Source organism: Dendrobates tinctorius, unplaced genomic scaffold, assembly GCF_039654945.1.
Source record: "Dendrobates tinctorius isolate UK_male_01 unplaced genomic scaffold, ASM3965494v1 ptg000155l, whole genome shotgun sequence".
Lineage (NCBI taxonomy): Eukaryota > Metazoa > Chordata > Amphibia > Anura > Dendrobatidae > Dendrobates > Dendrobates tinctorius.
Window position 1 is genome coordinate 17617337 of NW_027361822.1, and position 134306 is coordinate 17751642.

At 45.7% G+C, this 134306-nt stretch overlaps 1 protein-coding gene and 1 pseudogene across 1 annotated transcript; both read right to left on the bottom strand.

Moving 5' to 3' along the window:
* Positions 1-60512: 60512 nt before the first annotated feature.
* Positions 60513-104865, bottom strand: LOC141051037 (uncharacterized). The gene is made up of 7 exons (XM_073547840.1): positions 104740-104865; positions 100767-100919; positions 100458-100637; positions 100251-100374; positions 100070-100167; positions 99785-99875; positions 60513-63803 (listed from the first exon to the last, which is right to left on the bottom strand). The coding sequence occupies exons 1-7, from the start codon at positions 104764-104766 to the stop codon at positions 62188-62190; spliced, it is 2289 nt and encodes a 762-aa protein (XP_073403941.1). The 5' UTR covers positions 104767-104865; the 3' UTR covers positions 60513-62187.
* Positions 75593-76749, bottom strand: LOC141051158 (Na(+)/H(+) exchange regulatory cofactor NHE-RF2 pseudogene; annotated as a pseudogene).
* Positions 104866-134306: the final 29441 nt, after the last annotated feature.

Sequence of the window (134306 nt, forward strand, 5' to 3'; positions counted from 1 at the left end):
AAGAATTTAGACATTTACAGACATGCGCAGTACAAATGATTTTACAACTTGTTTTCTACAAAGAAAGTCACTTAGGCGAAAAAGCAGAGGTATTTGACCTTGGTTCACAAGGGAGATGTCTGAGACATCTCCTCGAAGAACAGATAAGGTTTTAAACAAGAGAATGCAACATAGACAGAACTCAATTCAACTCCTTCAGTTCCTATCACCATAATATTATCACATACCATGTTCACATATAATATTTACTCACACAAAACAAATATAAGTGAACTAGCTGTTTCCAGCCAGCTAACGCTCGGCACGCTCATTGCTATCTAATTAACGCTGCTGGTGATTAAACTAAAGTAAATAATGACAACATTCAATAGCGCTTACGCAGGTGGTAAATTAAATTAAAATGAAGTTAATAACAATAATAATCATTAAAAATCTGAATAATACTAATGATACATTTTATTCACAGTGTAAAATCAAAAACAAACTGGATTCAGTAAGATGTGCGTTTTTTATTCGTTCCAGCATCTAAACAAATTTCATAACGAAACATAAATTAAGTTAAAATTTCTCTGTAAACACAAATGTACGTTTACCTTGGCTGAAGTGGTTGAATTACATAGAAAGGAAGTGCTGCGTGTGGTAATGTGTGGGGACAGAGCCTCGTGTTGTAATGTGGGGGGACGGAGCCTCGTGTGGTAATGTGGGGGGACGGAGCCTCGTGTGGTAATGTGGGGGGACGGAGCCTCGTGTGGTAATGTGGGGGGACGGAGCCTCGTGTTGTAATGTGGGGGGACGGAGCCTCGTGTGGTAATGTGGGGGGACGGAGCCTCGTGTGGTAATGTGGTAATGTGTGGGGACGGAGCCTCGTGTGGTAATGTGGGGGGACGGAGCCTCGTGTGGTAATGTGTGGGGACGCAGCCTCGTGTGGTAATGTGTGGGGACGCAGCCTCGTGTGGTAATGTGTGGGAACGGAGCCTCGTGTGGTAATGTGTGAGGACGGAGCCTCGTGTGGTAATGTGTGAGGACGGAGCCTCGTGTGGTAATGTGTGGGGACAGAGCCTCGTGTGGTAATGTGGGGGAACGGAGCCTCGTGTGGTAATGTGGGGGGACGGAGCCTCGTGTGGTAATGTGTGGGGACGGAGCCTCGTGTTGTAATGTGGGGGGACGGAGCCTCGTGTGGTAATGTGGGGGAACGGAGCCTCGTGTTGTAATGTGGGGGGACGGAGCCTCGTGTGGTAATGTGGGGGGACGGAGCCTCGTGTGGTAATGTGGGGGGACGGAGCCTCGTGTGGTAATGTGGGGGATCGGAGCCTCGTGTGGTAATGTGGGGGGACGGAGCCTCGTGTGGTAATGTGTGGGGACAGAGCCTCGTGTGGTAATGTGTGAGAACGGAGCCTCGTGTGGTAATGTGGGGGGACGGAGCCTCGTGTGGTAATGTGGGGGGACGGAGCCTCGTGTGGTAATGTGGGGGGACGGAGCCTCGTGTGGTAATGTGGTAATGTGTGGGGACGGAGCCTCGTGTGGTAATGTGTGGGGACGGAGCCTCGTGTGGTAATGTGTGGGGACGCAGCCTCGTATGGTAATGTGTGGGGACGGAGCCTCGTGTGGTAATGTGTGGGGACGGAGCCTCGTGTGGTAATGTGTGAGGACGGAGCCTCGTGTGGTAATGTGTGGGGACGGAGCCTCGTGTGGTAATGTGTGGGGACAGAGCCTCGTGTGGTAATGTGGGGGAACGGAGCCTCGTGTGGTAATGTGGGGGGACGGAGCCTCGTGTGGTAATGTGTGGGGACGGAGCCTCGTGTTGTAATGTGGGGGGACGGAGCCTCGTGTGGTAATGTGGGGGAACGGAGCCTCGTGTTGTAATGTGGGGGGACAGAGCCTCGTGTGGTAATGTGTATAGACGGAGCCTCGTGTGGTAATGTGGGGGGACGGAGCCTCGTGTGGTAATGTGGGGGGACGGAGCCTCGTGTGGTAATGTGGGGGGAGGGAGCCTCGTGTGGTAATGTGTGGGGACGGAGCCTCATGTGGTAATGTGTGGGGACGGAGCCTCGTGTGGTAATGTGTGGGGACGGAGCCTCGTGTGGTAATGTGTGGGGACGGAGCCTCGTGTGGTAATGTGTGGGGACGCAGCCTCGTGTGGTAATGTGTGGGGACGGAGCCTCGTGTGGTAATGTGTGGGGACGCAGCCTCGTGTGGTAATGTGTGGGGACGCAGCCTCGTGTGGTAATGTGGGGGGACGGAGCCTCGTGTGGTAATGTGGGGGAACGGAGCCTCGTGTGGTAATGTGGGGGAACGGAGCCTCGTGTGGTAATGTGGGGGAACGGAGCCTCGTGTGGTAATGTGGGGGGACGGAGCCTCGTGTGGTAATGTGGGGGGACGGAGCCTCGTGTGGTAATGTGGTGGAACGGAGCCTCGTGTGGTAATGTGTGGGGACAGAGCCTCGTGTGGTAATGTGTGAGAACGGAGCCTCGTGTGGTAATGTGGGAGGACGGAGCCTCGTGTGGTAATGTGGGGGAACGGAGCCTCGTGTGGTAATGTGGGGGAACGGAGCCTCGTGTGGTAATGTGGGGGAACGGAGCCTCGTGTGGTAATGTGGGGGGACGGAGCCTCGTGTGGTAATGTGGGGGGACGGAGCCTCGTGTGGTAATGTGGGGGGACGGAGCCTCGTGTGGTAATGTGGGGGAACGGAGCCTCGTGTGGTAATGTGTGGGGACAGAGCCTCGTGTTGTAATGTGGGGGGACGGAGCCTCGTGTTGTAATGTGGGGGGACGGAGCCTCGTGTGGTAATGTGGGGGGACGGAGCCTCGTGTGGTAATGTGGGGGGACGGAGCCTCGTGTGGTAATGTGGGTGGACGGAGCCTCGTGTGGTAATGTGGGGGGACGGAGCCTCGTGTGGTAATGTGGGGGGACGGAGCCTCGTGTGGTAATGTGGGGGGACGGAGCCTCGTGTGGTAATGTGGGGGGACGGAGCCTCGTGTGGTAATGTGGGGGGACGGAGCCTCGTGTGGTAATGTGGGGGAACGGAGCCTCGTGTGGTAATGTGGGGGGACGGAGCCTCGTGTGGTAATGTGGGGGGACGGAGCCTCGTGTGGTAATGTGGGGGGACGGAGCCTCGTGTGGTAATGTGGGGGGACGGAGCCTCGTGTGGTAATGTGGGGGGACAGAGCCTCGTGTGGTAATGTGGGGGGACGGAGCCTCGTGTGGTAATGTGGGGGGACGGAGCCTCGTGTGGTAATGTGGGGGGACGGAGCCTCGTGTGGTAATGTGTGGGGACGGAGCCTCGTGTGGTAATGTGGGGGGACGGAGCCTCGTGTGGTAATGTGGGGGGACGGAGCCTCGTGTGGTAATGTGGGGGAACGGAGCCTCGTGTTGTAATGTGGGGGGACGGAGCCTCGTGTGGTAATGTGGGGGGACGGAGCCTCGTGTGGTAATGTGGGGGGACGGAGCCTCGTGTGGTAATGTGGGGGAACGGAGCCTCGTGTGGTAATGTGGGGGAACGGAGCCTCGTGTGGTAATGTGTGAGAACGGAGCCTCGTGTGGTAATGTGGGGGGACGGAGCCTCGTGTGGTAATGTGGGGGAACGGAGCCTCGTGTGGTAATGTGGGGGAACGGAGCCTCGTGTGGTAATGTGGGGGAACGGAGCCTCGTGTTGTAATGTGGGGGGACGGAGCCTCGTGTGGTAATGTGGGGGGACGGAGCCTCGTGTGGTAATGTGGGGGGACGGAGCCTCGTGTGGTAATGTGGGGGAACGGAGCCTCGTGTGGTAATGTGGGGGAACGGAGCCTCGTGTGGTAATGTGGGGGAACGGAGGCTCGTGTGGTAATGTGTGGGGACGGAGCCTCGTGTGGTAATGTGTGGGGACGCAGCCTCGTGTGGTAATGTGTGGGGACAGAGCCTCGTGTGGTAATGTGTATAGACGGAGCCTCGTGTTGTAATGTGGGGGGACGGAGCCTCGTGTGGTAATGTGGGGGGACGGAGCCTCGTGTGGTAATGTGGGGGGAGGGAGCCTCGTGTGGTAATGTGGTAATGTGTGGGGACGGAGCCTCGTGTGGTAATGTGTGGGGACGGGGCCTCGTGTGGTAATGTGTGGGGACGCAGCCTCGTGTGGTAATGTGTGGGGACGGAGCCTCGTGTGGTAATGTGTGGGGACGGAGCCTCGTGTGGTAATGTGTGAGGACGGAGCCTCGTGTGGTAATGTGTGAGGACGGAGCCTCGTGTGGTAATGTGTGGGGACGGAGCCTCGTGTGGTAATGTGTGGGGACAGAGCCTCGTGTGGTAATGTGTGGGGACAGAGCCTCGTGTGGTAATGTGTATAGACGGAGCCTCGTGTGGTAATGTGGGGGGACGGAGCCTCGTGTGGTAATGTGGGGGGACGGAGCCTCGTGTGGTAATGTGGGGGGAGGGAGCCTCGTGTGGTAATGTGGTAATGTGTGGGGACGGAGCCTCATGTGGTAATGTGTGGGGACGGAGCCTCGTGTGGTAATGTGTGGGGACGGAGCCTCGTGTTGTAATGTGTGGGGACGGAGCCTCGTGTGGTAATGTGTGGGGACGGAGCCTCGTGTGGTAATGTGTGGGGACGGAGCCTCGTGTGGTAATGTGTGGGGACGGAGCCTCGTGTGGTAATGTGTGGGGACGCAGCCTCGTGTGGTAATGTGTGGGGACGCAGCCTCGTGTGGTAATGTGTGGGAACGGAGCCTCGTGTGGTAATGTGTGAGGACGGAGCCTCGTGTGGTAATGTGTGAGGACGGAGCCTCGTGTGGTAATGTGTGGGGACGGAGCCTCGTGTGGTAATGTGGGGGAACGGAGCCTCGTGTGGTAATGTGGGGGAACGGAGCCTCGTGTGGTAATGTGGGGGGACGGAGCCTCGTGTGGTAATGTGGTAATGTGTGGGGACGGAGCCTCGTGTGGTAATGTGTGGGGACGGAGCCTCATGTGGTAATGTGTGGGGACGGAGCCTCGTGTGGTAATGTGTGGGGACGCAGCCTCATGTGGTAATGTGTGGGGACGGAGCCTCGTGTGGTAATGTGTGGGGACGCAGCCTCGTGTGGTAATGTGTGGGGACAGAGCCTCGTGTGGTAATGTGTATAGACGGAGCCTCGTGTTGTAATGTGGGGGGACGGAGCCTCGTGTGGTAATGTGGGGGGACGGAGCCTCGTGTGGTAATGTGGGGGGAGGGAGCCTCGTGTGGTAATGTGGTAATGTGTGGGGACGGAGCCTCGTGTGGTAATGTGTGGGGACGGAGCCTCGTGTGGTAATGTGTGGGGACGCAGCCTCGTGTGGTAATGTGTGGGGACGCAGCCTCGTGTGGTAATGTGTGGGGACGGAGCCTCGTGTGGTAATGTGTGAGGACGGAGCCTCGTGTGGTAATGTGTGAGGACGGAGCCTCGTGTGGTAATGTGTGGGGACAGAGCCTCGTGTGGTAATGTGGGGGAACGGAGCCTCGTGTGGTAATGTGGGGGGACGGAGCCTCGTGTGGTAATGTGTGGGGACAGAGCCTCGTGTTGTAATGTGGGGGGACGGAGCCTCGTGTGGTCATGTGGGGGAACGGAGCCTCGTGTGGTAATGTGGGGGGACGGAGCCTCGTGTGGTAATGTGGGGGAACGGAGCCTCGTGTGGTAATGTGGGGGGACGGAGCCTCGTGTGGTAATGTGGGGGGACAGAGCCTCGTGTGGTAATGTGGGGGGACAGAGCCTCGTGTGGTAATGTGGGGGGACGGAGCCTCGTGTGGTAATGTGGGGGGACGGAGCCTCGTGTGGTAATGTGGTAATGTGTGGGGACGGAGCCTCGTGTGGTAATGTGGGGGGACGGAGCCTCGTGTGGTAATGTGTGGGGACGCAGCCTCGTGTGGTAATGTGTGGGGACGCAGCCTCGTGTGGTAATGTGTGGGAACGGAGCCTCGTGTGGTAATGTGTGAGGACGGAGCCTCGTGTGGTAATGTGTGAGGACGGAGCCTCGTGTGGTAATGTGTGGGGACGGAGCCTCGTGTGGTAATGTGGGGGAACGGAGCCTCGTGTGGTAATGTGGGGGGACGGAGCCTCGTGTGGTAATGTGTGGGGACGGAGCCTCGTGTTGTAATGTGGGGGGACGGAGCCTCGTGTGGTAATGTGGGGGAACGGAGCCTCGTGTGGTAATGTGGGGGAACGGAGCCTCGTGTGGTAATGTGGGGGGACGGAGCCTCGTGTGGTAATGTGGGGGGACGGAGCCTCGTGTGGTAATGTGGGGGATCGGAGCCTCGTGTGGTAATGTGGGGGGACGGAGCCTCGTGTGGTAATGTGTGGAGACAGAGCCTCGTGTGGTAATGTGTGAGAACGGAGCCTCGTGTGGTAATGTGGGGGGACGGAGCCTCGTGTGGTAATGTGGGGGGACGGAGCCTCGTGTGGTAATGTGGGGGGACGGAGCCTCGTGTGGTAATGTGGGGGGGACGGAGCCTCGTGTGGTAATGTGTGGGGACAGAGCCTCGTGTGGTAATGTGTATAGACGGAGCCTCGTGTGGTAATGTGGGGGGACGGAGCCTCGTGTGGTAATGTGTGGGGACAGAGCCTCGTGTGGTAATGTGTATAGACGGAGCCTCGAGTGGTAATGTGTGGGGATGGAGCCTCGTGTGGTAATGTGTGGGGACGGAGCCTCGTGTGGTAATATGTGGGGACGCAGTCTCGTGTGGTAATGTGTGGGGACAGAGCCTCGTGTGGTAATGTGTATAGACGGAGCCTCGTGTTGTAATGTGGGGGGACGGAGCCTCGTGTGGTAATGTGGGGGGACGGAGCCTCGTGTGGTAATGTGGGGGGAGGGAGCCTCGTGTGGTAATGTGGTAATGTGTGGGGACGGAGCCTCGTGTGGTAATGTGTGGGGACGGAGCCTCATGTGGTAATGTGTGGGGACGCAGCCTCGTGTGGTAATGTGTGGGGACGGAGCCTCGTGTGGTAATGTGTGGGGACGGAGCCTCGTGTGGTAATGTGTGGGGACGGAGCCTCGTGTGGTAATGTGTGAGGACGGAGCCTCGTGTGGTAATGTGTGGGGACGGAGCCTCGTGTGGTAATGTGTGGGGACGCAGCCTCGTGTGGTAATGTGTGGGGACGCAGCCTCGTGTGGTAATGTGTATAGACGGAGCCTCGTGTTGTAATGTGGGGGGACGGAGCCTTGTGTGGTAATGTGGGGGGACGGAGCCTCATGTGGTAATGTGGGGGGAGGGAGCCTCGTGTGGTAATGTGGTAATGTGTGGGGACGGAGCCTCATGTGGTAATGTGTGGGGACGGAGCCTCGTGTGGTAATGTGTGGGGACGGAGCCTCGTGTGGTAATGTGTGGGGACGGAGCCTCGTGTGGTAATGTGTGGGGACGCAGCCTCATGTGGTAATGTGTGGGGACGGAGCCTCGTGTGGTAATGTGTGGGGACGCAGCCTCGTGTGGTAATGTGTGGGGACGCAGCCTCGTGTGGTAATGTGGGGGGACGGAGCCTCGTGTGGTAATGTGGGGGAACGGAGCCTCGTGTGGTAATGTGGGGGAACGGAGCCTCGTGTGGTAATGTGGGGGAACGGAGCCTCGTGTGGTAATGTGGGGGGACGGAGCCTCGTGTGGTAATGTGGGGGGACGGAGCCTCGTGTGGTAATGTGGGGGAACGGAGCCTCGTGTGGTAATGTGTGGGGACAGAGCCTCGTGTGGTAATGTGTGAGAACGGAGCCTCGTGTGGTAATGTGGGGGGACGGAGCCTCGTGTGGTAATGTGGGGGAACGGAGCCTCGTGTGGTAATGTGGGGGAACGGAGCCTCGTGTGGTAATGTGGGGGAACGGAGCCTCGTGTGGTAATGTGGGGGAACGGAGCCTCGTGTTGTAATGTGGGGGGACGGAGCCTCGTGTTGTAATGTGGGGGGACGGAGCCTCGTGTGGTAATGTGGGGGGACGGAGCCTCGTGTGGTAATGTGGGGGGACGGAGCCTCGTGTGGTAATGTGGGGGAACGGAGCCTCGTGTGGTAATGTGTGGGGACGGAGCCTCGTGTGGTAATGTGGGGGAACGGAGCCTCGTGTGGTAATGTGGGGGGACGGAGCCTCGTGTGGTAATGTGGTAATGTGTGGGGACGGAGCCTCGTGTGGTAATGTGTGGGGACGGAGCCTCATGTGGTAATGTGTGGGGACGGAGCCTCGTGTGGTAATGTGTGGGGACGCAGCCTCATGTGGTAATGTGTGGGGACGGAGCCTCGTGTGGTAATGTGTGGGGACGCAGCCTCGTGTGGTAATGTGTGGGGACAGAGCCTCGTGTGGTAATGTGTATAGACGGAGCCTCGTGTTGTAATGTGGGGGGACGGAGCCTCGTGTGGTAATGTGGGGGGACGGAGCCTCGTGTGGTAATGTGGGGGGAGGGAGCCTCGTGTGGTAATGTGGTAATGTGTGGGGACGGAGCCTCGTGTGGTAATGTGTGGGGACGCAGCCTCGTGTGGTAATGTGTGGGGACGCAGCCTCGTGTGGTAATGTGTGGGGACGCAGCCTCGTGTGGTAATGTGTGGGGATGGAGCCTCGTGTGGTAATGTGTGGGGACGGAGCCTCGTGTGGTAATGTGTGAGGACGGAGCCTCGTGTGGTAATGTGTGAGGACGGAGCCTCGTGTGGTAATGTGTGGGGACAGAGCCTCGTGTGGTAATGTGGGGGAAGGGAGCCTCGTGTGGTAATGTGGGGGGACGGAGCCTCGTGTGGTAATGTGTGGGGACAGAGCCTCGTGTTGTAATGTGGGGGGACGGAGCCTCGTGTGGTAATGTGGGGGAACGGAGCCTCGTGTGGTAATGTGGGGGGACGGAGCCTCGTGTGGTAATGTGGGGGAACGGAGCCTCGTGTGGTAATGTGGGGGGACGGAGCCTCGTGTGGTAATGTGTGGGAACGGAGCCTCGTGTGGTAATGTGTGAGAACGGAGCCTCGTGTGGTAATGTGGGGGGACGGAGCCTCGTGTGGTAATGTGGGGGGACGGAGCCTCGTGTGGTAATGTGGGGGGACGGAGCCTCGTGTAGTAATGTGTGGGGACAGAGCCTCGTGTGGTAATGTGTATAGACGGAGCCTCGTGTGGTAATGTGGGGGGACGGAGCCTCGTGTGGTAATGTGTGGGGACAGAGCCTCATGTGGTAATGTGTATGGACGGAGCCTCGTGTGGTAATGTGTGGGGACGGAGCCTCGTGTGGTAATGTGTGGGGACGGAGCCTCGTGTGGTAATGTGTGGGGACGCAGCCTCGTGTGGTAATGTGTGGGGACGGAGCCTCGTGTGGTAATGTGTGGGGACGGAGCCTCGTGTGGTAATGTGGGGGAACGGAGCCTCGTGTGGTAATGTGGGGGGACGGAGCCTCGTGTGGTAATGTGTGGGAACGGAGCCTCGTGTGGTAATGTGTGAGAACGGAGCCTCGTGTGGTAATGTGGGGGGACGGAGCCTCGTGTGGTAATGTGGGGGGACGGAGCCTCGTGTGGTAATGTGGGGGGACGGAGCCTCGTGTGGTAATGTGTGGGGACAGAGCCTCGTGTGGTAATGTGTATAGACGGAGCCTCGTGTGGTAATGTGGGGGGACGGAGCCTCGTGTGTTAATGTGTGGGGACAGAGCCTCATGTGGTAATGTGTATAGACGGAGCTTCGTGTGGTAATGTGTGGGGACGGAGCCTCGTGTGGTAATGTGTGGGGACGGAGCCTCGTGTGGTAATGTGTGGGGACGCAGCCTCGTGTGGTAATGTGTGGGGACAGAGCCTCGTGTGGTAATGTGGGGGGACGGAGCCTCGTGTGGTAATGTGGGGGGACGGAGCCTCGTGTGGTAATGTGGGGGGACGGAGCCTCGTGTGGTAATGTGGGGGGAGGGAGCCTCGTGTGGTAATGTGTGGGGACGGAGCCTCGTGTGGTAATGTGTGGGGACGGAGCCTCGTGTGGTAATGTGTGGGGACGCAGCCTCGTGTGGTAATGTGTGGGGACGGAGCCTCGTGTGGTAATGTGTGGGGACGGAGCCTCGTGTGGTAATGTGTGAGGACGGAGCCTCGTGTGGTAATGTGTGGGGACGGAGCCTCGTGTGGTAATGTGTGGGGACGCAGCCTCGTGTGGTAATGTGTGGGGACAGAGCCTCGTGTGGTAATGTGTATAGACGGAGCCTCGTGTTGTAATGTGGGGGGACGGAGCCTCGTGTGGTAATGTGGGGGGACGGAGCCTCGTGTGGTAATGTGGGGGGAGGGAGCCTCGTGTGGTAATGTGGTAATGTGTGGGGACGGAGCCTCATGTGGTAATGTGTGGGGACGGAGCCTCGTGTGGTAATGTGTGGGGTCGCAGCCTCATGTGGTAATGTGTGGGGACGGAGCCTCGTGTGGTAATGTGTGGGGACGGAGCCTCGTGTGGTAATGTGTGAGGACGGAGCCTCGTGTGGTAATGTGTGGGGACAGAGCCTCATGTGGTAATGTGGGGGAACGGAGCCTTGTGTGGTAATGTGTGGGGACAGAGCCTCGTGTGGTAATGTGGGGGAACGGAGCCTCGTGTGGTAATGTGGGGGGAGGGAGCCTCGTGTGGTAATGTGGTAATGTGTGGGGACGGAGCCTCGTGTGGTAATGTGTGGGGACGCAGCCTCATGTGGTAATGTGTGGGGACGGAGCCTCGTGTGGTAATGTGTGGGGACGGAGCCTCTTGTGGTAATGTGTGAGGACAGAGCCTCGTGTGGTAATGTGTGGGGACAGAGCCTCGTGTGGTAATGTGTGGCTTGATATAGACGGGCCCATTTTACACCAAGAAACAAATTATTGATACAAAAACAAAAAGTAACGGTAAAACAACCAGTGCGCCTTATCATGACCTTTAACTCTAGACGGACTGACGTTATGGACATATTAAGGAAACATTGGTCGATCCTTAGGGCTGATGATGATCTTTGTAAAGTTTTGCCAATTAATTCTAGTGTCACTTGGAGACGATCAAAAAATTTAAAAGACCTTCTGACACGGAGTCATTATGTGGCCCCACAGAAGTCATTTTTTTCGTAGAGAACAGGCCCCAAGTGGGGATGTTTCCAATGTGGAAACTGTTCAGCATGTAGTTATGCAGAGAGAACATTCACATTTGACAACCGTGAGGCTACAAGAACATATACAATTACGCACCATGTTACGTGCGCTACAGACATGGTAGTGTATTATGCCTATTGTCCTTGTAAATTTAATTACATCGGAATGACAACTAGACAGTGAAAAACTAGGATTTTAGAACATGTGAGGGATATCAAAAACGCGGCAACGTTGGAGGATCTGTCTATCCTTAAAACGATACTGAGACATTTTCGGATGTGCCATAACAGCAATCCTACATGCCTCAAAGTTAAAGGTATAGATAGGGTTCAATTAGGCATTCGGGGAGGTGACTATAAGAAAGAGTTACTAAAAAGAGAAACCAAATGGATGGTCGTTCTAGACACATGTGCCCCAAAGGGCCTTAACCCCTTCACCCCCAAGGGTGGTTTGCACGTTCATGGCCGGGCCAATTTTTACAATTCTGACCACTGTCCCTTTATGAGGTCATAACTCTGGAACGCTTCCATGGATTCCGGTGATTCTGACATTGTTTTCTCGTGACATATTGTACTTCATGTTAGTGGTAAAATTTAATTCAAATAACTTGCGTTTATTTGTGAGAAAAATGGAAATTTGGCGAAAATTTTGAAAATTTCGCAATTTTCCAACTTTGAATTTTTATGCCCTTAAATCACAGCGATACGGCACACAAGAAACTTAATAAATAACATTTCCCACATGTTTACTTTACATCAGCACAATTTTGGAACCAAAATTTTTTTTTGTTAGGAAGTTATAAGGGTTAAAAGTTGACCAGCAATTTCTCATTTTTACAACACCATTTTATTTTTAGGACCACATCACATTTGAAGCCACTTTGAGGGGTCTATATGATAGAAAATACCCAAAAGTGACACCATTCTAAAAACAGCACCCCTTAAGGTGCTCAAAACCACATTCAAGAAGTTTATTAACCCTTTAGGTGCGTCACAGGAATTTTTTTGAATATTTAAAAAAAAATGAACATCTAACTTTTTTTCACAAAAAAAATACTTCAGGTTCAATTTTTTTTATTTTACCAAGGGTAACAGGAGAAATTGGACTGCAAAAGTTATTGTGCAATTTGTCCTGTGTATGCTGATACCTGATATGTGGGGGGGAACGACTGTTTCGGCGCATGGCAGAGCTCAGAATGGAAGGAGCGCCGTTTGACTTTTTCAATGCAAAATTGGCTTGAATTCAGATCGGACGCCATGTCACGTTTGGAGAGTCCCTGATGTACCTAAACAGTGGAAACCCCCTACAAGTGACCCCATTTTGGAAACTAGACCCCCCAAGGAACTTATCTAGATATGTGGTGAGAACTTTGAACCCACAAGGGCTTTACAGAAGTTTATAACGTACAGCGGTACAATTAAAAAATCATATTTTTTCCACAAAAATGATCTTTTCACCCCAATTTTTATTTTCCCAAGGGTAACAGGACCCTAAATGTTATTGTGCAATTTGTCCTGAGTATGCTGATACCCCACATGTGGGGGTAAACCACTATTTGGGTGCATGGCAGAGCTCAGAAGGGAAGCAGCGCCATTTGACGTTTTTGGCTGGAATTGAGATCGGACATCATGTCGCGATTGGAAAACCCCTGATGTACCAAAACAGTGGAAACCCCCCACAAATGACACCATTTTGGAAACTAGACCCCCTAAGGAACTTATCTAGATGTGTGGTGAGAACTTTGAACCCCCAAGGGCTTCACAGAAGTTTATAACATAAAGCCGTACAATTAAAAAATCATATTTTTTCCACAAAAATGATCTTTTCACCTTCAATTCTTATTTTTCCAAGCGTAACAGGACCCTAAAAGTTATTGTGCAATTTGTCCTGAGTACGCTGATACCCCACATGTGGGGGTAAACCACTATTTGGGCACATGGCAGAGCTCGGAAGGGAAGCAGTGCCATTTGACGTTTTTGGCTGGAATTGAGATCGGACACCATGTCGCGATTGGAAAACCCCTGATGTACCTAAACAGTGGAAACCCCCCACAAATGACACCATTTTGGAAACTAGACCCCCCAAGGAACTTATCTAGATGTGTGGTGAGCACTTTGAACCCCCCAGTGCTTCACAGAAGTTTATAACGCCCGGGCGTGAAAATAAAAAATTCGTATTTTTTCCACAAACATAATCTTTTAGTCACCATTTTTTTATTTTCCCAAGGGTATCAGGAGAAATTGGACCCCAAAAGTTGTTGTCCAATTTGTCCTGAGTATGCTGATACCCCATATGTGGGAGAAAACTACTGTATGGACACACGTCAGGGCTCGAAAGGGAAGTAGTGACGTTTTGGAATGCAGACTTTGATGGAATGGTCTGCGGGTGTCATGTTGCCTTTGGAGAACCCCTAATGTACCTAAACAGTGGAAACCCCCCACAAATGACCCCATTTTGAAAACTAGACCTCCTAAGGAACTTATCTAGATGTGAGGTGAGCACTTTGAACCCCCCAGTGCTTCACAGAAGTTTATAATGCCAGGGCATGAAAATAAAAAAATCGTATTTTTTCCACAAACATGATCAATTAGTCCCCAATTTTTTCATTTTCCCAAGGGTAACAGGAGAAATTGGACCCCAAAAGTTGTTGTCCAATTTGTCATGAGTACGCTGACACCCCATATGTGGGAGAAAACTACTGTATGGACACACGTCGGGGCTCGGAAGGGAAGCAGTGACGTTTTGGAATGCAGACTTTGATGGAATGGTCTGCGGGTGTCATGTGCGTTTGGAGAGCCCCTAATGTACCTAAACTATTGAAACTCCCCACAAGTGACCCCATTTTGGACACTAGACCCCCCACAGAACTTATCTAGATGTGTGGTGAGCACTTTGAACCCCCAAGTGCTTCACAGAAGTTTATAACGCTCGGACGTGAAAATAAAAAAATCATTTTTTTCCACAAAAATGATATTTTTGCCCCAAATTTTTTATTTTCCTAAGGGTAACAGGAGAAATTGGACCCCAAAAATTGTTTTGCAATTTGACCTGAGTAGGCTGATACCCTACATATGGGGGTAAAACACTGTTTGGGCGCATGGCAGAGCTTGGAAGGGAAGGAGCACCATTTGACTTTTTCAACTCAGAATTGGCTGGAATTGAGATCAGACGCCATGTTGCATTTGGAGAGCCCCTGATGTGCCCAAACAGTGGAAACCCCCAATTCTAACTCCAACCCGAACCCCAACACACCCCTAACCCTAATCTCAGCCCTAACCCTAGCCCTAACCCTAATGGAAAAATGGAAATAAATACTTTTTTTTATTTTATTATTTTTCTCTAACTAAGGGGGTGATAACGGGGGGTTTGATTTACTATTTATGGCGGTTTTTATATTTGGCAGCTGTCGCACGCTAAAAGACGCTTTTTATTGTAAAAATAGTTTTTGCGTCACCACATATTGAGAGCTATAATTTTTTCGTATTTTGACCCACCGATTCATGTAAGGTCTTATTTTTTGCGGGACGAGTTGACGTTTTTATTGGTACCATTTTCGGGCACGTGACATTTTTTGATCGCTTTTTATTCCGATTTTTGGGACGCAGAATGAACAAAAACCAGCGTTTCATGAATTTCTTTTGGGGCGGTGAGTTTACACCGTTCCGCGTGCTATAAAATTGATAAAGCGGTTTTATTCTTCGGGTCAGTACGGTTACAGCGATACCTCATTTATGTCGTTTTTTTATGTTTTGTCGGTTTTATGCAATGAAAACTATTTTACATAAAAAATAATTATTTTTGCATCGCTTTATTCGGCGAGCTATAACTTTTTTATTTTTTCGCTGATGATGCTGTGTGGCAGCTCGTTTTTTGTGGGACAAGATGACGTTTTCAGCGGTACCATGGATATTTATATGCGTCTTTTTGATCGCGCGTTATTACACTTTTTGTTTGGCGGTATGATAATAAATCATTATTTTTTGCTTTGTTTTTTATTTTTATTTTTTAAGGGGTTCGCTAAAGGGGTTAACTAATGGGACAGTTTTATAGGGCGGGTTGTTATGGACGCGGCGATACCTAATATGTGTACTTTTATTGTTTTTTGTTTTTTTTTCAATTTTCAAAAAATGGATTTATTTGGGGGAATATTTTTTTTTTTTTTCTAATTTATTTGGCGATTTTTTTAAATTTATTTTAACACTTTTTTTTATTTTTTTTTTTACTTTATTAAATAGTCCCAGGTGGGACATCACTGTCCTGTGACAGATCGCTGATCTGTCACATCACAGATCACTGTGACAGATCAGCGATCTGTCACAGGCAGTGGAGAAGGCTTCCTCATGCCTGCGCTTTGCAGGCACTGAGGAAGCCAGCTTCCTGCAGGTCCCCGAAAGCCCCCGTCGCCATCTTGGATCCAGGGACCTGCAGGGAAAGAGCCCCCCGCAGCAGCGCTGCACATTGCGCTGCCGTGGGGGGCTCAGGGAAGCACGGAGGGAGCCCCCTCCCTGCCGATGCTTCCCTTTAACCCCCGGTACACCGCGATCATGTTTGATCGCGGTGTGCAAGGGGTTAACTTTTCGGGGGCGGTCCGTGACCGCCCCTGACACATTGTGCCGGGTGTCAGCTGTGATAATCAGCTGACACCCGGCCGCGATCAGTGGCGCTCACCACGTGGGCGCTGCTGATCACGGTAGACGTACTATCCCGTCCATGGGCATAGGGGCCCGGGTCCCATGGACGGGATAGTACGTCTGATGTCAGGAAGGGGTTAATGAAACATTGAGCTTCAAGTAACATTGAGCTTCAAGTCCTTTCTTTAAGTAAGCGCAAATTTTATTGTATATAGTTAGTGTTTTATTCACTTTTTATGTTGAATGTATTTGGCACATTTGGGTTCTGACCCCTATACCTTTGCCTGTATACTCATTTACATTTACCTGTCCATCTAGTGATCGATATATGGATCTAACTGATGCGGGATGGTTCCTGATGGGAAGACTGGATGAATGAATATGTTGGTTATCCTGGAAGAATTTTTCTACAGACTATCAGTGCAATATATGTGATGACTTGTGGTTCTTGATAATGGTGGTACCACATGCATCTAGATATTAATGTTAATTATGACCCTTTATGGCAATTTTAGTGGATGTCTATCTATTTATGTCATATATTCCTAAATTATGGAGATTTGGCATATGATGTATGTGATGCATATTTGAATACTAATGCTAATTATGATCTTTTATGGCAATATTAGTAGATATCTACATATGTCATGTACTCCTAATATATGGAGATTTGATATGTGATGGATGTTATATTTGATGCACATTATGTAGTACCATGGTATATTTATATTTATGTAATATCATGATTTTCATTGATGTGTCTGTTAAATATTGATTTATCTATATGTATTCCGGATATATTTTGCCTGTACATGCATTCATGTCTTTCCTCCTTAGAGCCAAATCTCCCATTTATTCACTTGGATAGTTGATCTTTATGGTCGTTCGTACTAATGTGATGGATATATAATCATCTGAGCTGAACCGTTAATTTCTATTAACCTACACAATAGATATCTAGCTTCATTTGATAGCGATACTTATGTGTGATATCTAGCCTTGGTACTTAGTCTTGGTTGAGGCCATATTATGGGTCTCTCTAGGATCGCAGACTTGAGCGCACACTGCGCATGCTCTGTGCTGTGGTGAGGCGGACGGCGTTCTCGTGGGTGGCGCGTTGCCTGGTTACATGCCCGGTCATGTGACCGGATCATGTGATTTGATGACGCGCACCTTGAGCGCCGCCCTCCTCGCCGTGTCACAACATGGCGGTGATGCGCCGCACACAGCTGTGGATGCTCAGAGACACATGCAGGGGCTATTTAAAGGGGTCAGATACAACGCTTACATACCTCCTGATAAAACTGCAGAGGCGGTGAAAGGCACGTCAGGGTGCGTTACAGGTCCACAACCTAGGCGGCAACATGACTACAGGTATATTGATAATTTATGTATGGTGAATTTTGCGATATTTATACCTGACAATTTATCTATTTATGCCATATGAGATTTTTTATCCTTCCTTATGGTGCACTATGAGGACTTGTATCATACAAGTTCATGCTGCTTCTGACCTATATGTTGTGACCCCACACAATTCATCTGATTCACAACTAAGCTTTTTTATGTATCCAGGTGAGGTATTTTCCTCTTTATATGTGCTCTGTATCTATTAGATGTACTTTATAGTGTTCATGATATATTTTTGTATTTATTGAAATAACATTTTGCATTTTTGGATCTTTTGTTCCTTTTTGTTTTCTCTGTTGGTGTCTTATATTGATTTTGAAGGGATCATTGCTATACCTCTTTATTATATGAGGTTAGAAGTGTTTTGGATTGCCTCGTGTGGTAATGTGTGGGGACGCAGCCTCGTGTGGTAATGTGTGAGAACGGAGCCTCGTGTGGTAATGTGTGGGGACGGAGCCTCGTGTGGTAATGTGGGGGGGACGGAGCCTCGTGTGGTAATGTGGGGGGGACGGAGCCTCGTGTGGTAATGTGGGGGGACGCAGCCTCGTGTGGTAATGTGTGAGAACGGAGCCTCGTGTGGTAATGTGTGGGGACGGAGCCTCGTGTGGTAATGTGTGGGGACAGAGCCTCGTGTGGTAATGTGTGGGGACAGAGCCTCGTGTGGTAATGTGGGGGGACGGAGCCTCGTGTGGTAATGTGGGGGGACGGAGCCTCGTGTGGTAATGTGGGGGGACGGAGCCTCGTGTGGTAATGTGGGGGGACGGAGCCTCGTGTGGTAATGTGGGGGGACGGAGCCTCGTGTGGTAATGTGGGGGGACGGAGCCTCGTGTGGTAATGTGGGGGGACGGAGCCTCGTGTGGTAATGTGGGGGGACGGAGCCTCATGTGGTAATGTGTGAGAACGGAGCCTCGTGTGGTAATGTGGGGGGACGGAGCCTCGTGTGGTATTGTGGGGGACGGAGCCTCGTGTGGTAATGTGAGGGGACGGAGCCTCGTGTGGTAATGTGAGGGGACGGAGCCTCGTGTGGTAATGTGTGGTAATGTGTGGGGACGCAGCCTCATGTGGTAATGTGTGGGGACGCAGCCTTGTGTGGTAATGTGTGGGGACAGAGCCTTGTGTGGTAATGTGGGGGGGCGGGATTATGTGTGGTAATGTGTTGGGGGGTCGGGATTATGTGTGGTGATGTGGTGGGGGGTCGGGATTATGTGTGGTGATGGGTCGGGATTATGTGTGGTGATGTGGTGGGGGGTCGGGATTATGTGTGGTGATGTGGTGGGGGGGTCGGGATTATGTGTGGTGATGTGGTGGGGGGTCGGGATTATGTGTGGTGATGTGGTGGGGGGTCGGGATTATGTGTGGTGATGTGGTGGGGGGTCGGGATTATGTGTGGTGATGTGGTGGGGGGCAGGAATATTTGTGTTGATGTGGTGAAGGGGCAGGATTATGTGTGGTAATGTGGTGGGGGGGCAGGATTGTGTGTGGTGATGTGGTGGGGGGCGGGATTATGTGTGGTGATGTGGTGGGGGGCGGGATTATGTGTGGTGATGTGGTGTGGGGGCGGGATTATGTGTGGTAATGTGGTGGGGGGGCAGGATTGTGTGTGGTAATGGGGTGTGGGGGCGGGATTGTGTGTGGTAATGGAGTGGGGGGCGGGATTGTCTGTGGTAATGTGGTGGGGGGCGGGATTATGTGTGGTAATTTAGTGGGGGTGGGATTATGTGTGGTAATGTTGGTGGGGGCGGGATTGTGTGTGGTAATGGGGTAGGGGGCGGGATTGTGTGTGGTAATGGGGTGGGGGGCGGGATTATGTGTGGTGATGTGGTGTGGGGGGCGGGATTGTTGTGGTAATGTGGTGGGGGGCGGGATTGTGTGTGGTAATGGGGTGGGGGCGGGATTGTGTGTTGTGATGTGGTGTGGGGGCAGGATTGTGTGTGGTAATGTGGTGGGGGGCGGGATTGTCTGTGGTAATGTGGTGGGGGGGTGGGATTATGTGTGGTAATGTGGTGGGGGCGGGATTGTGTGTGGTAATGGGGTGGGGGCGGGATTATGTGTGGTGATGTGGTGGGGGTGGGATTATGTGTGGTGATGTGGTGGGGGCGGAGCTACTGTGCAGGGGGCGGGATTAGCGAGTAATCACGTCACGATGCCTCTTATACATATAGATATAGATAGATCTATAGATAGATAAATCTATAATACCAAGGCCGATGTTTAGTAATGAACATAATAAAATGGTACATAAAGAGTTGAATAAATACACAGACAAAATCTACATTAAAAGCAATATGTTTAATTTAAAAAAAGGGGAAAAAAATGGTGAGGGCTGCCGCACAATTTTCAAAACCAGGACAGGGAAAGCCAGCGACTGGGGGCTGATGTTTATAGCCTCTGACAGGGGTGATACCCATGGAGCTTCCCAGACTATTAATATCAGCTCAAAGTTGTATAATTAGCCTTTACTGGCTATAAAAATAGGGGAGCCCCCCAAAAATGACGTGGGGTCCCCCTATAATTAATAACCAGAAAAGACTAGTCAGGTGCTTTGCTGCCATGTGTCTGATCATGTTGGTGGTGGTGAGGCTGGTAGTTTTGCTACCCCTGCTGATGCTATCATGGCAAGTGGTGCAAATGGCCTTTTTGGGGTTATCAGCACAGTATTTAAAAAACAACCGGACTCGGGAAGACCTAACAATTGGACTGGCAACTTCCGTCGTGTTGGTGTTACGGGGAACAGATGCACGCCTTCTGTCTGCGGCCACCACACTGCTTCTTCCTGCCTGTTGGGGTGCTACGCCTACCTCCCCAGTGTGCTGCTGTGATCCCCTAGTAATTGGGACAGGAAGGTCAGGTGAGAAGATGTGGGTGTTTGTTGTGGCACAATTTCAGCTTGCCCACGGCCTCTGGCTCGGCATGCACCATCACCATCACGTCCACTTCCCGAACCCTTGCCACTCGCCTTTCTCATTTTTCCCTATTCAGGACAAATGGCTGAATTTGGAACGAACTTATATGTGATCCGTGTGTGGGAAAACCAGTTTAAAATATCTGGCCTGTAAACAACAATTTTTTTTGTAGCAAATGGGTGTCAATAACTAGGCTAAGACACAGCAAAAAAGTGCAATGAAGGACTGAAATGGCACAATTTTGTGCATGCTGAAATGTGATGCCTGTGACAGAGATACCCACTTTCAAATATCTGGCCTGTATGTTTTTTGCAGCAAACGGGTATCAATAACTAGGCTAAGACACAGCAAAAAAAAAAAAAAAATGCAATGGAGGACTGAAATTATACAATTTTGAGCGCACTGATATGTGGATGCCAGTGACCAAGATACAGGCCAGATATTTAAAAGTTGGGTATTTTTTGTTTGCAGCAAACTGGTGTCATTAACTAGGCGAATACACAGCAAAAAAAATACAATGGAGGCCTGAAATGGCACAATTTTTATCGCACTGATATGTGAGGCCTGTGACAGAGATACCCCACTTTCAAATATCTGGCCTGTATTTTTTTTTTTTTTTACATCAAGTGGGTATCAATAACTATTCTAAGACACAGGAAAAACATGCAATGGTGAACTGAAATGGCACCTTTTTGAGCACATTGATATGTGAGGCATGTGACGGAGAAACCACGCTTTCAAATATCTGGCCTGTAGATTTTTTTTTTTTATACAACAAACTGGTGTCAATAACTAGGCTAAAACACAGCAAAAAAAAGGCAATGGTGGCCTGAAATGGCACAATTTTGAGCGCACCGATATGTGAGGCCTGTGACGGAGATACCCCACTTTTAAATATCTGGCCTGTATTTTTTTTTTTTTTTACATCAAGTGGGTATCAATAACTATTCTAAGACACAGGAAAAACATGCAATGGTGAACTGAAATGGCACCTTTTTGAGCACATTGATATGTGAGGCATGTGACGGAGAAACCACGCTTTCAAATATCTGGCCTGTAGATTTTTTTTTTTTTATACAACAAACTGGTGTCAATAACTAGGCTAAAACACAGCAAAAAAAAGGCAATGGAGGCCTGAAATGGCACAATTTTGAGCGCACCGATATGTGAGGCCTGTGACGGAGATACCCCACTTTCAAATATCTGGCCTGTATTTTTTTTTTATACAACAAACTGGTGTCAATAACTAGGCTAAGACATGGCAAAAAAAAGGCAATGGTGGCCTGAAATGGCACAATTTTGAGCGCACCGATATGTGAGGCCTGTGACGGAGATACCCCACTTTTAAATATCTGGCCTGTAATTTTTTTGATACAACAAACTGGTGTCAATAACTAGGCTAAGACATGGCAAAAAAAGGCAATGCTGGACTGAAATGGCACAATTTTGAGTGCACTGATATGCGAGGGGTGTGACAGAGATACTGTACCTGTCTTCAAATATCTGGTCTGTAGTTTTTTTTTTGTTTTTCTTTTCTTTTCCACCAAACTGGTGTCAATTACTAGGCTAAGACTAGTGATGAGTGAGCACTAAAATGCTCGGGTGCTCGACCCAAGCAACGAGCCCAATGTAAGCCTATGGGAAAACCGAACATTTTTGCCGGAAAGCATTGAATGTGGAAAGCCTATAATGGAATAGGTATATCCAAAATTATAATGCATGTATTGGGAAGGCAAAGGACACTGGCTGCTATTTAACCCAGTGTTCACAGGAAGTGAGGAGGAAGGAGGTGGCATCTGCACAGTAAGCAGAGCTTGTGAGGTGTTTCTATGGTGATGGTGTCTCATATGAATGATAGTGGGCGGGGACCGGACTGGCTTACAGTCATGAAGTGAGGGAGGAGCTATTAAGATGAGGAAAGTGTTAATCCTCCATGGTCCAGTACAAAAAAAGGGAAGCAAATGCTGAGCAGAACAAGGGGTGTAGAGAAAAAAAGGCAGGAAAGGCATACATGTATCCACTGAACATGACTTATGGTTAGATATCTATACAAGAGGAATGTAGTAAATCCTTTAGGAGTCTGCATGCATACATTTCATCTTTACAACCACTATTTAAATATTAAAGGTCATGGGTGTAAATTACAGCCCATGATCATATGTTTTAGGCATAAATAGTAAAAAGTCAGGAGATAGTATAAACAAACATATATACACATATTCATTTTGTCTTCATGGCAAACCCTGTGGAAAAAAGGGGGGCAGTTATGGACACAGAGGGTCCCAACCAGGGGCGGACCTACTGCCTGTGCAGCCCGTGCATTAAACGGGGGCCCCGGAGGAGAGGGGGCCCCTCCAGCACCGCATGCAGGGGCGCAGCTATAATGATGTGAGTAGAGCTGGCAGGCAGCAGGGGGCCACGGCATTATGCGCTCCTCTACCCAAGCATCTTGCAGGACCGCAGCACCAGTGTGCAGAAGAGGCTAAATTGTAAGTGCTGCGGTCCTGCAAGATGCTTGTTGTAACTGAAGTAGTCACAGGAGGGAAGGAGTCAGGGCCCCCTGATCATGTGACCCCTGACTCCTCCCCTCCTGTGACCTCATCACAGGTCCTGTGCACAGCCCTAGCCCTTGTTTTATGCAGGACTCTGCTGTGCTGGTTGTCATTGTGCTGGATGAGGGTGTAATAATTATAGGGGATAACTCAGGAGACTCTGTGCATGGAACAAGATGACTACAGGACACAGCTTTATAAGTGGTAAAGTCTATATTAACACACGGTGATACAACAGATGCAGAAAGAAACTCAAGTCCACAACACTTGGTGTAAATATAAGAAGCAGCTTAGCAGTCTATAGGGACTTCAGAGGAAGATGCAATCAAGCAAAAAGTCTGAGACGCACAGTTATTTATTGAGGATACTTGGCATGAATAAATCCTTGTCTCAGTCCAGACACAGATAGGTAAGCTTAAAAGGCAGTTCAAATCTTATCTTAGCTTGACCAGGAAAATAGTCTCAGGCTCTTGCAGAGCAGGAACAGCTTACATGTCCAGAAAATGCAGATGGAAGTGAAACACGAGCAGCAGAGGAAGAAGAGTTCTGGAAACTGGAGTATGCAGCAGGAACTCAGAGCAGAGCAGCAGGATCACCACACAGGTTCACAGGAGATGGTATATGGCCAGGGAGCAATCAGAGGTCAGGAGCTGGATGCAAGGCAGAATACTCAAGCACAGACTGAAGGCTGGGGTGGAGTTTTATAGCAGGAGGACACAATGCACATGAGACCAAGGACACCATCTTGGAAAAGGGCAGTAATGCAAAAAGGTAAAAATGTTCAGAGTCCTGACAGAGGGGAAGTAAGTTTGTGTGTGGGGTCATGGGAGTTTACAGGGTGGATGTAGCAGAGCTGTGTGTGTGTGCGAGGTGTAAGGAGCGGAGCTGTGTGTGTACGAGGTGTACGGAGCGGAGCCGTGTGTGTACGAGGTGTACGGAGCAGAGCTGTATGTGTACAAGGTGTACGGAGTGGAGCTGTGTGTGTACAAGGTGTACGGAGCGGAGCCGTGTGTGAGGTGTACGGAGCGGAGACGCGTGCGTGTGTGAGGTGTACGGAGCGGAGACGCGTGTGTGTGAGGTGTACGGAGCGGAGACGCGTGTGTGTGAGGTGTGGGGAGCGGAGCCGCGTGTTTGAGGTGTATGGAGCGGAGCCGTGTATGTGTGAGGTGTATGGAGCTGAGCCATGTGTGTACGGAGCAGAGCCACGCGTGTGTACGAGGTGTACGGAGCGGAGCTGCGCGTGTGTACAAGGTGTACGGAGCAGAGCTGCGCGTGTATGAGGTGTACGGAGCAGAGCCGCGTGTGTGTACGAGGTGTACGGAGCGGAGCCGTGTGTGTGTACGAGGTGTACGGAGCGGAACCGCGTGTGTGTACGAGGTGTACGGAGCAGAGCCGCGTGTGTGTACGAGTTTTACGGAGTGGAGCCATGTGTGTACTGAGTGGAGCCGTGTGTGCGAGGTGTACAGAGCAGAGCCGTGTGTGTACGAGGCATAAAAAGCGGAACCATGTGTGTATGTGGTGTGTGGAGCCATACGTGTACAAGGTGTATCGTGGGGAGCATTCATACCTCCCAGCGGGACAGTCCCGATTTCAAGAGAGAGTCTGCCTCACTGCCCCGGCTGGGAGCTTACTTTTCCCGCGGACACAGGAGTACATGGCGGAGCCCCGAGGAGCACTTTAAAATTCGCACATGACGTTCTACCGGAAGTGACGTGCTGGAAGCTGACCGGAAATGAGGTAATTTCGGGAGGAGATTGTGACGGAACCATGGAGGCACTTCAGGGAATGCTTCAGATCCATCATCGTGTCCTCCTCCAACACAGCGGACAGTGTCCTTTGACAGATTGTGTTCTTGATGCTGTACGCTATGGTGAAGACTCTTACTTACTATATATATATATATATATATATATATATATATATATACATACACACACACACACACACACACACACACACACTCGATATAGCTGATAAGTTAAAGCCAGGGATCATTATACTACAGGCCTAAAACCCCATTCTGCCTCCATACTGCAGGATTACAGTCAACAATTGCAGACTGGTGAGTGAAAACACTGCTTCTTTGCATTGTAATTCAATTCATTCTATGCTGTTTATAAATATACTATCTGAAGAGCCCGGCGCTGCCCGGGCATAGTAACTAACTGTGGATAGTTATAGCAAATTATAATTATCCTCAATCCCATAGTCCCGTGCCCATATACCCATCATACATATCCACCATCCTATAGGCCCGTGCCCATATACCCATCATACATATCCTCCATCCCATAGTCGAGTGCCCATATACCCATCACACATTCTCCATCCCATAGTCCCATGTGTTATGAATGGGTCACCGAGGAGGAAAAAATAAACAACAAGCTAAGTCTAAGAAAACCAGAGTAGTTGGTAATTATGCAGATTGCAGATCCCTGAATTTAACCGCACAACTAGCAGTAGTCGTGGAGCGTTCCTACGTTGGTCCTAGATACCTCGTCACAACCGAAGAGCTACATAAGCCTAAAGCAGGAAAAGAGGAAAACTAACTGCCCCAGAGCAGACCCCAAAGGAAAGACAGCCCCCCACATGTATTGACGGTGAAATAAGATGAAATTACAAACAAAGGCAGGAAAATAGGCTGAGCAAACGATGGGCCCCAGCTAACTAAAAAGGACAGAAAAGGAAAGACACTGTCTGCAATCTGCCAAAAAAATCTAGAAAAATTTTGTCCAACACTTCTGATAACAAAATTAACCCTGAAGTCACTAGACTTCTACACCTATATCAGCACTCTGAAATATTCTGAGACAGAGCAAAAAGAGGCCAATCCAATAAGGGACAAAAAGCAGCTTGGCAAATACTGATACATAGGAGTGGAAATTCAGCATAGCCCCAGCAGGGGCAGGCTGACCACACAAGAAACTGAATAGCCCAACAAGCGCAAGTGTGAACATTAGCAAAAAACAAACTTAACTTGAGAAGACTGGAAGATAGCTGAAGTCCAGGACCTGAGAAGCAGACTGAATCACCAGCACTAGGATAGGGCGTCGGCTGTCTTATATCCAGTCTGATACTCCAGAGATCCAATCGTTATCTTCCTCATCAGGTGGCAGATAACTACCACTTAAACCAACCTCACTACCTCCTGTCACCACCAGAGGGAGAACGGGAGGGGAACTCTCAGCTGGTGGAGCCGAAAATGAGTTCATAACACCCATGCCCATATACCGATCATACATCCTCCATCCCATAGTCCCATGCCCATATACCCATCATACATATTCGCCATCCCATAGTCAAGTGCCCATATATCCATCACACATCCTTCATCTCATAGTCCCATGCCCATATACCCATCATACATATCCTCCATCCCATAGTCCCATGCCCATATACCCATCATACACATCCTCCATCCCATAGTCCCGTGCCCATATACCCATCATACATATCCACCATGCCATAGGCCCGTGCCCATATACCTGTCTTACATATCCTCCATCCCATAGTCCAGTGCCCATATACCCATCACACATCCTCCATCCCATAGTCATCCATTATGACATCATAGTGAGCGGCGGGGCTTGCAACCTATGATGACATCAGTGTCGCCATGGCAACCATTATGACATCATAATGAGGGGCGGGGCTTGATACACACACTTTTTCCCCATTATGTAGATAGGGGCAAAATTGTTTGGTGAATTGGAACGCGCGGGGTTAAAATTTCGCCTCACAACATAGCCTAGGACGCTCTCGGGGTCCAGACGTGTGACTGTGCTAAATTTTGTGGCTGTAGCTGCGACGGTGCGGATGGTGGTTAGTTATAACAAATTATAATGATTATCCTCCATCCCATAGTCCCGTGCTCATAAAACCTGTATGTTTACTTAAAGGGAACCTGTCACCCCCCGCAGGCGTTTTTAAGTAAAAGAGCCATCTTCAGCAGCACTAATGCTGCATTCTGTCAAGGTGGCTCTTTTATTTAGGGTACCTTGGCCCGCAGAAATAATCGTTTTTAAAATTGGTCAGACATACCTGATATTTGCCAAGTGGGCAAGTGTTTCCCCATCTGACAGAGGTGCCTCACATCCATAACTCATGTATTACTGCATTGTGTCTCCGCCTCCAAATCTTTATTTTCAAATCATGGCGCATGCGCTGTACTATGTCTTCTTGGTTACCGTCACCCGTCCTCTGTCTGTCATGATCACGTGTGTCAGGACGCAGATGATGTCGCAAGGCGAACCCATAACACACGTGACCCTGGATACACCGCCTCCAGTGGGGCGAATTTAAATAATAAAGCGTGCAGGTGGATACGTCGCCTCCACCTGGCGGATTTAGGTATTACACGCCATGCATACATATATCTGGAAACACCGCCTCCAGTAAGGTGCTTTTAAATAATAAGGGGGGAACCTGGGTAACTTTAACAATGGTGGGCCCTGCGATAGGGAATGGGGAAATGGAGACCTCCTGCACTCCCCTGAGCCAGTGTCCCTACACTCCTCACATTCCCTAAACAGGCTCCGCACCTGTCGCCGCACGCGTACCTTAATGCCCTTGCTCGCCCTGAGCCTAAACCCTCACTAGGGAATAGGTCGGTGCGGAGACTAATCCCACCACTGCACTAACAACACACATGAGGAAAGAGACAATACAGGGGAAACACCACTTATCTTTGCTCTGTTGCGTGCGCTCCTAGCAACAGAGCCCACCACCTGCGTGCATCTTCCCCTCCACCTGGATCCATCACCATAACTGGATCCGTCACCATCGTGCAGCCTGGGAGCAGAGTCCATCACCACTTGCAGCAGTCCAGAACACAGAGTCCCAAGATGAGTCCAGCCTCTGCCAAGAATCCAAGCATGCTCGAGTCCAGTTCTCAGCAACCAAGTCGAACATGCTGAGTGCAACTCTCTTCCAAGTCGCCACTCCAAGCCATGCCCGCACCTGCCGCCGACACCATAAACTGCGACTCCACCAAGCCATGCCAGTCCTTCCTGCAGACACCATTAGCTGGCACTCATTTTCTCTGGCTGACTGCGCAGGACTCCTATCCCGCTCCATCCTTCCACCAGGCTCTCCAACAACTCAGCAAGAAATATCACCAGCAGTGAGTGAACACCCTGAGACCCATTTATAGAGTGTCACACCTGCACCATAATTAAGTGCAACCTAACCTAAGGTGCAATACCACAACCACCACCGGGGACAGTCAAAACACCTTTGAACTTAACCAAAGTAAAAAAAGTTCACTTTGTGCTTTTAATACCGCCAGATCCAACACTGGATCATGACACTGTCATGACGTCGGCGGCCAGAGATTCTTGGGCATGTGCAGTAGTTTTCTACGCCCGAGATTCCCAGCCCGGCAGTGTGAATAAACCATAAGCGACTGCGGGGCCGGATCTCTGGCCGCCGACGTCATGACAGAGGACGGGCGACGGTAACCAAGAAGACATAGTACAGTGCATGCGCCATGATTTGAAAATAAAGATTTGGAGGCGGAGACACAATGCAGGAATACATGAGTGATGGATGTGAGGCGCCTCTGTCAGATGGGGAAACACCTGCCCCCCTGACAAATATCAGGTATGTCTGACCAGTTTAAAAACGATTATTTCTGCGGTGCAAGGTACCCTAAATAAAAGAGCCACCTTGACAGAATGCAGCATTAGTGCTGCACAAGGTGCTCTTTTACTTAAAAACGCCTGGGGGGGTGACAGGTTCCCTTTAAATTTGTTGCAGTATTGGGGGGGAGGGTCCCGGGAAGATTTCTTGCACAGGGGCCCTCTGCAGTCTGTGTCCACTCCTGGTCCCAACCATAGCAAGTATTGTGCATACATGGTAATAAAAGACAGGAAACACTCTCGCTATAGTCTCTAAATATTCTTACCATTCCAAGGTGCATGGCTGTAGAAATTGGTGAGAGATAGTGTAGATTCGTGCTTCTTTAATACATCTAAAACGAAGAATGTGGAAAGAGAGAGTTAATAGGATCGATTTAGTTGGACCACTCAATCTCCCTGTTAAGGCCCTTTGGGTTTAGTGTTTGTAAGGTGTAAATCCAAAAACTTTCTCTGCACCTGTTCGATAATCTGGTATCGTAATTGTGAGATGGAATGTCTTGCCTTATTGGAGTGATGCGGTGTTGGGTGCCAGTTCTTCTCACAGCGTATGGTCAATTTATGACTGGCTATGGGGGTCCTTAATGTTTAGAGTGGTTTTTCCCACGTATAGGAGACCACAAGGACATATACGACAAAATTTGTGTTGCAGGTATAGAAGCCTTTAACCCCTTCAGGACCAAACCTATTTTGACCTTAATGACCAGGCCATTTTTTGCTATTCTGGACCAGTGTCCCTTTATGAGTTAATAACTCAGGAATGCTTAAACGGATCCTAGCGATTCTGAGAAAGTTTTTTCGTGACATATTGGGCTTCATGCTACTGGTAAATTTAGGTCGATAATTTTTGCGTTTATTTGTGAAAAAATCAGAAATTTGGCAAAAATTTAGAAAAATTCGCAATTTTCAAATTTTGAATTTTTATTCTGTTAAACCAGAGAGTTATGTGACACAAAGTGGTTACTAAATAACATTTCCCACATGTCTACTTTACATCAGCACAATTTTGGAAACAAAATATTTTTGTTAGGAAGTTATAAGGGTTAAAAGTTGACCAGCGATTTCTCATTTTTACAACAAAATTTACAAAACCTTTTTTTTAGTGACCACCTCACATTTGAAGTCACTTTGAGGGGTTTATATGGCAGAAAATACCCAAAAGTGACACCATTCTAAAAACTGCACCCCTCAAGCTACTCAAAACTACATTCAAGAAGATTATTAACCCTTCAGGTGTTTCACACGAACTAAAGCAACGTGGAAAGAAAAAATGGACATTTTAATTTTTCCAACAAAATTTTTCTTTTAGCATCAATTTTTTCATTTTCACATGGGCAACAGGATAAAATGGATCCTAAAATTTGTTGGGCAATTTCTCCTGAGTACACCGATACCTCATATGTGGTCATAAACCACTGTTTGGGTGCATGGCAGGGCTCAGAAGGGAAGGAGCGCCATTTCACTTTTTGAATGGAAAACATGCTGGAATATTTAGCGGTTGCCATGTCGCGTTTGGAGAGCCCCTGTGTGCCTAAATATTGGAGCTCCCCCACAAGTGACAGCATTTTGGAAACTAGACCCCCCAAGGAACTTATCTACATCCAAAGTAATCACTTTGAACCCCCAGGTGCTTCACAAATTGATCCGTAAAAAAAAGTACTTTTTTTTCACAAAAATTTTCTTTTAGACTCAGTTTTTTCATTTTCACATGGGCAACAGGATAAAATGGATACTAAAATTTGTTGGGCAATTTCTCCTTTGTGCACAGATACCTCATATGTGGTCATAAACCACTGTTTGGGCGCACGCCAGGGTCCGGAAGGGAAGGAGCGCTATTTGACTTTTTGAATGGAAAATTAGCTCCAATCGTTATTGGACATCATGTCGCGTTTGGAGAGCCCCTGTGTGCCTAAACAGTGAAAATCCCCCACAAGTGACACCATTTTGGAAACTAGACCCCTTATGGAACTTATCTAGATGTGTAGTAAGCACTTTGAACCCCAAGTGTTTCACAAAAGTTTATAAAGTAGAGCAGTGAAACTAAAAAATCATTTTTTTCCTCAAAAATTATTTTTTAGCACGCTATTTTTTATTTTCACATGGCTAGCAGGAGAAATTGGACCACAAAAGTTGTTGTCTAGTTTGACCTGAGTACAACAATACCCCACATGTGGGAGGGAACCACTGTTTGGGCGCACGGCAGGGCTCAGAAGGGAAGGAGAACCATTTGATTTTTTGAAATGAAAATTACCTCTAATCGTTAGCGGACACCATGTCGTGTTTGGAGAGCCCCTGTGTGCCTAAACATTAAAGCACCCCACAAATGACCCCATTTTGGAAACTAGACCCCCTAAGGAACTTATCTAGATGCATAGTGAGCACTTTGAACCCCCAAGTGCTTCACAAAAGTTTATAACGCAGTTCCGTGAAAATAAAAAATATTTTTTTCCTCAAAAAATTATTTTTTAGTGCGCAATTTTTTATTTTCACAAAGGTACCAGGAAAAACTGGACCCCAAAAGTTGTTGTCCATTTTGTCCTGAGTACGCTGGTACCCCATATGTGGGGAGTGGACCACTGTTTGGGCACATGTCGGGGCTCGGAAGGGAAGTAGTGACATTTTGAAATGCTGACTTTGATGGAATGGTCTGTGGGCATCATGCTACATTTGCAGAGCCCCTGATGTACATAAACTGTGGAAACCCCTCACAAATGACCCCATTTTGGAAACTAGACCCCCCAAGGAACTTATCTAGATGTGTGGCGAGCACCTTGAACCCCCAAGTGCTTCACAGAAGTTTATAACGCACAGCTGTGAAAATAAAAAATCATTTTTTTCCTAAAAAAAATGATTTTTAGCCCACAATTTTTTTTTCACAAGGGAAACAGGATAAATTGGACCCCAAAAGTTGTTGTCCAGTTTGTCCTGAGTACGCTGGTACCCCATATGTGGGGGGACCACTGTTTGGGCACACGTAAGGGCTCAGAATGGAAGTAGTGACATTTTGAAATGCTGACTTTGATGGAATGGTCTGTGGGCATCATGCTACATTTGCAGAGCCCCTGATGTACCTAAACTGTGGAAACCCCCCACAAATGACCCCATTTTGGAAACTAGACCCCCCAAGGAACTTATCTAGATGTGTGGCGAGCACCTTGAACCCCCAAGTGCTTCACAGAAGTTTATAACGCACAGCTGTGAAAATAAAAAATCATTTTTTTCCTAAAAAAAATGATTTTTAGCCCACAATTTTTTTTTCACAAGGGAAACAGGATAAATTGGACCCCAAAAGTTGTTGTCCAGTTTGTCCTGAGTACGCTGGTACCCCATATGTGGGGGGACCACTGTTTGGGCACACGTAAGGGCTCAGAATGGAAGTAGTGACATTTTGAAATGCTGACTTTGATGGAATGGTCTGTGGGCATCATGCTACATTTGCAGAGCCCCTGATGTACCTAAACTGTGGAAACCCCCCACAAATGACCCCATTTTGGAAACTAGACCCCCCAAGGAACTTATCTAGATGTGTGGCGAGCACCTTGAACCCCCAAGTGCTTCACAGAAGTTTATAACGCACAGCTGTGAAAATAAAAAATCATTTTTTTCCTAAAAAAAAATGATTTTTAGCCCACAATTTTTTTTTCACAAGGGAAACAGGATAAATTGGACCCCAAAAGTTGTTGTCCAGTTTGTCCTGAGTACGCTGGTACCCCATATGTGGGGGGACCACTGTTTGGGCACACGTAAGGGCTCAGAATGGAAGTAGTGACATTATGAAATGCTGACTTTGATGGAAAGGTCTCCGGTTGTTGTTATGTTTGCAGAGTCCCTGATGTGCCTAAACAGTAGAAACCCCCCACAAGTGACCCCATTTTGGAAACTAGACCTTCCAAGGAACTTATCTAGATGTCTGGTGAGCACTTTGAACCCCCAAGTGCTTCACAGAAGTTTATAACGCACAGACGTGAAAATAAAAAAATCATTTTTTTTCCACAAAAATAATTTTTTAGCCCCCAATTTTTTATTTTCCCAAGGGTAACAGGAGAAATTAGACCACCAAAGTTGTTGTGCAATTTTTCCTGAGTACGCTGATACCCCATATGTTGGGGTAAACCACTGTGTCGGGGCTTGGAAGGGAGGGAGCACCGTTTGACTTTTTGAACTCAAAATTGGCTGGAATCAATGGTTGCACCATGTCACGTTTGGAGACCTCCTGATGTGCCTAAACAGTGGAAACCCCTCAATTCTAACTCCAACCCTAATCCCAACACACTCCTAACCACAGCCCTAACCCCAACACATCCCTAACCCTAATCCCAACCCTAACCATAACCCTAACCCCAACACACACGTACCCTATCCCTAACCCTAACTCCAACCCTAACCCTAATTCCACTCTAACCCTAATTCCACCCTAAGCCTAATTCCAACCCTAACCCTATTTCCAACCCTAACCCTAACTCTATTTCCAACCCTTACCCTAGCCCTAACCCTATTTCCAACCCTAACCCTAATGGAAAAATAAAAATAATTTCTTTATTTTATTATTTGATCCTGCCTATGGGGGTGATAAAGGGAGGTTTATTTACTTTTCATTCTATTTTGATCACTGTGAGAGTTTATCACAGTGATCAAAATTAATGAATGAATCTGCAGCCGGCGGGCGCACTGCGCATGCGCCCGCCATTTTCCAAGATGGCGGTGCCCATGGTCCAGGACTGCGGGACACCGGGAGCCACAGTGGCACTCGGTAAGTACCGGGGGTGGGAAGGGGTAATCGGAGGCGGGGGAGGCGGAGGGATGGCGGGGGGAGCAGAAGCCGTGCCCCCTGTGGTGAAGAACAAAGCCCCCTGTATCTGCTGGTCGGGTGACCTTTCAGTGACCCTGGTCACCCGACCCGCAGAGGGGCTTTAAAGTCATGACACCACATAGGCGTCACTGGTCGGATTGGCACCGACTTTCATGACGCCTAGGTGGCGTCATTGGTCGTGAAGGAGTTAATAAGGTATGATTTGCCAGTTCGTGGGTGGGCAAAATGGTCACCCTTTATTATGTTTCAGCAAAAGGGGAAATTTAGACAGGGGAAGGTTCCCTTTCTTTGTATGTCAAGAAATGTCTGTCTAGGTTGTCTGCTAAAGCTGCCTATATCTGCTCTGACCACTGCATCTTTTTATGTTGCGGGGGTCATGGAGCTTCCAGCTACTCAGTAATATTGACCCTTGGCACCTATTACCCATACAGAGGTCCAATATATACTATATTTATTGTGCATGGACCTATAGCTGATGTGACGTGGGGCCTATCTCTTACCATTATTAACCCCTTCACCCCCAAGGATGGTTTGCACGTTCATGACCGGGCCAATTTTTACAATTCTGACCACTGTACCTTTATGAGGTCATAACTCTGGAACGCTTCCATGGATCCCGGTGATTCTGACATTGTTTTCTCGTGACATATTGTACTTCATGTTAGTGGTAAAATTTCATTCAAATAACTTGCGTTTATTTGTGAAAAAAATGGAAATTTGGCAAAAATTTTGAAAATTTCGCAATTTTCCAACTTTGAATTTTTATGCCCTTAAATCACAGAGATACGGCACACAAAAAACTTGATAAGTAACATTTCCCACATGTTTACTTTACATCAGCACAATTTTGGAACCAAAATTTTCTTTTGTTAGGAAGTTATAAGGGTTAAAAGTTGACCAGCGATTTCTCATTTTTACAACACCATTTTATTTTTAGGACCACATCACATTTGAAGCCACTTTGAGGGGTCTATATGATAGAAAATACCCAAAAGTGACACCATTCTAAAAACTGAACCCCTTAAGGTGCTCAAAACCACATTCAAGAAGTTTATTAACCCATTAGGTGCGTCACAGGAATTTTTTTGAATATTTAAAAAGAAATGAACATCTAACTTTTTTTCACAAAAAAAATACTTCAGGTTCAATTTTTTTTATTTTACCAAGGGTAACAGGAGAAATTGGACTGCAAAAGTTATTGTGCAATTTGTCCTGAGTACGCTGATACCTGATTTGTGGGGGGAACGACTGTTTCGGCGCATGGCAGAGCTCAGAATGGAAGGAGCGCCGTTTGACTTTTTCAATGCAAAATTGGCTGGAATTCAGATTGGACGCCATGTCACGTTTGGAGAGTCCCTGATGTACCTAAACAGTGGAAACCCCCTACAAGTGACCCCATTTTGGAAACTAGACCCCCCAAGGAACTTATCTAGATATGTGGTGAGAACTTTGAACCCACAAGGGCTTTACAGAAGTTTATAACGTACAGCGGTACAATTAAAAAATCATATTTTTTCCACAAAAATGATCTTTTCACCCCAATTTTTATTTTCCCAAGGGTAACAGGACCCTAAAAGTTATTGTTCAATTTGTCCTGAGTACGCTGATACCCCACATGTGGGGGTAAACCACTATTTGGGCGCATGGCAGAGCTCGGAAGGGAAGCAATGCCATTTGACGTTTTTGGCTGGAATTGAGATCGGACACCATGTCGCGTTTGGAAAACCCCTGATGTACCAAAACAGTGGAAACCCCCCACAAATGACACCATTTTGGAAACTAGACCCCCTAAGGAACTTATCTAGATGTGTGGTGAGAACTTTGAACCCCCATGGGCTTCACAGAAGTTTATAACATACAGCCATACAATTAAAAAATCATATTTTTTCCACAAAAATGATCTTTTCACCCTCAATTCTTATTTTTCCAAGGGTAACAGGACCCTAAAAGTTATTGTGCAATTTGTCCTGAGTACGCTGATACCCCACATGTGGGGGTAAACTACTATTTGGGCGCATGGCAGAGCTCGGAAGGGAAGCAGCGCCATTTGACGTTTTTGGCTGGAATTGAGATCGGACACCATGTCGCGTTTGGAAAACCCCTGATGTACCAAAACAGTGGAAATCCCCCACAAATGACACCATTTTGGAAACTAGACCCCCTAAGGAACTTATCTAGATGTGTGGTGAGAACTTTGAACCCCCATGGGCTTCACAGAAGTTTATAACATAAAGCCATACAATTAAAAAATCATATTTTTTCCACAAAAATGATCTTTTCACCCTCAATTCTTATTTTTCCAAGGGTAACAGGACCGTAAAAGTTATTGTGCAATTTGTTCTGAGTACGCCGATACCCCACATGTGGGGGTAAACCACTATTTGGGCGCATGGCAGAGCTAGGAAGGGAAGCAGCGCCATTTGATGTTTTTGGCTGGAATTGAGATCGGACACCATGTCGCGTTTGGAAAACTCCTGATGTACCAAAACAGTGGAAACCCCCCACAAATGACACCATTTTGGAAACTAGACCCCCTAAGGAACTTATCTAGATGTGTGGTGAGCACTTTGACCCCCCCAGTGCTTCACAGAAGTTTATAATGCCTGGGCGTGAAAATAAATAATTCGTATTTTTTCCACAAACATGATCTTTTAGTCACCATTTTTTTATTTTCCCAAGGGTACCAGGAGAAATTGGACCCCAAAAGTTGTTGTCCAATTTGTCCTGAGTATGCTGATACCCCATATGTGGGTGAAAACTACTGTATGGGCACACGTCGGGGCTCGGAAGGGAAGTAGTGACGTTTTGGTATGCAGACTTTGATGGAATGGTCTGTGAGTGTCATGTTGCCTTTGGAGAGCCCCTAATGTACCTAAACAGTGGAAACCCCCCACAAATGACCCCATTTTGAAAACTAGACCCACTAAGGAACTTATCTAGATGCGAGGTGAGCACTTTGAACCCCCAAGGGCTTCACAGAAGTTTATAATGCCAGGGCATGAAAATAAAAAAATCGTATTTTTTCCAGAAACATGATCAATTAGTCCCCAATTTTTTCATTTTCCCAAGGGTAACAGGAGAAATTGGACCCCAAAAGTTGTTGTCCAATTTGGCCTGAGTACGCTGACACCCCATATGTGGGAGAAAACTACTGTATGGACACACGTCGGGGCTCGGAAGGGAAGCAGTGACGTTTTGGAATGCAGACTTTGATGGAATGGTCTGCGGGTGTCATGTGCGTTTGGAGAGCCCCTGATGTACCTAAACTATTGAAACTCCCCACAAGTGACCCTATTTTGGACGCTAGACCCCCCACGGAACTTATCTAGATGTGTGGTGAGCACTTTGAACCCCCAAGTGCTTCACAGAAGTTTATAACACTCGGACGTGAAAATAAAAAAATCATTTTTTTCCACAAAAATGATATTTTTGCCCCCAATTTTTTATTTTCCTAAGGGTAACAGGAGAAATTGGACCCCAAAAATTGTTTTGCAATTTGTCCTGAGTAGGCTGATACCCTACATGTGGGGGTAAAACACTGTTTGGGCGCATGGCAGAGCTTGGAAGGGAAGGAGCACCATTTGACTTTTTCAACTCAGAATTGGCTGGAATTGAGATCAGACGCCATGTTGCATTTGGAGAGCCCCTGATGTGCCCAAACAGTGGAAACCCCCAATTATAACTCAAACCCTAACCCCAACACACCCCTAACCCTAATCTGAGCCCTAACCCTAGCCCTAACCCTAAGGCTGTGTGCACACGCTGCGGATTTTGCTGCGGTTCCGCAGCGGTTTTGGCTGCTGCGGACCCCAGTACCATGATTCCCTATGGGAATCAAAAACCGCAGTGCAGACGGTGCGGAATTTTCCGCGCGGATTATTTGCGGTTTTCAATCCGCAGAAAGAATTGACATGTCAATTCTTTCTGCGGATTCTCCTGCGGTTTGCCATCTCCTCTAATGAGGAGATGAAAAACCGCAGGACAAAACCGCAGAGCAATCTGCAGGTAAAACCGCAGGTCTTTTGACCTGCGGTTTCACCTGCGGATTTTACAAAATCCGCGCGGATGAATCCGCACCTAATCCGCAGCGTGTGCACACAGCCTTACCCTAACGGGAAAATGGAGATAAATACTTTTTTTTTAGTTTTATTATTTTTCCCTAACTAAGGGGTGATAACGGGGGGTTTGATTTACTATCTATGGCGGTTTTTATGTTTGGCAGCTGTCACACGCTAAAAGACGCTTTTTATTGTAAAATAGTTTTTGTATCACCACATTTTGAGAGCTATAATTTTTCCGTATTTTGACCCACTGAGTCATGTGAGGTCTTATTTTTTGCGGGACGAGTTGACGTTTTTATTGGTACCATTTTCGGCACGTGACATTTTTTGATCGCTTTTTATTCCTATTTTTGGGACGCAGAATGAACAAAAACCAGCATTTCATGAATTTCTTTTGGTGGGGTGCGTTTACACCGTTCCGCGTGCGGTAAAATCGATAAAGCGGTTTTATTCTTCGGGTCAGTACGGTTACAGCGATACCTCACTTAGGTCGTTTTTTTATGTTTTTGTCGGTTTTATGCAATGAAAACTATTTTAGATAAAAAATAATTATTTTTGCATCGCTTTATTCTGCGAGCTATAACTTTTTTATTTTTTTGCTGATGATGCTGTGTGGTGGCTCGTTTTTTGCGGGACAAGACGACGTTTTCAGCGGTACCATGGATATTTATATGCGTCTTTTTGATCGCGCGTTATTACACTTTTTGTTTGGTGGTATGATAATAAATCATTATTTTTTGCTTCGTTTTTTATTATTTTTTAAGGGGTTCGCTAAAAGGGTTAACTAATGGGACAGTTTTATAGGGCGGGTCATTACGGACGCGGCGATACCTAATATGTGTACTTTTATTGTTTTGTTTTTTTTATTATTTTCAAAAAATGAATTTATTGGGGAATATTTTTTTTTTTTTTTACTAATTTATTTGGCGATTTTTTTAAATTTATTTTTACATTTTTTTTTTATTTTTTTTTTACTTTATTACATAGTCCCAGGTGGGACATCACTGTCCTGTGACAGATCGCTGATCTGTCACATCACAGATCACTGTGACAGATCAGCAATCTGTCACAGGCATTGAAGCAGACTTCCTCTTGCCTGCGCTTTGCAGGCACTGAGGAAGCCAGCTTCCTCAGGTCCCCGAAGGCCCCCGTCGCCATCTTGGATTCGGGGGCCTGGAGGATAGGAGCCCCCCCGCAGCAGTGCTGCACATTGCGCTGCCGTGGGGGGCTCAGGGAAGCACGGAGGGAGCCCCCTCCCTGCCGATGCTTCCCTTTAACTCCCGGTACACCGCGATCATGTTTGATCGCGGTGTGCAAGGGGTTAACGTGTCGGGGGCGGTCCGTGACCGCCCCTGACACATAGTGCCGGGTGTCAGCTGTGATAATCAGCTGACACCCGGCCGCGATCAGCGGCGCTCACCACGTGGGCGCCGCTGATCGCGGTAGACGTACTATCCCGTCCATGGACATAGGGGCCCGGGCCCCATGGACGGGATAGTACGTCTGATGTCAGGAAGGGGTTAAAGGGACAGTTACATGATTTCTAAATGCTGTAGCTATACTTATTCCTTTGCCTTCCCTATGAAGGCACTATAATTTAGGATATACCTATTCCATTATAGGCTTTTCACATTCATCTACCTACTCAAAGATATCTCTTGAACAATACCCCCCAGGTAATTAACTGGGACTTATTTGCCATCTAATGCTTTAGAGAAACTATTATTCACATATGATACGTTCATTTCCCCAGACTTCTTAACAAATCGCACCTCCAGGGAAGAGAAATCGTTTTCTAGAAAGAATACCTACTGGCATGACATACCTATTTTTATGACTCTGTATGACTCTATGCTTATTCTATGTTTCTTATATGATTTTGTGCTTCTTCTATGCTTCTTTTACAATGTCTCAGATACTCTATGCTAAAACAATTACTCTTCTCAGCTACAAATCTCTCTTGCTCTCAAGCTTTTGACAGTACATTTTGATCGCTGATTTGATACTTTGATGATATATGTATATAATCAAGCAAGTGACATGACACTTGCCTTGGTATTATCTTTTTGCATTGTATATATGTATATAAATCACCCACATGTATGTGAACAACATAAACATGTTGCACTACTGTAAATGTGGTGCCCTGTGATTTTGCGGCCACAAAATTGTTAAATATGTACTGTTTTGTATGTGTTTTGTAAGTAATTGGAGTTATGCTTTCTCTGCTAGTGACCACTGCACACACAATTTTACCTCATTCCCTTACTTCCCTGAAGCTTAGAGCTTTGGAGACTTACCTTAACTGGGAGGGGGAGGAGTCGAGTTGTTGTTCTGTGAGGAAGACGGTGGAGAGAAAATGGAGAACGTTCCTGGAGCAATAACATGTGCACCCTCCAGGAGCAATGCTAAAAAGAATCAGGGAATCAGCCCCTAGGCCATCTATGCTTTTAGAGCCGGGTGGTAAGCTGAGAGACTGTGTGGGTTTATACAACCAACAGCAGAGTGTCTTCTCCCAGGAAGACTACAGCAACCGAGGATCAGTGAAGGATTGTGCAAGAAGAAACTTGTGCTTCACACAGGATCCAAGCTGCAAGTTGCCGGGGGGGGAAACACAGTGAGTAAGTGGCTGTTCTGGCAGTTTCAAACTCCAGGAAGCCTTGGTCCCTGAAGGGATTAGAACAGCGGGAAGATTACACCGAGTCTCAGCAGAGAGAAGGATAATTCCCAACATGCAGAGCAGACTGTAAACCTGGTGAGAGTTCTAATTTCTCCTCTGAACTGCATCTGAACTACAGTAAATGATAAAGTGACTTTCCTTGTCTCCTGCCTTATTACTCCGTGCCATCTACTTCCATCACAATTTCTGGGGGTCAGCCCTTGTTGGAGGGGGTTAAACATCTGCACTGCCATCACCAACTACCCCCCCAGGGATCATCTGCAGTGCCGGCTATCCTACACTCGAACACTCCAACTGGCATCACACACTCTTTTCCAAATTTCTTTTATTTTTACTTTATTTTTCAAACCCCATTTCACTGTCCCTGGAGCACAGGCACCGGGCACGACTGCCACCACCATGACCTTCTGAATCTAATGCTGCCCGGCGACCTGAGTACCCCACTCTGGGCGAGACATATATACTTATGTTATGTTTTATCTTTGTTTCATTTTTAGCAACTGTCGTGAAAAAGGCCTATTTGGCCGAAACGCATTGACTTTCAAAGGTTGCTCTTATATATTGAACTTTAATAAAAGTAATCTTGTTTGCATTCAAAAGGAGTATGCAATTGATATTTTCCCAGCCTGTGCCCTGACTGCGCTATGTACTGCCGGTGACCTGCCTAGGATCAAAGCTGTAAGAGCACCGATCCTAGGCCGGTGTCTAGCAACGCCAGGCATGGTCTGGAGCTGCTGATTGGCGTGATCGATTATATCGTTCGTGCCAATCACAGGGCACAGACGTGGTTTGACCGCACTGTGCCCTGTTGGTGACCTGCCTGGGATCGGAGCTGTGAGCTTCGATCCTAGGCTGTTGTCAGGGTCACCAGGGCCGGCTCTGATTGGTGTGATCTATGTCATCATCGATCACACCAATGACAGGGCAGAGCAGCGGTATGACTGCTCTGTGACCTGTCTGTGACCATGCAGCAGGTCCTCACACTAGCTGAGGATTCCTGCAGAGCAGTCACGCTACAAAATTTCCTGCTGTGCTGGGCCTTGTGGTACCACAGAAGCCTGTGACACCACAATCCCTGCTGAAGAACAAATAACAGAGAAAGAAGACAAGACAGAAGAGAGACAAGTGTAAGTGTTTTGATCCCTGCTAGATCCCTCTTCATCCACCCAACACCCCTCTCTTCTCCCCTTCCCCCTCTTTTTACCACCTCCACCCCTTCCTCCTCTTTTTACCCCCTCCTTCCTCCTTTGCACCACCTTTGTGCACACATTCAGCAGCCGCTGAGTAATGATTGGTGATGCAGTTCACTCATCAGAACTGGTGCCTGCTGTTTTCCATTTTTCTTTCTCACCCCACTTTGCGCCACCCTCGGGTACACATCCAGCAGCCACCGAGCTCTGATCAGTGACGCAGTTGACTCAGCAGAGCTTGTGTCTGCTGTTTTCCATTATTCTTTCTCACCCCCCTTGCGCCACCCCTGTTTGCTCATCCAGCAGCCGCCGTATTTTGATAAGTGATGCAGTTCACTCATAACAGCTCGTGCCTGCTGTTTTAGACACATTTCTTCTTCGACACCTCCTTGCGCACATCCAGCAGCCGCTGAACTTTGATAAGTGACGCAGTTCACTCATCAGAGCTCGCACCTGCTGTTTTACACTTTTCTTTTCACAGACTTCTTTTTCTAGCTGGTTGTGCTTTTTTTTTCTTTTAACTTTTTCTTTTCAGACAAAAGTTTACACCAAGCACTATCCCCCCACACACAAACAGTTAAAAATAAAGTACTGACACAATCACCATATTCATGAAAAAAAATGTCCCGCCAACCCAACATTCCTATTCAGTGAACGAGGCATATGAGGATCCCACATTTCTTTATTTTTCAGATTCGTCATCCTCTTCCTCCTCCGGTCATGCTGAACCGCCACGCAGACATCCCAGGACAGAAGATTAGGCAGCGCCCATCATTCTAGAAGATGAACCAGCGCACCTCATTATGGACCCCGTATGGACCTCGCCCCCCGAAAATGACGGGCCACTGATTCCTGATTTTGTGGCAGAATCAGGAATCAAGTTTGGCACCACTGGCCTCACAGACCTAGACTTTTTCAAAGACTTTTTCTCTGAGGATTTTGTTAACCTCATGGTTGCCCAAACTAATTTATATGCTCGTCAATTTTTGGCACAAAACTCCAGTTCATCATTTTCTGACTGGTCTCCTGTAGACACAATTGAAATGATGCAGTTTTGAAGCCTGGTCCTTCACATGGGGATCCTGAAGAAGCCAGAACTTCGGCAATATTGGAGTGTTGATGTATACAACACTACAGTGTTCCGAATGGTCATGGCCCAGAGAAGTTTTGAGACCATCCACAAATTCCTGCATTATACCGATAATGCACAGTGTCCCCCCATGAGATGACCCCAACTTTGACCATCTGTTCAAAGTTCGGCCGGTAATTGAACACTTCAACAAAAAGTTTGCTGAAGTGTACGTGCCAAAAAGGGACATCTGCGAGGATGAGTTCTTAATTCATTTTAAGAGGAGGCTCAAATTCCATCAGTACCTTCCCAGAAATAGGGCCAGGTACAGAACTAAACTCAATAAGCTGTGTGAGAGTACCTCAGGGTACACCCACATGTTTAGAGTTTATGAAGGGAAGGACACCAGGATTGAACCCCCTGAATGCCCCCTGACCTGGGAGTGGGAAAATTGTGTGGGATTTGGTGCACCCGCTGCTGGATAAAGATTATCACTTCTATACAGATAACTTTTATAACAGCATCCCACTCTTCAAATCCCTTTCTGCATGAGGTACCGCAGCCTGCGGAACTGTGCGCAAAAATCAGAGAGGCCTCCCGAAAACGCTACTTGGGCAGTGGCTCAGAAGGGGTGACAGCAGAGCCCAATGTAGTGACCACCTGCTGGTGGTCAAGTACAAGGACAAGAGGGATGTTGTTTTCTTGACCACCATACACGGTGATGGCAGCACCCTCAGCACTGTACGAGGTACCTCTGCACAGGTCAGCAAACCAACCTGTGTACTGGGGTACAACAAAAACATGGGCGGCTTTGCTCTCTCTGATCAACTCCTCCAACCATACAGTGCTTTGTGCTGGCCGTGCACATCGTAGAAATGGCAATGCTCAATGCTTTCCTGCTGTCACTATGTGCAGGCCACACCGATGCATTGTACCTTTAGTTCCAGGAAGTAGTGGTTAAGGCCCTAAAATTTGGCACTCAGGAAGCAGCGGGCCCCAGTACTTCCTGAACTGAAGATGCTCGTATCGTACCAGGTCAGCATTTCCCGGGGAAGGTCCCGCAAACTGGAAAAATAGGTAAGTCGCAAAAAAGGTGCCGAGTGTGTTACAAAAGGGGAATACGCAAGGACACCATTTATCAATGCAACACCTGCCCCGAAAAACCTGACCTGTGTATGAAAGAATGTTTAAAACTGTACCTCACCTCCAAGAACTATTAATTTCCTTAAATTTACATAACAGGAAACAGTAGATTAGTTCCAAAAAGGGGGCACATCTAAATAAGTTCCTTGGGGGACTAGTTTCCAAAAAGGGGGCATTTGTTGGGCACTGCCACTATTTAGGCCCATCTAGATAAGTTCCTTGGGGGTCTAGTTTCCAAATGGGGTCACTTGTGGGGGGTTTCTTCTATTTAGGCACATCAGGGGTTCTGCAAATGGAACATGATGCCCGCACACCATTCCATCAAATTCTACAAATAGGACAATAACTTTTGGGGTCCAATTTCTCCCGCTCTGCCGTGTGCCCAAACAGTGGTTCCCCTCACATATGGGGTATCAGCGTACTCATGACGAATTGGTAAAGAGCTTTTGGGGTCCAATTTCTCATTACCTTTGGGAAAATAAAAAATTGGGGACTAAAAGATCATGTTTTTTGAAAAAATATGATTTTTTATTTTCATGCCCGGGCGTTATAAACTTTAGTGAAATGAAACACTTGGGAGTTCAGAGTGCTCACCACACATCTAGATAAGTTCCTTGGGGGGTCTACTTTCCAAAATGGGGTCACTTGTGGGGGGTTTCCATTGTCTGGGCACATCAGGGGCTCTCCAAACACGACATGGAGTCCGATCTCAATTCCAGCCAAACAGCAGTCCCCCCCACATATGGGGTATTAGTGTACTCAGGACAAATTGGACAACAACTTTTGGGGTCAAATTTCTCCTGTTACCCTTGGGAACTAAAGATCATTTTTGTGACTAAAAAGTTAAATGTTCATTTTTTTTTCTTCCACATTGCTTCTGCTCCTGTGAAACACCTGAAGGGTTAATAAACTGCTTGAATGTGGTTTTGATCAGCTTGAGGGGTGTCAGCTTTTAGAATGGTGTCACTTTTGTTATTTTCTGCCATATAGACTCCTCAAAGTGAGTTCAAATGTGAGGTGGTCCATAAAAAAATGGTTTTGTAAACTTTGTTGTAAAAATGAGAAATCGCTGGTCAACTTTTAACCCTTCTAACTTCCTAACGAAAAAACTTGTTTCCAAAATTGTTCTTATGTAAAATAGATATGTGAGAAATGTTATTTATTAATTATCTTGTGTGACATATTTCTCTGTTTTAAGGGCATAAAAATTCAAAGTTAGAAAATTGCAAAATTTTCCAAGTTTTCACCAAATTTCCGTTTTTTTACACAAATGAATGCAAGTTATATCGAAGAAATTTTACAACTAACGTGAAGTACAATGTCATGAAAAAACTATCTCAGAATTGCTAAGATCCATTGAAGCGTTCCAGAGTTATTAACTCATAAAGGGACAATTGTCAGAATTGTAAAAATTGGCCTTGTCATTAACGTGCAAACCACCCTTGGGGGTTAAGGGGTTAAAGAAGATTATTTTTCTGAGAAAAAATGTTGTGGGCTCCCACGTAATTTTCTTAACCAGCAGAGGGCAAGCCAACAGTTGGGGGCAGATGTTTATAGCCCAAGAAGGGGATAATACCCATGGAGCTTCCCAGACAATTAATATCAGCACACAACTGTATACTTAGCCTTCACTGGCTATTAAAATGGAGGACCTAAAAAAATTATGCAGGGTCCCCCTATAATTAACAACCAGCAAAGGCTATGCAGACAGCTGCGGGCTGATATTAATAGCCTAGAAAGGGGCCATGGATACTGCCCCCCCTCCCGGCTAAAAAGATCAGCTCTCAGCCGCCCCAGAAAAGGCTCATCTATAAGATGCACCAATTCTGGCACTTAGCCTCCCTCTTCTCACTTGCCCTATAGCGGTTGCAAGTGGGGTTCATATGTATAAGGTTGATGTCAACTTTGTATTGCCAGGTGACATCAAGTCCTGATGTTAGTAACGGAGAGGCGTCTAAAGTATAAGACACATATCCAATACTTATCCTATATTTACATGGTAAATAAAGACACAGCAAGAATAAAGTCCTTCAATTGAAAAAAATGACACAGGCACCTTTAATAATCTTAATTAAGCCATACTTACAATCTCGCCTAATTCCACTGAAGCCATCGTTCTCCTGTAATAAACCAAAAATAATAAAACAGGGGGCGTGGCTATGCCGTGACCGGGAGAAGACGCTGGTGCAGAGAGCTCCTCATAATCCTGTCGGATCCTGATCGTGCACCCCTTCCTGACAGCATACCTGCGGCTGGCTGGACTCCATTTGGATGCTGGGACCCCTGGGCACTCTGTGGCAAGTCGGGAGAGAGGGCTTCTGAGTGGGCGGCAGAGGAGATAGAAGCGGGCGGCTGGCTCCCCATGAGGCGGCGGCCATCTTGAGGTGCAGCCCCGACTCCCATGGCTGCACCGCCGCCGGGCAGTGAAGACATCTGGCTGGCAATCTGAGGGGACACGCGGTGAGTGCCCTGGCTCACTGTGCTGATCGGCGCCATTATTAGGGGAGGCTCTGTGTGCCCTCCCACTGCAGCTGCCTCTGCGGTGGTTCCTCCTCCCTCCCCGGGTGATTAAAATCTGGACAGTGCCTGGCTATCGTCCTTGTGGTCCCTCGGGCGTCCCTCGGTGCCTAATTCATAATTAACTGTTGGTAGCCCTGCTACAATTCCCATCTGTAGAGGGCAATACCCGGATTACAAGTTTTATTTGTCCTGTTAAACCTCACTGCAGACAATCATAAACCGACTTAAAGGGGCGGGAGCGGCGGAAAAGCTGAGGGAATTTGCTAGAGTTGACCCCTCTGAAAGTGCGCAACATAATAGGAGCACATCCTCTCAAGCTTAGCGCAAAAATTGCCATTCTGGGGGTGAGGAGGAGGCGGAACAGGGGGAATTGACCCTTAAGCAAGTATCGGAGCAGTTGATGCAGGCTCTCTCGTTAACCAGGACATCCCTGACAGAGAGAATTGAAGATGTCTATACGGAGGTAGGGAGACTCCGTCTGGATATGCAGGCTATGAGGGGACGCATTACGGAGGTGGAGACAAGGGTGTCCAAGGTGGAAGATACCATTAAACCCATGGAGGCTAAATTAGCGAAGGTGGCGGGCTCCATGAATGCTTGGAAGCAGAAGGCGGATGATTTGGAAAATAGAATGCACCGGAATAATATCCGTATTGTTGGACTGTCTGAGCGCTTGGAAGGTCAGCATCCTGAGCAGTTTCTTGAGGATTGGCTTAAGACCTCCTTGGGGGACGAATTATCCTCAATGTTCGCTGTTGAAAGAGCTCACAGGGTCCCCACAAGACCCCTGCCTCCGGGGGCCCAACCTCGGCCGTTCCTGGCACGCCTGCTCAATTGCAAGGACAGAGATACCATTCTACGTCTCACATGCTTGAAAAGTCTTATCATGTTCAACAATGCCGTCGTTTCCATCTTTCCAGATTTCTCCATGGAACTGCAGAAGCAACGGGCACAATTCTTCGAGGTCAAGAAGCGACTTAGAGATAGGAACATTGTTTATTCGATGATATATCCTGCCTGGCTCCGGATTGTCCATGAAGGTTCCTCCGTATTTTTTACAGATCTGGCGGAGGCGACTGAGTGGCTATGGTCCCATAAGGGATCCCCTGCGAAAGATTCCTAATGTGGCGGCTGTTACCTTGAGTCCTCTCAGTCAACGGTCTAATTGAAGCTCTCTCGGCGAGTTCCCAGATGCCAGCTATAGCGGACGCTGTATACAGTGATGTTATCCCCTTGTTTATCTTTTGATGAGGGCGTAAGACTGTATGCCTATGTTATTAGGTTCCTGTTTTGCTTTTTCTTTCTTAAAAGTTTTACTTTTTATAATTGTTTAGATGTAGGCCGCAGCCGACGCCAAATTCTGCTATCTGTGTGGGTTCTCCGCATCTGGTTCAGGCATCATCATGCATTATATCCAGATAGACGGGAATGGGTTCTGAGCCGATTTGTATGACCTGGAATATAAGAGGCATAAAAACCCCTCGGAAAAAAATTAAAGTGTTCTCACAAATTAGACATTACCGTCCTCACGTTGTGGCTCTGGTGGAGACAGATTTGACCAGAGATACGGTTCGATGGGTACAGAAACCGTGGGTGCAATGGTTTATGCATGCTTTTCATACTCGCTACTCAAGGGGAGTTTCACTGTTAATTCATAAGGATGTTCGGTGGGAGGTTAGGGAGGCCCGGAAAGACCCCGAGGGACGATTTGTGTTTGTGCACGCACTGATTCTCAGAAATATGTCATCCTTTGTATTTATAATCCCCCTCCAGCCAATATATCAATTATTCGGAAGGCATTGAGATTTGCTTTGAATTACCCAGACGCACATGTCATCTGTATGGGAGATATCAATTTAGTCATGAACAGCCATTTGGATAAATTGAGACTGGGTGATGGAATACAGGGTGGGGTTTCCCCTCCGGGTACATCCCAACTGTCACAATTCAGCGGGTGGATCTATGGAGGGTCCGCCATCCAGAGACAAGGGAGTATACTTGTCATTCCTCCACTAAGCGCTCTCTGTCTCGTATAGACTACATTTTTGGGTCTAGCGGTCTGGCGGCATGGGTGGATGATATCAAACATGGAAGTAGGGGGATTTCGGATCATAGCCCAGTTATTCTCAAGCTTAAATTTGGGCCCTTGACTAATAGGATAACATGGAGGTTGAACCCCTTTTGTCTGATGTTGATAACATCCCCTGATAAAACGATAGATCATTTACATTGCTTAGTCTCATCCCATCCCGAACCCCGAAATATGAATGTATTTTGGGATGCTCTCAAAGCTAATTTACGGGGTTGTTTATCCTCTACAATTTCTCATATTAAGCGGGTGACATCGAAAGAGGATGGTGAGATGGAGCGACGTCTGAAAGACTCAGAGGCAGCCTATATATTGGATCAAACTAACAGTAACAGGGTAGAATGGCTGACCGCTCAAAGGCTATATGCTCAATACACTAAAACGAAACGTAAATTATTCTTTGCCCGGCAATCTTATTTTGAAATGGGGAATCAGGCGAGTAAATTTCTGGCATATTTAGTACGACAGCACAATGCTACTAACACAATTCTACAGATTCGAGACTCAGATGGTACTCTGGTTTCCTCAACTGAAGAGATACTAAAATGCTTTTCTGACTATTATGGTTTATTGTACAATTCTAAGACTGATGGGGATGGCCTGGTGTGTTTAAATTATTTGTTAGATATAGAATTTCCTAAGCTAAGTCCTTCCCAACGGGCCTTTATGGATGCAGAGTTTACTCTGGAGGAGGTAGAGGATGCCATAAAAGACATGGCCTCGGGAAGGCCCCTGGGCCAGATGGATTTCCTGTGGAGCTATATAGGAAATATCAGGATATAGTGGCACCCCTTTTGTTGACAGTGTTTCGTGGGATTTGGGAGGGGGGATGCATGCCGGAGTCCTTTTATGAGGCCAATATAATAGTTCTTAAAAAGGAGGGGAAAGACCCTTTAGACTGTGGATCTTATAGGCCTTTATCACTAGTAAATGTGGATTATAAAATTTTTACAAAAATTTTAGCCAAAAGAGTAAATTCAGTCATTAGATCTTGTACACCCTGATAAGACGGGTTTTATGCCGGGTAAGAGTACTTCCATAAATATCAGACGAGTCCAGTCAGTGTTCCAATATAGCTCTTTGGTACGAGATAATGAATGGGCATTGGCATCGCTGGATGCGGCCAAAGCCTTTGACTCGCTTGAATGGCCTTTTCTCCGTGCATGCTTACAGAGGTATGGAATTGGTGAAAGATTCCAAAAATGGGTTAATGTTATATACATGAAGCCCAAGGCCCGGGTTATTGTAAATAACTCCATATCTGAATCATTTTCACTGCATAGAGGAACTCGTCAGGGGTGTCCCCTTTCCCCGGCCCTTTTTGCTCTTGCTATTGAGGCGCTGGCAATACGTATAAGATCCTCCCCTAACATTGCTGGTATAGAAATAGCGGATCGATAGATACCATAGGCCTATATGCTGATGATATGGTGATATTTATGGACAAAACTGAGGAGACCCTGGCAAGAGTGATCACTACCATAAATCAATTCAGTAAATATTCTGGCTTATACATAAATTGGAAGAAATCTGCTTTGATGCCTCTTTCCCACACTCCAATGCCACGACTTGAGACTCTCTCCTTACTCCCCATTGTAACCAGTTTTAAATATTTGGGTGTTCATATCTCTCAAGGTAGTAAATTTGATCTGCAACTCAATATACAACCATTGCTGGAGATGGTCAGGGGTAAATTCGCGATCTGGGGTAAACTTCCACTGTCTGTAGCCGGACGTATTAATTTAAATTAAAATGATATTCCTCCCTAAGCTTAGCTACTTTCTTCAACATAGTGCGGTGGTGGCACCCAAATCCTTTTTTGCTAATTTAAATTCTCAAACCACTTCCTTTATTTGGGGGAAAGCTAGGCCCAAACTTAAACTAACCACTCTGCAGAGGCCCAAGAAGGGAGGAGGGGCAGCATTACCCGATTTCTTTTTATATTATCTAGCTGGACAGGCCAGGGCCATAAATACATGGATGCCTGGAGCTCATCTCCCGAATTCTGAGAGTCATCTACTTCATGCTGCAGGGACTGGTTGCCCACTGGGTTTTTTGGAAATGAGAAAAATAAATGTCTCGAGACTGTTACCTCTGCTTCGTCTGGCACAATCGATATGGAGACAGATTAAGGGGGTGGTTAGATTTGGGGATATTATACCTGAAATGCCCCTATGGAATAATGACTACCTCCCGATGCTACTTAAACATCCATCTGCTGAATTTTGGGCTCAATATAGTGTCTCTACGATAGGTGATCTATATGACCATAGAACATTGGTATCCTTTGAGCAATTACAAGTTAATTGTGGAGTCCCGAGATCCCAGTTTTATCGTTATCTACAGCTAAGATCAGCCTTTCAATAGCACATGAGATGTATGGGTATAGATAATGCCATTTCGTCTCTACCTCTGATAGGGATTCTCAAATCACAGGGCCCTCAAGGTCTCATCTCCTCTCTATATACGTATATGCTGTCAGTGGGGACAGAAAATGCTTTAGATTCCGTTAAGAAGAAATGGGAGAGGCTCATCCCGGATACACAGGGTGAGGAATGGGAAGAAATCCTGGAGTCACCAATCTGGGTGTCTCCGTCTGCCAGCAACAGGATGATACAACTGTATATTATTAATCAATCATATTTGACTCCAATTCGACTCTTTAGGATGGGCCGATACCCGTCATCTGAATGTTTAAGATGTCATTCAATAGATGAAGACTTTATTTATATGGTCTGGTGCTGTCCTGTTGTTGTGCAATACTGCAGGGGGGTGACGTCTTTATTAACATCCTTAGTACAAGCCCCTGTTCCCCTTGAACCACTGATTTATCTGTTTGGAGTGTGGGATGAGAAGGCCTGGGGTCATTATGTGGGGATTTTTCTACGGAAGACACTGTTCATGGCACGGAAGATACTTGCATTACGGTGGATTGGGAGTTCACCCCCTTCTCTTGGGTCCTGGATCACTCTTGTAAACTTGATTATCCCATATGAACGTGCACTGTATCAAAATAGAGGGTGTCCGGATAGATTCAAAAAGATTTGGGAGTGGTGGAACTCCTCTCACCTCACTTTGCAGGGCGGGGATGTCGCACAGTAAATCGTTTATTACATAGAAGTCGGCTGCGGAACTGTTTACGTTTTGGTAGATGTAGGTAGGTTTAGAAGCTAGGCAGGTTTTATTACTGGTACAATAACACAAAACTACTGTGATTCAATTGATATTATATCTGCTTTATTTACACACAATTGATGCACACATTATGTCTCACGTTTTCATGTTACCTGAGCATATATATACTATGTATCACGTTTAACATTTTGTACTGAATGTGTGTATTATATAACTGCTAATGGTTTAATAAACGAATTAAAAAAAAAAATAATAAAACAACAATATACCATACCTGTCCATCATTCTGTCCCATGCCATAATCCATGTCTGGGGGAGAATTAGCTTTCAACCTGGACGGTACCAAGATGCGACCGTCCAGGCTGAAAACCACTGGTGAATGAGCTTTTGCTAACACAGCCCCAGTGACTACCTGTGACGTAGTCAAATTTTGAATTTTTATTCTGTTAAACCAGAGAGTTATCTGACACAAAATAGTTAATAAATAACATTTCCCACATGTCTACTTTACATCAGCACAATTTTGGAAACAACATTTTTTTTTGTTAGGAAGTTGTAAGGGTTAAAAGTTGACCAGCGATTTCTCATTTTTACAACAAAATTTACAAAACCATTTTTTTTTAGGGACCACCTCACATTTGAAGTCACTTTGAGGGGTCTATATGGCAGAAAATACCCAAAAGAGACACCATTCTAAAAACTGCACCCCTCAAGCTACTCAAAACTACATTCAAGAAGATTATTAACCCTTCAGGTACTTCACAGGAACTAAAGCAACGTGGAGGGAAAAAATGGACATTTTAATTTTTCCAACATAAATTTTCTTTTAGCATTATTTCATTTTCACATGAGTAATAGGATAAAATGGATCGTAAATTTTGTTGGGCAATTTCTTCTGAGTACACCGATACCTCATATGTGGTCATAAACCACTGTTTGGGCGCACGGCAGGGCTCAGAAGGGAAGGAGCGCCACTTGACTTTTTGAATGGAAAATATGCTTGAATATTTAGCAGTTGCCATGTCGCGTTTGGAGAGCCACTGTCTGCCTAAACATTGGAGCTCCCCCACAAGTGACCCCATTTTGGAAACTAGACCCTCCAAGGAACTTATCTAGATGCATAGTGAGCACTTTGAACCCCCAGGTGCTTCACAAATTGATCCGTAAAAAAAAAAAGTACTTTTTTTCACATAAATTTTATTTAGCCTGTTTTTTTCATTTTCACATGGGCAACAGGATAAAATGGATCCTAAAATTTGTTGGACAATTTCTCCTGAGCACACCAATACCTCATATGTGGTCATAAACCACTGTTTGGGCGCACAGCAGGACCTGGAAGGGAAGGAGCGCCATTTGACTTTTTGATTGGAAAATTAGCTCCAATCGTTAGCGGACACCATGTCGTGTTTGGAGAGCCCCTGTGTGCCTAAACTTTGGAGCTCCCCCACAAATGACCCCATTTTGGAAACTAGACCCCCTAAGGAACTGATCTAGATGCATAGTGAGCACTTTTAACCCCCAGGTGCTTCACAGAAGTTTATAATGCAGAGCCATGAAAATAAAAATATTTTTTTTCCTCAAAAAATGATTTTTAGCCCACTATTTTTTATTTTTGCTCAGAAATGATTTTTTAGCCCCCTATTTTTTATTTTCACAATGGTAACAGGATAAATTGGACCCCAAAAGTTGTTGTCCAGTTTGTCCTGAGTATGCTGGTACCCCATATGTGGGGGGAACCACTGTTTGGGCGCACAGCAGGGCTCAAAAGGGAAGGAGCGTCATTTGACTTTTTGAATGGAAGATTAGCTCCAATCGTTAGCGGACACCATGTCGTGTTTGGAGAGCCCCTGTGTGCCTAAACTTTGGAGCTCCCCCACAAATGACCCCATTTTGTAAACTAGACCCCCTAAGGAACTTATCTAGATGCATAGTGAGCTCTTTGAACCCCCAGGTGCTTCACAGAAGTTTATAACGCAGAGCCGTGAAAATAAAAATATTTTTTTTCCTCAAAAAATGATTTTTAGCCCACTATTTTTTATTTTCACAAGGGTAACAGGATAAATTTGGACCCCAAAAGTTGTTGTCCAGTTTGTCTTGAGTACGCTGGTACCCCATTTGTGCGGGGGGGGGGACCACTGTTGGGCACACGTTGGGGCTCGGAAGGGAAGTAGTGACGTTTTGAAATGCCGACTTGATGGAATGGTCTGCGGGTGTCATGCTACGTTTGCAGAGCCCCTGATGTACCTAACCAGTGGAAACCCCCTACAAGTGACCCCATTTTGGAAACTAGACCACCCAAGGAACTAATCTAGATGTGTGGTGAGCACTTTGAACCCCCAAGTGCTTCACAGAAGTTTATAAAGCAGAGTCGTGAAAATAAAAAAAAATTTCCTCAAAAAATGATTTTTAGCACCCAATTTTTTATTTTCCCAGCAGGATAAATTTGGACCCCAAATTTGTTGTGGAATTGTTCCTGAGTGAGCTGATACCCCATATGTGGGGGTAAACCACTGTTTGGGCGCACATCGGGGCTTGAATTGGAGGGAGCACTGCTTAAATTTTTGAATGCAAAACTGGCTGGAATAAATGGTTGCACCATGTCGTGTTTGGAGACCCCGTGATGTGCCTAAACAGTGGAAACCCCTCAATTCTATCTCCAACCCTAACCCCAACACACCCCTAACCCTAATCCCAACCCTAATCATAACCCCAACACAACCCTAACCCTAATCCCAACTCTAACCCTAACCGTAATCCCAACCCACCCCTAACTCCAACCCACCCCTAACCCCAACCGTAATTCTAAGCCTAACCCTAATTCAAAGCCTAACCCTAATTTCAACCCTAACCCTAATGGAAAAATAAAAATATTTTCTTTATTTAATTATCCCTACCTATGGGGGTGATATGGGGTGATATTTACTTTTTTTTATTTTGATCACTGCGAAAGTGATCAAAATAAATGAATGAATCTGCAGGTCGCAGATTCCCAGCGGGCGCACTGCGCATGCGCCCGCCGTTTTCCAAGATGGCGGCGCCCATCATCCGGGATGGCGGCAAACCGGGACGGCCAGAAGGACTTTGGAGCCACCGTGCAGGGTGAGAGGGGGTGATCGGAGGGCGGGGGGACCGGAGGGAAGGCGGGGGGAAGCAGATTTTGACAGCGGCTGCCCATCAGTTGCGGGGGGGGGGTCGGTTCAGTGTCTCCAGCCATGGCCGATGCTATTTCAGCATCGGCCATGGCTGGATTTGTAATATTTCATCAAATTTCATTGATGAAATATTACAATCGCTCTGATTGGCAGTTTCACTTTTAACAGCCAATCAGAGCTATCGTAGGCACGTGGGGGCTAAGCCACGCCCCCTGTGGTTAACTATAAGGTGTCCTCTGTGTGCGGGTCGGGTGACCTTTCAGTGACCCCGGTCACCCGACCCGCAGGGGGGCAATCTATTCATGACGCCACATAGGCGTCATGGGTCGTTTTGGCACGACTTTTCATGACACCTACGTGGCGTCAAAGGTCGTGAAGGAGTTAATAGCGGCAGCTGGATAACCCATATGGAGACATACAACATTGCAAAAGTCAAATCTCAAGAGGAGAAAGCCGACCTACCTAGGACAAATGTAAGCGTTCATGTGAAAATGTCACATATATTGTGGCAATAGAGGGGTAATCTGTGGTGGTAGAAAGAGAGCATGAAAAACAAGACCTCAGTGAGATGGCATGTGAGGTAAGTGTATACACGGTGGTACAGACCTTAATATGCAGGTTTGTTAGAGCTGATTACAGTCAATGGCTGCTATTGAGGCCTTACTGTGGATGAGAATATGAGAGTGGCATTCAGTAATGGCTTGCACTGTAGAGGAGAGCTCTGATGGTGTGCCCTGTGACGCGTTTCTGCCGCCTGTCAGTGAGGTGGAGGGCATATTGTGTCTATGTATAGGAGCAGAGTGAGCGTGCAGCGTGCGGTGTCCAGGTACCGGAAATGGACGGCTGTGAATGACTCATACACTGAATAGCTTGTGCTCCAAGGCCATGAAGTAGGCTGGCGTGCATTCCACAGTGGCTAGAAATTAATAGTAGAGCGGAGCCTGTGATTCCAAGTCTGGTCAGGGGTGAGCAATAGAGTGCAGAGTCATGATTCATAATATTCAATACTGACGGTTCTGAATAAAGGGTTATGCGGTGTCAGAGCAGAATATAATCAGCAGTCCAAAATGAGGGCAAACTTCAGAGACACAATATATATACAAAAAGCGGACAAAAAAGGAGACAAATGTCAGGACAATGCCTAAATGAATGATAGCAAATCATAGTCTCTATTCAGACCACTAGGGGTGATGGTCCTGAGTTCATGAATCCAGAATGCCTCCCTGCGTTTGAGTAAACCTATTCGATTGCCTCCTCTGCGTGGTTGGGGGACATGTTCAATTATTTGGAAACGTAATTGTGATACGCTGTGGCCGTTAGAAATGAAGTGATGTGGAATGGGTAGAAGCTGATTTTTACACCTAATGGTGGATTTATGCTTCGAGATTCTGTCTTTGATGCACTGCGTGGTTTCGCCCATGTACATCAGACCACAAGGCCATTTAATCAGATACACCACAAAATTTGAGTCGCAAGTAAAGTAATGGTTGATGGTATACCTCTTGCCAGTTTGAGGGTGGTGTATAATGTTGCCCCTAATGACGTTGTTGCACTGATTGCAACTAAGACATGGAAAAGTCCCCATTTTGGGGGTGCTCAAAAACCGTTGTATAGCCGTTGGTTTGATGGTGCCTCTGTCTGCTCTAACCAGTGTGTCCTGTATATTCCATGGTCTCCTAAAGCAGGGTAAGAAAGGTTGTTTGAACTCATTGATTGTAGGATGAGCAGTTTGTAAGATATGCCAGTTCTTCCGTATCGCCTTGTGGATAAGATATGCCGATGGGTGGTAGTAGTGGACAAACGGTATGCGATTTCTGGCATTGTCATTTTGAGACTCATTGGTGATAGCCGGTGGGGCCAGAGTGTGTGGAGGGTAGCCCCTTTGTAAGAATTTTGATCTCATGTCCCCAAGACGGGTTTGCTGTAACAGAGGATCAGTGACAATTCTGGTAACCCTTTTCATCTGGGAATTAGGAATGGAATTCTTCATATTGGTGGGGTGAAAGCTGTCATAATGTAATAGACTGTTTCTATCAGTAGGTTTAGAATAAATGTCAGTTGTAAGGTTACCCCTGTTATCTTTGATATCAATGTGTCCAGGAAACTTATTTGATCTTGATGCTGTGTCATGGTGAAATTGAGGCCAGGCCAAGACGTTTTCAGAAATGAGAAGAATTGTTCAAGTGTTGTAAGATCCCCCTCCCAGATACAGAAAATGTCATCTATATATCTCTTCCATACCCTGGCATGGGTATGGAAGAGGGTATTTTTGTAGAAGCAGGACTCTTCATAGTGTGCCACTTACGCATTGGCGTACGGAGGCGCGACATTCGAGCCCATTGCGGTGCCTTTCAACTGTAGATAGAATGAATCTTCAAATAGGAAGAAGTTATTGGTGAGGACAATGGTAAGAAGGTAACATAACAAATCAATTTGATCTAGATCCATGTCTGAGCTTGACAGAAGTTGGCGTGTGGAGGCTATACCATTTGTGTGGGGTATCGAGGTGTATAGATCCTTATCGTCAAAGGAAACAAGAAAGGCGTCTGTAATCGGGTTAATGTCGCGTACGGTTTTGAGAAATGCCCCCGTGTCTAAAAGGAATGATGTTGTTTTTTTAATCAACGGAGTAATGATCTTCTCAAGGTAGATAGAGATAGGGGACAGGAGTGAGTCTGTCGAAGCAACTATGGGTCTGCCTGGGGGGTTTCGTAGGTCTTTGTGGATCTTGGGCAGAACATAAAAAAAAGGTGTGATGGGATGTTTTTTTGTCAGGTACTCGCATGTCTTTGTGTCAAGAGTGCCCTTGGTGAAATACCTCTGCAGGGTATTATGTATCTGTGCCTCGATTTGATTGCAAGGATTGTATGGTAATTTATTGTATGTACGTTAGTCATTCAATTGGCGGTGGACCTCTGTAATGTAAAGAGTTCTATCCATCACCACAATCGCCCCACCCTTGTCCGCTGGTTTGGTAATCAATTCTTTGTGTTTCTGTAGAGAATGAAGTGCCTGTCGGTCTAGGGAGGAGAGATTAGAAGGATAATGTATGAGGCCTCTATCCGTATTGTTTCATAGTTGTTGGAATGCTATATCTACAAAATGGATGAATGTTTCTACCACATTGGAGCCCTGTGGTGGCCTATAGGTACTTTTGTTGCATAGGCCAAGGTTACCAGCGGACAAACATCCATCTAGAGGGGGGTGCAGACCCTGGTGTACCCTCCGTGTTGTTTGCAAGGTGTACTTTGAGGAGTAGTGACCTATAGAATCTTTGGAGATCCATATCAAGGTCAAAAGTGTTTTTATAACTAGGACAGAATGACAAGTCCTTCTGAAGGACTTGATGTTCTGCCACACTCAGAGACTTAGATGAAATATTAACTATGAGCGAGTTCGTACCTGTGAACATGTCACTCGTTGAGAGTCCTGGATTCTTTTTCCGCCGGATCCCCGCCTGGGCCTCCTCTTCTTTGTTGTCATTGTCGGCCTAAAAAACGACCTGGGTTGGGGACTCTTTCTTGCCTCTCCATGTCCGATCCAGAGGTAGAACAATCTACTGATGACCGATGGCTTTGTCTTGTTGAAGATTGTCTGAATGAAGGCTTGTCCCGCCATCTGTAAACCCTGTCAAGTTGGACCTCTGTAATGTAAAGAGTTCTATCCATCACCACAATCGCCCCACCCTTGTCCGCTGGTTTGGTAATCAATTCTTTGTGTTCCTGTAGAGAATGAAGTGCCTGTCGGTCTAGGGAGGAGAGATTAGAAGGTCGCACTGAAATTTAGCTCTCTTGTGTTGTTCAATGTCCCGGCGACGTTGAGTAATGTTGTTTTCAATCTTTCATTCACAGCTGTCCATTTCCGCCACCTGGACACAGCACGCTGCATGCTCATTCTGCTCCTATAAATAGACACAATGTGCCCTCCACCCCACCTCACTGACAGGCGGCAGAAACCACGTCATAGGACACACAGCAGCGCAGCTGCGCTTGGTAAGTGCACACCATCAGAGCTCTCCTCCACAGTGCAAGCCATTACTGAATGCCACTCTCATATTCTTATCCACAGTAAAGCCTCTATAGCAGCCACTGACTGTAATCAGCTCTAACAAACCTGTATATTAAGGTCTGTACCACCGTGTATACACTTACCTCACATGCCATCTCACTGAGGTCTTGTTTTTTATGCTGTCTTTCTACCACCACAGATTACCCATCTATTGCCACAATATACAGTCATATGTTAAAGTTTGGGCACCCCTATTAATGTTAACCTTTTTTCTTTATAACAATTTTGGTTTTTGCAACAGCCATTTCAGTTTCATATATCTAATAACTGATGGACTCAGTTATATTTCTGGATTCAAATGAGGTTTATTGTACTAACAGAAAATGTGCAATCTGCATTTAAACAAAATTTGACCGGTGCAAAAGTAGGGGCACCCTTATCATTTTCTTGATTTGAACACTCCTAACTATTTTTTACTGACTTCCTGAAGCACTAAATTGGTTTTGTAACCTCATTGAGCTTTGAACTTCAAAGCCAGGTGTATCAAATCATGAGAAAAGGTAGGTCACTGTATGTGACATTTTCACACGAACGCTTACATTTGTCCTAGGTAGGTCGGCTTTCTCCTCTTGAGATTTGACTTTTGCAATTTTGTATGTCTCCATATGGGTTATCCAGCTGACGCTATTAATTTGACCTATGTTAATTGCATTAACCTTGTATATACTTTTGCTTATGTATCTAGCACCTTTATTTTGTTTTCTTTTGTAGTACACTGATGAAGGTCTAGCAAGACCGAAACGTTTGTTACTAGTGACTACTGTATGTATTAAATCTAATTTTTCGCATCACAACCCCATGAGTGTGCTCAGTACTTGATATCTACTCTTAAGGTTTGGGAACCTACTGACTGGCACCTCCACCACGGCTGTGCTAACATTTCTCTACATGTGAAGTGTAACATGGCCTACAGCGGTTTATGATGTTTGAATAAACCAAAATGGACTGTTTATGTGGAAAAACCTGTGCCTGACCCTATTAATCTGCTGCCGAGTGTCCCCCAACACTAACAATAAGCACTACCTTACACCTGTCACACTGTGATTTTACTGAAAGCGGCACATGAATTGCCGACTTTTGGGGGAGCAGGAGCGGCTGATGAATACAATTGACAATTAAATCAGCGAATATTGCAAATTCGGCGATGAGGAGACGAACCGAACATTGAAATATTCGCTCATCTTTATTTATAACATTGAGCCGTAAAAATAAAAAAGTCACATTTTTCACACAAAAAAGTTGAGGAGTATGAGGAGGGAAAAAATATTTTGGGAGTACGGCAGGACTCAAACGGAAGGAGCGCCATTTGACTTTTTGAATGCAAAATTTGCTGGAATCATTAGCGGTTGCTATGTCACATTTGGAGAGCCCCTGATGTGCGTAAATAGTGGAAACCCCCACAAGTGACCCCATTTTAGAAACTATACCTCTCAGGGAACTTATCCAGATGGATGATGAGCACCTCGATCCCCCAGGTGCTTCACAGAAATCTATTATGTTGAGCCGTAAAAATTAAAAAAAACAAAACAAATTTTGTCCACAAAAATGGACTTTTAGCCCCAATTTTTTTTATTTTCACAAAGCTATCAGGAGAAAATGCATCAAATAATTTCTTGTGCAATTTCTCCTGAGTACGCTGATACTCAAAATGTGGCGGAAAACTACTGTTTTGGTGGACGGCAGGACTCGGAAGGGAAGGAGTGCCATTTGACGTTTTGAAAGCAAAATTTGCTGGAATCATTAGCGGATGCCATGTCTAGTTTGGAAAGTCCCTGATGTGCCAAAAGAGTGGAAACCCTCCCACAACCTACCCATTTTTTTTTTGCATACAAGAAGATCACTGACGTCTGAATTAGAATTGAGAAGTAAACAGAGATTCAATTTTTTGCCAATATTTGTGAGAAGATATCCAGCTTGCATGGGCCAATATTTCTGCATTTCAATTTTTTGTGACAAAAAATTGCTGCACATAGAAAGGCCAGAGGATGTCCAATGTACTAATAGATGTGCGTCTCTAATAAAGTGTCCAATCAGTTTATAGGTTCTTTATTTCCATTGTTTGCTTTTTGATAACAGATGTTTATTGGTAATTGATTACATTTATTAGTCATCATTTAGTGCTTTAAATTGTTGTCCATTTTTCTTGTATGACAACATTGACTGTAGCTCATAAAATTTGCCAAATAAATTATTTTAAAAAGTGTCTACCTGTCCGTGTGATTTCGCTGAGTAAAAAAAAAACATGTAAGAACATTTTTCCCACATTCTGAAAATGAAAATGACTTCTCCTCTGTATGACTTCTGCAATGTGTACAGTGCCTTGTGAAAGTATTCGGCTCCCTGGAACTTTTCAACCTTTTCCCACATATCATGCTTCAAACATAGAGATACCAAATGTAAATTTTTGGTGAAGAATCAACAACACATGGAACACAATTGTGAAGTTGAATGAAATTTATTGGTTATTTTAAATTTTTGTGGAAAGTCAAAAACTGAAAAGTGAGGCGTGCAATATTATTCGGCCCCTTTACTTTCAGTGCAGCAAACTCACTCCAGAAGTTCATTGTGGATCCCTGAATGATCCAATGTTGTTCTAAATGACTAATGATGATAAATATAATCCACCTGTGTGTAATCACGTCTCCGTATAAATGCACCTGCTCTGTGATCGTCTTAGGGTTCTGTTTGAAGCACAGAGAGCATCACGAAGACCAAAGAACACAACAGGCAGGTCCGTGATACTGTTGTGAAGTTTAAATCCGGATTTGGATACAAAATGATTTCTAAAACTTTAGACATCCAAAGGAGCACTGTGGATATTGAAATGAAAGGAGTATCATACCACTGCAAATCTACCAAGACCCAGCCATCCCTCTAAACTTTCATCTCAAACAAGGAGAAGACTGATCAGAGATGCAGGCAAGAGGCCCATGATCACTCTGGATAAGCTGCAGAGACCTACAGCTGAGGTGGGACAGTCTGTCCATAGGACAACAATCAGTCGTACACTGCACAAATCTGGCCTTTATGGAAGAGTGTCAAGAAGAAAGCCATTTCTCAAAGATATCCATAAAAGTGTAATTAAAAGTTTGCAACAAGCCACCTGGCAGACACACCAAACATGTGGAAGAAGGTGCTCTGCTCAGATGAAACAAAAATAGAACTTTTTGGCAACAATGCCAAACGATATGTTTGGCGAAAAGGCAACACAGCTCATCCCCTTGAACACACCATCCCCACTGTCAAACATGGTGGTGGCAGAATCATGGTTTGGTCCTGCTTTTCTTCAACAGGGACAGGGAAGATGGTTAAAATTGGTGGGAAGATGGGTGGAGCCAAATACAGGACCAATCTTTAAGAAAACCTGTTGGAATCTGCCAAAGACCTGAGACTGGGACGGAGATTTGTCTTCCAACAAGACAATGATCCCAAACATAAAAGCAAAATCTACAATGGAATGGTTCACAAATAAACATATCCAGATGATAGAATGGCCAAGTCAAAGTCCAGACCTGAATCCAATCGAGAATCTGTGGAAAGAGCTGAAAACTGCTGTTCACAAACGATCTTCCGCAAACCTCACTGAGCTCAAGCTGTTTGCCAAGGAAGAATGGGCAAGAATTTCAGTCTCTGAATGTACAAAACTGATAGAGACATACCCCAAGTGACTTGCAGCTGTAATCGCAGCAAAAGGTGGCGCAACAAAATATTAAGTTAAAGAGGCCAAATAATATTGCACACCCCACTTTTAGTTTTTGACTTACCACAAAAATTTAAAATAACCAATACATTTTGTTCAACTTCACAATGGTGTCCAACTTGTTGACTCTTCACCAAAAATTTACATTTGGTATCTTTATGTTTGTAGCATGATATGTGAGAAAAGGTTGAAAAGTTCCAGTGGGCCAAATACTTTCGCAAGGCGCGGTAACTAGATCTGATGTTTTTGTAAAACATTTCCCATATTCCAATCAGAAAAATGGCTACTCCCCTGTGTGATTTCTCAGATGTCTAGTAGGAGTTTTTTCTGTTGAAAAGATTTTCCACATACTGACCATGAGAATGGTTTGTCCCCTGTGTGAATTGTCTTATGTTTAGCAAAATCAGATTTTGAACACCAGCATGTCCCATTTTCTAAACATTAAAATGGCTTCTCCCCTGTGTGAATTTTCAGATGTCTAGCAAGATTTGTTTTCTGATTAAAACATTTGCCACATTCTGAACATATAAATGGTTTCTCCCCTGTGTGACATCTGTAATGCCTAACAAGAAGTGATTTATCTCTAAAGCATTTCCCACATTCTAAGCATGAAAACGGCTTCTCCCCAATGTGACATCTGTGATGTTTAAGAAGTTGCGTTTTCTCTGTGAAACATTTCCCACATTCTAAACATGAAAATGGCTTCTCTCCTGTGTGATATATTTGATGTTTAACAAGATCTGATTTCTCTGTAAAACATTTCCCACATTCTGTACATGAAAATGGCTTCTCTTTGTGAATTCTCTGGTGTCGAAGAAATTGTGATTTTTGTGCAAAACATTTCCCACAATCTGTACATGAAAATGGCTTCTCCCCTGTGTGAATTTTCTGATGCCGAACAAAAGTTGATTTGTCCCAAAAACTTTTTTCACATTCTGAGCATGAAAATGGCTTCTCACCTGTGTGACATCTGTGATGTTTAAGAAGTTGTGATTTCTCTGTAAAACATTTCCCACATTCTGAACATGAAAATGGCTTCTCCCCTGTATGAATTCTCTCATGTTTAATAAGATCACATTTCATTATACAACATTTCCCACATTCTGAGCATGAAAATGGCTCCTCCCCTGTGTGAATTTTCTGATGCTTAGCAAGAGATAATTTCTTTGAAAAACTTTTTTCACATTCTGAACATGAAAATGGCTTCTCCCCTGTGTGAATTTTTTTATGCCGAGCAAGAGATGATTTGTCAGAAAAACTTTTTTTACACTCTGAGCATGAAAATGGCTTCTCTCCTGTGTGAATTCTCTGATGTTTAGTAAGATCAGATTTCGATATACAACATTTCCCACATTCTGAGCATGAAAATGGCTTCTCCCCTGTGTGAATTCTCTGATGTTTAGTAAAATCAGATTTCGATATACAACATTTCCCACATTCTGAGCATGAAAATATATTCTCCCCTGTGTGAATTTTCTGATGCTGAGCAATAGATGATTTGTTTGAAAAAGTTTTTTCACATTCAGAGCATGAAAATGGCTTCTCCCCTGTGTGAATATTCAGATGTCTAGCAAGATTGTTCTTTCGATTAAAACATTTCCCACATTCTGAGCATGAAAATGGCTTCTCCCCTGTGTGAATTCTCTGATGTTTAGTAAGATCAGATTTCGATATACAACATTTCCCACATTCTGAGCATGAAAATGGCTTCTCCCCTGTGTGAATTCTCTGATGTTTAGTAAGATCAGATTTCGATATACAACATTTCCCACATTCTGAGCATGAAAATGGCTTTTCTCCTGTGTGAATTCTCTGATGTTTAGTAAGATCAGATTTTGATATACAACATTTCCCACATTCTGAACATGAAAATGGCTTCTTTCTTGTATGTGTTCTTGGATGTTCACCATCCCTTTTGTTATATTTCTTTTTCTTAAGAAGTAGAGGTATGTCTGGTGTAATGGGATGCTCTTCAAAAGTATCAGGTGTGATACTAGGATCATTTGCATTAAAATATGAAAATATCTTGTATTTCTCTGAGATCATGGTCCAGTTATCTGCCAAAAAAGATAATTGTATATTTTTCAATAGACATTGAATCATTGCTAAAAATTGATCTTAGGTTGTTCCTGAACTGCTTCCTGCCTCATCCAATGGATAGACATCCAGCTGCCTCACTTCTCTACACAACCTAGATTATGTTTTAACTTTCTTAAACTGTTTATTTGCTAGTCAGTGACTAATTCCTGTTTCCTAGGGAGTCCCTGCATGCCTGTCTACCAGATATTCCTTAGATCCACTGTCTGTTTTGGCCATCATCGACTTTCCACAGTTTGCACAACCTTGCTGGTAAGCATGATCATGACAGAACAACTGACCAATACCATTGAAGGAGTTTTTGGCTTTCAAATAAAATATGTCAATCGCTGCATTTGGCTTTAAAAAAATATCTGTGGTGGACTCGCCTTCCTGGAGTCCACTGGTGAGGCTCTGACACTGCTCCCGATGTCTGGCATTGGCCGCAGCAGACATTGACAGCGTGGCAACTAGACAGCTTACTGATTGGTTGCTGTGCTGTTGACATGATGTAAGTCTGGCAGGCTAATCCTTGGGATCAGTGGCGAAGACATACTACAATATGCCAGACATACCACACTCCTCAGCATTGAAATTGTAGCACCCAGAAGGAAAAGTTGTGGAATTATGGAAATCACAGGATGAAAAAGCATGGTAGTAATTTAGAAATGATGAAAAATGGAAACAAAATTTTCAAAACATCTCTATCTTTTCTGTATTGTGTATGAGTGGCTTGTGTAAAAATGCGCTTACATGCTATGGTTGATATCAATGAGGTTATTAATGGTTGTACAAGGAATGTTCTGCTGCACTGAATGCACATGGGCAAGAAAATCCTCAAGATCTGCCAGTGCAATTGCCAACCAATGATGTCTCAGATGTGTTAAATGGCAGAGAAGTCAGGAGACGCTGCAGAACATGAGAGCACGTTTAGGCCTCTTTCACACTTCAGTTTTTTGCATCAGTTATAATCCGCCAAAAAGGCGGACAAGCGGATCCGTTCTCAACTGATGTGAACGGATGGCACAGGATCCGTTTTCAGACGGATCCTGAAAATGAAGAAATTTAAAGGAATCGCTGGCCGGGAAGGAGAGAGAGAGAGAGAGAGAGAGAGAGAGAGATTTTTTTTTTTTTTTTTGTCCGGCACCCAGAAAGAAATTCGGGTTAAATCAGTGTTTGCAGGATCCGCCAGAGAAAAAAAACGTTACAAGCTCCGTTTTGAAATTTTTGAGGATGGTGACGGACAGCAACTTTTGGCGGATCCTCACAAAAAACGGATGCAACGGACAGCAATCCGTCACAATCCGCCATTAATGCAAGTCAATGGGAAAAAAACGGATCCTCAAAAAAATTTTGAGGATCCGTTTTTTTTCAAAACCTGGCGGATTGTGACTGATTGTAAAAAACGGAAGTGTGAAAGAGGCCTTAGACCACGCAGGCAGCTCACAGTACCACAAGCAATATGGAGCCTGGGGATGTTTGTGTAGGAAAACATCTCCTGAGATACTTTGGAGAATTGGCCATACCACTGCAACGCCGAGTTATTAGTGTACCTGGAATAAATATTATAGAGGTTTGGTTACCTTATATCAAGGGTCCTCAACCACCGGTCCAGGACCGGGTCATTGTTTTTTTGCCAGTCCATGGTGCTACCACAGACCAACACTAAACACTGACAGTGTGCTCTGCGGCAGCTCAGAGCACACTGCAGATGTCTGCCCTGGTTGTTCTTGATCACCATGCAACCATGCAACGTTCATTATCTGAACACGGCTACGCACATGTGGCTGCAGTCGGGAAAGCTCTGACACTGTTGTGTGTCAGCACTGTCTGTGGGCAGAGAGCATGCACTCTGCTCTCCCACCCATGACCCTTGTAACGCTGCAGCCGCGGCCTGACTGGGAGTGAAGAAAGGAAGGTGAGTATCTTTTTGTTTATATATATATATATATATATATATATCAGTACTTTGTGGGCCCATCATACTATACATGGGGGATTATATGTGTGGGGCCACCATACGATACAGCTCTGGCAAAAATTAAGAGACCACTGCACAGTTTTATAAAAATCAGCTTCCCTACATGTCTGACAGCCATTCCATTCCAGTGCCAGTTGAAGTCCAACCAGAGTACACCTCATTCTAATTAACCCCTTACTTACCGATGATGTACTATTACGTCATCGGTAAGTATCCCCCGCTTTGAGGTGGGCTCTGGCGGTAAGCCCACCTCAAAGCCACGACATGTCAGCTGTTATAAACAGCTGACATGTGCCCGCAATAGGCACGAGCGGAATCGCGATCTGCCTGCACCTATTAACTAGTTAAATCCCGCTGTCGAACGCTGACAGCGGGCATTTAAATAGCACTTCTGGCGCCCGGCCGGAAATGAGCGCATCGCCTAACCCGTCATGTGATCGGGGGTTGACGACGCGTTGCCTTGACAACCAGAGGTATCATAGAGACCTCAATGGTTGTTGCAGGCACATTGCTATGAGCACCACCCGGTGTGGTCAGTGCTCATAGCAATGCAGTAAATCTGCTACATATGGGCGATCTGCTCATCGCCCATATATAGCAGAGCCGATCAAGTATAGCATGCTTCTAGCCTCCTATGGAGGATATTGAAACATGCCAAAAGTAAAAAAAAAAAAAAAAAAGTGTTTAACCCCTTCACTACCAAGGGTGGTTTGCACGTTAACTACCGGGCCAATTTTTACAATTCTGACCACTGTCCCTTTATGAGGTCATAACTCTGAAACGCTTCCGTGGATCCCGGTGATTCTGACACTGTTTTCTCGTGACATATTGTACTTCATGTTAGTGGTAAAATTTCATTCATATAACTTGCGTTTATTTATGAGAAAAACGGAAATTTGGCAAAAATTTTGAAAATTCCGCAATTTTCCAACTTTGAATTTTTATGCCCTTAAATCACAGAGATATGGCACACAAAAAAGTTAATAAGTAACATTTGCCACATGTTTACTTTACATCAGCACAATTTTGGAACCAAAATTTTTATTTGTTAGTAAGATATAAGGGTTAAAAGTTGACCAGCGATCTCTCATTTTTGTAACACCATTTTATTTTTACGGACCACATCACATTTGAAGCCACTTTGAGGGGTCTATATGATAGAAAATACCCAAAAGTGACACCATTCTAAAAACTGCACCCCTTAAGGTGCTTAAAACCACATTCAAGGAGTTTATTAACCCTTCAGGTGCGTCACAGGAATTTTTTGAATATTTAAAAAAAAATTAACATTTAACTTTTTTTTTACAAAAAAAATTACTTCAGGTTCAATTTTTTTTATTTTACCAAGTGTAACAGGAGAAATTGGACTGCAAAAATTATTGTGCAATTTGTCCTGAGCACGCTGATACCTGATATGTGGAGGGGAACCACTGTTTCGGCGCATGGCAGAGCTCAGAAGGGAAGGAGCGCCGTTTGACTTTTTCAATGCAAAATTGGCTGGAATTCTGATCGAACGCCATGTCGCGTTTGGAGAGCCCCTGATGTACCTAAACAGTGGAAACCCCCCACAAGTGACCCCATTTTTGAAACTAGACCCCCTAAGGAACTTATCTAGATATGTGGTGAGCTAAGCCTAAAGAGAGAAAGGGGAAAGCTAAACTGCCCCGGAGTAGAACCCCAAAGGAATAGATAGCCCCCGAACATATATTGCCGGTGAGACAAGATGAGGCACAAAACACAGGCAGAAAATAGAGTAAGCAAATGATGGGGCCCAAACTGTCTAGATAGAGCAGGACAGGAAATGATACTGTCTGCAATCACGCAAAAAACCCTTAGAAAAATTCCAACACGTCTGATATGCAAAAATACTGAGGCCACACGACCTCTCCCCCACTAGATCAGAACTCTGGTGTGAACTGGACGCAAAACAAAGATACTGATATAACGGGATTAAAAATACTGAAAAGACTGACATAAGCTGTGACAAATGAACCAGAGTCCAGCACAGGTCCCAGCAGGGAACAAGGCTGAATTCACACCAGCAAAACAGAAGTCAGAGAAAAGCAAAAATGGATCAAATGCAAAAAGATTCAGACAAATAACTTATCTGAAAGATGCAGGACAATGCAGGAGGCAAGCAGACTTCCAAAATGCTCAGGAAGAAAACCAAATCACCGGCAACAACTGAGGGAAGGTTGCTCACTTAAATCTCTCCAGTCTGTAACACCTGACCTCCAATCATCGTCCTCAGGTGATTGACTTCTGTCAGCCAGACCAGCTCCATTACCAGCAGCAACCACCAGAGGGAGCCCAAACTCTGAAGCCAGATCAAAAGTGTTCAAAACAGTACCCCCCCTTGAGGATGGGGTCTTGAACCCTCACCCAAGCCACCAGGCCGATCAGGATGGGCCCGGTGAAAGGCGCAAACCAATCTCTCGGCATGAATGTCATAAGCAAACACCCAAGAATTATCCTCCTGACCATAACCTTTCCACTTGACCAAGTACTGGAGTCTCCATCTAGCCAGACGAGAATCCAATACCTTCTCTACTTCATACTCCAGATTACCCTTAACCAATACAGGATCAGGGGGCAAAGCCATGGGAACTACTGGCTCCACAAACCTTTTCAATAAAGATTTATTTGTGAAAGACGTTGTGAAACTTAACGTTCCTGGAAGAGCCAAACAGAAAGAAACGGGGTTAAGGATTTCCAAAATCTTATAAGGTCCAATGAACCTTGGCTTATATTTTGGAGACGCAACTTTCATAGGAATATTTTTTGAGGACAATCAAACCATGTCACCCACTTTAAACGGGACAAACAGTCCTATGCCGCTTGGCAAACCGTTGGGCCTTCTCCTGAGAGTGAGGTAACTTATCCACTACTTGATCCTAAATCTGCTGCATTCTCTCTAGCACAGAATCAACACCTGGGCAGGCCGAAGGCTCCACCTGCCCTGAAGAAAACCGAGGATGAAATCTGAAGTTGCAGAAAAAAGGAGACAAAGTGGCAGAACTAGCCCTATTATTTAGAGCAAATTCAGCCAAGGGCAAAAAAGAGACCCAGTCATCTTGATCAGCAGACACAAAACATCTCAAATAGGTTAAGATCTCCACAATCTGGAAACAAACTGAACTCCTCTGTCAGACACAATGTTCTCCGGAATACTGTGCAACGAAACACCTGCTGTAAAAACAAGCACACCAACTCAGAAGAGGATGGCAACTTCGGCAGTGGTACAAGATGGATCATCTTGGAGAATCTATCACAGATCACCCAGATAACAGTCATTCTCTGAGAGACAGGGAGGTCGGAAATAAAATCCATTGAGATATGGGTCCATGGCCTCCTGGGCACCGGCAGTGGCATCAACAATCCACTAGAACGAGAACAGGGTTTGGACCAAGAACAAGTCCCACAGGACTGCACAAAATTCCTGACATCACGAGATAGAGCAGGCCACCAAAAAGACCGACTCACCAAATTTCAGGTACCAAAAATACCAGGATGACCAGCCAACGTGGAGCAATAAATTTCAGACATTACTCTTCTCCTCCACTGGTCGGGGACATACAATTTCCCCATAGGTTATCGTTCAGATTTGTCCTCCTAAAATTCCTCCAGGGCAAGTCTCAAATTGGGTGAAATAGCGGAAAGAACCACACCCTCATTTAGAATGGTAGTAGGCAAAGAAACTCCTAGAGAGTTCATCCGCCTTAATATTCTTAGTGCCCGGAAGAAAGGAGACCACAAAATTAAAACGCGTGAAAAACAAGGCCTACCTAGCCTGTCTAGGATTCAATCGCTTGGCTGATTCGAGATAGATCAAGTTCTTGTGGTCGGTGAGGACCACAACTTGATGTCTGGCCCCCTCCAACCAATGTCTCCACTCTTCAAGCACCCACTTCATAGCCAACAATTCCCGATTCCCCACGTCATAATTACGCTCAGATGGAGAAAATTTTCGAGAAAAGAAGGTACACGGATTCATCTTAGAGGTTACCGAATCTCTTTGAGACAAAACGGCTCCTGCACCAATCTCAGAAGCATCTATCTCCACCTGAAATTGGAGAGAAACATCAGGTTGCCGTAGAACAGGAGCAGAAGTAAATCTCCGCTTAAGCTCCTGAAACGCCGAGACTGCCTCTGGAGACCAATTCACCACATCAGCCCCTTTTTGGTCAAATCCGTCAGTGGTTTAACCATACCAGAAAAATTACTTATGAATTTAACATAAAAATTAGCAAAACCCAAAAATTTCTGGAGCGCCTTCAAGAAAGTGGGCTGAACCCAATCATAAATGGCCTGGACCTTGACCGGGTCCATTTCAATAGCAGACGGGGACAAAATGAATCCCAAAAACGAAATTTTTTGTACACCAAAGAGACATTTCGATTCCTTAACATAGAGCATTTTCTCTCAAAATCCGGAATTCAATCCGAACATGTTCCACAAATAAACAAACAAAAACTTGTCCACAAAATCCCGGAAAATATCGTTCATGAAAGATTGGAAGACGGAAGGGGCATTAGTGAGCCCAAAAGGCATCATTGGTACTCCATTGGTACTCAAAATGCCCCTCAGGAGTATTAAACGCAAACGCCGGCTTCCATTTATCACCGTGCTTGATGTGACTAATATTATACGCCCCCCAAGGTCAAGCTTGGTAAACCAACTAGTACCTTATACTCTGGAGAATAAATCGTAAATCAGGGGTAATGGTCACTGATATTTAACAGTGATTTTATTAAGAGAACGATAGTCAATACATGGCCTCAATGAGCCATCTTTCTTGGCCACAAAGAAAAAGCCGGCACCTAAAGGTCTAATATGACCCTTCTCCAATGACTCTTTGATATAAGATCGCATAGCATCATGTTCAGGTACAGATAAATTGAACAGCCGACCCTTGGGAAATTTACATCCGGGCACTAACTGGATTGTGCAATCATAACTCCTATGAGGAGGCAAGGACATGGACTTACTCTCACTAAACACATCAGATAAATCAGCCATAGAGTCAGGGACCTCATGAGACTGGGGAGAGGTAGAGAAAACAGGAGTGTCACTAAGAACACATTGACAACCCCAACTAACCACAGACATAAATTTCCAATCCAGAACAGGATTATGGGTCTGCAACCAAGGAAAACCCAGTACAATAATGTCATGTAAATTATGCAGCACCAAAATTCACAATTCTCTTGGTGGTCCGGGGCTACCCGCATTATCACCTGGGTCCAAAACTGGGGTTTATTCTCTGCCAAAGGGGTAACATCAATACCCCACAAGGGAATAGGCATCCGCAGGGGTACCATGGGAAAACCACAACGTTTGGCAAAGTCAAAATCCACCAGGTTCAGGGCTGCTCCAGAATCGACAAAAGCCTTAGCAGAAAATGAAGACAAGGAACAGATCAAGGAAACCGACACAAGGAATTTAGGCTGTACATTGCCCAAAACAAATGAGTGAGCAAAACGTTTTTCCCGCTTAGGGCAGACTTAAATAGTATGAGAGGCGTCCCCACAAAAGAAGCACAACTTATTACGGCTTCTAAATTCTTGACGCTGAGCCCTAGAAAAAACCCTATCAGACTGCATGGGCTCAGAAGTTTGTTCAAAAGGCAAAACCGCCTCTCGTATAGTTTTACGTTCACGTTAAGCATCTGTCAATTTGAATGGCTAGTGACAGAGTCGTTGAGACCAGAGGGGACCGGAAATCCCACCATAACATCTTTTACGGTCTCTGCCAGACCTTTCCTAAAAAGAGTCGCTAGGGCATCATCGTTCCATTTAGTAAGGACCGCCCACTTTCAGAATTTCTGACAATATAACTCTGCTTTCTGACACTGGTTCAATGCCAATAAGGTTTTCTCAGCTTGATCAATAACATTAGGTTCATCATACAACAACCCCAAAGCCTGAAAAAACGCATCCACATTAGCCAGAATAGGATCCCCAGGTGTCAGGGAAAAAGCCCAGTTCTGAGGGTCGCCGCGCAACAGGGAGATGACAATTCTAACCCACTGCACCGAGTTCCCTGAGGAATTAGGTTTCAAGGCAAAAAAGAGTTTACAATTATTCTTAAAGTTCAAAAATTTAGACCGATCCCCAGAAAATAAATCAGGAATAGGGATTTTAGGTTCTACAGCAGACAACTGAGCGAGATTCTCCGAACTTCAGCAGCAAGCTGCTCAACATGATCAGACAAATGCTTAGTATCCATTAAAGAAAAAATCCTCCTATGGCCCCCAGAGAAAAAAATATATAAAAAATTCTGACACCCCCCCTTTTTTTTTTTTTTTTTTTTACTATTCTTTTCTTCTTTAGAGTACCCTAGAATCTACAGTTAGGCCGGTGATTCTGTTATGATTAGGTAACCGAGGAGGATAGCAGGGGAATAGGCTAGGCAACCAGATAACCAGAGAGGTTGGTAACTTAGCGGATTGCAGACCCCTAAACTGACAACACAACTAGAATTAGCCGTGGGACGTACCTACGATGCCCTAGACGCCTCGGCACAGCCAAAGAATATTTTTAAGAATAGATGTGTGGTTTGGAGTGGGTGTCTTATGCTCTTAAGAACCTTTTTTAACCCCTTCATGATATTGTCATTTTCCATTTTTTGAGATTGTTTTTTGTCCCTTTCTTCCTAGAGCCATATATTATTTTTCCTGTCTATATAACCATTTGGACGAGTTGTAGTTTTGAATGAAACAATTGTTTTTAATATATCATACTAGAAAACAGGCAAAAAATTCCACATGTGGAAAAATTGCAAAAAAAAAAACTGCAATTCCACAATTCTGTTTTGTGTTTTTTAATTACCAAGTTCACTAAATGCTAAAACTGATCTGGCAATATGATTACCTAGGTCAATATTAGTACGCAGATACCAAAAATGTAGGGAATCTTTTATATTTAACCCCTTTACCCCCCGAGGGTGGTTTGAATGTTAATGACCTGGCCAATTTTTACAATTCTGACCAATGTCCCTTTGTGAGGTAATAACTCTGGAACGCTTCAATGGAATCTGACATATTGTACTCCATGATAGTGGTAAAATTTCTTTGATATGACTTGCGTTTATTTGTGAAAAAAAATGGAAATTTGGTGAAAATTTTGAAAACTTCGCAACTTTCCAATTTTGAATTTTCATGCCCTTAAATCACAGAGACATGTTACACAAAATACTTAATAAATAACATTTCCCACAAGTCTACTTTACATGATTTTGGAACCAAATTTTTTTTTGTTAGGACATTATAAGGGTAAAAAATAAAACAGCAATTTATTTTTAGGGACCACATCACATTTGAAGTCACTTTGAGGGGTCTATATGATAGAAAAAAATGAAAAGTGACACCATTCTAAAAACTGCACTCCTCAAGGTGCTCAAAACCACATTCAAGACGTTTATTAACCCTTCAGGTGCTTCACAGGAATTTTTGGAATGTTTAACAAAATGAACATTTAACTTTTTTCACAAAAAAATTATTTCAGATGCAAATTTTTTTTATTTTACCAAGGGTAACAGGAGAAATTGGTCCCCAAAAGTTGTTGTGCAATTTGTCCTGAGTACACTGATACCCCATACATGGGGGTAAACCACTATTTAGGCGCATGGCAGAGCTTGGAAGGGAAGGAGCGCCTTTTGACTTTTCAATGGAAAATTGACTAGAATTGAGATCTGAGGCCATGTCGCGTTTGTAGAGTCTCTGATGTGCCTAAACAGTGAAACCCCACACAAGTAACACCATTTTGGAAACTAGACCCCAAAGGAACTTATCTAGATGCGTGGTGAGCACTTTGAACCCCCAAGTGCTTCACAGAAGCTTATAACGTAGAGCCGTAAAAATAATCATATTTTATCCACAAAAATGATCTTTTCGCCCTCAATTTTTTATTTTACCAAGGGTAACAGGAGAATTTGGACCACAAAAGTTAGTGTAATTTGTCCCGAGTACGCTGATACCCCATATGTGGAGTAAACCACTGTTTGGGTGCATGGCAGAGCTCGGAAGGGAAGGACCACCGTTTTTCTTTTTCAATGCAAAATTGGCTGGAATTAAGATCGGACACCGTGTTGGGTTTGGAGAGTCCCTGATGTGCCTAAACCGTGGAAACCCCCCACAAGTGACACCATTTTGGAAACTAAACCCCCAAGGAACTTATATAGATGTGTGGTGAGCACATTGAACCCAAAGTGCTTCACAGAAGTTTAAAACGTAGAGCCGTGAAAGTAAAAAATCATTTTTTTCCACAAAAATATTTTCGCCCCCAATTTTTTATTTTACCAAGGGTAACATGAGAAATTGGAATCCAAAAGTTATTGTGCAATTTGTCTTGAGTACCCTGATACCCCATATGTAGGGGAATACTAAAGAATAAATTACATTTTTACCAATAAAATGATGTTTTAGCCCCAAGTTTTTAATTTTTCTAAGGGCTAATTTTTTTACAACAAACTGAGGTTCATTTTCTATTGAGTGTGCCAATACCCTACATGTAATCGGGAAATAATTGTCAGGCACAGTGCAAAGCTCAGAAGGCAAGGAGCCCCAGATTTTACTTTTATGGTTTGCAGGTGCAATAACCCACTAGGAGAGCCCATGAGGTGCCAGAACCACAGAACCCCTCATAAGTGACCCTATTTTATGAACTACACCTCTCAATGAATTCATCTAGGGGTGCAGTGATCATATTGAAAACATGAGTGTGTCACAGAATTTTATATCATTGGGCAGTGGAGACAAAATAACTACATTTTTACCACCAAAATGTTTTACCCAAGTATTTTACATTTTCACACAAGAAGTGAGTAAAAATGACAACAAAATTTGTCCCACAATTTTTACTGAACTTGACAATACCCCATATGTGGCTGTACAGTACTACTTAGCCATACGGAGAGACTCAGAAGGAACGGAGCGCTATTTGCCTATTCAAGTGAATGGGACTGTGCATATGTCAGTGTGATTCAATGGACCGTGTGTCTATGGGGAAAACACACTGACGTCCATTTTTTAATGTCAGCATGGGCCAGAAAACGTCCAGCACACATGCATAAGCATAACACACATGGATGTCATCCATGTGACACTCATCGGCGCCGGGGAAGAAGCGTTACTGCAAGCCCTGTTCCCCGATGCCGGGTGCTGAACACGGCTCTCGTTATTCTCCCCTGCTCCGCCGGCGATCGGCGCGAGCAGGTGAGAATGTGCTGAACACGGCTCTCATTCTCCCCTGCTCTGCTGGCGATCGGCGTGAGCAGGGGAGAATGATGAGCGTTACATTTAAGTGATAAAAGAGACAGCAGGCGGCGTCTGATGGGACTATTACTTTCATCAGTCTACCCCTGGAGTGACTGATGGGGGTATTCATCAGCCGTCGCCAGCCCTATAAATAAATAAATATATATAAAAAAAAAACAAAAATCTGTGTGGGTTCCCCTTTATTTTCTATAACCAGCTAAAAAATAATACCCCTAAAATATAACTTTTAGTATTAAGGTAAAATTACCCATAAACTAGGTGGGGTGAACTCTCCCTTTCTCACCCTGCTTTACCACAGAGGTTGGCACCCTAAGTTCGACATGGCACCCCCACTCAACATCGGCTCTCCCTTATGACCCTAAAGGGAGGAACTAACAGAAAAAACCCATCACCAACACCAATAATATTAAAGTGCTAATGTGCAATAAAGTGCAATGCAAAAATCTGCATCAGTGTGTTCTTTCTCAAAGGAGGTAACAATACTTTTCAGGGAAAACTTCCTCTTTATACTGTCAGTTTGTTAAATTATAGCAGACCTTGGCAGCAGGAGAGCCAGGGTCTACGGAGCAGATGAACTGTCTGGTCTGCGATTTCTCGCTGTGAAGGTTGAATCCGTAGCCATTGGGCCCCTTCTTCAGATGACATAGCCGCAGACATCTATCCTTTATTTGTCCGTTCATATCCTGTTTGCTGTTCTCTGTGCTGTGATTATTTTGCAGCTGGTCCTCCAGGCTTGTGTCCTCCTTGGTCTTCCATCTCTCGCCAATATTGTTGCCCACAGGCGGGGAGGACGGGGCGCTGGAGTTGGGTTGGGATTCGGGGGAGATGAGCGGGATTGTGAAAGACGCCGGTACTCATTGGCTTCTCTGTCTATGACCAGCAACCGCGTCTCATTTTCTATGGCTTTAATACGTTGTACCACCTGGTGAGGCGTCTCCCTCTCCACGTTGTCCCCGTTCACTTCCAGCACCTAGTAGCCTGCTCTCAAACAGGCCAGCTGTGCCGGGGAGCCAGGCTCTACCTTGCGGATGTACTGTCCGGTCTTGTTCTTCTGTCCGTGCAGGTGGAAGCCATATCCCTGCTCGCCCATGTGTATGTGGTACAGTCACGGCTTCAGGCAATCCTGGGCCATGGTGACTGGCAGCAGAGGGTGGTCGGGCATTGGCGGCGGTGATTGGGGCCGGCATTTTTACTTGTTTTTAATCTTGGAGGTATATGGTATTTAATGAAATATAATTGCTTTTGTACTCTTAGGTGTGCACCTTTTTCTGTATTGCTTTTTTCTTTTAATAGTATTGAAAAGGTTAACAATCCCTCAGGAGGAGGAGAATGGAAAGGAATCCTTCTAAGACAGGAGATAAAATGAGCAATAGACTGTGGTGTAGTGACCACTGTGACTGCTAGGGGGCGCTGTGTGGATGTCCCAAGAGAGAGGATGAGTGGCAGAATCCTGAAGGACCGTTATGTATCTCAAGGTGGGTGGCCTTGAGATGGAGACTTATGTGTGTGTGTTGATCAGCAATGATATTGCTGAGGTGTTGTTTTAATGTGTCAGGGAGAAGTCTCCAGGTAACTGGGGAGACGGGCGGACCCAGTTACCTACAAACCCACCTAGGGGGTGTGTTTGAGAATGTTGTGATAAAAGTGTGTGAATAGAATCAAGGACCTGTGATGAGGTCATAGCCATGTAACCCGGTGGGCGTGACTACGGACCATATAAGGTGGCCAGGGTAGGTCACATGTGGTGAATGCTGGGACCTGGTTGGTCCAGTGTGGAAGGTCCCGTTGAGATGGGGCTTCCTGGCTAACAGCCTGTGAAGTGGCTGAAAGTAATGGCGACGTGTGCCTGTTAGTTCCCTGGAGGGAATGAACGTGTGCAGCATGGTGAAGCAGCATGAGGAAACCCTAACAGGGTGAGATAACATGGGGTTAGGAAGCCTGCGCATTGACCAGTGCATAACTTATAAGACTACAGGATAACAGAGGGAACCTCTGTAATGGACGCTATGCTGATTATATGCTGTTTTCTGTTGCTGTGATGGTTTTTGATGCTGAATAAACCGAAGGGACTATGATTGTTTTCTGGAATACCCGTGCCGGATCTGGTTTTGTGGCAGCTAAGCGAGTATCCCCTACTTGAATGACAGCACTACCTCACAAGACCTGGAGACTCGAAGAGACGGATCTCATGTAAATCTGTCAACATCTTATATACAGTATATTTTTCTCTTTTTATTATTACTAGCTGAAGAGCCCGGTGTTGCCCGGGCATAGTAACTAAGTGTGGTTAGTTATAACAAATTATAATGACTATATTGCACATAAAAACATTTCACATCATATATTCAACATTACAGTTTTGCAACACAAATTAACTAAATGATTACCCAAGTATTGATAGTATTTTATTTATTTTCAACTCATTCAAGAGCCTTTTGATAAACAACATTTTTGGTTTTTCCTTCCAGTGCAAAGATGAACAGATTTTTGGCAGTTCCAACTCTTCAACAGGCCACATAAAATTGACTATGAGAAAAGCATGGAGATTGCAAATCGATCCCTACTACTTTCAAGGACTGTCCCTGAGCATTGTCAATGGACATTGCAAATGGTAGTCAAAATGGAAACTGGAGGAGTTTAAAATCAAAAGGCAAATCATATGGAATGTGAACAATTCTTGGAATGAAAATGTCCTCTCCTTTGGCACATTCTGTCAAAATGGTTGCTGCAATTACATGTGTAAACAGGTTCTTAATCAAGAGTTTTGTTCCATTACACAGCTTTGGTGGATCTATATTTCTCAACAGCAGAATAGGTGCTCCAGGTTTTAGAAAGAGTTTATGCGGAGGAAGTCCTTGTGGTTCCAAGGAGTTGAGGAACTCTACTGGATAGAATAATGCTTGATCAGGGTCTGTTACTGTGTCCACTGACTTGTAGGTCGTGCACATACCTGGAAGATGACTTAAAATTTGAATATAGATCTTGTTGACACTATAATTTTTCGGAGGGAGAATAACTCTTTCACACAGCCAGTCAGACTTTCTGAAGTTGCATTGAATATTTGGGAAAATCTTTTCTTTTAGCTCCTCAATTGATGTAACGATGTAGCAAAAGTTTCTTGGAAACATGATCTGCCCAGTGGAGTTTACTGGTGCCTTGCCATCTCCAATAGTCAACAGCTGGCTTGAGAACAGGCCAGCAAAAATATCAGCTGTCATGTGGACCCTCATGTTTGTGTTCAGCAACATTTTCTTCACTTGTCTTCAAAGGAATGATGCTTTTAGGCAGGCATTGAGTTCATCTGCAGGGGCTGATCTTTTTAAAACGGGAAGTGTTTGTCAAATGTCACCTGCCAAAACAACCACTACACCTCCCATGATAGAATTGTTTCTATGCAAGTATTGCAGCAGTCTGTTCACTGCTCCCAGAGCCCTCTCGTGTGACATTGTGCATTCATGCCAAATCATTGCACTGCACTTTTGAAGCAGTTTGGCTTGTCCTGATCCTTTGGCAATGTTGCATACTGGGTTGTCCCTGTGAAACAGGTTAAGTGGTAGCTTAAATGTCGAATGTGCCGTCCCACCACCAGATAAAAGTGTAGCTGGAATTCCAGAAGATGCCACTGCAAGTGCAATCATTTGCTGTTGCCGAAATTTTGCTAGTAGCAAGTTGAATAAAAATGTCTTTCCTGTTCCACCTGGAGCACCTAGGAAGACAATCACACTTTTGTTGGTTGCAGTGAAACTTAAATTTTGGTTGTAGGCGTTTCTTTGGTCTTGTCCAACAGTGGCTCATTGTGAGAGACAAATGCTGTGAGTTCATCAATGTTGTAATTTGTTTCTCTGAAAATCTCCCTGCACATATTGTTAGCTTCCTGACTTCTTGCTGGAGTAGGCAAGCCATGTAGGTGTAATGTTTTTACAGACATTTCCATGCAGTGGTCCTCAAAGAGAATTAAGGTTTTGTTGAAACTGTATTCAATGACGATAAGTTGCTGAGGATTTTCCTTTTTAACATGCATGAGGATGTCCTCATGAGATCAGTTTTGAACTTTATCCAAATGTCAAGGGCATTTGAACGACTGCCGATACGACTTTTAATGGCGGCAGTTAAGGGGCCTTATTCCTCCTGCTCCTCCTTTATATGCAGCACTCTCATTTCCCCTCAATCCACTATTTTCCCCTCACTCGTGCATAGCAACTTCCTGTAATGAGCACAGCGGTGTAATGCATGAGGCTCCTCTCTGAACAACTCCATTCTAGACAAGACGGAGCTAGATGTGGCCTGTGCCTGCCACACACTGATACTCTGAAGGCGGCTGCGCTGATTGTAGCTCGCAGCACCTGGGACATCGCAGCCGCAGAGTTTTGCAGGGTGGCTTTCGAGGTGAATGTGTCTCTGCCCGTGTGCTCTAACAACGTGGGCCGTGTTGATGGGGCTTTGCGTGTGGAGTGAGTGTGGCTAGGCAGAGTGGGCGAGGCTTTCTTCCCTGTGTCGAGCGCTGTCCTGTTCTGGGTGTTGTGGTGCCGGACTCGGCGCCTGCGCAGTCCTCGTTTCCGCCGCCATGTTCTTGAAGACACACTGCAGTGTGTCTTCAAGAAAATGGCTGCGGTAAGCGTGGACTGCGCAGGCGCCGATTCATGTCTGGAGTGGGCGTGTTGTGGTGCTGGCTCCAGACTGCGCAGGCGCATCACGCTTGCGCAGTCTATAAAGGCTTCAGACAGAGTGATGCTCCCCTGGATTATATTATATATATATAGTGATGCAGTGACCCCTGTGGCAGCTAGGGGGTGCTGTATGGGCTGCCCGGGACATGCATGCAGGCATCCCCTTGGTTATGATGGGAAAATGGTGAGCGGCAGGATTATAAATGGCCGATATGTATCACAGGGGTGGGTGCCATGTGATGGAAGCTGGGATCTGTATTAAATCAGCAGAGATATACTGCTGAGGATTTGTTGATGTGTATCAGGGAAGCTTCCAGGTGACGTGGTGAGATGGGTGGGACCAGTCACCTACACAAACCCACCCAGGGGCGTGTGTCTGAACGCCCAACGTAAAGCCTGTGTGTGTGGCTGTATGTGTGAAATAGGACCTGTAGTGAGGTCATGACCATGTGATCCATACCTCACGTATGGGTGTGGTTATGTACCATATATTGTGCCTGAGGTCTGGTCACATGAGAGTGTACCTGAATGGTTCAGGGTGCAAGGTCCTGGGGGGGTCAGTGTTGGGAGAAGGATCGGATCCCTGGAGCACGTGCTGTGACATTGGACCTGGTGAGGCGTGAGTGTTGGACGGTCTCCGGAGGGGACGGACGTCCTGAATAGCACCCGCTGAGGCCCTGAACCTGGTGGCCGGTGTGTTGGGAGACCCTGGGAGGAGGGTTGGATCCCTGAATAGCACCCGGTGAGGCCTGTGTGTTGGACGGTTCCAAAGTGTGGACGGACGTCCTGAATAGCACACAGAAAGGCCACATGTGTTTGCAGAGTCAGTGACGGCACTGCATTGGGGGAGCTACTGTCTGTCTGTGGATCTGGACTGTCAGGTGGCCTGGTGAGCAAGGCGTTGTCCGGGATGGTGATCCCAGTTTGGCAGCTTCCCTGAGACGACTACCAAAGAGTCGGCATCTGGAGCAGTAGCTCCTGCGAGGTAACCCCTGACATGGGGATATAACTGTTGGTGCCCGTGATGTTCTATGAACACTAATGAACTGTTCGGCGTGCGGTCACCCACGGTAACTGGACAAAGAGGTCCAGTGTGTTTAGGGACAGCGTGTTAAAGCCGTGTACCAAGGATTGTGATGGTCTATGTGTAAGCATGTGACGTGTAACATGTTCCTCCGTGGTTTATGAAGGCATAATAAACTGCACTAGACTGTTTAACCCCTTTACCCCCAAGGGTGGTTTGCACATTCATGACCGGGCCAATTTTTACAATTCTGACCACTATCCCTTTATGAGGCAATAACTCTGAAACGCTTCTTTTAATTTTTATGTCCTTAAATCACAGAGATATTGCACACCAAAAACTTAATAAGTAACATTTCCCACATGTTTACTTTACATCAGCACAATTTTGGAACCAAAATGTTTTTTTGTTAGGAAGTTAAGGGTTAAAAGTTGACCAGCAATTTCTCATTTTTTTACGGACCACATCACATTTGAAGTCACTTTGAGGGGTCTATATGATAGAAAATACCCAAAAGTGACACCATTCTAAAGACTGCACCCCTCAAGGTGCTCAAAACCACATTCAAGAAGTTTATTAACCCTTCAGGTGCTTCACAGGAATTTTTTGAAAGCTTAAAAAAAAAATATGAACGTTTAACTTCTCACAAAAAAATTACTTCAGGTCCAATTTTTTTTTTTTATTTTACCAAGGGTAACAAGAGAAATTGGACTGCAAAAGTTATTGTGCAATTTGTCCCGAGTACGCCGATACCTGATATGTGGGGGGGGAACCACTGTTTCGGCGCATGGCAGAGCTCAGAAGGGAAGGCGCGCCGTTTGACTTTTTCAATGGCTGGAATTCAGATCGGACGCCATGTCACGTTTGGAGAGCCCCTGATGTGCCTAAACAGTGGAAACCCGGGGCGTGGCCTAGCGCACGATGTGAGAGGACGTGCAGAGGAGCTCTCCTGCCACAATCTCCCTGATTATAGCTATTTGCAGCGCCGCCGAACGCTGAAATTCCCCCACGGAGTGTGCAGAAACCTGGGGAGTAACAGGGAGTAGAGTGCGGTCGGGTGGAGAAGAGCCCCGCAGCAGGATGACGCGCAGGAGACAGAAGGAGCTGGCAGCGTCTGGAAATGCTCAGGCCCAAGATGGCGCCGAGGCTGCAGAGGAGGCGGCAAGGGCGAGCGCGGCATATCAGAGGAAGATGGAGGTAATCGCTCGGCTGGAACGCTTTGCAAGGTCAGAGGAGGCTGCTAATGAGCGGTCAGAGGCTGAAGGGGAGAGACCTGACCCAGAACATGTCCCTGGGACACAGCAGGAAGGAGGGGGCCAGCCACAGAGTGGTGGGGAGGAATGGAGATCCCCTGAGGTGGCTGCATGTACTGGCCAGCTTGAGCAGCCGGACACACTGGATGTAGCAGAGCCAACGCTCAAGGACATATTCTCTGTGGTAATGTACAACAAATCTGCCCTTGCAGCTCTGAATGGTCGTGTGGATGATTTAAAGGGGGAGATGGCTGCGATTAACGCTGCAGTGCGCAAAGTTGAACAGAGAGTGGAGGTGGTGGAAGAACGTGTGGGAAGTGCGGAGGACCAGGTTAATGAACTGTTGAAAAGGGAAAAGAAGTATATGCAACGTATAGCTGAGCTGGAATTTAAAACTGATGATTTGGAGAACCGCTCCCGCAGGAGTAACTTGAGGATTGTGGGGGTGCCAGAAAAAGCAGAGGGCAATAATCCCACTGAGTACATTGAGTCATGGTTGAAGAATACTGTGGGAGGGGACAGCCTTACCAAAATGTTTTCTGTTGAAAGAGCGCATCAGGTGCACACCAGACCCCTGCCCCCAGGATCAGCTCCAAGAGTCATTTTGGCTAAAGTTTTGAATTATAGAGACACTCTGCTGAGGAAAGCCAGGACCCATGCGGAACTTACCATAGATGGCAATCGCATCTCCATTTACCCAGATTATTCTGCAGCAGTCCAGAAGCTCCGGATGACGTTTGGAGAAGTTAAAAGAAGACTACGAGACATAGATGTGCGCTACTCGATGATCTACCCAGCTAAACTGAGAGTCGCAGCTTTGGACCGGGTGCACTTTTTTCAGAACCCAGAGGAGGCGACACTCTGGCTTGACTCTAATATACAAAATATCAGAGCGGGACGGACCCGTTGAAGCATACTCTGAGTGATGTTGAAACAGTGACTAACTGTGATTTAGTTTGAAATTACTAAGTTAATGGTCATCTTTGAGATGAAGCAATGCCATGTTGGTTTAAGAAGGTTGTGTTCGGCGGCGCAACGCTTATTGCAGTTGGATTAATGTGGACGGGAGGGTAGTTGGAATACAGAGCTTGTATTGTTAGGCTGTTAAAACGCCCTACTGGTTCTCAAATAGAGAGGGAGAGAGAATTCTTAGCAGCTTAAAGGCTGTGGGAGACAACTAATTTTTTGGGAGGGGAGTTTATTCCAGTTGGGAAGTTGAGAAAGGGGGTAGAGGTGGGGAGGTGGGGGGGGGGAGGATCGAGATTCTACCTATAACATGTCTAATGTTTGGGATTGCAACATATTATGGGGGATAGAATTAAGATTCTAAGCTGGAACGTTAGGGGTCTCGCTAACGCTTCAAAACGGGTTGCAATTTTACAATATCTGCTGAAGCTGAGGCCCTCAGTGATTTGCCTCCAAGAGACACACCTGGTAGAGGATAAAGTCGCAATGCTACAAAAAAGATGGGTGAGGAAGGCTTATCACTCGACGTATTCGGCCTATGCAAGGGGAGTGTCGGTGTTAATCCACAATTCTACTCCATACGAAGAAGTGGAGGCTATAATAGATAGGGACGGGCAATACGTGTTTATTGTATGCAGAATTTTGAATAGATTATTATGTATTGTGTCCTTGTATATCCCTCCACCATTCTCTAGAAAAAAGATACAGGAAATTCTGGACTTATCTGGGAAATGGATGGGAGTCCCGCTGCTTGTAATCGGTGATGTAAATAATATTGCAAATGATCATTGGGATAAAGGTAAACATACAGGGGGTGGGAAGGGGGGGGAAGGTGACACCTTTTGGAAACTACATGAGGGAGATTGGTTGGATAGATTTGTGGAGAGTTCGGAATATGGAGAAATATACTTATTCATGTTATTCGGCGACATACGGATCTTTATCTCGTATTGATGTGGCTTTAGGAAATGAGGGAATGGATGACTTGGTACAGGAAGTGGAATATCTGCCCAGGGTCCTATCGGATCATTGTCCACTGGAGGTGTCTCTACAATTGGGAGGGCAAGGGAGGTTGGCAGGAATGGGATGGAAAATTCACCCCTTTTGGTTACGGTTGCTGGATATGGGAAAGGTGGGAGAAGAATTGGGAGAATTTTTTAGGATAAATGAAGGCAGTGCTGAGGGCCATATAGTCTGGGATACTATGAAGGCCTTTTTGAGAGGGATTTTATTCAGAGAAGTATCTCGATATAAGACTAAGTCTCAAAATCAAGACAAAGCAGTGATGGAGGAACTAAGGGCAGCGGAGGAGGCATTGGGTGCGCAGTGTAATACAGATACGCAGACCCGCATGAAAGTGGCCCAATTGGAAGTTAATAAACTTCATATCCGTAAGGCGGAGAGACGGCGGGCGTTTCAGAATGAGGCATTCTACGCGGAGGGTGAAAAAGTGGGGCACCTGCTCTCAGTGGTGGCGTCGGCACAACGGGAATCTTCCCATGTATATGCAATTAAAAATAAGGAAGGTACCGTGGTTTCACAGGGGGATCAAATTTTGGAAGTATTTAAACAGTTTTACAGTGAGTTATACTCCTCACAGACACATAAAGGTCAAGAGGAGATGGACAGTTATTTGGGGACGATTGAGCTTCCTAGATTGGGGGATGAAGATAGAGAGTGGATGGATAGGCCGCTTACGGCAGAGGAGTTGAGGGTGGCATTGGCGGACATGGCGGGTAATAAGGCCCCGAGGGCAGATGGTATTCCAACGGAGGTCTATAAAATACTAAATGAAGAAGTAATAACTAAATTGGTGAAGGTATTTGATGAGTCGTTGGAGAGGGGACAGCTGCCTACTTCTATGAGAGAGGCCATTGTTGTGGTCATTCCTAAAGCCGATAGAGACCCTTTGGATCCGGAGTCCTACAGACCGATTTCACTTCTTACGACAGATATTAAGATATTGGCAAAGGCCTTGGCCAACAGTTTGACCCGTGTGGTGGCTAAAATAATTCACCCAGATCAATCGGGTTTTATGCCCAATAAATCTACAGCAATCAATCTAAGAAGATTATATTTAAATATGCAAATTCCGGCCGATAATGCTGGAAAAAGAGTGGTAGTGTCTGTGGATGCCCATAAGGCTTTTGACTGTGTAGAATGGAAGTACTTGTGGTCGGTCCTGTTGGGCTTTGGGTTCGGGCCTAGGTTTATGTCTTGGGTGGGGTTGCTGTATTCCTCTCCGACGGCAAAAATCAGAGTAAACAATAAATTATCTGATAGTTTCTCACTACATAGGGGTACGAGACAGGGATGCCCACTATCTCCGTTGCTGTTTGCCCTCGCCGTGGAACCCCTAGCTATTAAAATAAGGGATACACAGGAGATAAAGGGATTTATTTATGGAAGGAAGGAGGAGAAGGTGTCTCTGTACGCTGATGATATTCTGCTATACCTGGGGGACTCGGGGGAGAACTTGGATAATGCGATGGCATTAATTGAGGAATTCTGAGAATTTTCTGGACTCAAAATTAACTGGGATAAATCGTGCATCATGCCCATTGATACAGTAGATGGAGATATTGGGGAGGTTGGAATATCACCGAAATTGAGAGTAGTTTCGAGATTTAAATATCTGGGGATACAGATCGCCCTCCCTTTGAGTAGTTTTGAAGAACTTAATTTAAGCCCTCTGCTACAAAAAGTTCGTTCCAAGATTTCGGTGTGGAATAAATTACATCTTTCGGTGATTGGAAGGGTAAATCTTTTAAAAATGATTGTGATGCCGCAGGGGTTTGGGCTTTGGAGAGAGGCAGGAATCAGACTGATGGGTCAGCTTGTGGGTCAGGGGAGACTTAAATCATTCATGGAGCTACAATCAGAGTTCCAGCTCCCACACTCAAACATGTATCATTATAAAAGAATTCAGCATGCGTATCGGTCGCAATGTCGGAGGAGGCCTGTTGAGGTCCAGATTGATGTCACGCTGGCCTCCATTTTGGGGAACAGCGAGACGAAGGGGGCAATCTCAGAAGTGTATAGAGATTTATTATTTACATTTCTAGTCAGTCATCCCATCAAGGCTAGAGTGAAATGGGAGGCTGAATTGGGAGAAATAAGTGATGATCGATGGGAATCTATTTTAGAATATGTGCCTAAGATTTCTATGAGCGAACCTGGGAGGATGTCTCAGCTGTACGTAATTCATAGAGCTTACAGAACTCCTGATAGATTGTTCAAGATGGGTTTGAGGTCTGATTCCGATTGTCCACGGTGTTCGCAGGAACGGGCAGATATGATGCACATGTTGTGGTGTTGCCCTAGATTGTCTACATACTGGACAGTTGTACTGAGTCAGATCGAATGGATATATAAATGTGTAATCCCCAGAGACCCTTTGATCTGTATTTTAGGCTTTGTGGAAGAATTGGCAGCGGCGGCTATGGTCAAACTGGCGATTGCTAGACTGTTGTTCATAGCAAGGAAATTGATTGCCCGGTTTTGGATCAGAGAGGAGCCTCCGACTAGACGGGACTTTCTTGCGCAGGCGGAGCATATAATTTCATTGGAAAAAAGTATTTACACTAAGAGAAATAAACTTGAGGTGTTTCACAAGATATGGCAGCCATGGGTAGAATGGAGTTAGAGGGGTGGGAGGGACGTATTGGGATATGGAAGATATTCACATTACATAACTATATATGGATGTTGGAAAGAGTACTGGACGAGGAACGGGGAAGGCACTGAAGGGATCTCGGAGGGGGGATAGGGGGGGGAAAGGGAGGGAGGAGTTTTGTTTTTGTTTATAAAAACATGTTTATATGTGAACAATTGCTTGATGTCATGTATATGATGTAATTGTAATCATAAATAAAAATTTATCTGATTAAAAAAAAAAAAAAACAGTGGAAACCCCCCACAAGTGACCCCATTTTGGAAACTAGACCCCCCAAGGAACTTATCTAGATATGTGGTGAGAACTTTGAACCCCCAATGGCTTCACAGAAGTTTATAACATACAGCCATAAAATTAAAAAATCATATTTTTTCCACAAAAATGATCTTTTCACCCCCAATTTTAATTTTCCCAAGGGTAACAGGACCCTAAAATTTATTGCGCAATTTGTCCTGAGTACGCTGATACCCCATATGTGGGTGTAAACGACTATTTGGGCGCATGGCAGAGCTCGGAAGGGAAGCAGAGCCATTTGACTTTTTTGGCTGGAATGGAGTTTGGACACCATGTCGCGTTTGGAAAGCCCCTGATGCGAATAAACAGTGGAAACCCCCCCACAAGTGACTCCATTTTGGAAACTAGACCCCCCAAGGAACTTATCTAGATGAGTGGTGAGCACCTTGAACCCCCCCAGTGCTTCACAGAAGTTTATAACGCCTGGGCGTGGAAAAAAAAAAAAAAAAAAATCATTTTTTCCATAAAAATATTTTTTCCCCCAATTTTTTATTTTCCCAACAGGATAAATTTGGGTAACAGGAGAAATTGGACCCCAAAAGTTGTTTTGCAATTTGTCCTGAGTAGGCTGATACCACATATGTGGGGGTAGTAAAACACTGTTTGGGCGCATGGCAGAGCTTGGAAGGAAAGGAGCACCATTTGACTTTTTCAACGCAGAATTGTCTGGAATTGAGATCAGATGCCATGTTGCGTTTGGAGAGCACCTGATGTGCCCAAACAGTGGAAACCCCCAATTCTAACTCCAACCCTAACCCCAACACACCCCTAACCCTAATCTCAGCCCTAACGGGAAAATGGAAATAAACACTTTTTTTTAATTTTATTATTTTTCCCTAACTAAGGGGGTGATAACGGGGGGGTTTGATTTACTATTTATGGTGGGTTTTTATGTTTGGCAGCTGTCATACGCTAAAAGACGCTTTTTATTGTAAAAATAGTTTTTGCATCACCACATTTTGAGAGCTATAATTTTTCCATATTTTGACCCACCGAGTCATGTGAGGTCTTATTTTTTGCGGGACGAGTTGTCGTTTTTATTGGTACCATTTTTGGGCACGTGACATTTTTTGATTGCTTTTTATTCCGATTTTTTGGATGCAGAATGAACAAAAAAACAGCATTTCAAGAATTTCTTTTGGGGGGTGCATTTACACCGTTCCGCGTGCGGTAAAATTGATAAAGCGGTTTTATTCTTCGGGTCAGTACGATTACAGCGATACCTCATTTATGTTTTTTTTATGTTTTGGCACTTTTATGCATTGAAAACAATTTTGTTTTTGCATCGCTTTATTCTGCGAGCTATAACTTATGATAATAAAGCATTATTTTTTGCTTTGTTTTTTATTTTTTAAGGGGTTCGCTAAAGGGGTTAACTAATGGGACAGTTTTATAGGGCGGGTCGTTACGGACGCGGCGATACTAAGTATGTGTACTTTTATTGTTTTGGGGTTTTTTATTTCCAAAAAGTGAATTTATTAGGGAATATATGTTGGGTTTTTTTTTAACTTATTTAGCGATTTTTTATAAATTATTTTTACACTTTTTTTTTGTTTTTTTAACTTTATTACACTGTCATGTGTGAGATCGCTGATCTGTCACATAACAGATCGCTGTGACAGATCAGCGATCTGACACAGGCGCTGCACAGGCTTCCTCATGCCTGCGCTCTGCAGGCACTGAGGAGGCCGCCTCCCTGCAGGCCCTGGAAGGTCTCCGCCGCCATATTGGATCCGGGGACCTGCAGGGAAGGAGGACCCCGAAGCAGCGCTGCAAATCGCGCTGCTGCAGGGGTCTCAGAGAAGCACGGAGGGAGCCCCCTCCCTGCCGATGCTTCCCTAAACCCCCGGTACACTGCGATCGTGTTTGATCGCAGTGTGCCTGGGGTTAACGTGTCGGGGGCGGTCCGTGTGCTCCCCTGACACATAGTGCCGGGTGTCAGCTGTGATAATCAGCTGACACCCGGCCGCGATCAGTATAATTTGTTATAACTAATCACAGTTGGTTACTATGCCCAGGCAACGCCGGGCACTTCAGCTAATATATATATATATATATATATATATATATATATATTGTGAGGTGCCAAAGGGAGAGGTACTAGAAAACAGGTATGTTTCTCCCCGTTTCATTTCATATGTCTCCCTGTACTGATGATGAAGCCAGTTTATTTCACTGTAATCCAGTCCTGGTTTCCTTAGTGATCAGCATGGAAAGGACTGGTAGTTCCCCCTCCACTAATTCAATACAGGTTTTGGTTTCCTGACTGGTCCAGCTGATATAATCAGGAGGAGCTGGAATCTCTCAGTCTATCGTCTGCTGAGCTGGGAGCTGACACAGTAAGATTACATGGACTTGTTTGCTGTTATATAGGTTTATTTTGTAGTTAGCCTGCTATTGTTAGTTAGTGGCCAGACGGCCTTAGACGTTTTATTTCATGTTTGGCATGTGTAACATTGGATAACAAGTGTGCACAATAAAGATGCCGTGTCCATATTGCTAGTCTGCTGAAGTGACTTCATAGCCACACGCTTGTGCCAAAGCAAAGATCCCAGCTGAGCTATCTATTCCCCACAAATGGTGTTTCGAATGCGGGCACTTGTGGCTGCTGGACTGTGACTGCAGAGAAAACGCTGTGTATGTCCTGGCTGAAAGCTTCTGCGCTTTTGAAGAGCCCAGAGTCCAGTAATATGGAGGAACTAGTGAAGCAGTTATTGCAAGCAAATGTGCAACAACAGCAGACTAATACTTGCTTCCAGAAGGCTCTGGAGCAGCAACACCAGATGCAGCAAGAGCAGTTGGAGGCAATAAAACAGGCCTTGGTTCGGAAACCCCGAGATGAGGGAGACCGTGCACAAAGCGCTGCTAGTGCGCAGAAAGCCGTACAGAAGACTTTGCTTAAAATGACCGCAGACGATGATGTGGAAGCATACCTCACCGTGTTTGAACGTATTGCAGAACGTGAGCACTTACCACTGGACAGATGGGCTGAGGTAGTTGCTCCATTTCTGAGCGGAGATCCACAAAAAGCCTATTACGATCTGAGTGGAGCGGATGCTATGGACTATATCAAACTCAAAGGCGAAATCCTGGCAAGGCTGGGAGTAAACACGTATGTACGTGCACAGAGGGTGCATTTATGGAATTTTGTGGAGCATCAGCCAGCCCGCTCACAAATGCATGATCTCATCCATCTAGTAAAAAAATGGCTGCAACCGGAGGCTTTAACGTCCGCACAGATGGTGGAGCGTGTTGTTCTAGACAAGAACCTGCGGTCCTTACCCGCTAAGATCCAGAGGTGGGTTGGACAGGGTGACCCAACTACCGCTGACCAGTTGGTGAATATGGTCGAACGCTACAATGCTTCTGAAAGCCTACTCCAAGGGACGTTAGCACCCCACTGGCCCCCCAAGAAATCGCTGGAGAGTCCTGCGAAACCTACTCCATCTTCAAAAGAAGAGAACGTCACGATGAAGGGTAGCAGACCTACAAAGGACTATGGAGGTGGTACGGGCTCACATCAAGCCAGCAGACCTCGTCTGGGATCTCCATCGAGGAGACAAGGGCCTATACAATGTTGGCGATGTCGCGGGCTTGGCCATGTAGCAGCTAACTGCCCAATGACTACAGAGCCAATGGACTGTAATGCTATGAGGCGTCTTTCATTATATGTGCAGTCAGTCTGTGTGGCGGAGACCCTCACGGGAAATGAACAACACGTGTGCCATGTCGAGGTTGACGGTTATAGTGTGAATGCCGTCTTGGATTCCGGCAGTCAAGTAACTTTGGTACATGCCAGTTTGGTGGACTCTAGCGCCCTAACGAACTTAACCGTGGGCATTAGTTGCATCCATGGGGATACTAAGAACTACCCCACTGCCTGGGTTACTCTTGCCACGCCAGTAGGGACGAAAAGACATCAGGCGGCAGTCATAAAGTCTATGGGACACAGTGTAATCCTGGGGAGAGACTTTCCCTTATTTTGGGACTTGTGGAACTTCAAAAGTGGCATGAACCCTCTAGTTGAAGACGGTGCTCCGGAGCTAGCCCCTGAACCATTGCAGCAAGACGACGGAGAACTCATCTCAGAGGAAGTAGTAGAATCTGTGGACTCTCCTCTGGCTGTGTATGCAGGCGAGGCAGACCAGCTAGAGGATGTTTTAGAAATGCCTGACCTTGAGGTGGCCCGTGGTAAGTTCGGGACCGCTCAGCACCAGGATCCCACTCTAGCAAGGGCGTGGGAAAACATAAAGGTCTCCGAGGGAAGACCATTGTACCCAGGGGCTCAAAACGAGTTCCCACACGTGGCGGTGCAGCAGGATATGTTGTATCAAATAGACAAGGTGCGAGGGGTGGTGGTAGAACAGCTAGTGGTACCTAAGTCCTTTCGCCAGGTAGTTTTGGAGTTGGCACATAAACATCCCTTGGGAGGACACCTGGCGGTAGAAAAGACAAAACACCGTATTCTGCAACGTTTCTTTTGGCCGGGTCTAGTGGGAGACGTGACCCAGTACTGTCGGTCATGTCCTACGTGTCAATTGACCGCACCTATGTCACATTTTAGAAGCCCCTTAGTGCCCTTACCAATAATAGAGGTGCCCTTCGAGAGGATAGCAATGGATATAGTCGGTCCATTAGTTAAATCTGCCAGGGGTCATCAGTACATTTTGGTAGTATTGGATTACGCCACGCGTTATCCCGAAGCAGTGCCCTTGCGGAATGCCAATGCGAAATCAATTTCAAAGGAGCTGGTTAATATGTTTTCCCGCACTGGCATTCCGAAAGAGATACTTACGGATCAAGGGACCCCCTTTATGTCTCGTATACTTAAGGATTTATGTAAACTGCTAAAAATCTCCCATTTGCGTACCTCAGTATATCACCCTCAGACTGATGGTTTGGTGGAGCGCTTTAACAAAACCCTAAAGGGGATGTTGAAAAGGGTGGTGGATAAGGACGGGAGAGATTGGGATGCCCTACTACCATACCTCCTGTTCGCTATACGTGAGGTACCCCAATCCTCCACAGGCTTTTCACCTTTTGAGTTGGTTTATGGGCGGTGTCCTAGAGGCCTGTTAGATATTGCCAAAGAGACTTGGGAACAAGAGGTAACTCCTTATCGCAGTGTAATTGAACACATAACACTTATACAGGACCGAATTGCAGCAGTTATGCCAATAGTTAAAGAGTGTTTAGAGCGCGCACAACATGCCCAAAGCACGGTATACAACCGAGCGGCAAAAACACGAGTCTTTCAACCCGGAGACAGGGTGTTGGTATTGGTGCCTACCACAGAGAATAAATTTCTTGCGAAATGGCAGGGACCATACAAAGTGCTGGAACGAGTAGGTGAAGTAAATTATAAGATACACCAACCAGACAAGAGAAAGCCCGAACAAATATACCACATAAACTTGCTTAAGGCCTGGCGGGACAGGGAGAGTCTGGTGGCAGGAGCTGCCCTTGAGGATGGGCCTCGAGGGGCACCACCTTCTAAGGTAAAGGACCCCCAGGTAGCTCCGCCAGAAGTGGGTATTGCAGACACGCTATCCGAAAGGCAAAAACGAGAGACCAGGGAGTTCATACAGAGGAACGCAGATATTTTCTCGGAACTTCCTGGCCGGACTCACCTAATTAAACATGACATTATTACTGATCCACAGGCGCGGGTACGGCTTAAACCATATCGAATTCTGGAGGCTCGGAGACAAGCCATTGCCCAGGAAGTGAAGAAGATGTTAGAGCTCGGGGTCATTGAGGGGTCCCGGAGTGATTGGGCTAGCCCTATCGTACTGGTGCCCAAACCCGATGGGACTATCCGATTTTGTAACGATTTTCGGAAAGTAAACGAAGTATCAAAATTCGATGCCTACCCGATGCCAAGAGTCGATGAACTGATAGAGAGACTGGGTTCGGCTAGGTACATATCTACTATTGACTTAACAAAAGGTTATTGGCAGATTCCCCTCACGGAATCAGCCAAAGAGAAAACTGCCTTTGTTACGCCCCAGGGATTATTCCAGTACCGAGATATGCCATTTGGGTTGCATGGTGCCGCAGCCACCTTCCAACGTCTAATGGATATTGTCCTAAAACCCCATGGCCAGTATGCATCTGCGTACTTGGACGACATTATCATCTTTAGCAATGACTGGGACACACATTTGTCAAAAGTACAAGCCATCTTAGACTCCTTAAAAACAGCTGGGTTGACTGCCAATCCCAAAAAATGTACGTTGGGATTGGAAGAGGCTCGCTATCTGGGATATAGCATAGGGAGAGGCGTCGTGAAGCCTCAAGCCAATAAAGTGGATGCTATTCAAAATTGGCCACGACCGGTAACCAAAAAACAGGTTGGAGCTTTTTTAGGGATCGTTGGTTATTATAGGCGGTTCATCAAACATTTTGCGACCATCGCAGCTCCTCTCACAGATCTTACTAAGGGGTCGAAATCTGTCACAATAAAGTGGAACGCAGAAGCAGAGGAGGCCTTTCAGCGATTGAAAACAGTCCTCTGTGACCAACCAGTGTTGGTTGCACCAGACTTTAAACGGGAGTTTATTGTCCAAACAGACGCCTCTGGGGTGGGCCTCGGCGCGGTTTTGTCTCAAGAAGTAAATGGCGAGGAACACCCAGTGGCCTATCTAAGCAGAAAGCTTACGAGAGCAGAAAAGAACTACAGTGTAGTTGAGCGGGAAGCCCTGGCTGTGAAATGGGCCCTGTGCACCTTGCGCTATTATTTACTAGGTCGCCAGTTTAGGCTAGTGACGGACCATTCGCCCCTAACATGGATGTCCCGGGCAAAAGAAGGCAATGCACGGGTGACACGCTGGTTCTTAGCATTACAAGGGTTTAAATTTTCCGTTGAGCACAGGGCGGGCACAGCGCACAGAAATGCAGATGCGTTGTCTAGAACGCACTGCTTGGTGACTCGTCGTGTCCGACCCCACGGGCTCGAACAGAGGAGGGGGGTGTATGAGGTGCCAAGGGGAGAGGTACTAGAAAACAGGTATGTTTCTCCCCGTTTCATTTCATATGTCTCCCTGTACTGATGATGAAGCCAGTTTATTTCACTGTAATCCAGTCCTGGTTTCCTTAGTGATCAGCATGGAAAGGACTGGTAGTTCCCCCTCCACTAATTCAATACAGGTTTTGGTTTCCTGACTGGTCCAGCTGATATAATCAGGAGGAGCTGGGATCTCTCAGTCTATGTCTGCTGAGCTGGGAGCTGACACAGTAAGATAACATGGACTTGTTTGCTGTTATATAGGTTTATTTTGTAGTTAGCCTGCTATTGTTAGTTAGTGGCCAGACGGCCTTAGACGTTTTATTTCATGTTTGGCATGTGTAACATTGGATAACAAGTGTGCACAATAAAGATGCCGTGTCCATATTGCTAGTCTGCTGAAGTGACTTCATAGCCACACGCTTGTGCCAAAGCAAAGATCCCCAGCTGAGCTATCTATTCCCCACAATATATATGTTTTCTATGTTGTTACGATGTATTTTCTAGTGTTGGATTAAGTGATTATTCCTGTACCATGTAATCACCAGTGTTTAATACTCTGATAATGAGTATTGTTCCCCAATGAATAAGGGCTGTGAACAAGCATGAAGGAATAGCTTTAACCCCTTAACAACCAGGGGTATTTTTGGTTTTGCATTTTCATTTTTGCTCCCCTTTTTCCCAGAGCCATAACTTTATTTTTTTTGTCAAAATGGCAATGTGAGGGCTTGATTTTTGTGGGGGACGAGTTGTACTTTTGAACGATACCATTGGTTTTACCATGTCGTGTAAAAGAAAACGGGAAAAAAATTCTAAGTGCGGTGAAATAGCAAAAAAAAGTGCAATCCCACACTTGTTTTTTGTTTGTATTTTTTACTAGGTTTAATAAATGCTAAAACTGACCTGCAATTATCAATCTCCAGGTAATTTCAATTTCATAGACACTAAACATGTCTAGGTTCTTTTTTATCCAAGTGGTGAAAAAACATTTCAAAGTTTGTAAAAAAAAAAAAAAGTTGCCATTTTCCAAGACCTGTAGCGTCTCCATTTTTTGCGATCTGGGGCTTATTTTTTTGTGTGACGATCTATCGTTTGGTGCAGATACGCTCTTTTGATCGCCCGTTATTGCATTTTATTGCAATGTTGCAATGACCATAAAAGCGTAATTCTGGCGTTTCAATTTTTTTTCTTGCTACGCCATTTAACGATTGGATTAATTCTATTCATATATTGATAGATCAGTTGATTCTGATTACGGCGATACCAAATATGTGTATATTTGATTTTTATTTTATTTTGAATGGGGCAAAAGGGGGGCGATTTGAACTTTTATTTTTTTTTAAACATTTTTTTTTTTACTTTTTCCTTGCTTCAATAGTCTCCATGGGAGACTTGAAGCTTCAGTTGTGCGATCGCCTCTGCTACATACAGCAGAGCTGCAGCCCTGCTCTATGTAGCAGATATGCTCACTTGCTATAAGTGCCGACCACTAGGCGACACTCATAGCGATCCAGCAATGCCAACCTCCAGGGTCTTTTGCTGACCCCGGGTTGTTATGCCAACCCATCGTCTACCCGCGGTCATGTGACATGGGCGCCAATGGGAGGAGGCAATGATGCGCTTCCTGCACATGCATGTTAAATGCCGCTGTCAGAGTTTGACAGCGGCATTTAACATGTTAACAGCCACGAGTGAATTGCGATTCCACACGGGGCTGTTCTGGGCACATATCAGCTGTACAGATCAGCTGTCATGTGCCATAAAAGGTGTGGGCTCATCGTCGGAGCCCAAACCAAACAGGGGGAGGGGTCCAATGAGGGACACCGTCCGTCATTGAACATTAAGGGGTTAACCAGGGAATAAAAGTGATGTTTTAACCTTTCTATGTGGTGCTGGATTATTGCATTACAAGTCCTGGTTCTACATATTCTGTGAATCCTTAACTTGAGGTCATAGACGTCCAGCATATAAAGGGTTACTCACCTCTTCTGTACAGCCACCGCATCAAGTCCATGGTGGGACTGATGACCAACACATGCCCGATACCAGTGACGGCGAACCTTTTAGAGACTGAGTGCCCAAACTGCAATCCAAAACCCACTTGTTTTTCAAAAGTGCCCTGAATACTGAGGTTTTAGATTAGAAATATAACTCGTACATTAGCACGCTATAGAGTCAATATCAAAGAGCTTGTAAGCGCTGCTGTTGTGAATTCACTTTCTGGCCTACCTCTGGTTACTAGTGAAGGTAGTGGAGCTGGTTATATTGACAGAGGGGTCACGAGTTCTCTTTCCGGGCTCCCTCTGGTGGTTACAGGAGGTAATGGAGCTGATCTAATTAACAGAGGTCTGCCACCTGATAATGAGGAGGACGATTGGACATCTGGAGTTTCTGATTGGATTTAAGACAGCCGACTCCCTCTATCCCTGCTGGTGATTTTTTCCTGCCTCCTGAGGTCTTAGTTTTCAGCTCAGTCGCTGCATGCTCAAGCTAAGTGTTCTTTTGCTATTGTTCACATTTGATTCGGTTTTGTCTATTTTGTTTTTTTGTGGTCAGCCAGCCCCCGCTGGAGCTGTGCTGAATTTCCATCATTATGTTACTACTTGTGCCAGTTTGTTTTTGTCCCTTACTAGATTGGCCTCTCTTTGCTCTGTTTTCAGAATATACCAGAGTGCTGATAAAGTGGGCGAAGTCTAGTGACTTCAGTGTTTTTTCTATCAGACGTGTTGGGCATTGTTTGCAGGGTTTTTTGCGTGATTGCAGACAGTGTCTTTCCTTTCCTGTCTAGTTAGTTTGGGCCCCATCGTTTGCTCAGTCTGTTTTCCTACCTGTGTTTGTGTTTTCATCTTGTCTCACCGACAATATATGTTTGGAGGCCATCTATTGCTTTGGGGTCTGCTCTGGGGCAGTTTAGATTTCCCCTTTCTTGCTTTAGGCTTATTTAGTGCTCCGGCTGGGTCGAGGCGTCTAGAATCATCGTAGGTACGCTCCACGGCTACTGCTAGTTGTGTGGATAGGATCAGGGGTCTGCAATCCGCTTAGTTACCAACCTCCCTGGTTTTCTGTGGCTTAGCATGGTCTTGCTTTCCTCCTCGGTGACCCAATCATAGCACGTTGCACTCCAAGCCTAAGATACTAGCAACCAATTGTAGTGAAGGTCTGTTCTTCAGAATGGAGAGGATTTTTAATCAAAAGTAAAATTGCAAAGTTGTTTATTTTTACAACCTCTTTGCAATTGCAACCCTTTATCATAATGAGAACAAACCCTTTAAGGCAGGGATATCAAACTCAAATAGACAGAGGGCCAAAGTTAAAAGCTGGCAGAAAGTTGCTGGCCAACCTTGATATTTGTTAAAAAAAATGTCTACAATTGAGGAAGTTTTTTCTTATCAAATAAAATGATTAACTTCTGTAATTATAGTGGAATAATAGAATATGTTATGTAACAGCAGTAAAAAGCATATGGCCCAATGGCCTAATTTACATATGTAATAACAAAGGATAAAAAAACTAGAATAAAACAGATAAAGTATGATGCAAACAAAAGTGCTCTCAAACACAGTATGATACCCCCACAATGAACTCCACACAAACAATAAGATGACCCTACTGTACCCTCCCTCCCTCAGTTCCCCCAACAAAGAATGGTGACCCCATCACATTATGATTCTCTATCTGTAATCCCCACACAGCCCTCCATACAGTTTAACAGGCACATAAAATCTTCCACACAGTACAATGGCTCCACATAGATCTCCATAAAGTATAATGGCTACACATAGTCCTCCATACAATGTAATGGCCCCCACATAGTCATGCATAATGTGTAGTGGGCCCAACATAGTGCTCTATGCAGAATAATGGCCCCACACGATGCTCCATACTGTATCATGGCCCCACACAATGCTCCATACTGTATCATGGCCCCACACGATGCTCCATACTGTATCATGACCCCACACGATTCTCCATACTGTATCATGGCGCCACACGATGCTCCATACTGTATCATGGCCCCACACGATGCTCCATACTGTATCATGGCCCCACACGATGCTCCATACTGTATCATGGCCCCATATAGTGCTCCATATGCATATAAGGATGTGACCGCCCTCTTTCTGAGCTGAGAAAGCCATCCAGTCTGGCCTATACTTTTACTAGTGGGTCAGTCCCTCGATCCATGTTCACATTCACGTCACTTGGCAAGTGAAAGGGTTTTAAATACTAGAGTAGGACTGTCCCACAAGGGTTGCCGTGACGTGGCGGGATGGCTTGTACATTATTTTGATCAAAATTATGTTTACTAAATACCCTTATTATTACCTTTATGCATTATTTGCAGTTTATTTTTTTCTATTTATTTCAGTATATTTGTGCTTTTTGCTTTCTCTGGTTAATGGTCATGTGTTAACATGCACTTACTTTGTGCATACACATTAATTTACTTTCTCAGTTCAGACTCCAGTTTTTCTAGTATTCCATATGGTATAATGGCCCTACATGATGCTCCATATTGTATAATGGCCCCACGTGATGTTCCATACTGTGTAATGATTCCATGTAGTGTTTCATACTGTATAATATGCTCACATAGTGCTCCATACAGTATCATGGCCTCACATTAAAAAAAAATACTGTACATACTTGTGTATAAGCTGAGGCAGCTAATTTTGACACAAAAACCTGGGAAAACTTGACTCTAGTATAAGCCGGGTATGCATTGTCCTCTAATCCCTATTCTGGTATGCATGGCTCCTCATCCCCATCCTTGTATGCATGGCCTTTTATCCCCTATCCTTGTCTGCATGGCTCCTCATCTCTATCCTTGTTTGCATGGCTCTTCATCCCTATCCTTGTATTCATGGTTCCTCATCCCTATCCTTGTATGCATGGCCCCCATGAGAAAAGCATTATAAAAACTTCCTACTTACCTTCCCTGTGCACCATTGCAGCATCTTGTTCCGGTGCCAGCAGCTGCCGGGCAATCACATGTCCCCGCTCCTTAAGGGAGTGAATATTTATCTCTCGCCAACCTATGGGAGTGGAGAGAGGTGAATATTCAGTACCCTAATGAGCGGACACCAGTGCTAGCCCGGCAGGTGCAGGAAGCCGGAAGCTGTGGCTGAAACTGTGCGCGCTATAAGAGAAATGAATATTCATTGCCAGTGCAATGAATATTCATTTCTCTTTAGCAGCGGGCACAGTTACAGCCAAAGCCACCGGCTCCTGCCTCCTGTGACTCGCTGCTCGCCACTCCCTCTCCCCCCGACGTCTTCTAGTCCTTAGGAGATGGCACACATGCCAAGAGGGCTCTGCGTGTCCCCCTCTGGCACGTGTGCCATAGGTTCGCCGCCACTGCCCTATACACATTAATCCCAAATCCATGGCCCTCAAGGGTTTATATTTTATGAGAAATAATAATTATTAATAATCCTCTTCCACTGATGGCAAGGTGCCCCGCCAGTCTCCATGCCTCCTCTTTCGGTGGAACTCGTTATTGGCTAAATCAATCACTATCCTCAGCCGAAACTAATCCTTTCCTGCTGTGGATGGAGTTAGGCTGGAGCAATCACATAACCAAACGGTCAGAGCAGATAATACAGAGATCGGCCCTATATTCTTCTTCTGGGAAAACTGTATTACTTTAGTTTTGGCCTATGAAATGTCGGAGCTAAAATGCTTTAATAGAAAAAACACTAAATCAGTAAAAATGCACATCAAAAAGTATTGAGAGTACAAGCCCTAAAAAAAGAACCATATAATTCTACAGGAAGGATAATCTGTGACTTCTCTGCAGTTAGTGGTTACTACTCACCTGGTCGATTATCTGTAGGAATCTCCTCTTTACACCGCTCATCACCCCTCACATATGTCGGTGTAGTATTAATATTAACTAGATCTTCACCCTGAAACAAATATTCTAGAAGTCACAGATGGAGAAGTCACATCTATGATCAGCTCTAATCCTGTCATCTCCACCGTTCTCATTACACAAGTATAAAACATATAATACTGGTGGATAAAACAAGACTGAGCACAAGATCTTCACAGCCGTCTACACATCATAGGGGAGATCTCATGACACCTTCTCTCCATCTACCTGATGATCCTGAGGAACATTGGGATCTTCTTGTTTACAGTCCTGAGGAAGAAGAGGATGGAGACATTTCTCTGGTGTTGTCCTCTTACTGGCTAGAACTGGAGGAAACACATACAGGGACTGAATTCATTCTTTACATACAGATAATTATAGACCGTGTGTATTTAGTCCTGTCTATTACCTGGTGATGCGAGGGGCTGGGGAACCTCCATCATGACGTCCTTGTACAGATCTTTGTGTCCTTCTAAATACTCCCACTCCTCCATGGAGAAATAGATGGCGACATCCTGACACCTGATAGGAACCTGACACATACAATGATACCATCGTCAACCCGATCTCTTCATACCGTTACTGTATAATGTCCCAACATTCCCAGCAGTGTCACCTCTCCAGTCAGCAGCTCAATCATCTTGTAGGTGAGTTCTAAGATCTTCTGGTCATTGATTCCTGCATGTTTCAGGGGATGAGGTAGAGGCTCCATGATTGGGCTCAAGGTTCTTCGCCACCCTTCAGACACAGGGGCCTGACACCGCTCACTAGAGGTCTTCTTCACTACTGTGTAATCCTGGTTATGGAGAGACACATTAATAAATCTCACTACAGACATTTCCAGAGTCCTCACCTCTCCAGTTCTGTCCATCTGTTATTGCTGTAGATAAGAATGATGTAATGTGACGTCATCAGAATCTCTCACCTCTCCAGTAAGCAGGAAAAGGATCTTGAGGGTGAGTTGTAATACCCTCTCTGCCATTTTGTCACTGCTCCGATTCATCCTTGGTGGGTCAATAAGGAAATTATTTTTCTTATATAGAAGATCTCCACCGAGAGGATCCGATATTGTAGGGACCTGAATAGAAAGATGAGTTGATGATACATCATAAAGAATCTATTCCATGTCATGAAGAAATCTCCACGTCACATCTTGGTGGCCATATGTCGGGCAAATTATCTCCATAAACTATCAAGTAACAGAACAGTTACATCTCAGACATACCGGCATCCAGTATCGTCACTGCAGCAATGTAAACAGACTGAAGGAAACAATGGACGCCTGAGTGATGGAGTGGAAATCTAATATATAAACCTCAATGTGTGTGTGAGTATGTATGAATGAATGTATGTATGTGTGTATGTCCAGGACTGGCATCCGCACCGTCGCAGCTACAACCACAAAATATGGCACAGTCACACGTCTGGACCCCGAGAGCGTCATAGGCTATGATGTGAGGCGAAATTTTAACCCTGCGCGTTCCAATTCACCAAACAATTTTGCCCCTATCTACATAATGGGGAAAGAGTGAAAGGAAAAGTGATGCAGGCAAATTGACAGCTGCCAGATGTGAACAAGGGGGACTTAAAGAATGAGAGCGATGGCGCCAAAGAGTATATACCGTACAGTTGCTAAGGTGGGGCCCTGACATGGGATACTCACCACACACGGGGATATGAACACACACAGAATGCGCCACACACTACCACGTGCTTCACCACATATACCACCCTCAGCACACATTTCACCACACATACACCAACCTCGCCACATAAAAGGCGAAACACAAAAGTCGCCACTCAAAACTCCCCACGCTGTCCCAGAGCTGTTTAAAAGATGAAAAATGAGCTGTGATTGGTTGCTGTCAGCAACAGTTTTCTTTGTAGACAGTTGTGGTAACTGAGGCCTATTATTCTTATCATTTCTATGGTGTTATCGTCCTTCTGTAAAGCTGGAAATAACACAATTTATTACCGTGCCAACACAGACCACCCTCTGACACAGACTGCAGGGGGAGCCCAGTATCACACAGGATAGGATTAGATACATGGCTCAGCAGTCAGCATCACACAGGATAGGAATAGATACACAGCTCAGCAGTCAGTATCACACAGGATAGGAATAGATACACAGCTCAGCAGTCAGTATCACACAGGATAAGATTAGGTACACGGTTCAGCAGTCAGTATCACACAGCATAGGATTAGATACTATTCTGTGTGCTGAGCTGTGTATTAGATACATGGCTCAGCAGTCAGTATCACACAGCATAGGATTAGATACACAGCTCAGCAGCCAGAATCACCCAGGAGAGGATTAGACACATGGCTCAGCAGTCAGTATCACACAGGATAGGATTAGATACACAGCTCAGCAGGCAGTATCACACACGACAGGATTAGATACACGGCTCAGCAGTCAGCATCACACAGGATAGGATTAGATACACGGCTCAGCAGTCAGCATCACACAGCATAGGATTAGATACACGGCTGAGCAGTCAGTATCACACAGGAGAGGATTAGATACAAGGCTCAACAGTCAGTATCACACAGAAGAGGATTAGACACATGGCTCAGCAGTCAGTATCACACAGGAGAGGATTAGACACATGGCTCAGCAGACAGTATCACACAGGATAGGATTAGATACACGGCTCAGCAGTCAGTATCACACAGGATACGATTAGATACACGGCTCAGCAGTCAGTATCACACAGGATAGGGTTAGATACACGGCTCAGCAGTCAGTATCACACAGGATAGGATTAGATACACGGATGAGCTTTCAGTATCACACAGGATAGGATTAGATACACGGCTCAGCAGTCAGTATCACACAGGATAGGGTTAGATACACGGCTGAGCAGTCAGTATCACACAGGATACGATTAGATACACAGCTCAGCAGACAGTATCACACAGGATAGGGTTAGATACACGGCTCAGCAGTCAGTATCACACAGGATAGGAATAGATACATGGCTCAGCAGTCAGTATCACACAGGAGAGGATTAGACACATGGCTCAGCAGTCAGTATCACACAGGAGAGGATTAGACACATGGCTCAGCAGTCAGTATCACACAGGAGAGGATTAGACACATGGCTCAGCAGACAGTATCACACAGGATAGGAATAGATACACGGCCCAGCAGTCAGTATCACACAGGAGAGGATTAGATACACAGCTCAGCAGTCAGTATCACACAGGATAGGATTAGATACACGGATCAGCAGGCAGTATCACACAGGATAGGATTAGATACACGGCTCAGTAGGCAGTATCACACAGGATAGGAATAGATACATGGCTCAGCAGACAGTATCACACAGGATAGGATTAGATACACGGCTCAGCAGTCAGTATCACACAGGAGAGGATTAGATACACAGATCAGCAGTCAGTATCACACAGGATAGGATTAGATACACAGATCAGCAGTCAGTATCACACAGGATAGGAATAGATACATGGCTCAGCAGTCAGTATAACACAGGATAGGGTTAGATACACGGCTCAGCAGTCAGTATCACACAGGAGAGGATTAGATACACAGCTCAGCAGTCAGTATCACACAGGATAGGATTAGATACACAGATCAGCAGTCAGTATCACACAGGACAGGAATAGATACATGGCTCAGCAGTCAGTATAACACAGGATAGGGTTAGATACAGAGATACACATGTTGTTTATCAAAAGGCTCTTGAATGAGTTGAAAATAAAATACCATCAATACTTGGGTAATTGTTTAGTTAATTTGTGTTGCAAATCTGTAGTGTTGAATACATGATGTGAAATGTTCTTATGTGCAATATAATCATTAGAATTTGTTATAACTAATCACAGTTAGTTACTATGCCCGGGCAACACCGGGCTCTTCAGCTAGTATGTCAAAGATGGAGCACGGCCTGAACTCAAGGAGTTTTGTGTTCATTCCCCCAGAATCTGCCATCTACACGGATAATGGTGCAGATTATTAATACAGGATATGTTCTGGTCACAGGGACTCAGGAAATCCAAAGAGCAATGACACTGGGAGGGTCCCGGGGAGCGGCCATGAGGGGGATTTACAGGAGTCATTCATTGTAACTACCGCACTTATAAATGTCACCTGAAGAAACCGCGATAGAAACAAGTCCGGTATATAGAACCGCAGAGAGGCTTCTACAGGGGACGTGTGCGATCCTCCCTATTCATCGTCTATGGGACGGAGGAGAAACGAGCGCGGCTCTAACTGGTGACAATGCAGGAAGACGGTGAGAGAATCGCTGACGTTTCTACCCTCATCGTGACAGGTTTCCTTATATGAAGCCTAGAATGACAAATACAAATGTCCTAGCGCCTGCGCCCAGTAATGGGGAATCTCCAGCACCTACCTCCACCTGCAGGGGGCGCTATCTCCGGGAATGGAGGGGTTACTGCCCCCTGTGCAGCCCAGTAATGGGGGATCTCCGGCACCTACCTCCACCTGCAGGGGGCGCTATCTCCGGGAATGGAGGGGTTACTGCCCCCTGTGCAGCCCAGTAATGGGGAATCTCCGGCACCTACCTCCACCTGCAGGGGGCGCTATCTCCGGGAATGGAGGGGTTACTGCCCCCTGTGCAGCCCAGTAATGGGGAATCTCCAGCACCTACCTCCACCTGCAGGGGGCGCTATCTCCGGGAATGGAGGGGTTACTGCCCCCTGTGCAGCCCAGTAATGGGGAATCTCCAGCACCTACCTCCACCTGCAGGGGGCGCTATCTCCGGGAATGGAGGGGTTACTGCCCCCTGTGCAGCCCAGTAATGGGGAATCTCCAGCACCTACCTCCACCTGCAGGGGGCGCTATCTCCGGGAATGGAGGGGTTACTGCCCCCTGTGCAGCCCAGTAATGGGGAATCTCCAGCACCTACCTCCACCTGCAGAGCCGCACACCACATATATGGCTGCTCTGTGCGCACAGGACCTGGGATGAGGTCACAGGAGGGGAGGAGTCAGGGTCACATGATCAGGGGCCTCAGTATATACAGGACTGTGCTGGCTGTCCTGGTGCTGGAGGAGCGGAGTCCAGGCAGCGCACATAGGGGCCTCCAGGGGGCACGTTCCCGTAGAGGGACCACTTGCTCAGGAGACTTCAGAGCATTTACAGAGAGATGTACCAGCTCCATAATCACCAGGTTTTGCCTCTTTATTGTGAGGTTTTTCAGACCCTCAGTCATGAATAGTCTTTCTTGTGGTGGCAATGTTTCAGCTCACAGACCCTTCCTCAGGCATAATATAGACAGAAAACCAGTATAATATGAGAAAGTCTACAAGGGGCTCAGCAATCAGAAAACTGTCTGACAGAGAACATTTATAGCGTGAGGTAAGGGGGAGCCAGAATCTACCGGAAAAGCAGCTGTGGGTTATATAAGAACGTAACCAAGGAACACCCAGCATGGAAATACAGCTTGATATTATTATTTAGCAGTAGAGATGAGCAACTTTGCCTTTTTTTGGGTCGAGTCGGGTTTCGCGAAGCCCGACTTTCAAAAAAGTCAGGTCGAACGAAATCAGCCTACTATAGGGAAAAGTCGGGGTCCGACTGAAATACGAAACCCAATGCAAGTCAATGGGGAATAAAAGTCGGCAGTGAGAGGAGGACAGGAAACACACCTACAGTGCCCATTTGAATGCCAAAAGCATCAATTCTTATTACTGAAGCTTGTCAACCTTAATTTACTTTATAATAATAGTTACGCACTGAAAACTGGGGGTTATTTGGCTAAATTTGTGGGGGGGGGGTAGGGCTGGCTCCAGGTTTTCGTGGGCCCTGGGCCAAAGAGCGCCCCTTTAACACATACCACAACTCATCATGCTCCGATACGGCAGAGAAATAGCGGTATAGTACAATGAAAAATACTTCACTTCTTACATCACATGACTGATATCCATTTTAAATTCTCCAATAGCTCCAAAAACGGACAGTATATAACTCCATACAGTATTATGGCCACCGCATAGTGCGCTATACAGAGTATTGAGGCCCATATATTTCTCCATACATAATCATTGGTCCCATATAATGTTTGAAACAGTATATGATGAGCTCCACATAATGCTACAGTATATGTTGGTCCCCATGGATGAAACTCCACTGTCTTATGGGCCCAAATAATGCTGCATATATAATGGGCCCCATTTCTAATGCTCTAGTGTATAATGGGCCCTGTAAATGCTGCTCCAGTGTCTGATGTCCCCCATTTGGAAAGCTCCAGCCTATGATGGGCCTCACGGATGATACTCTACTGTACGATTGGTCCAAATAATGCTCCATATATAATCTGCCCCATTTACAATGCTCCAGTATATGATGGGCCCCATGGATGATCCTCCAGTGTCTTATGGGCCCAAATAATGCTCCATATATAATGGGCCCCATTTCTAATGCTCTAGTGTATAATGGGTCCTGTAAATGCTGCTCCAGTGTCTGATGTCCACCTTTGGAATGCTCCAGTGTATGGTGGGCCCCATATATCATTCTCCAAAGTATAGTGCTCCCCAAAAATTGCTGTCCCAACATTGAAAACAAATAAGTCTCCTTGCTAGGGAATCCCTGTACTAGTCTGGACTCCACGTTGTCCCCATCTTCCATCTCACTGCACTTGGCTGTTTAGACAGAGGGCGCACAGACGTGATGTCATTGCGCTCTCTGATCAGAATATCACTGTCAGGACACGCGGAAGACGTCATGGCGGTGGAGCAGGGAGAGGTAAGTATTTCAACTTTGCAAGTGCTGTGATCCTGAGCAAGCAGGGGGGGCCCACTCGTTGGCAACGGCACTGGCACAGGGCCCCTCATAGTACGGCGGTGTGTCTGACGGCGGGTGGGCCCTCCTACCGGCAGAGACACTTTTGCGTACTTGTGGGACAATGTTCCAGGTGTCAATGATACACTTAGAGTGTTGGTTGGAGGAGGACTTCCTGGCAGAAAGGGTACAGTATCACCAGATACCAGGTATATATAGCATAGTTTAAACATTAATAAGGTACGTCTATATATCAGGAGTAGTGTTGAGCCACCCCGCTAGTGTTTTGGTTCGTTGCACAGGAGGCAAGTTCGTAGAATGTTCGTCAAACACCGTCGAACCCCATTGAAAAGAATGGCAGGCAAACACAAACACATAGAAAACAATAACAAAACACCTTAAAACGTGTCCCAAAGCACACAAAATGCTCAGAAGACAAAAATAACATGTGGAAAAGGGCAACTACATTTTGAAAAGAGGAGGAGGAGGAGGAGTAAAAGGAGGAGGTGGAGGAGACACAGATATAGGCTTGTCATGCCCTTATGAAGTCAAGAAAGGCTGGAATAAAAATGTAAAATACAAACACAAAAAACAAAAATTCTGAAATCGAACATGATAATATACCGTCGTACTTCCCACCAATAAATTATGCCAACTGCTGATCGGGCGGCGTTATTCGACAACATTGTAGAAAGTTGATAAAGGGTACAGTTTCACCAGATAACACGTATATATGTAGCATAGTTTACATATTAAAAACCTATGTCTACAGATCAGGAGGCAGACTCAGACGGTCTCAGGCCCAGTATGGATTAGACGTGATTGGGCAAAGGTGAGAAAGGGTAACGTATCATCGGATAACAGGTATGTATAGCATAGTTTACACATTAAAAATATATGTCTATAGATCAGGAGGCAGACTCAGACGTTCTCAGGCCCAGTATGGATTTGAAAACGTGACATGCACATGTGTGAACAAGTCGGTCAGACAGTGTTCACGCCACCCGCTGGCTGAAACACAACAAGACAACACAAAATGACAAATTTGCAAAAATACTCTGCAGTGGAAAATATGACAGTAATCAGCGAGTGCTGGAAAACAAATACAGGGTATTTAGTCGATACATTTTTTGCAAAAACTGTATAGCAAGCTGCTCCACCATGTCACGGTAACCCTTCACGGAGCAGTCCCTACCTAATGTATTTAAAACCTGAACATGTGAACAGTGTCTAAATGAACAGGATACAGACAGGCGCCCCCCAGTATGGGCTTGTGGTGCAAGACAGCTCATTTATGTGCATGTCACACAAGAGAGGGCTTGTATGACTGACTTGTTCACACTTGTGCATGTCACATATGTTTTTAATCCATTTTTCCTTGCTCAGCATGGTTTGGGAGACCCCACTCCTCTCTTGTGTGACATTCACATAAATGAGCTGTCTTGCACCACGAGCCCATACTGGGGGGCGCCTGTCTGTATCCTGTTCATTTAGACACTGTTAACATGTTCAGGTTTTAAGTACATTAGATAGGGACTGCTCCGTGAAGGGTTACCGTGACATGGTGGAGCAACTTGCTATACAGTTTTTGCAAAAAATGTATCGACTAAATACCCTGTATTTGTTATCCAGCACTTGCTGATTACTGTCATATTTTTTACTGCAGAGTATTTTTGCAAATTTGTCATTTTGTGTTTTCTTGTTGTGTTCCAGTATGGATTTGACCAGATTGTACAAAGTTGAGAAAGGGTACATTATCACTGGATAGCAGGTATATATAGCATAGTTTAAACATTTAAAATCTCCGTGTTCTCCATATGGATTAGACTACAACCTAAAAAGTAGAAAAAAGGAAATGTATTTGAAGTGTACACCAGTATACACTTTTGGTGGTATTTCTAAATCCTCATATATATTTCTGTCTCAGTAAGACAGTCCAGTCTCTCCGCAATAGGAAATGAGATGCATACAATTACTGACAAAGTCTAGTGATTGCAGAAATCTAGGAATTACTAATCACGGGAAAAACGTCCGTCACAATTCTCATAGGCGATGCTGACCCTCAATTAATTTGTGTGTTGAGACAGCGAAAACATTTATTTGTGAATAAAGTGTTGCTGTATCGCAGTACCATTGATCCCATCACCGTTACTCATCTCCATCAAATTTTTATCACAGGGAACGATGTAAACATGGTGCTCACTGCCTATCATGATGTGTCACGTAACTTTGGAGTGCAAAAGACAGAAGCCACAGGCCGTAGGCGATTCTATTTGATTGGCATGAGAGGGCACATTTAAAAATGTGCGCAGGAATGTCACACGTCTGTGAGTAGGAAAACTGTGAAAGGTGATGATAAACCACCACTGCATGTCATTGTGAGTCGACGTCCATAAGAAATGGAAGCCATTAATCATCTGAAGCTAGAACCCAGCCAGCGGGACAGGGCATAGCTACGTCTTAACCATCATCTATCAGTTCAACCAATTTGTAGTGGCAGTCCCAGTGAAGGATTTGACAGCCCAGACTACACAGCGGAGGAGCAGGGAGAGGTAAACATTGCAAATGCTGGGGCCCTGCCCAAGCAAGGGGGGCACACTCGTGGGCGTCGGTACTGGCACTGGGCCCCTCATAGTACGGCGGTGTGTCTGACGGCGGGTGTGCACCCCCACCGTCAGAGACACTTGATTGCACTGTGAGGGACCCTGTGCCAGTGCCTGCGCCCAAGATTCGGCCTACCCACCTGTCCAGGGCAACGGCACTCACACGGTTGTGTGCGCTAGGTGGAGGCCCCGGCCATTGGGGGGAGAGAAAGAGCCCAGTTAGGGAGGTTTACAAAATGGCATATGTTGATGTGGGACATTCAGCTGATGCTAAAGGCGAAATTGGTCAAGTCCGAGGAAGAGGAGGACCAAAGCAAGCCATTTTTCTGGCAACCTATGTGTCATCAGGGTAAGGTGGGACAAAATCCTTGGAAACCCATGCGTGGTTCATTTTAATGAAGGTTAGATCATCCACATTTTTGGTCGACAGACGGGTCCTTTTTTCTGTCAGGATTGATCCAGCTGCACTGAAGACTGTTTCCGATAGCACACTTCCAGCTGGGCAAGCGAGCTCTTGTAAGGCATATTGTGCCAATTCAGGCCAGGTGTCCAGTTTAGCGGCCCAATAGTCAAAGGGGAATGACCTGTGAGGGAGAACATCAATATGGGAGGAAAAGTAGTTTGTAACCATAATTGACAACTGCTGTCTCCTGTCACTTTCAATCGATGCAATATTACCAGTCGTGTGAGCGGGACTTGAAAAATCAGTCCACAACATTGTCATGAAAACCCTGTCTCCAACGCCACTTCTGATGTGTGCACCACAAACACCTCTTCCAAGCTGCTCCCGGCCCCTACGGCTCGTGTGAGAACCATCACTGTTGCTGTGTGCTACGAATGCCTCAACCAACCGGTTTACCAGAGTTGCTTGTTTGTTAGCCAATATTAGGTCAAGATTCTTCTGTGGCATGATGTTTTGGAATTTGCCTTTATAGCGTGGATCCAGGATGCTGGCCAACCAGTAGTCATCATCGTTCATCATTTTGGCAATGCGGGGGTCCCTTTTTAGGATCTGCAAGGCATAATCTGACATGTGGGCCAATGTTCCCGGTGTAAATGATGCACTGCGAGTGCTGGGTGGAGGAGCACTTTCTGGCAAATCCACATCCCTCCAGTCACGCAGAAAGCCTGTACCAGACCTTGCCATGCCAACATTTTCTCTTGCCCCACGAGAAGCATCCTCCTCCCCTAAATAATCATCCCCATCATCATCCTCCTCCTCTTCTTCCTCAACCTCATCCATGAGAGGTCCCGGAGCAGACAATGGCTGAATGTCATCAAGGCTTCCCTCCTCCTCTTCCTCATCATCCTCGGCTGCAGACGCCTGCTCCTTAATGTGCGTCAAAGTTTGCATGAGCAGACGCATAAGTGGGATGCTCATGCTTATGATGGCTTCATCTGCGCTTCCCAGCTGTGTGCATTCCTCAAAACACTGAAGGACTTTACAGAGGTCTTTCAGCTTCGACCACTGCACAACTGTCAACTCCATGTCTGCCCTCAAAGTGTCTGCCCGTGTATCCTCCCACAAATGCATTACGGCCTGCCTCTGTTCGCACAGCCGCTCAACCATGTGCAGGGTGGAGTTCCACCTTGCTGCAACGTCGATAATTAGGCGGTGCTTGGGAAGTTGAAGAAATCGCTGCAGCTTCTGCATACGACTGGAGTGTACAGGCGACCGGCGGATGTGCGAGCACAGTCTTCGCACCTTCTGGAGCAGGGCTGTTAACTCCGGATAATTATTGAGGAAGCACTGCACCACCAGGTTCAAGATGTGAGCCAAGCAAGGTATGTGTCTGAGTTTTGAAAGGGCTATGGCTGCCACAAGATTCCGGCCGTTATCACTAACTACCTTGCCTGCCTCAAGATGTAGACTGCCCAGCCATGACTCAGTTTGTCGCTGAAAGTAGTCAGCCAATACCTCCGCGGTGTGTCTGTCGCCCAAGCACATCATCTTCAACACAGTCTGCTGACGCTTTCCACTAGCTGATCGATAGGGGGACACCTCGTGTGCAACACTGGCAGCTGCAGATGTAGTGCTCGTGCGACTGCGCTCTGTGGACGAGCTTTCGCTTCTGGAGGAGGGTCGAACGCCTACAGCCAACTGTTTCCTATACCGTGGGCTAGGCAGCACTGTCCCACCACCACTGTCCCCTGTGGACCCTGCATCCACCACATTAACCCAGTGCGCTGTGAAGGACACGTAACGGCCCTGGCCATGCCTACTGGACCATGCATCAGTTGTGAGGTGCACCTTTCCACTCACAGATTGATTCAGTGCATGGACAATGCGGTCTTTCACATGAAGGTGGAGGGCTGGGATGGCTTTGCGAGAAAAGAAGTGGCAACTGGGTAGGTCATAGCGTGGTACTGTGTAGGCCATGAGTTCGCGGAAAGCTGCGCTTTCAACCAACCGATAGGGCATCATCTCTAATGAGATTAGTTTGGCAATGTGGGCGTTCAAACCCTGTGTACGTGGATGAGAGGATGAGTACTTTCTTGTCCTACTCATAGTCTGTGGTAGGGTGAGCTGGACTTGAAAGCTGCATATGGTGGAACTAGCGGTGGACAGGGCGGACTGAGAGAGGGTTGATGATGGTGATGGAGTTGGTGTTCTTTCTGATGGCCTAGATTCAGTCTTTCGTTGATATAACATTCTGATTCCCTGACTGCTTTGGCCTTGCGACACCTCCACATTTGTTGCTGGTGGTGTGCTAAACTGTGGGCTTACAGTGGGGGAAACAATGTAGCATTGCTGACTACCTTCTTTGGGAGCAGTTGCACATGTGGTACGTGAGGTTTGGTAGTCCGTCCACGCTTGCAAGTGCATGGTGGTTAAATGTCTAAGCATGCAACTGGTATTCAAATTTCTCAGATTTTTCCCTCGACTAAAGGTCTTTCTTACAGATAACCTTTGCCTGATCATTAGGATTTTGTTCAAAAAAGTGCCACACTGCACTCTTCCTACTATGGAAGACATTTTGTGGCCTTGCACGCTGTGCTATTTTGACTGTGTGGCCAAGCTGACCTGCAACTCTGTTGGTTTTTGTAACCCGTTTTTGGACTGCTCCAGGCCTGCCAGATAACAGCTGTTGCGATGTCGATGCCTGCTGCGGATGCTCCTCCTCCTCTTCTGAGCTATTGTCAGCGGCACCCTCTTCCCCAATGGATGCCAATCTGGGTCAACAACTGGGTCATCCATCACCTCCTCTTCAATGTCATGTGCATCTTCCTCTAAGTCACCGTGTATGGTGATATGGTATGCGGGAAGGGGCACCTGAGTTTCATCAGGGTCAGAATCTGGCTCAGTACACTGCAAGGACAATGTAATGCTCTGAGTGAATGTACCAGCAGAATCATCTAGCAGTGACTGTGCATCAGTGCACTCCATGTCAGATTCATCTTGGCCTGGGTAATTCACCATTTGACCTGATAACCCAGGCATGGTATGTGAAAACAGCTCCATGGAGTAATCTGTAGTGTGGCCTGCCGCATCCTTCAATTTTGGTTGGGGTGAAGGACACAAGGAAAGGTGTGGTTCATGACCAGGAGCCTCCAATGAGTGCTTTTATTTTTTAAAACTTCAGAAGAGGAGGCGATAGAGCTGGAGGCTGAGTCAGTAATGTAAGCCAAAACTTGTTGCTGAAGCTCCGGCTTTAAAAGCGGTTTACCTACTCCCAGAAAAGGAAGCCTTCGAGGCCTTGTGGAGCCAGACTATGACGCAGGCACAACACTTCCTGCAATAGGTGCTATTTTGCTTTTGCCACTACCAGCAGATCCACCACCAACACCATCATTACCAGCTGGCAACCCCCGCCCACTTCCACGGCCTCTTCCACCACACTTCCTCATTTTTTTGGAAAATGTACCCAAAATTCGACCAACTATATGGCACTGTAAAACAAGGTACAAGGTGTATATAGTAGTGGGGAGAATTTGAATCTCCTTACACACTTTTGGACACTGCTGTATTGTCTCAGGCCCAGTGTATATTACACCTCTATATAACAGGCTGAATTTTGATGGTGTAAAAAATGTGTATATAGGACAGGGGAGAATTGGAATCTCCTTACACACTTCTGGACACTGCTGTATTGTCTCAGGCCCACTATATTACACCTCTATATCACAGGCTGAATTTTGATGGTGTAAAAAATGTCTATATAGGACTGCGGAGAATTGGAATCTCCTTACACACTCCTGGACACTGTTGTATTGTGTCAGGCCCAGTGTATATTACACCGCTATATCACAGGCTGAATTTTGCTGGTGTAAAAAATGTCTATATAGGACAGGGGAGAATTGGAATCTCCTTACACACTTCTGGACACTGTTATATTGTGTCAGGCCCAGTGTATATTACACCGCTATATCACACGCTGAATTTTGCTGGTGTAAAAAATGTCTATAGCGGATTGGGGAGAATTGGAATCTTTGTACAGACTTGAGGACACTCAAGGATTCTCTCAGGCCCAGTGTATTTTACACTGCTATGTCACAGGCAGAAATTGGCTAGTGTATGACAAACTACAAGGTGTTTATAGAATTGGGCAGAATTGGAATCTCCCTAGAGTGTAGGTCTGTAAGAATGGACAAACTCCTCGGCTTTTCCTTACAGAGTCACACACAGATAGCTTCACTGTGGCCGTGATAACAGCTGGTAGACGGTACTGTGTGAGGAGCGTACACGTACACCGCTGTACGGTGTGTATGTAAAATTGTCAAGCTCCGTGTTTTTGTATACGGACTGACACACGCTCTCTCTAATTTTGAATGTAATCAAACAGCAAATATATGAAACTGTTTGAAAAACAGATAAAACTCTATGGTGTAGGTCTGTAAGAACGGACAAACTCCTCGGCTTTTCCTTACAGAGTAACACACAAATAGCTTCCCAGTGGCCATGATAACAGCTGGTACACGGTACTGTGTGAGGAGCGTACACCGCTGTACGGTGTGTGAAAAAATGCACGCTCAGTGCCTCACCAGGACAAAACAATTAAATTTGGATTGCTTTTAAAAAAGCAGTTTGAACACCAGTGTGCACACAGCAATGCAGCTGTCAGGTAGCCTTAGAAGGCAGCCTAATAACCAACAGAGCTGATCCACCAAAATATAGCCTCCCCTTGCACTGAACAATGACTGGTGTGTTGTACAGGCAAAATCGCTAACAGCAGAAGCAGTTTTTTTTTCTTCTTCCCTGCCTAACGCTCTCCCTGCAGAATCATCATCATCAGCAGCAGCTCTCCCTATTCTGAGATCAGCATAAGTAAGATGGCAGTCGGCGTGCATGCCCTTTTATACCCCCTGTGACGCCCCCCAAAGCAAGCCAATCACTTGCATGCCCTTCTCAAAGATGGTGGGGACCGCTGCCTTTGTCATCACGTTGCCCACAGTGTCCGTTGTTTCTGATTGGCTGAAAAAGGGCGCTAAAGCATTTTTGAAATGCGACTTTGGCGCTAAAGTCACCGACCTCGTGGCCGACCTCACCCTATGGTCGGGTTTCGTTTCATGAAACCCGACTTTGGCAAAAGTCGGCGACTTTTGAATTTTTTCAACCGGTTTCCCTGATCTCTATTTATCAGCCCTTGGCTTGATCTCAAGCCATGACAATTTCATGGATGAACGATCTGTAGGAAGATTGATCTTGTGCAAGCCTAGATTGTTCCACCAGGCTCTTCTCCTCCTTTATTTTAAGTGTATCAAACCATCTTATTGCTGATCTTCCTCTTTGTCTTGTTCCTTCAATTCTTCTAACCATAATGTCCTTCTCCAGTGATTCCTTTCTTCGTATGATCTGTCCAAAGTAGGCAAATCATAGCTTGGTGATCCTTGATTCGTTGACATGCCTGGTTTAATGTGTTTCAAGATTTCTTTCTTTGTTCTTTTTGACATCTATGAGAGATCGGACCCACGGCTGAGGGCATGACAGACACTTTATGTCAGAGTCTCCAGAGTGGTGAGACCAGGGTCAGATGGATCCATGTAACAGGCAGGCGAACCAAGTGAGGGCATGACAGTACCCTCCCTCTTATGCCCCCCCTCTTCTTCAAACCTGCCAGGAACTTTCTAAGGAGGACCGGGGCATTAATGTTCTCCTCAGGCTCCCAGGATCTCTCTTCAGGATCGTATCCCTTCCAGTCAACCAAAAAGAAGACCTGCCACTAGGGATCAGCGAGTAGTCAAATATTCGGACTCGCAATATTCGTAACGAGTAGGTCTTAATACACGGGTATTCATAACAAGTAGCAAGTCCAATGCAAGTCAATGGGAAATGCGAGAAATTTTCTGCTGGACCCTACAAAGCGATCTGGGGGCCTGAGGAAAAGGCTGAAATGGGTATATGATTGTTTAAAAGCAGGCGGTAAAAAGCGGTGTGTTGGTTAACGCAGGAAGAAGCCACCCATCATAATCATCATCACAAGGGCTTCACAATTATAAAAGGTTGGACTACTGTCCTTGTTGTTCCACTGCCACTGCACAATGTGCAGGCATAGTGTCTCCAAAAAATTATCCCTAGGGGCTGTATCATGGTTGATGCAGGAGGGAGGCCTCAAGGGCCACACAATTATGAAGCTAGGACTACTAGCACGGTAAAACCTACCGTATATACTCGTGTATAAGCCGAACCATGTATAAGCCGACCCCCCTAATTTTGTCACAAAAAACTGGGAAAATGTATTGACTCGTGTATAAGCCTAGGGTGCACAGTGAGTGGCCCCAGTTATGCTGCACATTGAGTGAGTGGCCCCAGATAATGCTGCATAGTGCGTGGCCCCAGGTAATGCTGCACAGTGAGTGGCCCCAGATAATGCTGCACAGTGAGTGGCCCCAGATAATGCTGCACAGTGAGTGGTCATAGATAATGCTGCACAGTGAGTGGCCCCAGTTATGCGGCACAGTGAGTGGCCCCAGACAATGCTGCACAGTGAGTGGCCCCAGTTTTGCTGCACAGTGAATGGCCCCAGATAATGCTGCACAGTGTGTGGCCCCAGATAATGCTGCACAGTGAGTGGCCCCAGATAATGCTGCACAGTGAGTGGCCCCAGTTATGCTGCACAGTGAGTGGTCACAGATAATGCTGCACAGTGAGTGGCCCCAGTTTTGCTGCACAGTGAGTGGCCCCAGATAATGCTGCACAGTGAGTGGCCCCAGATAATGCTGCACAGTGAGTGGCCCCAGTTATGCTGCACAGTGAGTGGCCCAAGTTTTGCTGCACAGTGAGTGGCCCCAGATAATGCTGCACAGTGAGTGGCCCAGATAATGCTGCACAGTGAGTGGCCCCAGATAATGCTGCTCAGTGTGTGGCCCCAGATAATGCTACACAGTGAGTGGCCCCAGTTATTCTGCACAGTGAGTGGCCCCAGATAATGCTGCACAGTGAGTAGCCCCAGTTTTGCTGAACAGTGAGTAGCCCCAGATAATGCTGCTCAGTGTGTGGCCCCAGATAATGCTGCACAGTGAGTGGCCCCAGGTGTGCTGCACAGTGAGTGGCCCCAGATAATGCTGCACAGTGAGTAGCCCCAGTTTTGCTGCACAGTGAGTAGCCCCAGATAATGCTGCACAGTGAGTGGCCCCAGATAATGCTGCTCAGTGAGTGACTCCAGATAATGCTGCACAGTGTGTGGCCCCAGATAATGCTGCACAGTGAGTGGCCCTAGATAATGCTGCACAGTGAATGGCCCCAGTTATGCTGCACAGTGAGTGGCCCAAGTTTTGCTGCACAGTGAGTGGCCCCAGATAATGCTGCACAGTGAGTGGCCCCAGATAATGCTGCATAGTGAGTGGCCCCAGTTATGCTGCACAGTGAGTGGCCCCAGTTATGCTGCACAGTGAGTGGCCCCAGATAATTCTGCACAGTGAGTGGCCCCAGATAATTCTGCACAGTGAGTGGCCCCAGATAATGCTGCACAGTGAGTGGCCCCAGATAATGCTGCACAGTGAGTGGCCCCAGATAATGCTGCACAGTGAGTGGCCCCAGATAATGCTGCACAGTGAGTGGCCCCAGATAATGCTGCACAGTGTGTGGCCCCAGATAATGCTGCACAGTGAGTGGCCCCAGTTATGCTGCACAGTGAGTGGCTCCAGATAATGCTGCACAGTGAGTGGCCCCAGATAATGCTGCAGTGTGTGGCCCCAGATAATGCTGCACAGTGAGTGGCTCCAGATAATGCTGCACAGTGAGTGGCCCCAGATAATGCTGCAGTGTGTGGCCCCAGATAATGCTGCACAGTGAGTGGCTCCAGATAATGCTGCACAGTGTGTGGCCCCAGATAATGCTGCAGTGAGTGGCCCTAGATAATGCTGCACAGTAAGTGGCCCCAGATAATGCTGCACAGTGAGTGGCTCCAGATAATGCTGCACAGTGTGTGGCCCCAGATAATGCTGCAGTGAGTGGCCCTAGATAATGCTGCACAGTGAGTGGCCCCAGTTATGCTGCACAGAGAGTGGCCCCAGATAATGCTGCTCAGTGTGTGGCCCCAGATAATGCTGCACAGTGAGTGGCCCCAGGTGTGCTGCACAGTGAGTGGCCCCAGATAATGCTGCACAGTGAGTAGATCCAGTTTTGCTGCACAGTGAGTAGCCCGATAATGCTGCACAGTGAGTGGCCCCAGATAATGCTGCACAGTGAGTGGCTCCAGATAAGGCTGCACAGTGTGTGGCCCCAGATAATGCTGCACAGTGAGTGGCCCTAGATAATGCTGCACAGTGAGTGGCCCCAGTTATGCTGCACAGTGAGTGGCCCATGTTTTGCTGCACAGTGAGTGGCCCCAGGTAATGCTGCACAGTGAGTGGCCCCAGATAATGCTGCACAGTGTGTGGCCCCAGATAATGCTGCACAGTGAGTGGCTCCAGATAGTGCTGCACAGTGTGTGGCCCCAGATAATGCTGCACAGTGAGTAGCCCCAGATAATGCTGCGCAGTGAGTGGTCCCAGTTCTGCTGCACAGTGAGTGGCCCCAGATAATGCTGCACAGTGAGTGGCCCCAGATAATGCTGCACAGTGAATGGCCCCAGATAATGCTGCACAGTGAGTGGCCCCAGTTATGCTGCACAGTGAGTGGCCCCAGATAATGCTGCACAGGGAGTGGCCCCAGTTTTGCTGTACAGTGAGTGGCCCCTGTTTTGCTGCACAGTGTGTGGCCCCAGACAATGCTGCACAGTGTGTGGCCCCAGATAATGCTGCACAGTGAGTGGCCCCAGATAATGCTGCACAGTGAGTGGCCCCAGATAATGCTGCACAGTGAGTGGCCCCAAATAATGCTGCTCAGTGTGTGGCCCCAGATAATGCTGCACAGTGAGTGGCCCCAGTTATGCTGCACAGTGTGTGGCCCCAGATAATGCTGCACAGTGACTGGCCCCAGTTATGCTGCACAGTGAGTGGCCCCAGATAATGCTGCACAGTGAGTAGCCCCAGTTTTGCTGCACAGTGAGTAGCCCAAGATAATGCTTCACAGTGAGTGGCCCCAGATAATGCTGCACAGTGAGAGGCCCTAGTTATGCTGCACAGTGAGTAGCCCCAGTTTTGCTGCACAGTGAGTGGCAGCAGATAATGAGGACAGTGAGTGGCCACATCATGTTGCTGCTGCTGCGTCCATTACAAAAAAAACAAAACTGTATACTAACCTCCATCGCTGCCGGCTCTACAGTGACTGTTCAGGCACACTGTCTACATAGGACAGAACAGAAAAGCTACTGTCTGCAATCACGCAAAAACCCTAAAAAATCCAACATGTCTGATATACAAAAACACTGAGGACACACGACCTCTCCCCCACTAGATCAGCATTCTGGTGTGAACTGGAAGCAAAGCAAAAGATACTAATATAACAGGGAATTAGCAATACTGAGCAGAATGACAAGCTGTGACATATGAGGGGGGTCCAGCACAAATCCCAGCAGGGAATAATGTTGAACCCACTCAGCAAACCAGAAAGCAGAGAAAGGCAAAAGCTATATCAAATGCAAAAGATTCCAGCAAACAAATAACTTTTCTGAATGATACAAGACCAAGGAGGGGAAAAAGCAGACTTCACAATGCACAGGAAGAGAAACCAAATCACCAGCAGCAACTGAAGGAAGCTTGCTCACTTAAATCCTCCCAGTCAGTAACCCCTGACTTCCAATCATCGTCTTCAGGTGATAGACTTCCATCAACACAACCAGCTCCACTACCCACAGCAACCACCAGAGGGAACCCCGACTCAGAAGTCAGATCAAGAGAGTTCACAACAGTACCCCCCCTTGAGGAAGGGTTACCGAACCCTCATCCACGCCACCAGGCCGATCAGGATGGGCCCGATGAAAAGCACGAACCAATCTATCGGCATGAATGTCAGAAGCAGAGACCCAAGAATTATCCTCCTGGCCATAACCTTTCCACTTGACCAAGTACTGGAGTCTCTGTCTAGCCATACGAGAATCCAATATCTTCTCTACCTCATACTCCAGATTTCCCTCAACCAACACAGGATCAGGGGGCACAGACATGGGAACCACTGGCTCCACAAACCTTTTCAACAAAGATTTATGGAAAATGTTGTGAATCTTAAACGTTACTGGAAGAGCCAAACAGTAAGAAACGGGATTAAGGACTTCCAAAATCTTATAAGGTCCGATGAACCTTGGCTTGAATTTTGGAGACACAACTTTCATAGGAATATTTTTTGAGGACAACCAAACCATGTCACCCACTTTAAACTGGGGACCAATGGTCCTATGCCGGTTGGCAAAACGTTGGGCCTTCTCCTGAGAATGAGACAACTTATCCACTACTTGGTCCCAAATCTGCTGCATTCTCTCTACCACAGAATCCACACCTGAGCAGGCCGAAGTCTCCACCTGCCCTGAAGAAAAACGAGGATGAAACCCAAAGTTGCAGAAAAAAGGAGACATCAAAGTGGCAGAACTAGTCCTATTATTTAGAGCAAATTCGGTCAAGGGCAAAAATTAGACCCAGTCATCTTGATCAGTAGATATAAAACATCTCAAATAGGTTTCCAAAGTCTGGTTTGTTCTCTCAGTTTGCCCATTGGTCTGAGGATGAAATGCAGAGGAGAAAGACAACTGAATTTCCAGTTTAGAACAAAAATCTCTCCAAAATCTGGAAACAAACTAAACTCCTCTGTCTGACACAATGTTCTCATGAATACCGTGCAAACGAACCACCTGTTGTAAAAACAAGGGCACCAACTCAGAAGAAGATGGCAACTTTGGGAGTGATATGAGATGGACCATCTTAGAAAATCTATCACAGATCACCCAGATAACCGTCATTCTTTGAGAAACAGGGAGATCAGAAATAAAATTCATTGAAATATGGGTCCATGGCCTCCTGGGCATCAGCAGGGGCATTAACAAACCACTAGAATGAGAACAGGGTTTGGACCGAGAACAACTTCCACAAGACTGCACAAAATTTCTGACATCACGAGATAAAGCAGGCCACCAAAAAGACTGACTCACCAAATCTCTGGTACCAAAAATACCAGGATGACCAGCTAACGCAGAGCAGTGAATTTCAGAGATTACTCTTCTCCTCCACTGGTCAGGGACATACAATTTCCCCATAGGGCATCGTTCAGGTTTGTCCTCCTGAAATTCCTCCAGGGCAAGTTTCAAATCGGGTGAAATGGTGGAAAGAACCACACCCTCATTTAGCATGGTAGTAGGTTCGGTCACATCAAGAGAATCAGCAAAGAAACTCCTAGAGAGGGCGTCCGCCTTAACATTCTTAGTGTCCGGAACGAAAGGAGACCACAAAATTAAAACGCGTGAAAAACAAGACCCACCTAGCCTGTCTAGGGTTCAATCACTTGGCTGATTCGAGATAGATCAGGTTCTTGTGGTCGGTAAGGACCACAACTTGATGTCTGGCTCCCTCCAACCAATGTCTCCACTCTTCAAAAGCCCACTTCATGGATACCAACCATTTCCGATTCCCCACATCCAGCGTCGGACTGGCCCACCGGGGAACCGGAGGATTCTCCGGTGGGCCCTGGCATCTGGTGGGCCCTGGCACCTGCTGGCATACAGGGCCAGCAGTTGCCTAGGGCCCCCGCTGCTCCAGGGGCCCCCAGCCAGTGGTGTGTCGCACACCATGCAGCTGCTATGGGGGCCCCTGCCAGCGGAGCAGCAGCGGGTGTCAGGAGGCAGGAGCCCCTGTCCCCGCTGCTAAAGAGAAATGAATATTCACTGCGAAGCAGTGAATCTCATTTCAGGTCTCCACCCCCAGAGGCCCCGCCCCCAGCCCAGTAAGCCGCTCTGAATCAGGGCCGGCGCTGCCCTCAGTCCTCTCTGCTCCTGACTCACAGCCAGTGCGCGATGACGTCACTACATCGCGCACCCGCTGTGTGTCTGGCAGAGGGGACAGCTCCTGACACTGAGGCCGGGATCAGCGTGGGAGCGAGGAGGAGAGGTGAGTATCGTGTTTTGGTTTTTTTTTTTATATCTCTCGCTCTCTCTATCTATCTATCTCTATTTCTCTATATATCTCTCTCTCTCTATCTCTCTTATATCTATCTTTCTATCTCTATCTATTATCTATATCTATCTATCTCTATATCTATCTCTATCTATTATCTATATCTATCTATTTCTATATCTATCTCTATCTATTTCTATATCTATCTATATCTATCTTTATATCTATCTTTCTATCTCTACATCTATCTCTATATCTATCTATCTCTATATCTATCTATTATGTCTATCTATCTCTATATCTATCTATCTCTATATCTATTATCTCTATATTTATTATCTATCTAGCTACCATCTATATCTATCTATCTTTATCTATATATATCTCTATCTAATATCTATATCTATCTATCTCTATACCTATCTATCTATTTATCTATCCGTTATCTATCTCTATATCTTTTCTCTGTATCTATCTATCTCTATATCTATATCTCTCGCTATCTATCGCTCTATCTCTATATCTATATCTATCTCTATATCTATCTTTATATCTATATCTATAAATCTATCTCTAACTATCTCTATATCTATCTCTATTTCTCTCTATATCTATCTCTATAGCTATCTATCTATATATCTCTATCTATCTCTATATCTATCTCTCTGTATATCTATCTATCGCTCTCTCTCTTTATCTGTCTTTCTATCTCTATATCTCTATATCTCTATATCTATCTTTATCTATTTATCTCTATATCTTTTCTCTGTATCTATCTCTCTCTATATCTATCTATCTCTATATCTATTATCTCTATATCTATATCTATTTCTCTCTATATCTCTCTATATCTATTTATCTCTATCTCTATATTATTATTATTATTATTTATTGTTATAGCGCCATTTATTCCATGGCGCTTTACATGTGAGGGGGGTATACATAAAAACAAGTACAATAATCTTAAACAATACAAGTCATAACTGGTACAGGAGGAGAGAAGACCCTGCCCGCGAGGGCTCACAATCTTCAAGGGATGGGTGATAATACAGTAGGCGAGGGTAGAGCTGGTCGTGCAGCGGTTTGGTCGATCGGTGGTTACTGCAGGTTATAGGCTTGTCGGAAGAGGTGGGTCTTCAGGCTCTTTTTGAAGGTTTCGATGGTAGGTGAGAGTCTGATATGTTGTGGTAGAGAGTTCCAGAGTAGGGGTGATGCGCGAGAGAAATCTTGTATGCGATTGTGGGAAGAGGAGATAAGAGGGGAGTAGAGAAGGAGATCTTGTGAGGATCGGAGGTTGCGTGCAGGAAAGTACCGGGAGACGAGGTCACAGATGTATGGAGGAGACAAGTTGTGGATGGCTTTGTATGTCATGGTTAGGGTTTTGTAATGGAGTCTCTGGGCAATTGGGAGCCAGTGAAGGGATTGACAGAGGGGAGAAGCTGGGGAATAGCGGGGGGACAGGTGGATTAGTCGGGCAGCAGAGTTTAGAATAGATTGGAGGGGTGCGAGAGTGTTTGAGGGGAGGCCGCAGAGCATGAGGTTGCAGTAGTCAAGGCGAGAGATGATGAGGGCATGGACTAGGGTTTTTGCAGATTCTTGGGTGAGGAATGAACGGATGCGTGAAATATTTTTGAGTTGAAGTCGGCAGGAAGTGGAAAGGGTTTGGATATGTGGTTTGAAGGAGAGATCAGCATCAAGGATTACTCCGAGGCAGCGAGCTTGTGGGACTGGGGAGAGTGGGCAGTCATTTACTGTAATTGATAGGTTCGTAGGGGGGGTCACGTGAGATGGGGGAAAGATGATGAATTCTGTTTTGTCCATGTTGAGTTTCAGATATCTATTGGAGAAGAAGGATGAAATAGTGGACAGACATTGAGGGATTCTGGTTAGTAGGGAGGTGATATCTGGTCCAGAGATGTAGATCTGTGTGTCATCAGCATAAAGATGATACTGAAAGCCATGAGATTCTATGAGCTGTCCCAGGCCAAAGGTGTAAATAGAGAAGAGCAGGGGTCCTAGGACTGAACCTTGTGGGACTCCGACAGATAGGGGGCGAGGTGAGGAGGTGGTGTGTGAGTGGGAGACGCTGAATGTCCGGTCTGTTAGGTATGATGAGATCCAGGAGAGGGCCAAGTCTGTGATGCCGAGGGATGAGAGGGTCTGTAATAATAGGGAATGGTCCACTGTGTCAAAGGCAGCCGACAGGTCCAGGAGGAGGAGGACAGAGTAGTGTCGCTTGCTCTTGGCAGTTAAGAGGTCATTGGTGACCTTAGTAAGGGCAGTTTCAGTGGAGTGGTGTGACCGGAAGCCAGATTGTAAGCGGTCGAAGAGGGAGCAAGAAGAGAGATGGGAGGACAGTTCAAGGTAGACGTGTTGTTCCAGTAGCTTGGAGGCGTATGGGAGAAGTGATATAGGGCGATAGCTAGATACAGAGGATGGGTCAAGAGAGGGCTTTTTGAGGATAGGTGTGATGGAGGCATGTTTAAAGCTTGAGGGGAAAACACCAGTTGTTAGTGATAGGTTGAAGAGATGGGTTAGGGTTGGGATGAAGACTGTGGTGAGGTTTGGGATGAAGTGGGATGGGATCGGGTCGAGTGCACAGGTGGTGAGATGTGATCTTGAGAGTAGAATGGAGAGTCGATCTTCTGTAATGGTGGAGAAGTTGGTTTTGAAGGTGGAGGGCTGGGAAGTCGGGAGGAAGGGCTCTGGGGGTTGTTGACCAAAACTGTCCCTGATGTTATCAATTTTCTGCTTGAAAAATGAGGCAAAGTCTTCAGCTGAGATGAGTGGGGAGGGAGGAGGTGCTGGGGGGCGGAGGAGAGAATTGAAGGTGTTGAATAACTGTTTAGGGTTGTGAGACAGGGAGGATATGAGAGATGAGAAGTAGGTTTGTTTAGCTGTGGCGAGTGTGGTCTTGAAAGTAGTGAGGGACTGTTTGAATGCGATGAAATGCTCGTTGGAGTGGGATCTTTTCCATCTGCGCTCAGCAGCCCTGGAAGCTCGCCTCAGCTCTTTGGTCAGGCTGGTGTGCCAGGGCTGTCTGTTGATTTTGCGAGTTTTGGTATGTGTAAGTGGGGCAGCGGATTCCAAAGCTACAGCTATTGTGGTGTTATATAGAGCGGCAGCGTCATCCGCATTGTGTAAGGAACTTATATCTGTAAGAGGGAGGAGGGATTCGGAGAATGAGTGTAGGTCAAGGTGTTTAAGATTCCTGCGAGGGTGTGAAAGTTTGTGGGATGGGGATTGTAGACATGGAGTGAAGAGGGAAGAGAATGTGAGCAGGTTGTGGTCAGAGAGAGGAAGAGGTGAGTTAGAGAGGTTAGATAGGGAGCAGAGGCGGGTGAAGATGAGGTCCAGTGTGTGGCCATCTTTGTGGGTGGCTGTAGAAGACCATTGAGTGAGGCCGAAGGAGGAAGTGAGAGATAGAAGTTTAGTGGCAGCTGAGAGGGAAGTGTCAATGGGGATGTTGAAGTCGCCCATGATGATAGTAGGGATGTCCGCGGAAAGGAAATGAAGTAACCAGGTGGTGAAGTGGTCAAAGAAGGTGGTGGCTGGCCCTGGGGGGGCGGTAGATGACAGCCAGTTGGAGGTTGGAGGGGGAGTAGATGCGCACAGAGTGCACCTCAAAGGAAGGGAGGGTAACAGAGGGTGGCAGTGGGATTGGGGTGAAGGAGCAGGTATCTGACAGGAGAAAACCAACTCCTCCACCATGTTTGCTGCTGGGGCGGGGGGTGTGAGAAAGGTGGAAGCCGCCATACGAAAGTGCAGCAGGAGAGGCTGTGTCAGAAGGGGTGAGCCAGGTTTCGGTGATGGCGAGGAAGGAGAGTTTGGTAGTAACAAAAAGATCATGGATGTAGGAAAGCTTGTTGCAGACAGAGCGAGCGTTCCACAGAGCTCCTGTTAGTGGGACTGGGGAAGCGGGGGCTGGGTGAATGGGTATAAGGTTGGAGAGGTTACGGAAGGTTGTGATAGAGTGTGGATGGGAGGTAGAAATGACTGTGGGAATGTGGTGAGGAGGACCAGGATTTGGAGAGATATCACCAGCAGTGAGAAGGAGCAGAGAAAGTGTTAGCAGGTGGGAGCAGGAGAGGGCATGAGGGGGCTGTCTGTGTTTGGAGACAGAGGATTGTATGTTAAGGAACAGTTTTGAGGCGGAGGTGAGGTGGATGGGGAGGATTGAAGAAGAGATGAACAGTTCCTTACTAGGAGTAGGGATTAGGGGAATTAGCAGAAAGTGAAGGATTATTGGGGTGAAAGTGAAAACAAACAGAAACATTGTTTACAGTGACTGTGTCCAGTTACCTTCAGTTCCCTTCTATATCTATCTCTCTGTATATCTATCTATCTTTCTATCTCTATATCTATCTCTATATCTATCTATCTTTCTCTATCTATCTATTTATCTCTATCTATTATCTATATCTATCTCTATCTATCGCTCTATCTCTATATCTATCTTTCTATCTCTACATCTATCTCTATATCTATCTTTCTATCTATATCTATCTATATCTATATCTATCTATTATGTCTATCTATCTAGCTATCTCTATTATCTATATCTACCTATCTCTATATCTTTCTATCTTACTCTATCTCTATATTTATTATCTATCTTTATCTATATCTATCTCTCTATCTATTTATCGATCTCTGTATCTCTCTCTCTCTATATCTATCTATCTATCTCTATATCTATCTATCTATCTCTATATCTGTTCTCTATATCCATATCTATCTTTCTATCTAACACTATATCTCTATATCTCATTATCTATCAATCTCTATCTCTATCTCTCGCTCTTTATCTATCTATCTATCTATTGATCTATCCATCTATCTCTATATCTATCTCTATATCTATCTATTATATCTATCTATTATCTCTATTATCTATATCTATCTATCCATCTATCTATCTCTATCTATCTCTATATCTCTCTATATCTATCTTTCTAACTCTATATCTATCTATCTCTATACATATCTCTATATCTAGCTATTATCTCTATATCTATCTCTATATCTATCTCTATATCTATCTATCTATCTCTATATCTATTATCTCTATATCTATCTATCTCTATATATCTCTATATCTATTTATTTATAGCCATCTATCTATATATATTTATCTCTATATCTATCTATATATGTCTATATTATTATTATTATTATTATTATTATATCTGTATATCTCTATCTATTATCTATCTCTATCTATTATCTATCTCTATCTATATATCTATCTATCTATCCCTATATCTTTCTATCTATAGCCATCTATCTCTATATCTATCTATCTATCTATCTATCTATCCATTATCTATTTTCTATCTATCTCTATATCTATCTACCTATCGATCTATCTATCTATATTTCTTTCTATATCTATCTTTATATCTATCTCTATCTATCTCTATCTATCTCTATGAATCTTTCTATCTATATCTATCCATTATCTACTTTCTATCTCTATATCTATCTATTTCTACATCTATCTTTCTATCTATATCTATCTAACGCTATATCTATATAGCATTATACCCTATGAGGAGGCAGCATTATTCCCTATGAGGAGGGCAGCATTATACCCTATGAGGGGGCAGTATTATACCCTATGAGGAGGCAGCATTATACCCTATGAGGAGGGCAGCATTATACCCTATGAGGGGGTGCATTATTCCCTATGAGGGGGGCAGTATTATACCCTATGAGGGGGGCAGTATTATACCCTATGAGGGGGCAGTATTATACCCTATGAGGAGGCAGCATTATACCCTATGAGGGGGTGCATTATTCCCTATGAGGGGGGCAGTATTATACCCTATGAGGGGGCAGCATTATACCCTATGAGGGGGCAGCATTATACCCTATGAGGGGGTGCATTATTCCCTATGAGGGGGTGCATTATTCCCTATGAGGGCATTATTCCCTATGAGGGGGGCAGTATTATACCCTATGAGGGGGGCAGTATTATACCCTATGAGGGGGGCAGTATTATACCCTATGAGGGGGTGCATTATACCCTATGAGGGGGTGCATTATACCCTATGAGGAGGTGCATTATTCACTATGAGGGGGGCAGTATTATACCCTATGAGGGGGGCAGTATTATATTCTATGAGATGGCTGCCTTATATTCTATGAGATGGCTGCATTATACTATGTGAGGGGGCTGCTTTATATTCTATGAGGGGGCTACCCCAACTCCTGCTACATAATTAAGACATGTACAACCTTATACCCGGATATTAGCGTGTTTTACCGCATAATTGGTGGTCTGGTATTTAACTCTATGCAGCTACATAGTGGGCCCCAAGAATGATTTTCTCTGGTGGGCCCAAGGTGTTCCAGTCCGACGCTGCCCACATCATAGTTACGTTCAGATGGGGAAAATTTTCGAGAAAAGAAGGAACAAGGATTCATTTTAGAGGTTACCGGATCTCTTTGAGACAAAACGGCTCCTGCACCAATCTCAGAAGCATCTATCTCCACCTGAAATGGGAGTGAAACATCAGGTTGCCGTAAGACCGGAGCAGCAGTGAATCTCCGCTTAAGCTCCTGGAACACTGAGACTGCCTCTGGAGACCAATTCACCACATCAGCGCCCCTTTTGGTCAAATCCGTCAGTGGTTTTACGATACCAGAAAAATTAGTTATGAATTTACGGTAGAAATTAGCAAAATCCAAAAACTTCTGGAGGGCATTCAAGGAAGTGGGCTGAACCCAATCATAAATGGCCTGGACCTTGGCCGGGTCCTTCAATAGCAGACGGGGACAAAATGAATCCCAAAAACGAAATCTTTTGTACGCCAAAGAGACATTTCAATCCCTTAACATACAGAGCGTTTTCTCTCAAAATCCGGAGCAAAGTCCGTACATGTTCCACATGAGAATCCCAATCACTGGAAAAAATCAAAATATCATCCAAATAAATTATTAAAAACTTATCCACAAAGTCCCGGGAAATTTTGTTCATGAAAGATTGGAAGACGGAAGGGCATTAGTGAGCCCAAAAGGCATCTCCAGGTACTCAAAATATCCCTCAGGGGTATTAAACGCCGTCTTCCTTTCATCACTGTGTTTGATGCGAATAAGATTATACGCCCCCCTAAGGTCAAGCTTGGTAAACCAACTAGCACCTTTAACTCTGGAAAATAAATCAGAAATCAGGGGTAACAGATACTGATATTTAACAGTGATTTTATTAAGAGAACAATAATCAATACATGGCCTTAATGAACCAGCATTCTTGGCCACAAAAAAAACCCAGCACCTAAAGGTGAAGAGGATGGTCTGATATGACCCTTCTCCAATGACTCCTTGATATAAGATCGTATAGCATCATGTTCAGGTACAGATAAGTTGAAAAGCCAACCCTTGGGAAATTTACATCCGGGCACTAACTCGATTGCGCAATCATAACTCCTATGAGGAGGCAAGGACACGGACTTACTCTCACTAAACACATCAGATAAATCAGCCATAGAGTCAGGGACCTCATGAGACTGGGTAGAGGTAGAGAAAACAGGAGTGTCACTAAGAACACATTGACAACCCCAACTAACCACAGATACAGATTTCCAATCCAGAACAGGATTATGGGTCTGCAACCAAGGAAAATCCTGCACAATAATGTCATGTAAATTATGCAACACCAAAAATTTACAATTCTCTTGGTGATCCGGGGTGACCCGCATTATCACCTGGGTCCAAAACTGGGGTTTGTTCTCTGCTAAGGGGGTAGCATCAATACCCCTCAAAGAAATTGGGGTCCACAGGGGTATCATGGGAAACCCACAACATTTGGCAAAGTCAAAATCCATCAGATTCAGAGCTGCTCCTGAATCAACAAAAGCTTTAGCAGAAAATGAAGACAAGGAGCAGATCAAGAAAACCGCCAAAAGGAATTTAGGCTGTACACTGCCCATAGCAAATGAGTGAGCAAAACGTTTTTCGCGCTTAGGGCAAATAGAAATAGCATGAGAGGCGTCCCCACAAAAGAAGCAAACTTATTACGCCTTCTAAACTCTTGACGTTGCGCAAAAAACTATCACATTGCATGGGCTCAGAAGTTTGTTCAAAAGGCAGCACCGCCTTTCGCATAGTTTTACGTTCACGTAAACATCGATCAATTTGAATGGCTAGTGACATAGAGTCATTAAGACCAGAGGGGACCGGAACTCCCACCATAACATCTTTTACGGTTTCTGCCAAACCTTTCCCAAAGAGAGCTGCTAGGGCGTGATTATTACATTTAGTAAGGACCACCCACTTTCAGAATTTTTGACAATATAACTCTGCCGCATCCTGAGCTTGGTTCAATGCCAATAAGGTTTACTCAGCTTGATTAATAACATTAGGTTCATCATACAACAACCCCAAAGCTTGGAAAAATGCATCCACATCAGCCAAAATAGAATTCCCAGGTGTCAAAGAAAAAGCCCAGTCCTGGGGATCACCGCACACGAGGGAGATGACCATTTTAACCTGCTGCACCGAGTTCCCCGAGGAGTTAGGTTTCAAGGCAAAAGACAGTTTACAATTATTCTTAAAGTTCAAAAATTTAGATCGATCCCCAGAAAATTCATCAGGAGTAGGAATTTTTGGTTCTACAGCAGAGGATTGAGCGAGATAGGCAGAAATTCCCTGAACTTCAGCAGCGAGCTGCTCAACATGTTCAGACAATTGCTTAGTCTCCATTAAAGAAAAAATCCTCCTATGGTCCCCAGAGAAAAAGAGGAAAAAATATATTAAAAATTCTGACACTTTTTTTTTTTTTTTTTACAATTTTTTCCTTCTTTAGAGTACCCTAGAGTCTACAGTTTAGGCTGGTGATTCTGTTATGATTCGGTCACTGACGAGGATTACCGGGGAATTAGCTAAGCAACCAGGAAACCAGAAAGGTTGCTAACTGAGCAGATTGCAGACCCCTAAACCTAACAACACAACTAGCATTAGCCGTGGGACGTGCCTACGATGCCCTAGACGCCTCAGCAGAGCCAAAGAGTTAATTAAGCTTAAAGCAAGAAAGGGGAAAGCTAAACTGCCCCTGAGTAGAACCCCAAAGGAATAGATAGCCCTCAAACATATATTGTCGGTGAGACAAGATGAGGCACAAACGCAGGCAGAAAATAGAGTGAGCAAATGATGGGGCCCAAACTGTCTAGATAGGACAGGACAGAAAAGATACTGTCTGCAATCACGCAAAAACCCTAAAAAATCCAACACGTCTTATATACAAAAACACTGAGGCCACACGACCTCTCCCCCACTAGATCAGCATTCTGGTGTGAACTGGAAGCAAAGCAACAGATACTAATATAACAGTGAATTAACAATACTGAACAGAATGACATAAGCTGTGACATATGAGCGGGGTCCAGCACAAATCCCAGCAGGGAATAATGCTGAACCCACTCAGCAAAGCAGAAAGCAGAGAAAGGCAAAAGCTATATCAAATGCAAAAGATTCCAGCAAACAAATAACTTATCTGAATGATCCAAGACCAAGGAGGGGAAAAAGCAGACTTCACAATGCACAGAAGAAAAACCAAATCAGCAGCAACTGAAGGAAGCTTGCTCACTTAAATCCTCCCAGTCAGTAACCCCTGACTTCCAATCATCGTCTTCAGGTGATAGATTCCATCAACACGACCAGCTCCACTACCCACAGCAATCACCAGAGGGAGCCCCGACTCAGAAGTCAGATCAAGAGAGTTCACAACAGGAGAACAAGAGACCTTCTCTGGATCCATCTTGAAACCTGTATCGGAAATGATATAGCCAAGAAAGGGTAAAGACTAGTAAAAACTAGTGATGAGCGAGCAGGCTCGTTAATACTTGTTACTCGCCCGAGTATCGCTGTACTCGTGATGCTCGGCGAGCGCCGAGCATTTCCAGGATTATTCGGCGGGAGCTTGGGTCTCTGCCCTGCAAGTTTGGCGCTCTTTAGTGTCTTGTTGACACTGCAGACTACAGCCAGATCCTTTTCATAGTACAGTGTGAAAGTCCAGCAATTTTAAACAGGTTAGCCCATCCCAAGCATCACATCTGAGTGCGCAGAAAAATCTGCCATTTTTGTGGTACTGTAGAATTTTTTGGAGTGTCTTATACAATTTTTTACACCATTTTGCTGCCACAAAAATATTTAGCTACAGGGCAGATATTTTACACTGGTTTTGTCCGCCACACAGATCGCATATCATTGCGCTCAAAATTTAGCCATTTCATGGCTCAAATTGAATCTTCTTTTGTTGTGTCATAGCCTACTTATTGACACAATTTTGCTGCCCCCCTCAAAAAAAAATACAGGGCAGATATTTGAAAGTGGGCTATCTCCATTAAACACCTCATCTATCTGTAGAGACAAAAAGGAGAACTAGGAGCAATAGGTGGAATAGAGTAAGGCCGGTATCACACATGCGAGGAAAACGGCCGAGTCTCGCATGTTAATACCCGGCACTGCCGCCAGCAATTGGATTGGAGCACGCGGCCGAATAGCAATACATGGAGCCGCACGCTCCGCTCCTGAGTGCCGGCAGCAGTGCTGGGTATTAACATGTGAGACTCGGCCATATTCCTCGCATGTGTGATCCTGGCCTAAAAAGGCTGTATACATATCAAGTGAATCATATAAATACAATACAATATGAGTCACAAGGCAAGCTGACAAGTAAAGTCTCCTAAAAGGAGCCATAGAGGAACAAATACCATGGCTCAAGACAAAGTAACAAGGCTTACCAGTGACTGGGCTGGGCGACCAAGAACCAGATTTCTTAGAAGACCCCATCTGTGGGCTACAAATTGTTGCATTTCAAGCCTATATTCACCTTTTTTTGCTGTGTCTTACCCTAGTTCAATAGACTAATTTGGGGTAAAAAAATACAGGCCATATATTGAACAGTGTAGGTGTAAGGAGATGAGACGGGACAGAGTCAGCAGTTTCTGGTGCACTTTGGGGCCGGAACTATTCGGACTGTCACCACTGTTGCCGGGGGACGGTTCTTCTGGGAGGGGAGGACCTTTGCACTGGACAGCAGGGGGCGTGGGAGAGATAAAAGGGACTGAGTGTGGGAATGAGGGAGATTTGGCAGGAGAACAAGGAGAAGGTTGACTCCCTCCCCAATACTCCGACTGCTAACTCCACATTATTCATCCCCCAGCGTTCTGACTTGCAAACTGACTAGTGTCCTTACTGAGCTGTCCTCGGACCCTTCCTTGCTGGATGCCTCCTTCCCACCCTCAATGAGAGACAATGTGACTTGCTCCGTTTCTAGAGGTTTGCACGCTGCCGCTGCCTGCGAGCGTACATGCGGTTCGTGTTTGGCGCCGTTCAAGAGGAATCCACAAAAGAGACTGTTTCTATGTTCCAGTGCACTCAAGTCAAGCAGGACCTAATACATCGGCACGGTCGGGAGATGGTGCTTTTCGTTCCTCCATAACAGAGCCAGAGACATTGTCCTCGACTTACAACGCCAGCGAGAGTTATTCCAGCCTCTCCCCAACAAGAGCAGCAAGTGATAAGTTATCTTTCTAATATGCCTTCTCAAATATTGTTTGTATTCAAATCCTGTTGTTGCCGTTGCTGATCTCGTCTCCCTGTGTGGAGTATTCCTTGTATGATAATAACCTGTTCTAGTAAATCCTGTTAAACCCTTCTCTGCCTCCGGCTCTTCACTCTCTCGTGCGAGTCTCTCACAAGTGAGTATGAGCCCTAAGGACAAATTACCGGGTATATAGATTGCAGTGTTAGGTAGGCAGGGAGTGTATGTGCGTTTATACATATCAGTGCAAGGCATGCAGGCACTGTATGTGGGTATGTGGATATCATTGCATACATCAAAAGGGTCCATTACTGTCTGCTGCTGCTGCCTATTACATATATACACCTAGCACCAGGCATTAGTGGCAAGGAATATTTTTTTTGCACCTTAATCCTGATTATTTTATTCCAAACCAATCCAGAGCCCCTTTTTTTCTCCATTTGCTTGTTGACACCGCAGACTACAGCCAGAACTTTTTAATACTACAGCGTGAAAATCCAGCAATTTTAAAAGGCTTTGCCTGTCCCAGGCATCACATCTGAGTGCGCAGAAAATTCTGGCATTTTTTGTGGTACTGTAGTATTTTTTGGAGTGTCTCATTAAATTTTTTGACACCATTTTGCTGCCAAAAAAATATTTAGCTGCTCAAAAAATATTTAGCTACAGTTCATATATTTAACACTGTGTCTTGTCCACCACACGGATCGCATATCATTGCACTAATTAATTTTAAAATTTCAGTCCTCCAAATAATTTTTCTGTAGTGTCATAGCCAAAGTATTGGCACAATTTTGGTGGCAAAAAAAAAAATAAAGGCCACATATTGAACAATGTGCTATCTCCGTTAGACGCCTCACCTATCTCTGGGCTACAAATTTGGGCATTTCAGACCTGCATTCACCTTTTTTTGCTGTGTCTTACCGTAATTCTATACAGTATTTTTCTGTAAAAAAACAAACTTACAGGCCACATATTGAACAGTGTGGTATCTCTGTCAGAAGCCTGATCTATCTGTGGACAACAAATTGTGGCATTTCAGGCCTACATTCTGCTGATTTTGCTGTGTCTTACCCTAGTTCTATAGAATGTTTTGGGGTAAAAAATAAAAAAATACTGGCCACA

Bases quoted from the DNA above. Each gene is read 5' to 3' on its own strand.
- LOC141051037 (XM_073547840.1), bottom strand. From the start codon at position 104,766: ATGTGGTGTGCGGCTCTGCAGGTGGAG. The intron at 100,920-104,739 runs GTAGGTGCTGGA...CTTTCTATTCAG, and splicing joins GTGCGGCTCTGCAGGTGGAG to GTCCCTACAATATCGGATCC. The intron at 99,876-100,069 runs GTAGATGGAGAG...TATTTGTTTCAG, and splicing joins ATGTTCCTCAGGATCATCAG to GGTGAAGATCTAGTTAATAT.